Source organism: Oncorhynchus tshawytscha, linkage group LG11 (genome assembly GCF_018296145.1).
Source record: "Oncorhynchus tshawytscha isolate Ot180627B linkage group LG11, Otsh_v2.0, whole genome shotgun sequence".
Classification (NCBI taxonomy): Eukaryota; Metazoa; Chordata; class Actinopteri; order Salmoniformes; family Salmonidae; genus Oncorhynchus; species Oncorhynchus tshawytscha.
In genome coordinates, this window is record NC_056439.1 from 25,634,143 (window position 1) to 25,778,321 (window position 144,179).

The window sequence follows — 144,179 nt, forward strand, 5'->3', positions numbered from 1 at the left end:
ATTTGTTAGTGAAACGCACACTCGGCCCTCTGATTGGACCAGCAAACTGTCAATTAACACAGGTCAGGTCAGCTAGCGCAGCGGTTCTCAAAGTGAGAACGTTTTGGGGGGTTGCGAGTGTGAAACTGAATGTGTAAAATACATATTTTTCATATATTTGTATATGCTACATATAGCCTACCATTTGCATTTTATACTGTGTATATACACTAAGTGTACAAAGCATAAGGAACACCTGCTCTGTCCATGACATAGACAGACCAGGTGAATCCAGGTGAAAGCTATGATCCCTTATTGATGTCACCTGTTAAATCCGCTTAAATCAGTGTAGATGAAGGGGAGGAGACAGGTTAACAAAGGATGTTTAATCCGTGAGACAATTGAGATGTGGATTGTGTATGTGTGCCATTCAGAGGGTGAATGGTCAAGACAAAAGTTTTAAGTGCCTTTGAATGGAGTATCGTAGTAGGTGCCAGGCGCACCGGTTTGCGTGTGTCAAGAACTGCAACGCTGCAGGGTTGTTCACGCGCAAGAAGTTTCCCGTGTGTATCAAGAATGGTCCGTCACCCAAACTACATCCAGCCAACTTGACACAACTGTGGGAAGCATTGGAGTCAACATGGGCCAGCATCAATGTGAAACTCTTTTGATGCCTTATATAATCCATGCCCCAACAAATTGAGTCTGTTCTGAGGGCAAAAGAAGGTGCAACTCAATATTAGGAAGGTATTCTTAATGTTTTGTATACTCAGTGTATACCTTTGCCTATTAAAATTACATTTGGTCTGGTTTCTAACATAGGCCTATGGTATTGCACTAAATTATTGTCTCAAAAACATCTCTGTTTTTCAGAACCAAAGAGTTGCACGTCTTGTTTGTTGACCACTGACCAGTCATCAGCATTGGTGTGCAAAGGGCGAGCGCCCATTCCCAGTGATTAGTGACCAGAAAGCACTTGCTCAATTTTCTACAGTTTTGTCCAACAAAACAGAGTAGTTCTACGTTTATATTAAACATATAAATACAGTTTAGAAATCTACTACAGAGGCATCTGTGCCAGAACAATAATTGGCGACCAGGTGCTTTCATTGATCATTTTCATATTTCAGATAGGCCTAGATAGGCTAGTTTGGGTGGCTATAGGCTACAGGCCACAGGAGGTTGGTGGCACCTTAATTAGGGAGGACGGGCTTGTGGTAATGGCTGGAGCGGAATGGATAGAATGGTATCAAATACATCAAACACTTGGTTTCCCATGCCATTCCATTTGCTCCGTTCCAGCCATTTTTTGAGCCGTCCTCCCCTCAGCAGCCTCCACTACTATAGGCTATATGTCTAAAGATTGCTGTAACTTCGCACTGCCTTCAATATTATAGGATGAAAATGTAACCTATTCTGGCAACAAACAACAACAAAAAATTTAGGAAAAGGGCTACCCAGTTGGCAATGAACATTCTGCGGGGCTCCAAAGTGATAGCGTGCAGTGAACACAGAACATGCTTTCCACCCTATACTGCAACCTCTGCTACAGGTAGGCCATATGAGTCTGCTTGCTCTGGACTCCAGAGAAGCAGTGGCGTGTATTTATGGATGCCAAGAGATGCCAGGCTTCCCCCCCCAAAAAATAATAAAATAATGTATCTTTCGTCTCTCTGTGTTTTCATAAGTTTCCTTCAATTCACAAGAGGCTGAATGTATCTCCCCGGAGAAAGCATCCGAGCGATAGAAACAGCGCCCCTGTAAACCATCTATCAGATGCTGTCTGGTCAAAAAGAGTATGACATTGTAGTCACCCGTGGCATTGAATGCAAGGGAATTCAATGAGCATTTGGCCTCCCTTGATAAAAAAGTATAAAATAATAGCCAATCAGCGTTGAGCTAAACTGAGTGAGATCAATTGTGAATGGTCCTGGTGCATCAAAAAGTGTCAAGGGAACCCAGTTTGGATTTAGCTTCATTCTATTGACAGAAACAACTTGAATTGTTGCATCTCGTTGTGTTGTTGTCCTCTGGTGGCTAGCTAGCTAACTAAAATTGCCCCTTTCCTAATTAGCCATGGATGGAGATAAGGATTTGGACTTGTGGTTTTACTTCATTCTAATGTTAATAATGTTGAACCATTGCTTTTTGGGGGTCACAGGTCAAAAGGTTTGAGAAACACGAAGCTAGCAAACAGATTTTCTGATTTGCTGTACAGTTATAGGATCGTTTGTAGTGCAAATGTCAAATTGTAGGGAGAGATTGCCATAAATAACTATCTAGTAAAAATGTTTTGTGCTAATATTAACTGGTTACTTTGCAAGCTCACCAGCAATGAGGTATCAATAAAAAAATAGTAGCATAGGTCTAGCTACTGTTCATTTGGTATGTAAAAATAGCTTGAAATTGATCATTTACTGATAAACTTGCATTTGCAGGTGTAAAATGCAGTTTATTTCTTTATCTTGCGCTTTGAAAATGGCCTCATGGTGACATCGCTAAGCACTTTCCTTCCTGTCCTGCAGCTCAGTTCAGAAGGACGATTGCATCTTTGATGTGTCTGGGTGGTTTAATATCACAGCAGAATTATTAACATGACCCTTTTTTTTCAATTTTCGCCTAAAATGACATACACAAATCTAAATGCCTGTAGCTCAGGACCTGAAGCAAGGATATGCATATTCTTGATACCATTTGAAAGGAAACACTTTGACGTTTGTGGAAATGTGAAAATAATATAGGAGAATGTGACATATTCCAGCTGGTCAAAGACAATACAAACAAAAAAACAACAAACAAAATAAATTTCATCATCTTGAAATGCAAGAGAAAGGCCATAATATAATAATATAATATCAGTTTAGGCATAATTTAGATGTTGGCCACTAGATGGCAGCAGTGTGTGTGCAAAATTTCAGAGTGATCCAGTGAAGCACTGCAATACGGCACAGTGTTTTGTATCAAGTCTGCCCAAATGTGCCAAATTAGTCAATTGATACATTTTTTAAGTACATAACTATTGAGAACATACAAAAAATGATATGGCAATAAAAAATGTACGTTTACACATTCCCAGGAATGTGATACATGATGGATCATTAGCTTATACACTAACTTTCACACATCTAGATGGCCGGGCGCTGTGGGTGTGGAGGCAGAGACAGCAGGGGTTTAAACTGTGGAACCCAGTTCCCACATTTGAATATAAAAATTGATTTTATCAAACAAAACTATGCTACATTTTATCTCTGGGATCCTCAGGATGACAAATCAGAGCAAGATTACTGAATTTTTAAATTTATTTTTTATTTCACCTTTATTTAACCAGGTAGGCAAGTTGAGAACAAGTTCTCATTTACAATTACGACCTAGCCAAGATAAAGCAAAGCAGTTCGACACATACAACGACACAGAGTTACACATGGAGTAAAACAAACATACAGTCAATAATACAGTATAAACAAGTCTAAATACGATGTGAGCAAATGAGGTGAGATAAGGGAGGTAAAGGCAAAAAAAGGCCATGGTGGCAAAGTAAATACAATATAGCAAGTAAAACACTGGAATGGTAGATTTGCAATGGAAGAATGTGCAAAGTAGAAATAAAAATAATGGGGTGCAAAGGAGCTAAATAAATAAATTAATTAAATACAGTAGGGAAAGGGGTGGTTGTTTGGGCTAAATTATAGGTGGGCTATGTACAGGTGCAGTAATCTGTGAGCTGCTCTGACAGTTGGTGCTTAAAGCTAGTGAGGGAGATAAGTGTTTCCAGTTTCAGAGATTTTTGTAGTTCGTTCCAGTCATTGGCAGCAGAGAACTGGAAGGAGAGGCGGCCAAAGAAAGAATTGGTTTTGGGGGTGACTAGAGAGATATACCTGCTGGAGCGTGTGCTACAGGTGGGAGATGCTATGGTGACCAGCGAGCTGAGATAAGGGGGACTTTACCTAGCAGGGTCTTGTAGATGACATGGAGCCAGTGGGTTTGGCGACGAGTATGAAGCGAGGGCCAGCCAACGAGAGCGTACAGGTCGCAATGGTGGGTAGTATATGGGGCTTTGGTGACAAAACGGATTGCACTGTGATAGACTGCATCCAATTTGTTGAGTAGGGTATTGGAGGCTATTTTGTAAATGACATCGCCAAAGTCGAGGATTGGTAGGATGGTCAGTTTTACAAGGGTATGTTTGGCAGCATGAGTGAAGTGAATGTATCAAACCAGTTGCCATGTTAAAAGTTGTTTGTTGTTGTGCACTCTCCTTAAACAATAGCATGGTATTTTTTCAATGTAATAGCTACTGTAAATTGGACAGTGAATTTAGATTAACAAGAATTTAAGCTTTCTGACAATATATGACATGTCTATATCCTGGAAAGTTTGCTGTTACTTACATGATCATTCTAGTCACATTAGCGCACGTTAGCGAACGCTAGCACAACTGTCCTGGTATAGGGACACCGGTCCCATAGAGGTTCACTACATGCTGTTCATGATGATCCTCTCAGATGCCATACCCTTCTCCTGAGGAAACATTCAGAACTCACAGACACACAGACACAAACACATTAGCACCGACTGTAGCTTGGACAGACGGACGGATGCACAAGCAAGCGCATGTGCTCACATACCTGTTTACCATGATAGCTAGCTAGCTTTAGCCTTTAGCTCAATGCTTGGTGTCTCTTAATATAAGCACCCTGTCTTGTCTGTCAGTAAAGCGACCAACCATTTGTATTTGTATTTATTAAGGATCCCCATTAGCTGCTGCCAAGGCATCAGCTACTCTTCCTGGTGTCCGTCAACATTAAGGATGTTATACAATTTAAAAAACATTCAAATACATTCATAACATATTTCACAACACACTAACTGTGTGCCCTCAGGCCCCTACTCCATTACCACATATATACAACACAAAATACATTTGTACATGTGTGTATGTTATCGTCTGTGTGTATGCATGTGTCTGTGCCTATGTTTGTGTTGCTTCACAGTCCCTACTGTTCCATAAGGTGTATTTTTATCTGTTTTTTAAATCCTTGAAGGAAGGATTCTAGCTAGTTAGCTGACTTACTAACCTTACTTGTTGGTGGCCCTCATTACTAACCTGTCGATGGCTAGCTATCTGGAGTGATGGTCAGGTAAAGTTAGCTAGAGTCACAGCTTTTCATTTGACAACAGCTAGCACACGTATCCTATTGCAGCCCCTCCTATCCATGCCCACACAGTCTCTGTTAGTTATCTGGTGGATGAAATTGGAAAAATTCAATTAAATCAGTGGAAATTCTTCTACTTCTTTGTTGTTTAAGTTTGGATATCAACGAACGATACACGGTTCTGATATGAGTACACCCCTCACATTTTGGTAAATATTTGAGTATATCTTTTCATGTGACAACACTGAAGAAATGACACTTTGTTACAATGTAAAGTAGTGAGTGTACAGCTTGAATAACAGTGTAAATTTGCTGTCCCCTCAAAATAACTCAACACACAGCCATTAATGTCTAAACCAGTGGTAATAAAAGTGAGTACACCCCTAAGTGAAAATGTCCAAATTGGGCCCAATTAGCCATTTTCCCTCCCCGTTGTCATGTGACTCGTTAGTGTTACAAGGTCTCAGGTGTGAATGGGGAACAGGTGTGTTAAATTTGGTGTCATCGCTCTCACACTCGCTCATACTAACTGGTCACTGGAAGTTCAACATGGCACCTCATGGCAAAGAACTCTCTGAGGATCTGAAAAAAATAATTGTTGCTCTACATAAAGATGGCCTGGGCTATAAGAAGATTGCCAAGACCCTGAAACTGAGCTGCAGCACGGTGGCCAAGACCATACAGTGTTTTAACTGGACAGGTTCCACTCAGAACAGGCCTTGCCACAGTCGACCAAAGAAGTTGAGTGCACGTGCTCAGCGTCATATCCAGAGGTTGTCTTTGGGAAATAGGCGTATGAGTGCTGCCAGCATTGCTGCAGAGGTTGAAGGGGTGGGGGGTCAGCCTGTCAGTGCTCAGACCATACGCGGTACACTGCATCAAATTGGCCTGCATGGCTGTCGTCCCAGAAGGAAGCCTCTTCTAAAGATGATGCACAAGAAAGCCCGCAAACAGTTTGCTGAAGACAAGCAGACTAAGGACATGGATTACTGGAACCATGTCCTGTGGTCTTATGAGACCAAGATAAACGTATTTGGTTCAGATGGTGTCAAGCGTGTGTGGCGGCAACCAGGTGAGGAGTACAAAGACAAGTGTATCTTGCCTACAGTCAAGCATGGTGGTGGGAGTGTCATGGTCTGGGGCTGCATGAGTGCTGCCGGCACTGGGGAGCTACAGTTCATTGAGGGAACCATGAATTCCAACATGTACTGTGACATACTGAAGCAGAGCATGATCCCCTCCCTTTGGAGACTGGGCCGCAGGGCAGTATTCCAACATGATAACGACCCCCACACCTCCAAGACGACCACTGCCTTGCTAAAGAAGCTGAGGATAAAGGTGATGGACTGGCCAAGCATGTCTCCAGACCTAAACCCTATTGAGCATCTGTGGGGCATCCTCAAACGGAAGGTGGAGAAGTGCAAGGTCTCTAACATCCACCAGCTCCGTGATGTCATCATGGAGGAGTGGAAGAGGACTCCAGTGGCAACCTGTGAAGATCTGGTGAACTCCATGCCCAAGAGGGTTAAGGCAGTGCTGGAAAATGATGGTGGCCACACACACTATTGACACTTTGGGCCCAATTTGGACATTATCACTTAGGGGTGTACTCACTTTTGTTGCCAGCGGTTTAGACATGAATGGCTGTGTGTTGAGTTATTTTGAGGGGACAGCAAATTTACACTGTTATACAAGCTGTACACTCACTACTTTACATTGTAGCAAAGTGTCATTTCTTCAGTGTTGTCACATGAAAAGATATAGTCAACTATTTCCAAAGATGTGAGGGGTGTACTCACGTTTGTGATATACTGTATGTAGAAGGTCTCAGTGATGGTTGTAACATTTTTTTTTCTATTTGTATAATTGATACATTTTTCTTAAACTTGTGGGCTTGGTTATGTACTTTGCACTTTGAATGTATAATCCAGCTACCGCATATGGATGTACAATTTGAAAAGTGTCATAAAAATAATTTAAAAACATTTCTTTATCCCGCTCAACTTGGATGGTAGATGTAACCCTGAGCTGGATGTAACTCTGAGCTGGATGTAACACTGAGCTGAGCTTGATACTGGATGTAGATCTGAGCTGGATACTGAATGCTCTCTCTCAAGACATCCATGTCACTATGGCGTCCATCCGGCTCAACATCAGGCATCCTGCTCAACATCAGGCATCCTGCTCAACATCAACTCGAGGGATGCTCTGGCGGTGGACGTCCAGGTGCTCTTTAGTGTCAGTCCACATCTTCCTCAGTGTTACAAACCCCTACTGCTTCCGCATCTGTGGTGGAAGGTGTCAGAGCTACAGCAGTGTTTGTCAGACGAGCAGACATCCCAAAAATTGTCCAACTGTCACAGTACTCGTCTGAAGGTAACCCGGTACCTGGCCAAAGTGACAATGGAATTTCCACGTCATTCCACAGTAAAAATAATAATAACACAATTCCTGAGCTTTCTTATATCGCTCAGATTTAGGACAGACACTTCAAAACATACTTCCTTTTGGTTGATTTTTTTGGCTATCTGTTTTTTTCTTGTATGAATCTGTTATTCAAGGCGTTTTTATGGGCTAATAGCAGTAAGGCCAAATTCAATGTTTCATCAAATACATTTAAATCTTTTTTGGGGATACCTACAGGGGTCCTAAAATTCCATATGTTAGCTTAGTCGAAACCTAGCCCCCGGCTATTAGAATAGGGGGTTATTAAACAGTCATTTCGCATGCAGGCTTTTTGTGGTTGGGAAAATAAGACTCGGGCTATAGAGAATTTCTTGCCACACCAATTTCTATCCAGCAGAGTTTTAAAAAAATAAATAAAGAAGGAAAATGGGCTGTCACCTTAGGAGGTCTCAGTCTGCAGAGAGAGTTAGAGAGAGAGAGACCATGTGGCTGTGTTGATAACGACCCTTACTTCACATATCAGGCCAGTGCAGACGTTAATTGTTTTATTGGAGTTAATTAGAAAATAATTACAATACTGACCCTTTGAGATAATGATTTTGCCTTTACAATGCACAAAAAATAATAAAGCATGATTTCTATTGAAGAGTTGAGGCACGATGATGGATGTGTGTGAGGTATGCCTGTGTGTGTGTGTGTGTGTGTGTGTGTGTGTGTGTGTGTGTGTGTGTGTGTGTGTGTGTGTGTGTGTGTGTGTGTGTGTGTGTGAGAGAGAAACTCCAGATAAGTCTGTCACGTCTAAGGGCTCTTTAGCTGGCTAATGAAAGGTACAATTGCTGCACTTGCAGGAGAGTTAACTGCTGGTGAATTGCACTTCTTAGCCACTTGCATAATTTGATTATGTAAAACTTGAACTTTGTAGGTTCAGTGTACACTGTGATTAGCAAGTATTCACACCCCTTTATTCTTTCAAAATGTTGTGTTACAAAGTGGGATTTTTTTTTTTTTTTTCAATTTAAAGTTTTATTAAGTTTTCAATCAACCAACAAAACACATTCCACATTCACAGATGTGACAGGCTTTAAAAAAAGAAAAGGTCAAAAAATAATAATACATTTGAAAAAATAAAAATACAGTTAAAATGAATGATAAAGTCAAATAAAAGCATTTATTTTTCTTAATCTATTTATTTTCCTTGGTGCATATATATATATATATATATATATATATATATATACATACATACATAAGTACATACATACACACATACATACACACGTACTCAAAAGCTAAATTAAAATAAAAACCCACAAAAAAACATAACACTTGCAGCAGCACTATCGAGGTTCTTATCAGCTATTTCAAGCATTCGCTGAGACGACGGGCCAATAATTTGTTTGTAGGTTTTACAGTACCTTACACAACATGTATCTGCGCATTTTCCTAGTCACCCCGTTCACTCTGTCCAGTTTGAAATATAGTTGAATAGTGGAGACCAGAGTCTATCAAACTTGGGCTGTCTCTTGTGGAGGTCATAAGTGAGCTTTTCAAGAGGAAGAAAGTCAACAATCTGGTCAATCCACATTTTAAATGTAGGAGGGGTATTAGAGGCCCACAATAGAAGAATACATTTCTTAGCAAAGTATGTAATAATCATAAGCAAATTTTCTCTGTCAGGATCAAGAACAAAGTCCTGCTGGGCATTAAGAAGATAGATACACGGGGTCATATCAAACTGTACCTCTAGTATTTTCTGTGCAGCAGTATGTACAGATTGCCAGAATCTGGCAATCTCTCTACAGCTCCAAAATACATGCATATAGGTTCCACTTTCAGAGGTACATCTTTTACAGTTAGGAGACATATCTGTTTTCATTCTATGGAGTCTCAAAGGAGTATAATAAAATTTGTACAAACATTTGTAATTAGATTCTTTCATTTTTACACTGGTAGAGGAGCAGTATACCCTGTCGCAAACCTCCGCCCATAACTCATCACTGATAGTCAGACCAAGGTCCTTTTCCCAGATTATTTTCAAAGGAGTAAAGGAGGAGCTTCCTTTCTCAGAAAGGAGTCTATAGATGTAAGATATTTTGCCTTTAATGGATTGTGCTGTGACAAGAAGGGTTTCAACTTCATTCAACTGAGTTCTAAACCTCCTCTTGGAGGTAAATGAGGAAATTACATGTCTAATTTTAAGATATTTAAAAAAAAATGGGATCTTGGCACATCGAATTCACTGCAGAGCTCTTGAAAGGATTTCAGTGTAGTGGTTTTCTGATGAAATAGGTCTGAAAAGGTCCTGGTTCCTAGAGTATGCCAAAGATTAAAGTTGGCATCCCTCAGGGCTTTTGGCAAGTCTGGGTTGCCTACTATAGGTGAGTGAGAACATATTTGAGAGGAAATGCCCAGGTATTTCTTACAGTCCCTCCACGCTAGTAGGGTGCTGTAAATCACAAAGGTTTTGGCTATGTTGCCCACTTCACTAAAGTTATTAATTAATATAATTGAGCTTAAGGGCAATGAACCACAGGATTGGGATTCTATCTGAATCCACGTTGACTCGTCTGTTTGTGATCCATGTTAGCATGTTGCGGATTTGGGCAGACCAGTAGTACAATTGAAGGGAGGGAAGGGCAAGACCACCCTTAGATTCAGGTTTCGATAGAGTGGAAAACTTGATCCTAGGTTTTTTATTGCCCCATATAAATTTGGTGATGCTTTGGTTAGTTGTTTTGAAGAAGGAAACTGGGAGATAGCATGGGAGCATCTGAAATAAGTAGTTCAGTCTAGGGAGGACGTTCATACGGATTACATTAATTCTTCCTACTAAGCTAATTGGGAGGGAGATCCAGGTTTGGAAATCGCTCTTGATTCGATCCAGGAGTGGAAGATCATTTTCCTTAAAAAGGCTATTCAGATCTGGTGTTATGAAGATCCCGAGGTATTGAAACCCCTGTGTTTTCCATTGGAAAGGACAAAGTGTCTTCATAGAGCTGGTGAGTGTAATATTGACAGGGCAGACAGTGGATTTGTTAAAATTTATCTTATAACCTGAAAACTTGCCATACTGAGCAATTGTGTCTAAAATGAGAGGGAGGGATTTCTCAGGGTTGGATATGTAGAGCAAGACATCATCCGCGTAAAGCGAAATCTTGTGCTGCAGGCTGCCTGCAGAAACACCCATAATACTTGGATTGCTCCTTATCAGCTCTGCCAGAGGCTCCGCCCCCAACAAGTAGAGCAGCGGGGACAGCGAGCACCCTTGTCTTGTGCCCCGTTCCAGAGGGAATCTGTCAGAGTTCAGTCCATTAGTAGTCACCATGGCATTTGGATGAGAGTATAGTGATTTGATCCATTTAATAAAATTTGGGCCCATATTGAACTTTTCTAAGACTGAAAACAGAAAGCTCCACTCCATCCTGTCAAATGCCTTCTCAGCATCCAGTGAAGCCAGCAGGACAGGGGTCTTCTGTGCGTTTACTTGATCAATAATATCAAAAAGACGGCGAATGTTATCAGAAGAGTATCTGTCTCTAATAAATCCAGTTTGGTCCGCTTTTATTATTTTGGGAAGAAGAGTGTTTAGTCTTTTGGCGAGCAATTTGGTAATTATTTTATAGTCGAAATCCAACAAGCTTATGGGCCAGAAGGACGAGCAGGATAGGGGGTCCTTGTCCTTTTTTAGCAACACTGTAATGCGAGCTGTGTGCATTGAGTCTGGGAGAACTCAGTTTTTGCAAAAATCCTCCAGCATTGGCATGAAGATAGGGCTGAGCTGGGGCCAAAAAGCTTTGTAGAACTCTCTGGGGAATCCATCTGGGCCTGGGGACTTATTAGGTGGCATGGAGGTAATTGCCTCCAGGATCTCCTCAGGAGTGAAGGGGGAGTTGAGATCTTCTTGGTCGGTCTCTGATAGTTTAGGTAGTGAGATTCCCTCTAGGAAAGAGTGGAGTTCTGCCTCCGTGTGTTTTCTCTCAGAGGTATATAGTTTGCAGTAAAAATCATGAAAAGTTAAATTGATCTTTTTTGGGTCATGTGACCTCGTCCTCTGTGACCTCTGTTCGGATAGCCATGATTGTACGCTCTGACTGCTCCTTTTTTAATTGGTAAGCAAGCAATCTACTGGGCCTATTGCTATACTCATGGTATTTCTGTTTAGTAAAGAAAACTTTTTTTTATCTCCCGAGTGTAGTCCAAATTCAGTTTGGCTTTGGCTGCTTTAAGATGACTCCAGGAGGTGCTGTCTAGAGATTGTTTATGTATTTTTTCATAGCATTCCAGCTCCCTCTCAAGATCTAGCCTGTGTGCTTCCATTGCTTTTTTCTTAGAGGAAGCATATGCAATTAGATGACCTCTTAGTGTGGCTTTAGCAGCGTCCCACATTGTGGCCGGAGAAACAGGATAATCTTTATTGTCTTGTGTGTAGTTGTCTATCCATGTAGTTTCCAATGTATGGAACATGTCATTTGATAGCATGGAGGTGTTGAATTTCCAGCTCTTTGACCTCTGGATATTTTTGCAGAGGTCAAAGCGGAGGTGGACAAAGGCGTGATCTGAAAGTGCTATGGGTCCGATTGTACAAGTGGCTGAATTTATGAAACTCTTTGGGATAAAAATGTAATCTATACGGGAGTAGGTGTTATGGACATTAGAGTAGTATGTATAGTCCATAGATGAGCTATTAGTCTCTCTCCAGATATCTATCAGTCCCATCTCTTTAGTAAGAGAGTTCAACATCTTTGCAGATCTAGGATTTGTGGTGGGGACTTGAGATGATTTGTCTAGGGTTGGGTTAAGGGTACAATTAAAATCTCCGGCCACCACACCAAAGGAGACACAATGCTCATTGAACAGGGTTATAATTTTTGACATGAAGGCAGGAGTATCTGTGTTAGGGGCGTATATGTTTAATATACTAATTGGTTGACCCAGTTATCAAAATAAATCTCCCCTCCGGATCAGATATGTTTTTGTCAATTATGAATGGAACATTTTTATGGATAAGTATGGCTGTGCCTCTACTGTTTGATTTGAAAGATGAGAAATACACCTGTCCCACCCAGGCTCTGCGGGGTTTGGCATGTTCAGCATCACAGAGGTGTGTCTCTTGTAATAGCGCGATGTCTGCTTTTTCCTTCTTTAGAGCACATAGTATCTTTTTTTGTTTTATTGCATGCCCTAGACCATGGCAGTTCCATGTCAATAGATTTAAGGTACTAGTCATCGTCATCGAGCAGTAATCGAACTTTAGTGCAAGTCATCGCTGGGTAAAAGTGGATAGTAATTACAGCTGCGTTCACATAAAAGGAAAATAAATGGTGTACATAAAATAATAATCTCTGAACACCCCAGCCGAGTTCCCAAACAACTCGACACATCCCGTTGGATCTATTACCCCTCTGGATATGGGCTATATGTCGTCTTACCTCCTTTAGTAATGGCATTAATCGCATTTAGTCATTGGTCTGTTTCTCATTGGCCAGGATTGTCTTTCAAAAAACGTTTTGCCTCTTCGGGAGTTTTGAAGTGTCGCAAGGCTCCTTGGTGAAGAATCCTGAGCTCGTTTGGGTGTTTGAATCCCCTGAAGATGCCTCGGTCAATGGAGTATTTCTTGACTTCGTCAAATTCTCGGCGCTTTCGGCGTATTCCAGCTGACAGGTCCTGGTGTAAAGCGAGTTTGGCGTTTCCCACTGTGATGGTGTTGTTTTTCGCCGCCTGTAGGACTCGTTCCTTGTCGGTGAACCTCAGGAAACGTATGGTGATTGGGCGCGGTGGTTGTCTGGCTGCTGGTGCGGGCCTCAGTGCTCGGTGAGCTCTCTCGAGTTCTATGGGCCTGTCGGTGGACATGTGGAGCCACTCGGGAAGTTTGTCTTGCAGGTAGCGGATCAGTGGCATGTTTCCCTCTTCTTTTTCGCCCAGATTGAATAGAACACAATTATTCCTTCGCCCCCTGTTTTCCAGGTCCTCTGTTTTCTCTTCCAGATGCTCGATTTTCTTTTTAGCATATGCTATTGTTTCCATGGCATCTGTCAATAAGTTTTCCATGGATAGGATTCGCCCCTCTGCCTCAACCATAAACGCGGGGCGCCTGGACATCTTGTTGTTGATGTCAGGCAAAGCGTTTTCCAGGATTGTCACCTTGCCCCCTATCGCACTGAGCTGAGAGTTAATGGCATCTCATTTAGTGTTTAGTTCTGTACGTTGGGATCTCAACTCAGAAAGGATGTCTTCGACAGAGTGCGAGGTTGTGCCTCGTGGGGGAGCGGGTTCTCTTGCTCCTGGCTAATTGCGCTAGTTTTTTCTGAAGCTAGCTTGTTCTTGGATGCTTTTCCCGTCGCTAATACTCGAGTCCGGGTAAAAATGTCACCTGTAGTGTCGCCTTTTGTAGCCGCCATGACTTTTTCTTACTAAAGCTAAATGAGTTTAAACTTGAAGTGGAGGTAAGATTAGGAATTGGAAACTACTTGTGCGGAGCTCTTAGTTCATGCGGCCATCTCGTTCAAGGGTCACGTGATCCCCCCCCATTATTCTTTTTAAAAGTTGGCTGTTGATCATTAATAGACAGCCATTTTCATGTCTTGCTATAGATTTTCAAGCCGAATATAGTCAAAACTGTAACTAGGCTACCCAGAAACATTCAATGTCGTCTTGGTAAGCAACTACATTGTATTTTGGCCTTGTGTTTTAAGTCATTGTCCTGCTGAAAGGTTAATTTGTATCCCAGTGTCTGTTGGAAAGCAGACTGAACTAGGTTTTCCTCTAGGATTTTGCCTGTGCTTAGCTCTAGTCCTTTTCTTTTTATCCCCCCAAAATTCCCTAGTCCTTGCAGATGACAAGCATACCCATAACATGATGCAATCTCCACCATGTTTGAACATATGAAGAGTGGTACTCAGTGATGTGTCGTGTTGGATTTGCCGCGAACATAATTATTTGTATTCAGAACAAAAATGTGATTTCTTGACACATTTTTGGCAATTTTACTTTAGTGCCTTATTGCAAATAGGATGCATGTTTGAGATTTTTTTTTATTGTGTACATTGTGTTTTATTCTTTTTACCCTGTCATTTAAGTTGGAGTAACAATGTTGTTGATCCATCCTCAGTTTTCTACTATCACAGCCATTTAAATCACAATTGGCCTCATGGTGAAATCCTGAGCGGTTTCCTTTCTCTCCGTCAACTGAGATAGGAAGGACGCCTTTATCTTTATAGTGACGGGGTGTATTGATGCACCATCCAAAGTGTAATTAATAACTTCCCCATGTTCAAAGGGATATTCAATGTCAGCTTTTTTTTATACCATCTACCAATAGGTGCCCTTCTTTCTGAGGCATTGGAAAATGTCCCTGGTCTTTGTTGTTGAATCTGTGTTGGAAATTCACTGCTCAACTGAGGGACATTACATATAATTGTATGTGTGGGGTACAGAGATGAGGCAGTCATTCAAAAATCATGTTAAACACCATTATTGCACACATAGTAAGTCTATGCAATTCATAATCTGACTTGTTAAGCACATTTTTACTCTGGAAGTTATTTAGGGGTTGAATACGTATTGACTCAAGACATTTCAGCTTTAATTTTTGTATTAATTTGTACAAATTTCTAAAAACATAATTCCACTTTGACATAATGGGGTATTGTACGTAGATAAGTGACACACAATCTAAATGTAATCCATTTTAAAAGCAGGCTGTGATGAGGAAAAGGGATGCGAATAGTTTCTGAAGCCACTGTATAAAAAATCTGTGAATGCTGCTGTTCTTATAAAGGAAAGCGATCTTTCAAATACTTTTTCTGAAAAACTATACCATATTCATCCCCTTTTTAAAGACCCTTTTTTTTTTACCCCTTTTCTCCCCAATTTCGTGGTATCCAATTGTTAGTAATTACTATCTTGTCTCATCGCTACAACTCCCGTACGGGCTCGGGAGAGACGAAGGTCGAAAGTAATGCGTCCTCCGAAACACAACCCAACCAAGCTACACTGCTTCTTAACACAGCGCGCACCAACCCGGAAGCCAGCCACACCAATGTGTCGGAGGAAACACCGTGCACCTGGCAACCTGGCAACCTGGTTAGCGTGCACTGCGCCCGGCCCGCCACAGGAGTCGCTAGTGGGCAATGAGACAAGGCTATCCCTACCGGCCAAACCCTCCCTAACCCGGACGACGCTAGGCCAATTGTGCGTCACCCCACCGACCTCCCGTGGTCACCATTGTTTTTCTAAAAGATGTGAAATAATAAGAGAATGCAGCATTGTTTTGAACTGTCTCAATATAATAATAACGTCTCTCCCACCAGGGGCTCTGTAGCTGAGCTCTGGAGAGGGAGGAGAGCTGAGTCATTCACATAGAAATCTGAACTACTGGCCAGTCACAGCATTGAAATGTAAAACATAAGGGCTATGAATGGACAAGTTACAAGTATCAATTTTCTTTCAATGTTTCCTCTGGAGAGTCCCGCGGTTGCAGGTGCAGTTGCCGTACCAGGTGGTGATACAGCCCAACAAAATGCTCTCAACGTAGAATTTTGTGAGTGTCTTAGGGGCCACGTCAAATTTCTTCAGCTGTTGGGCCTTCGGTGTCGGTTTGGAGGGACTATTTCAGGTCCTCAGTGATGTGCATACTGAGGAACTTGAAGCTTTTGACCCTCTCCACTGTGGCCCCGTCGATGTGGATTGGGGCATGCTTACTCTGCTGCACACCCTCAGCAGTGTAAAAAATATTTTGGAAGAAATAAATTGCATCTATTAATGTCTACATTTGTATTTGCCACATGTATTCTATTACAGACATTATACAGACTTTTAAATGACATTATGTGAGTTAAACATGAAAAAAAACATATAAAAACATTTTCCTTAAACGATCAGTTTTGGAGATTACTAATGTTACTGTTCACACTACAACAACAACATGTAATTTTGTCATTGAAACATTTAATTGAAATACTGTAGAATTGCATTCATTTCTATGGAGAACTGCTTCTTCTGAGGAGTGCCAATATGGCCGACCAGTGGCTTCAAAGCCTCTCAATAGCCAATACATAGCATCAGTAATCCAGGGTTAATATACACCATTTGTTCAGACTCAGGGCCCTGAGCTTAGTGATGAGCTTGGAGGGCACCATGGTGTTGAAGGCTGAGCTGTAGTCGATGAACAGCATTCTCAGATAGGTATTCATCTTGCATATAGGAATAGAGAAAGCTTTTATTCTCATATCCAGCCCTTTATCCCAAAGGGATGACAAGAAGGCTAAGCATGTCTGTGTGACATTTCCTTTCACATACTCTGGCATGTAATTATTAGTTAAATGATGCTGCTGCTGTATGCTTGTCCATGGAGGTTTAATCCCATTAGATGAGAAACAACAGATAAACTGCCAAAACAAGACCGCACGCCTGCCCACACGCATGCACACGCACACACACACACACACACACACACCCTGAAGCGCAATGTGCAGAGATGAAAAATGGCAGCTCTGCAATTGCTGATAAACACCAGTGGGCATGAGTGGGAACATGATTATAGACACTGGTGGGCAAAAACACACACACACACACACACACACACACACACACACACACACACACACACACACACACACACACACACACACACACACACACACACACAAACACATGCACACACAAACAGACATGTTTTTAAACATCAGTGAGCATGGGTGGGTGTGTACATGATTAAGGATATTAGACATGAGACTAAACACCAGTCAGCTTCTGTATGTGAGGAGGATCTGTGTGATGAATACACAGTTTGTTGGTTGATCTCACAGACGCTTGTCTCCCTGAGGAATTTAATTTGTTTATTTTCTTTTCTGTTGAGAGAATGAAGAAGGAAGAAAACAACATAGTTAATGTAACCACTACAGGCTCTAAAATGATGAAAGTACAGTGTGATGCATTGTGTGCCTAACTTCCAAGACAGTTACTTTTGGTTGTTGAGGGAGTGAAATGAGTGCAGTGAAGGCAGAAGTACAGTACTATGACAGAGTGAGTTTACTTTTGAGTTCACCAGCACTGCTTTCCCTACTTCCAAACCAGAAGAAGCTCTGTCTTGGAACGTACATAACTTCAGCTCATTTGGGAGTTTAACTTCTTTTCAGAATGTTTTGTAGTCTGCTGTTACATTTACACATCCGACTGACCGGGATCATTCTGGGATCACCGTGACAGACAGAGGAAGAGACATAATAATGGATGTGACCTTTTCAAAAATAAAGAGCTGAATTGTGTTGGGTGACATTGAGGTTTCTGGGTACTTTGCAGTTGCAAAGTACCCAGAACTGCTTTGCAGTTCACAGTTCTCAATTTTTGTGATGTACAGTGAAGAGATTTGCTTAGTCAGCTGCAGGTGCCACCATGTAATGAGTGCCACCTTAGCATGTTGTTTGATTATACTACTTATACAGTATATCAAACAACATACATCACATATATTATTGGCCTTTGCATCTCTATGCCATGACAAAATATAAAAGGGGAATTTAACCTGTTATGATGTACAGTATTCTTCACAGGTTAGCGTTTTTCGTCATGAATCTTGTTCTGGAGGTAGCTCTGCAGAGCGGTCACTAGCTGGTACAGCCACAAAGTCACAACACCGGATTTGACACCTAACCCTAACCTTAACCACACTGCTAACTCTAATGCCTAACCCTAACCATAAATGAATGAGAAGATTCATGAAAATAAATGTCAACCTGCGTATTCTTCAGAGGGGAAATATCTGAATCCATGAAATCATCCCTGTTTGCCCCCCATCTTTCTTTGTCAAAACAAGCATGCACACACTCACTCACACACACACAGCCCCTCATTTCTCATTCACACACAGTCAACACAGTTGGAGGAGCGTGAGGCAAAATAGATATGGAAGAACATTTTCTAAATATTAAACAGGAAAGGACGGGAAGAGAGCGTGAGCAGTGGAGCTTCAAACCTGAACATGTCGGGGGTAGTAGACCAACACACGTTTAACAATTCAATTCTTTGCCTCCACAGACACACACACAGGCACACAACACACGACAGACACACACAAACACACAAACTTTCCAACTAAAGATTACGTCATCGGGATTGGAACACATAATTGTAACAATGTTGAAAGTCACAGTCAATTAAAGGTCCTCTATGCTGTTTAAGTGCTCTGGAAGACTGGAGTGATGGTGACCGGATACCTATCTCTAAGGAGGGTCTGTAAACCAAACCACCCAACCACAAATCTTCACGCCTCCCTCTCTCTGTGTGTGTGTGTGTATGTGTGTGTGTGCATGTGTGCGTGTGTGCGTGCGTGCATGCATATATGTGTATATGTGTGTTTGTGTGTGAGTGTGTGTGTGTGACCGCAATATCCACCACGACATAACCCTCCTGGGTGTAGCAGGGGAGAGTAATTTATACAAAGGCCTTTATGTCAGCCTAATAAATTAATTAAAGTTTTTACGATAAGCACATTTTAATGAGTCACAAAAATGATAATGGTCGATAGTGGCACACAGTCTCTCACTCTAGTATTTAAATGCCAGTCTTGTTTATGCCTGCTCATCACTGTGACTCACTCATCCACACACACCAAACAATTGCACCGTGTGCCCTTCATGGATAAGGCTACACCTAGCTTCTCTAGTGTCAGCAGGAAGTACCATATGGTTACATCTTTAAAGGCCCATTGCAGTCAATAATTGGATTTTTACTGTGTTTTATATATATACAGTACCAGCATGTGTTATTTCATAGTTTTGATGTCTTCATGATTATTCTACAATGTAGAACATAGTAAAAATAAAGACAAACCCTTGAATGAGTAATTGTGTCCAAACTTTTGACTGGTACTGTATTTATACAGTTGAAGTCGGAAGTCTACAAACACTTAGGTTGGAGTCATTAAAACTCGTTTTTCAACAACTCCACAAATGTCTTGTTTACAAACTATAGTTTTGGCAAGTCAGTTAGGACATCTACTGTGTGCATGACAGAAGTAATTTTTTTCCAACAATTGTTCACAGACAAATTATTTCACTTATTATTCATTGGAATTGAGTCAGAAGTTTAAATACTCTAAGTTGACTGTGCCTTTAAACAGCCTGGAAAATTCCAGAAAATGTCATGGTTTTAGAAGCTTCTGATAGGCTAATTGACATCATTTGAGTCAATTGGAGGTGTACCTGTGGATGTATTTCAAGGCCTACATTCAAACTCAGTGCCTCTTTGCTTGACATCATGGGAAATTCAAAAGAAATCAGCCAAGACCTCCACAAGTTTGGTTCATCCTTGGGAGCAATTTCCAAATGCCTGAAGGTACCACGTTCATCTGTACAAACAATAGTACGCTAGTATAAACACCATGGGACCTCTCAGGAAGGAGAAATGTTCTGTCTCCTAGAGATGAACATACTTTGGTGCGAAAAGTGCAAATCAATCCCAGAACATCAGCAAAGGACCTTGTGAAGATGCTGGAGGAAACATGTACAAAGTATCTATATCCACAGTAAAACGAGTCCGATATCAACATAACCTGAAAGGCCGCTCAGCAAGGAAGAAGCCACTGCTCCAAAACTGCCATAAAAACAGCCAGACTATGGTTTGCAACTGTACATGGGGACAAAGATCATGCTTTTTGGAGAAATGTCCTCTGGTCTGATGAAACAAAAACAAAACTGTTTAGCCATAATGACCATCGTTATGTTTGGAGGAAAAGGGGGAGGCTTGCAAGCCGAAGAACATCATCCCAACCGTGAAGCACGGGGGTGGCAGCATAATGTTGTGAGAGTGCTTTGATGCAGGAGGGACTGGTGCACTTCACAAAATAGTTGGCATCATGAGGATGGAAAATTACGTGGATATATTGAAGCAACATCTAAAGACATCAGTCAGGAATTTAAAGCTTGGTCACAAATGGGTCTTCCAAATGGATAATGACCCCAAGCATACTTCTAAAGTTGTGGCAAAATGGCTTAAGGACAACAAAGTCAAGGTATTGGAGAGTGACCATCACAAAGCAAAGCCCTGATCTCAATCCCATAGACAATTTGTGGGCCGAACTGAAAAAGCATGTGCGAGCAAGGAGGCCTACAAACCTGAGTCTGTTACACCAGCTCTGTCAGGAGGAATGGGCCAAAATTCACCCAACTTATTGTGAGAAGCTTGTGGAAGGCTACCCGAAACATTTGACCCAAGTTCAACAATTTAAAGGCAATGCTACCAAATACTAATTGAGTGTATGTAAACTTCTGACCCGCTGGGAATGTGATCAAATAAATAACATCTGAAATAATTCATTCTCTCTACTATTTCACTTTCTTAAAATAAAGTTGTGATCCTAACTGACCTAAGACAGGGATTTTTTACTCTGATTAAATGTTAGGAATTGTGAAAAACTGAGTTGAAATGTATTTGGCTAAGGTGTATGTAAACTTCTATCTTCAACTGTATACACTGAGTGTACAAACATTATGAACACCTGACTTAGCTTTCACCTGGATTCACCTGGTCAGTCTATCAACCCTTATTGATGCCACTTGTTAAATCCACTTCAAATCAGTGTAGATGAAGGGGAGGAGACAGGCTAAAGAAGGGTTTTTAAGCCTTTAGACAATTGAAACATGGCTGCAACTCAATATTAGGATGCTGTTCTTAATGTTTTGTACCACCAGTGTATATTTCCACACTATCAGGTTGGAATAACACTGTGAAATTGTGATAATGCCTTTTTAGTGTAAGAGCTGTTTGAAAAGACTGTCTGAAACTTCAGCCAGTTTACCCTTACCCACTCAGAACATTCCCAGACAGTCCTATCAAATTTGTTGTTTGCGAAATTGCTCTTTCGCCAAAAAGCTATTTTTGTTTCTTTTTGACTGTTACTCAGACATGATTTGATATTGAGATAAAAACAGCTGCATTGGACCTTTAATAACCTAAGTTTAAGATATACTTTTTTGCATATATATTCAACCCTTAATAAATAAATAGCACATATGGCATAAAACATCAGAGGTGTGTTATAAAATGTTGATTAAAATAAAACATTTGATTACCAACGAATAAGCTCACTCCACAGCTAGCGTTAAATGTTGAAGATGGAGCCATCCAATTGGTACCTTTTGTTTGACTCAACCCGTTAGAATGTTGTCAAGGAGGGCGGTCACGTGTGTTAGCAAAACAAAGGTCCGAGTTCGAGCCAGGTATGAGCCGAATCGTGTGGAAGTGGTACTGGCTAAGAAAGCAACATGACGTCTGTAACACATACAAGGTACTAAATTAAAACGCTCTGTAAAAATAAACATGAGAACAATATTTGCCAAATTGTTCACTTTAAAAATAATAATAATAATAATTCTATGTAAATCTGAATATTCATTATGAAGGAGATATGGTCCACTTCCTGTTGGGGCCATAAAGGACATGTTATGACCAGTAATCAAACTCCATACTACTTTGTCCCACCATGTTGGCTATGGTATGTATGTATGTATGTTGGCTATAGTCTCCCATGCATACACCATGCAATCATCTCAACATTACATTACAGTACGTAAACCCATAGGATGTATTTTGACATATAGCTTAAGGTTCCAAGCATGTGAAATTGAGTCTGAGGTCCTATTAAATATAAACAGTAATGCTTTTAATAGGGCTGGACGGCCGGGATGGCGAGTGGAGTGGCTGCTCCATCCTTCAGATCGCATATGCTTGACTGCATATCAACACTCACCACGTGGACAGTATTTGCAGTCTAATCTCTGCTTTAGGGCCATCACAATCCTCTCTTCTCCTCTGTCAGAGCAGGGGAGATGTTCCTGAGCCTGTGGATTATACAGTATGGGCATGATATAAATGCCCCACTTGTCTGTCGCCTGGATTGGTCAGGAGAATTCTTTGAGAATGCCATATCCCTCTGATGGTATTCAAATCAAATCAAACTTTATTTGTCACACGCGCCGAATACAACAACTGTAGACCTTACCGTGAAATACTTACTTACAAGCCCTTAACCAACAGTGCAGTTCAATATATTTCACACAATAAAATAACAATAAAGAGGATATATACTACTAACATTGTCAGTTTTTTAACAGACATTGTTGTAAAAATGTGTTGCAGCAAGAGTTTTAACTTCCCAGCCTCATCATGGGGCCAAGGGCAGCCATCATTGTGAAAATATTTAACATTCAGACGATCTAGAGCTTGTCCCCCCTGGGATCTATTTCTTGTTACTTAAAGCCTTCATTAAAACTTTCTTTGAGGTTGACTGAACTTGAGTGACTCTGTTTGGTCTCATAAATATTCCTGTGTGTGTGTGTGTGTGTGGGTGTGTGTGTGTGTGTGTGTGTGTGTGTGTGTGCGTGCGCTTGTGTGGTGGCAGGCCAGGCCGGTTGGCCTGTCAGAAGGCAGCTGGCCCAGGAAAATTACACCCCAGCTCTAAGCCTGCATGGAATGGCCAGCAGGAGCCAGGAGGACAGTGTAATGGGGTATGGCAAACACTGCGCTGGGGACTTTGCAGCAGTAGGGGGGGGGGTTGGCCGCTGATCCACTGATCCATGTTTGCTGTGATCTCATAAAAGATGGCTGTATTATTCTCTGCACATCTGTGGGGATGGGTGCTTGGCTTTTAGTTTTTTTCTTTTGGACAGAAGCAAACGCTTCCCACCAGGTAATTCCTCCATCTCCAATCCCACAACCCCCCCCACTCCCTAGAAGCAGAATACATCCACAAAAACAGAACATACACCCTCCCTCCATGTTCAGTTCAGATGTGAACTTCTGAGGGAGGCCTAATTATGTGATTTAACTTTTTGACAAGCTGAGTTCATGCGGAGTGTAGCAGACATTTCCGTGACAGATTAAAGGACACTTACTGAGGAATACAAAGGGTATGGGCATCCAGCACCCAAGGATAGAAAACGTCCAACTCTCTGAACTGACTCTGTGTGTGTGTGTACATGTGCATGTGCGTGTGTGTGTGTGTGTGTGTGTGTGTGTTTGTGTGTGTGTGTGTGTGTGTGTGCATGCATGCATGTGTTCATGCTTGTGATGTTAATCACTTGATTTTACACTTTTAATGTCTGAGCACACAATCACAGCTTTCCATTTATCTATTGTAGATAATACATAGTATTAGGAATTTAGCAACGGCTGCTTCATTCCACAATATTTTTGGAGCATATTTAGGGAAGTCAAACATCTTAGTACTTTGTCAAACTATCTAGTTTTATATAATCTCTATGACATTTAAAGGGGGGAAAAAGTCATATCAACCTCATTTCACCCCATTACTCTACACAGTAGGCCTATGGGATGAGAAAGTAGATCACGTAGTGGCTCAACTCAACTGGGGCTAGTTGTAGGGATGCTACACAATCCTAAATAATTTAGGAACCCTGATCCAACTCTGTAGGATCACACTTAATTTCATTATCATCCGTCTAAACTGGAACAGACTTTAGCAGCAGCAGGGGGATTATTCAGTGACATCATAACCGTGTCACTTTACACCCTCAGAGGCAGCCTCGGTCCTGTTTCATACCGTGACGGTGATGGATGGAGGGAGGGAGGGAGCATGTTCATGTCTACATTACCAAGGATCCTCCTCCCCTCCTCCAACTCCAAAAACAGCAGGGGCTATAACTTTCCTTTATCTATTTTTTAAATTTTTAAAAAAATACATTGGGTCTGAAATACACACATCTATCAGAATGTTATTTATAAATATAAACACTTTTTTTTAAACGGTTACCCAGCTAAAATGTTCATCATCAAATGTATATTTTAGCCATGGCTGGTGGCTCACATTACCAAAATACATCACAAATACACATTACAAAGTTTATATTCTATTTAGAGGGCAAATTAAACCACCATATTCTAATGATCTAGTCCAGTCAAAACCATACATAACAAAGGACAGTTTCTCTAGTATTTTTTAGCACTTATTTCGTTAAAGGCGGTATGTTTAAGGCAGTGTGTTAAATAAGTGAAGTACCTTGCTAACAATGTGCATGAGTGGGGGACTCAGTTAAAGCAGCTAGAGATAGTAAAACTCAAGTGTGGTGGTATATATAGGCTTTAGTCTCTCCTTTGGCGCAGTGCACTGTTCAGAGCAGATTAAAGTCAGGCTGAGGGTTGTAGACAGTAAACTGCTCAGCCTCCACTCCCTGGGCCGATGGAAGGAAAGGAAAGGAGAGACGAAGGAGAGGAGAGCAGAGCAGAGCTCGTTAAAAGAGAAAGACATAATGGGCCTCGCTTGCAGGAAGTTCTGTTTCATGTTCCTTCACAAAGCACAAGTCCCCCAGCACCTTTTGATGTTCATCTACATCACTTGAATACTTCGCTCATCTGAAGATACCACTCATCTCATGTACTAAGGTCTTGCATTAACCTGACCACTCCTCTGAAAATTGGTACAAATCATGCTAACATCTTTCCAAGTCATCAGAATCAATTTAGTTTATTAATACTAACGTTACTCTCAGTTGGTGTGTGAAGTAAATACCTATTATCAGGGATCAAGGTAAGACCCAGATGCAGACTGTCGAAGTAACACTGTTTATGTAGCAACAGGGGCAGGCAAAGACAGGTCAAGGCAGGCAGGGGTCGAAAATCCAGGGTAAGGCAAAGGTACAGGACGGCAGGCGGACTCAGGGTCCGAGACAGTCAGGGTCCAGTAATCCAGAGGTGGAACAAAGGTACAGGACGGCAGGCGGACTCAGGGTCCGAGACAGTCAGGGTTCAGTAATCCAGAGGTGGAACAAAGGTACAGGACGGCAGGCGGACTCAGGGTCCGAGACAGTCAGGGTTCAGTAGTCCAGAGGTGGAACACAAGCTACAGGATGGCAGGCGGACTCAGGGTCAGAGACAGTCAGGGTTCAGTAGTCCAGAGGTGGAACAAAGGTACAGGATGGCAGGCGGACTCAGGGTCAGAGACAGGCAGGGTTCAGTAATCCAGAGGAGGAACAAAGGTACAGGACGGCAGACAGGCTCAGGGTCAGGCAGAGAGGTCAGACAGGCGAGTACAGGGTCAGGAGGGGCAAAGGTCAAACCCGGGAGGACTAGTAAAGAGAGACTGCGAAACAATAGGAGCTGACAAGAAAAATGCTGGTAAGCTTGAACGAACAAGACGAACTGGCAACAAACAGACAGAGAACACAGGTATAAATACACAGGGGATAATTGGGATGATGGGCGACACCTGGAGGGGGGTGGAGACAAGCACAAGGACAGGTGAAACAGATCAGGTCTATGCTATGCCTGTTAAATAGATAATGTTAACTTTTTTCATTTTGATCCAATGCATTATCAGCTTTCATGTAGTTAATCATCAAGTCAAGAGCAAATGCTCTTCAACATGTAAAAGAAAAATATAAAACTTCAAAGCAGAAATTAATCTCGAGAGGTGATCTATTTGAGGAGCCATGGAAAAGGTCCTGCAGGAACAAATTAGAGTTAAAATAATGTAAGGACATAAAGCCACTATGAGACTTCAAAGTAAAAGCTATAAACAGTAATCACTCGTTTTTCAGACAGAGTTTGTGGGAGACACTAGACATGATTACAAACAGGTACAAGAATGGCCTATGCCGGGTGAGTGTTCAAGTCTGTGTGTGTGTTCTAAATGAAAGCCAATAGAAATGAAAATGCCAGTCTATAGCCCAGCTGTTTGGTCTAAAGGATGAGTCTCCAAAGTGTTCCAGTATTCACTAACTGCTTGGTGGTGAACATTTGTTCTCCATTTTGCAGAGATACCAGTTCAATTATTTAGTCATGGGCTCATCATGGTTTTACAAAAGATGATGTGGGTGCACTGAATAGGGTTTGCTCACTGACTCACACATGTTCTTTGAAACCCTGCCCTCCTATCGAAAACTGGGACAAAGATGAAGAGAAAACTATGAATATTATATCTCATTCTCTGCTTGTGAGAGGAAGGATTTGGTATTGGTCATGTAGGTCGGTATATTCGCAGATGGAACTGAGAGGGAGTCGAATGACATATAGTTCTACAAGCTAATTCCCAGCAGGCCAAACTGTTTGAAATTATGTCATTACAACCTGGTTAGAATATAGTTGTAATGATGTCATTTTAACCAACTTTCCCCACTGGGTTATGGGAGAAAGATAATTAAAAATCCTTATCAAAAAGTAACTAATTTGGGGGATCATCCAAAAATTAAACCACCTTGTTATCGAAATAAATAATGAGTAATATTACTATCAACATAGTTAATGGTGGTAGAGTATTACCAACTCCTTCAGAAGATGTATTCCTATTTATACACAATCTCAGCTTTATGTGGATGTGAAATTATCATATCATTTCTTTGGAGATTCTGCATCTCTCCTTGGTCAGCCAGGCGTATTGTTTTTGCAGGAAAACCAAAGGAGATGCAGATGTTGTAGTTAGTTACATTATATAATGACCCTGAAGCACCCTTCTCATTATTCAACCTCTTTCTTTACTCAGATTGGTCTCACCTGTATGCAAGTGAAGAATCTAAATGACTTTCAAGTGTTTTACTTTGAGCTAAACACACCGTAGGCTTATTGAAAACACTTACTCTGTGTTTTCTCTGTACGTATGAAAAAGATATTCCTGGCCACTGCGCCCAAATTCACACAAAGTCATTTATATAACTTAAGAGGTTAGTAAGAGAGCATGTCTCATTGAGCATGTTCTATTAAAAACACACACCATACTTGACTGTGAAGAACAAGTGCACCCAGCTTAAAGAAAGAGCAGGGTGGAAAAGGAGATGAGAATAGAAGAGAAGTGCAGAAGTATAAAACGTAATGGATTAGACGTGATGTCTTGGATGTGTTCACTGATGACCAACATGGAAAGGTCTGCTTTACAGTTAATACAGCACACTTGATGCCACTGGGCCTGAAGTAATGTCCTTGTCACTCCTATTATTTCCCTCTGTGCCACTGACGTATCTTTAATGGTCTCGTCTAACGTTCGTTCGTCACCCTGACCAATATTTTCACAGACTGCACGGCCACGGTGCGATTATGTTTTATTGTTAAAGGAAACACGAGGAAAAAAAAGCAATTTCATGCACCAGAAGACTTGATGTATAAACAAAATGGATCTCGATATCCTCATGAAAGTCATAAAGCCTTCATAAGATGCTCTGCTCAACTTAATTCTTCAGGGGCAATATATAGGAAATGTATAGACGGCTACGGAGCGCTGGCCTTTGTTAAATGCAGGGATTCTGAAAGCCAGCACTTTCAAAACATTAATGGGAAAATACAACTTTCAAATGGCAAGTCACACAAAAAGTGCTCTTGTATCATATTGCAAATGTCATCACCTTGTGTGAGCCTTGATAAGTTTAATTGATATTACATACACTACCCTAGGGAATTAAATTCCTTGCCTCATTTGCACCTGCCCTCATAACCTTCTCTTTTTGGTAAATAATCTACTGAAACTATGTACCAAATTCATTATTACCCTTTTTTGCATATACTTCGCTAAGTATGTGTGGTGCACTTTCTGTGGAGGGAAAATCTCTATTTTTAGTGCTGTTCTGGCCCATTGCTCACATGCAACTATTTACCATTTTCCATTTGATGAACAGAAGATCATGAAAACAGGGCCCAAGGAATTTACATATGGATGGTTACATAGTGCAGTAGCTGTAAATATAGCTGGTCAATGTGATATACTATATATATGCAACACACATGCGTTGCCAAAGGGTTGTGGAGCTGTGGTGTATGAGCTACTTGTATATGATTAATGCCTCGCAGCACAGTCTAACATCCCCTTCAGTTTGAATCAGCCCCATGTGGTTCGACATGTGTCAACTGCAGCAGTGTTGACAGATCAGACTGCTAGGCCTACATTATTGAGCACTCCAAATCTACATAAGATTAATCATTAAGAAAATAGGCATTTTTGGTCAAAATGGCGTGAGTTCTCGTTCAATCAAATACATGAATAACCATGGGAAGATAGAACCCTCCTCGAATGAGAGTTATATTTTACCCACCAACGACACCATAGTCCAATGAATGATCCAATCTGCTTTCTCTGATTGCAGAAGTGACTGCTCCTGAATTAACATGCGACACGAAGGGTTGAGTAAAATGTGGTGGGATTAAAAAATATAAAAAAATAAGTGTTTATAAGGTTCCCCATTAGCTTTTGTGGAAGCAGCAGCTACTCTTCCTTGGGTCCACCCAAAAAACACAACACATGACAAGTAACAAAACACTGATACACTGACAGACAAGGACCATCACACAGATTTGAAGTACAACGGTATACAGAAAAATACAACAACAAAAGAAAACAAACAATACACCACCCAACACATTTCTGTGTTAGAGTGTGCCTGTGTGTGCGTGTGTTTGTGTGTGTCCCCTCACAGTCATCTCTGTTCCGTTTTTTGAAGGTTCCGTGTGATCACGGCTCTGTTTAATACTGTGCTTTGCCGTTTTGGAGTTGAGGACTGTGAAGAGACCCCTGGTGGCATGTCCTGTGGGGTATGGAGTGTATACCCGGTTGCATGGGCACATTGGCGCATTAACAAACCAGATAATTATCATACCGGCAAGGTTGTGCTATTAGAGCCATTTGAACTAGTGCAATAATTAAAGAAGCCTAATTATATAGTAATCACATCACAGTGAATATGTATTGTGCCCACTCACCTCTTCTGACTGTGAGAGCACTCACACACAATGGTGCCCCTTACATGTGACCACTGATTACAGGATGATGTCCACTTTCAGATATGTCCTATGATTAGCATTAGCCCCATACATGAGATAACAAACCAGACCACAGAGCAATGTTTCATTCTCATATCTATAAATGATAATTACATGTTTTGTATTTTATCCATGGTCATTTATCCATTCACAAAGCCCTTTTCTGTGGTTACATTGACATGAATTTGATTTACATAATTCTGAGTGTTCAGTCAAAGGACAATACCAGCTTGATGGTTGCTAGTCTAATGTGTGTTGTCAGGTCAGCTTAATTTTTACATCTATAAATGAGCATTACATGTTTTGTATTTTGTTCATGAACATATTTTTGTCCAGGAATACAATGCCATTTCAATGCCCTTTTCTGTACCTACTTTTACAGCAAAATACTAGCTTAATCAAATAAAAATGTATTTGTCCATGCGCCGAAATGCTGACTTACAAGCCCTTAACCAACAATGAAGTTTTAAGAAAAATACCTAAAAAATTAAGAAATAAAAGTAAGAAATAATTAAAGAGCAGCAGTAAAATAACAACAGTGAGGCTATATACAGGGGGTACCGGTACAGAGTCAATGCAAATAGCCTGTGGTACCCATTTGATTAGATGTTCAGGAGTCTTATGGCTTGGGGGTAGAAGCTGTTTAGAAGCCTATTGGACCTAGACTTGGCGCTCCAGTACCGCTTGCATTGAGGTAGCAGAGAGAACAGTCTTTGACATGGTTGGCTGTAGTCCTAGACAATTTTTAGGGCCTTCCTCTGACACCGCCTGGTATAGAGGTCCTGGATGGAAGGAAGCTTGGCCCCAGTGATGTACTGGGCCGTACGCACTACCCTCTGTAGTGCCTTGCGGTCAGAGGCCGAGCAGTTGCCATACCAGGCAGTGATGCAACCCATCAGGATGCTCTCGATGGTGCAGCTGTAGAACCTTTTGAGGATCTAAGGACCCATTCCAAATCTTTTCAGTCTCCTGAGAGGAATAGGTTTTGTCATACCCTCTTCACGACGGTCTTGGTATGCTTGGACCATGTTAGTTTGTTGGGGATGTGGACGCCAAAGAACTTGAAGATCTCAACCTGCTCCACCACAGCCCCATCGATGAGAATGAGTGCAATCTCGGTCCTCCTTTTCCTGTAGTCCACAATCATCTCCTTTGTCTTGATCACGTTGAGGGATAGGTTAGTGTCCTTGCACCACATGGTCATGTCTCTGAACTCTTCCCTATAGGCTGTCTCGTCGATGTCAATGATCAGGCCTACCACTGTTGTGTCATCAACAAACTTAATGATGGTGTTTGAATTCGTGCCTGGCCGTGCAGTCAGGAGTGAACAGGAAGTACAGGAGGGGACTGAGCACGCACCCCTGAGGAGCAGCGTGGCAAATGTGTTGTTACCTACCCTTACCACCTGGGGGAGACCCGTGAGGAAGTGTGCAACCAGAGTGAAAAAAACAAATTATTCCATTTCTATTCATCACATGAAGTTGTTCAGTTTATGGCTCAGTTGTTGAATCTTGTTATTTTCATCCAAATATTTACAGAAGTTTAAGTTTGCTGAAAATAAACACAGGACGTTTATTTTTTATTTTTTAAATTTGAGCCCCTTTTCTCCCCAATTTTGTGGTATCCAATTGTTAATAGTTACTATCTCGTCTCATCGCTACAACTCCCGTACGGGCTCGGGAGAGACGAAGGTCGAAAGCCATGCGTCCTCCGAAACACAACCCGAAACACAAGAAGCCGCACTGCTTCTTAACACAGCGCGCATCCAACCCGGAAGCCAGCCGCACCAATGTGTCGGAGGAAACACTGTGTACCTGGCGACCTGGTTAGCGTGCACTGCGCCCGGCACAGGAGACACTAGTGCGCAGTGAGACAAGGATATCCCCACCGGCCAAACCCTTTGCCTGGGCGCAAACCCTTTGCCTGGGCGCAAACCCAGCCTGGGCGCGAACCCAGAGTCTCTGGTGGAACAGCTAGCACTGCGATGCAGTGCCCTAAACCACTGCGCCACCCGGGAGCTACAATGTGGGCACAATCAGAATCAGATTCTTCAGTGGTACTGTGAGAACTTGCTGCAGACAAAGGACTTATGTTAGCTCCAGGTTTAAACTTGGCTTCTGTGAGGAGGGAGGCATCAGACTGGGATTTTGAAAGTAGAGAGCAGCCTTTGGGCCCCAGTCTGTTTGAGAACACATGTCAGACTACACGTCAGTAAGAGTTCCACAGGCATGTCTACTCTCATTTAGTCTCTTCCTGACAGACGGCTGAGGAACATCATGCCAAAGAATGATCGCATGTCACATGGGATGGTTGATGTTGAGAGAATCTGTCCATATCCTTCACTCTCACTCTCCCTTTCTCACACATGCATATAACCCCCCCCCCACACACACACACACACACACTCACACACAAACTTAACTAACGTGTTACAGTACAGTGAACAATATCACCTCAATATCATCTGATTATATTTGGGTGAAATAGCACCGTTCATGGACCACACTTTATAGCTTTAGCACTGGAGTGTAAGAATGACAAAGAGGTGAGTGATGGTGCATTTACTCAGACAAACCTGTGCTTTATGATCACTATACACACACTTAACCTGCAACACAACAAACATTTTTAGCCAAGCTAAGAGTAAGTTATTTTCAATTTCCTCAAGACTCTTTCCAACTGCATTGGTCAGCTGCGGCATCAGAGTCATTAATTAACACATTGGATGTGTCCCAAATGACACCCTATTCCATTAATAGAGCACTACTTTTGAACAGAGCCCTGTGGGCACTCTACGGAATAGGGTGTCTTTAGGGCCGGCACCATTGAGTCAGGGAGTAACTGGTGGAGGGAAACTCACTGACCATTCGACCATGCTACTGGACTGGTATGTATTGATCTCAGCAGGTAATAAGAAGAGCCAATTGGAAATAACGATTCCTTCTGTACAGATGAGCAGATATTGCTGGGAGAAATAATCTGTGAGATTGGATTATTTTTTGAAACACAGACTGGAGGATCTATAACGATAGGGCCATTAGTGACATCTTCTATTACTCATTATCTTGGACTATCATCTGTTTATCTGTTCCTCGGGGCTCAAGGGCCAGAAAACATTCTGAAGTCAGTCTTCTAGTCTGCCGAGGTGTAATGAGGTCTCACACACACACACACACACACACACACACACACACACACACACACACACACACACACACACACACACACACACACACACACACACTGTGTTATTATGAGCTCCCTGACGGGCTCTCTCTCCGGCATTACTGTTGAGCCACCGGAGCATCCCTCATAACAGGGCTACTACATGAGAGCTGAGATGAACAAAAATAAATCCCCTTAGTAAACATCCGTTATTAATTGACTTCAAGCTTCCACATGACTGTTGCTGTAGTGTAAGGTCATCTCTTAAAATATTTGAGCATACACATTTCTGTGTGTGCAACAAGTTCTCACAGTACCACTGAAGAATCTGACATTTGTCTATAAATGTCAAATTTCAAAGTTAAATTAAGTTTAGGCTTTTCATTCTGAATTAAGGGTTAATACAAGTCTAAACTGTGAATGGGGTGGGGGTCTCAACACACACACACTCACCCACACACACTGTGGCATTATGATCTCTTTGAGGGGCTCTCTCCTCTGTTACTGTTGATCCACGGGACATCGGCGGATGTGGTGGATCGAGACACATCCAAAGCAAAAAACAGATAGCGTAAACTGATGGATTTGGATGGGGATTCTTTTATGTTACTTAGATTAACGAACTGGTGCATCAGTTGACTCTAGGGGGTTATGGTTTGGGTTAAAACAAAGCAACTGCACTGTTAAGTTTAGGCATTCATTCTAGCACTAGAATTGAACACACAACCCTCGGTGCCAGAGCTCGCTGCTTGATGGTAATAGTGCTCACCGTTGCCCGTAGGGGCCGGTTTTGAAGTAATCTTCCGATGTCCTGCTTACCTGAACAGACGTCAGATTTTGCAGTGGATCTTGAGCGACCTGGCTGGAGTGTCTGTGTTCTGTACGTGGTGTCCATATGCAGCATTCTCACTGTTCTGTATTCACACTGCTTCCAAGTTGTGCGGATTTGGCAAAGCCACAGCTCCCTGTGTGTGGTGTGTGTGTGTGTCTGAGAGTGTGGACCATTAACATTACAGAGTGAGAGGGAGAAAACAACGGGCAAAGACCAAACAAGACCCCTCACTGGTTCAGCAAGGATTGGACAATATCAAGTACCCCTAGGCTCGCTTTTTACTGCATCAAGCACAGTAATGTTGACTGGCTGGCATTGCATCAGGAGATGTCAATTATGACATGTTTTTGTGCTTCCAACAAAAAAAGAATGTGAAGTTCAAATAAAAACCTTGGGGTTGTTCGGTTTCCAAATATCATGGGCCATTGCCTTTACAGGGCTAGCTGAAGATCTTTTGTGTTCAAGTAAGTGATGGGGAAAAAAGCATCTTAGGAAGGAGTTATTCCTTTGTTGACTGCTGTCAAACTCAATTTGACAAAAGAACAGCACTAAGAGAGCATTAAGAGCCTAGCAACTAAATGTACTGGCGCTGACACTCGGCGTTTTCTGTCCTCAAAATACATCCTTGAATTGTTTTCTGGTACCATAACTACCTCCGTGATAAGGTCTGGTTAGACCTAGAACACAATGAATGACAATTAAATGAGGAATGGGCCTGCTGATGTACAGATAAACTACATAATACTCTACTTATCTACTTATATTGTCAATAAAACAAGTGCAGGGATACGGCTGCAAATGTATGTTAAAATGCATAGATCATCTGTAGCGTTAACAACCAAATCCCTTTAGTAATTCAATATGTACTACAATATGATACTGCAGTTGAAATAGTTTTTTGAAATAGTTTCTCAAGAGATGAAAGGGCTCCCTGCTCTAGAAGGCATGCGACAGGAAATTAAAACATTGTCATACCACAGCTATAAAGAGACAACACATCGACGAGGCCGAAGTGGAGCGGGTCGAGAGCTTCAAGTTCCTCGGTGTCCAAATTACTACCCACTGGGCACAAACGTCAATTCAACATCTATTCCACTTTGGTTCAATGTAATTTCAATGATAGGACGTGGAAACACCATTGATTCAACCAGTTTGTGCCCAGTAGGTAAGGACTTAAAATGGTCCACACACACATACAGTTGGGACCCCCTCAGGAGGTTGAAAAGATTTGGCATGGGCCCTCAAATCCTTAAAAAGTTCTATAGCTACACCATTGAGAACATTTTGACTGGCTGCATCAGCACTTGGTATGGTAACTGCACCGCCCTAGATCGCATGGAGCAACAGGGGGTGGTGTGGCCGAGCTCCCTGCCATCCAGGACCTTTATATCAGGCGGTGTGGAAGGAACAGACGGAAAATTGTTAAAGACTCCAGCCACACAAGCCATAGTTTTCTCTGCTTACGCATGGCAAGCGGTACCGGAGCACCAAGTCTGACACCAAAAAGCTCCTGAACAACTTCTATTCCCAAGTCATAAGACTGCTAAATAGCTAACAAAATGGCTACACAAACTATCTGCATTGACCCTTTTATTTTATTTACATTTTTGCACTGACTCTATGCACACTCACAGGACTATACACACTCACTCATACACACTGACACTCCAACACAGACACTCACACACTTATTTTGCTCACACACCCATAACACGCACATACTTTCATACTGACTCTACTCACACACAGTCATCATATACACTGCTGCTACTCTGTTTATCATATGTCCTGATGCCTAGTCAACTTACCCCTACCAATCCAGTATCCCTGCACATCGTAAATGGTACTGGCACTGACCCTGTATACTGTAGCTTACTTACTTTCTTGTGTTCTTCCATCAATTTATAATGTGTTTTTGTTCTACTTAACTTATTTTATATTATAAACTGGGTGGTTTGAGTCCTGAAAGCTGATTGGCTGAAAGCCGTGGTATAGCAAACCACATACCACGTGTATGACCAAAAACATTATTTTACTGTTTTAATTACATTGGTAACCAGTTTATAATAGCGATAAGGCACCTCAGGGTTGTGTGGTATATGGCCATTATACCACAGCTAATGGCTGTATCCAGGCACTGTACATTGCGTAGTGCATAAGAACAGCCCTAAGCCGTGGTATATTGGCCATATACTGTACCACACCCCCTCCTGCCTTGCTTAAGTATAATATTTTTACTACTGATATTGATTACTGCATTGTTGGGAAAGAGCATGCAATAAAGACATTTCACTGTACTTGTGTACTCAACAATAAAACTTGAAACCAACAAAAAGCACTCTGCTCGGTACTGTAGACCATCTAAGGTAAAGGGTGTACTGGAGCTACTGTATGTGCTGTACTGTTACAGCAGTCAGTTGGATAGGAGGAATGTTGTTTTTAAATCGTATCTCCTTAATTGGAGGATGATATTTGGCTCGGTCTCTGTAAAATGTAAAAAAGCTGCAGAATGCTTGCTCTCAGCTCTAATTGTGGTGTGTCGTATGAGAGCCTGTGTGTGTCTGTGTGTGTGTGTGTGTGTGAAGAGCCTCATCAGTGAGAGGTTTAATACAGCTTTTCTCAATGACCTTCTCCAGATATGGAGTCTGACCTTTTACTCTTCTAATTTTATTAAACGGTTATTATTACTTCCTTTATCAGCTCAATCACAACTCTCCATTCTGTAAAACAACTTCAACAATCTCTCATCTTCTCGCTCTCTGCCTTTCTTTGTCTCGCTCTCCCCTCATTTCATCTCACTCATCTCCCAATCTTTCTCCCTCAAATCGGTCTTTCCCTCTCCCCTCATTTCATCTCACTCATCTCCCAATCTTTCCCTCTCCCCTCTCTGCCTTTGGATTTCTCTCTCCATATTTTCCCTTTCCCATGTCAAATTAAAATAATAATGAAATGCATAGTGACACCATGGAGATCTAAGATGTTTGTCTTTCTCTCAAGCGGCATAGGCTTTTATTATGATAATGCAATTTTATTCATAAAAGCAATTCTGCTGCAATCATTTTACAGGTGTGAAGAAACATATGTGTTGATTGAAATAACAGAAATGGGTAGAAGAGGCGATATTATTCATTTACCTTTACCCGTTTCTTGCAGAGCACAGCAGAATCAGAACATGTGTGATGAGAATAACTTAAAAACATGCATTATGGGTTACTCAAATGCAACGGGGTTGTCCCATTTTCACAGTTAATTTATCGGAAAATAAATATATATATATAAAAATAAAAAATCTATATGATTTCCTGTATAATGTACCATCTACTGCCCTCAAACTCAACTCTGGACATCGAAGCCAATTACACTGCATTTTTTCATTGTTCCCATCTAATCAGGGACTGATTTAGACCTGGGACACCAGGTGGGTGCAATTAATTATCAGGTAGAACAGAAAACTCCGTACCTGGTAGGGTAAGAGTTGAATAGCCCTGATCTACCGTATATTATGCACTGTATAGGGAGTAGGATGCCATTTGAGACACATCCTAGGTGTACTATAGGACTGGATTTAGTCCTGTATGACCAGGCGAGGTTGTGTGACTGGCATCTCACTGATCCACCTGTTTGAAGAGACAGTGAGAGAGAGACACAGAGAGAGAAATACATTGTTTACTGGAGAAACTGACCTATTCATCACACCAAATTATCCACCAATGAAACGCTTCAGTTTGTATTTCTCCTGAGGGATCTCCCTATTCTCCCAACCTAGCCCTATGAATCTCATATCCCGTACAGAATTTCATCAAATTGGGGTTTTATGGATATAAAATGCAGGACATAAGATTACTGTGTATGAATTATTAAAGGATATACCAGTAGGGAGAAGTCCACAGATAAACACTTTATAATATGGTAATCTATTATAGATAACATAATCTAAAGACTACGGTCATCAGGTGGGACCCTGTGTTGTATCAACCATAATGCATTGCTAGAGCTGTTCCAAGCCATCATCCTGCTGGAAACAATACAGCAATGTTTGGTCGTCCAAGTGAGTTTGAAATAGAGTCAGGGATAGGGTCGCAAAATTCCAGGAACTTTCAATCAATTCCCTGGTTTTCCAGAAATCCTGGTAGGAGGATTCTGGATTTCCTGCTTATTCCTTCCCAATTCCAGGAATCCTCCAACTGGGATTTTGGGAAAACCATGGAATTTATTGAACGTTCCCGGAATATCATATCAGCAACATGTTATCTATGATGTCCACCATGAACAGAATATAACCCTGTAGCTAGTAGGCTACATCTGAAGGGTTTAAACACAATATATACACACTTTTCACATTTGTGTTTTTTCATCAGAAATGATTGTTATGGGTACCTTCATTTGGGTGTAAAATATGACTATTCTCAGATTTTTCATTCATAGGTTTTTGGTTGAATATCCATTGTTTCGCTGGAATGGATTGTTCGTATCCTGTATATGTGTCTCTGATATGTGGTTGTCTCACCGAGCTATCTTAAGATGAATGCACCAACTGTAAGGCGCTCTGGATAAGAGCATCTGCTACATGACTAAAATGCAAATGTACATGTTTTACATACAGCTCTCATATTACTGTATTGAATTATTAAATATTGATGTCACAAATGTATCATTTGAACAGTTCTTTCTTAAAAACAAAACAAATATGCTTTAAGTGAGAATAGGCATTGGTCTAAAGCCGAAAAAGAAATTCACATGAGCACCACAATGCCAATTCCACCAATACTCTAACAAGGTTTTCCAGCACACAGCTTTGACCTACTACAGTAGCTATGTTGGTATTGTACTGCAAACTATGTGTAGGCAGGTTGCTTAGGGTTCAAACCTTCTCAAATAGACTAATTCATACTCTTAGAAGGTGCTTCCACAATAATGTGATTGGTACCGCATACAAGATAAAGTTTTGGATTCTTCACACACCACAGTAAGACATTACACTATCTTTACATGCTTTTTTTAATTAAATGAAAGCAAGCTTTGATTTTATACTTACAGGACTGTAAGTTGGTGCATGCCTGTATTTCCTTAAACCTTTATTTTAGCAAAACATGTAATTGAAACAAATATATCATAATAAGAAACATTTTTAGTCAGTAGGTGCCAAACATAACAAAACGGTGGTGGTGTGTTGGACACAGTAGATCAGATAGATGCATTCCTGATTTCTGTAATTGTTAGCTCACCTGTGTAATAATGACATAGGCTCAGAACCACTTGCCTTTCAAACATGGCCCTGTTTTATCAATTGCTTTGAGGATCAACGGACAGTTCATTACCTCTGTCAAAAGAATGTGAGGCTTAAAGTTGTTTGTACTTGTATTTATTTTTGCAATAAAGATGGTGATGCAAAAACAATACACATTTACAATAGGCCTATATCTAAAAATACATAAAGCCAAATGATACTGTAGACATACAGTGCACTCGGAGAGTATTCAGACCTCTGGACTTTTTCCACATTTTGTTACGTTACAGCCTTATTCTATAATCGTTAAAAAAAATACAAATTCCAGGCAGAAGCCACTCCTCAGTAAAAGGCACATGACAGCCTGCTTAAAGTTTTCCAAAAGGCACCTAAAGACGATCAGACCATGAGAAACAAGATTCTCTAGTCTGATGAAACCCAGATTGAACTGTTTGGCCTAAATGCCAAGAGTTATGTCTGGAGGAAACCTGGCACCATCCCTACGGTGAAGTTTGGTGGTGGCAACATGCTGTGGGCGTGTTTTTCAGCAGCAGGGACTGGGAGAATAGTTATGATCAAGGGAAAGATGAATGGAGCAAGTAGAGAGATCCTTGATGAAAACATGCTCTAGAGCACTCAGGGCATCAGACTGGGGTGAAGGTTCACCTTCCAACAAGACAATGACCCTAAGCACACAGCCAAGACAACGCAGGAGTGGCTTCGGGCTAAGTCTCTGAATGTCCTTGAGTGGCCCAGCTAGAGCCTGGACTTGAACCCGATCGAACATCTCTGGAGAAAGAAAAAAATAGCTGTGCAGCGATTCTCCCCATCCAATCTGACAGAGCTGGAGAGGATCTGCAGAGAAGAGTGTGGTGTGCCAAGCTGGTAGCGTCATACCCAAGAAGACTTGAGGCTGTAATCACTGCCCAAGGTGCATCTACGAAGTACTGAGTAAAGGGTCTGAATACGTATGTAGATGTCATATTTATTTTTATACATTTGCAAAACATTTGGGGTAAAAAGTTTTTGCTTTGTCATTATGGGGTATTGTGTGTAGATTGATGAGGGGAAAAAACAATTTCATTCAATTTTGTCTAACAACATTTTTAAAAAGTCGAGGTGTCTGAATATTTATAGAATGCACAGAATAGCGTTTTGAAATGACACCATAAAATGATATATTTTAAACAAATACAGCTCTGTCATTGAACAACCCCATGTCATGATTAGATTGTGTTTCTTCACTCTCTTTCATAAGATCTTTAAATTAAACAAAAGCTAATTTACCAACATTTCTGAAAATGCACATTTTTGTTTTGGAAATAAACTAATTTCATAAGGGATGTTTGAGTTGAAAAACAGCATGTAGCATCATTGATGACTTGATAATATAACATACGTATAAGATGAAATGTAACAGTCATATTCTCATTCTAAGCATGTTTATTTTTAGCAAACAATGGGTGTAGTAAAACCACTAGACGGTATCACAGTGTGTATTACACTTGACCATTACACACCTACTCATACAAAAGACAATCACCTGGATGAAATCAAATTTAGAAAAGTGTTGGCTAATAAACTATTTGCTTGTTGTCGGAGCCAAGGTTGGCGAGGGTGACTGAATTGATAACTACTTGCTGCTGTCAGATGTGTATACACCGGTGACTGCTTGCATTCATTCTTTGCTTGCGGGCTCATTTCTGTGACAGGCCCCAACGATGTGCCTTCATTTCAGTCTTAATGAGAGAGTGTACATGCGGAACAGAAAAGCTTTAGGGTGCCGCAGCCACAACTAATCCAAACAGCCTTCTCTCTGTTGGCGTTCCTTCACTGTAATAACACGAGCGCAGCTGAGGCCAAATTAAACCTGTAATTTTGGGAAATAAAAAATATATAATTGTGTCGGATGTGTCGGCACGCTACAATGCTCTCCGAGTCTGATCCCTGCAGAGAGTCTAGTTGGTGCTGATGAAGGAATGTCCAGTGGGATTATGCAATATACCCATCCTTGTCATTGAGAGTGAGACAATTGGAAGTGTCATGTTTATCATCACCGGTCCAATTACCAGCTTGGTTTGGAGTTCTTGGTTATACCTTTGACTTTGAAACATCCTGGATTTTTTTTGCAGGTGCATTACAACACTGTTGTTTTTACAATGTACTGTATCTGGCCTACACACAATACACCATAATGTCAAAGTGGAATGATGTTTTCAGAACATTTTTATGTTTTATTAAAAATGTAAATCTGAAATGTCTTGAAAGTATTCAACCCCTTTGTTATGACAAGCATAAATAAATTCAGGAGTAAACATTTGCTTAACAAGTCACAAAATAAGTTGCATGCAATCACTCCGTGTGCAACAATAGTGTTTAACAGGATTTTTGAATGACTCATCTCTGTACCCCACATAAAAGTATCTGTAAAGGTCCCTCAGTCAAGCAGTGAATTTCAAACACAGATTCAACCAAAGACCAGGGAGGTTTTCCAATGCCTCGCAAAGAATGGCACCTATTGGTAGATGAGTAAAAAAAGCAAACATTGAATATCCCTTTGAGTACTGCATGGTGAAGTTATTAATTACACTTTGGATGGTGTATCAATACACCCAGTCACTATAAAGATGTAGGCATCCTTCCTAACTCAGTTACCAGAGAGGAAGAAAACCGCTCAAGGATTTTCCATGAGGCCAATGCTGACTTTAAAACAGAGTTTAATGGCTGTGATGGGAGAAAAGTGAGGATGGATCAACAACGTTGTAGTTACTCCACAATACTAACCTAAATGGCAGAGTAAAAAGAAGGAAGCCTGTACATAATGCAAATATTCCAAAACATGCATCCTGTTTGCAATAAGGAACTAAAGTAAAATTGCAAAAAAATGTGGCAAAGAAATCAACGTTATGTCCTGAATACAAAGAGTTATGTTTAGGGCAAATCCAACACAACACATCACTGAGTACCACTCTTCATATTTCCAAGCATGGTGGTGGCTACAGCATGTTATGGATATGCTTGTCATGGACAAGGACTAGGAAGTTTTTGGGGGGGATAAAAAGAAACAGAATAGAGCTAAGCACAGGCAAAATCCTAGAGGAAAACCTGGTTCAGTCTGCTTTCCAACAGACACTGGGAGATGAATTCACCTTTCAGCAGGACAAGAACTTAAAACACAAGGCCAAAAATACACTGTAGTTGCTTACCAAGACGACATTGAATGTTTCTGAGTGGCCTAGCTACAGTTTTGACTTAAATTGGCTTGAAGATCTATGGCAAGACTTAAAACTGGCTGTCCAGCAATGATTAACAACCAATTTGACACAGCTTGAATAAGAATTGTTTATGCAATCCATGTTTGCAAAGCTCTTAGAGACTTACCCAGAAAGACTCATAGCTGTAATCGCTGCCAAAAGGTGATTCTAACATGTATTGACTCAGGGGCGGGAATACTTATGTTAATGAAATAAATTTTAAAAGTATCTTTTGAAAAACATTTCAAGTGACTTTTTAGAAAAGGATACAGACAAATATTAACTTGCAAATGTACAAGTCTAAGGGGGACCTTTGCAGAGGTGCACTTACTCTTGTACAGTCCAATCAGCCATAGGGCCATGCCATTAATACTATACTGAATACCAGTGTGACTGTTCATGTGGATATATTCAATTGAAGAATCATTTTGTACACTTTTTCTGCTACAATTTAATGTTCACGAATAAAAATCTAAAGTTCAATGGGTTTCCATCGCATTTGGAACTCTACCGTTTTGTCACAAAAACAGTTGCATTAAATAGAAAATGTGCCTACTCTGGTCTTGGCACGTGTACTCTAGTCAATGGCTTGCAGATACAGTCCGGATCGGCTGTGAGGGTACGCTAGTGTAGTTGAAAACAGAGATAGTGAATAAATATGAACGATGATGAAGGCCAGTGATGAAGATGCATCTAGCGACTTGCTGGGGACCAGCTTGATGACTCAATCACGATTTATGGCATTGTTTGGGTGGCCTGTCATCTGTGTACTACCACAGGGTCAAACACACCTTATCTGTGGTAAGCTCGAGGAAGAGCCATTCCCACAGAAGTCATGGGGTCACTGAAGCCAGGAGAGATGTGAAGAATGATGAAACTTGAATCGACTAAATTAATGTTAGTGAATTAAAATGGTCATGTTTGGATTGTTTCAAGAGTTCATAAAGAGCTAAGAATTTTGATGTTACATTGTACTGTAAGTGGTATGGATTGACCTTTACAGAGGAACTGTTATTCTAATTGTCGGATGGCGGATAGTTCAAAGAGGTGTGACACAGGGGTGCACCCGTATAATTTAGATAAGAGTTGCGATGATTAGATCCAAGAATGTGTGTGTTGTTTTCATGCCTCTGTTTTAATGTTTTGAGTCATGCAAAGTGATGTTAATTAGACGATAGGAGATACTGGGAGTTAGTGATCTTGGAAGAATAAAAGCTGGGCTTAAATTTAGATCAGGGAGTCAATGGTAAACCGATCTCTTGATGTACATTTGTATGTCATAGTGGTGAATTTCTATGCTGTTAAGACTTAGGATATTTTGTATTCTTTATACCGTGAAGACTTCTGGTATGTACCATTTGCTTACTGAATTCTTATTGCGTAACTGCAATAAATATGATTACATTTAAAATGGATACAAACAGTAGTTTTCACATTTCTGAGTAATATTCCTTTAATTATTATTTGGTGAAATGTCTAATGGTAAATGTTATTCACAATACATATAGCATATGTGGTTCGTATTCAGGAAACTAGGCCTATGTCGCATGTCACTACTTCACAGGAACTGCATTTGAACATAAACATTTACTTTTTATCAAAATGAGTTTTTTGGCAGAAAGACCTTCAGGAACATGTGAACGTTCATGTGCCTTAATAACAAACTTGTATTTGATCCATAAATCCAAATAAAATAGTTAAATGAGCCTAGTTGGTTTAGCCACAGAAAAAGTCAGAAGCCTTCCCGCTAGCCATGATTGGCTGAGATAAGATGGGCTGGACATGCCGGGAGATGAGTTTGGATTGGTGTGCATGTAGCATGCTTCTGTCTGTAAAGTGAGTTGTTCAGTATGTGTTGATAATCTTTTCAACAGTGCCATTTTTTAAAGATATAACGTTAGCCATCGAGAACTACAAAGTTTTGCTACTTTTCTCAACAACATTGATACCCTGAATTTACCAGGCGCTATCGACAGATCAGCTGGTAAAAAGTGATGGGCTACTTTCTGCACACGCCACGGTCAGTGTGAACCGGAGTGAACTGACACCACGCTGGCCAAACAAGATGTAACTACAAACAAAACAGAGTTAAATGGTTCCAGTCTGCCGTGAAGTGTTCATCCATGTATGCAAGTCAGAGTCTAACAAAATGTTCTAATATTGTCAGAAAGTTGTTTTTATTGCAAGATAAACTCTACTGTTAGCTAGCAAACGTTAGCTTGCTGGTTTGCTAGCTAACATTACGTGTATGATCTGTGTAGTAATATTATTTAAATCAGAAATCCATTTGCATTGCTAGTTACAGCCTAACGTTAGCTAGCTAACATTGAACCTAGTTTGTTAGCTTCAGCTACCTGCAGATTCATACTACAGCTATGATAATGTTTGTATTGGTAGTAGTACGAGTTGGAATTATCCCGGTTCATAAGTAGCTAGCTACATGTCTAAACAAAAGACTCCACTTTGGCCGCATTATTACATGACCCATCAAATTAGCCAGGTGTGTCTGGGGGTGATTACGGCCATCTATTTGAATTTCATGAACATGTGTACAATGTCTAAACAATAGTGACCCATCCACTTAGCTAGATGTGGCTGGGGGGTGCTTATAGCATTTACTTCACATGACCCATCAATTTAGACAAGTGTTGGGTAAGCGTAGTCTAATAATGAAAAAATATTTATACAATACTTTTTTCTGGACACTTTCTGTTTTTGATATTAATATACAAGTAACCACTTCGCTGTACCGTTTACACCTTCTGTATCCTGTGCATGTCACAAATAAAATGACCTTTCATTTAATATAGCGTGTGTTCACCAAATGGCCTCATGTGAATCCTTAAAGAGATGGATGGGGCTAAGGCTTAAGGTGTGAACGATGCTGAATGGGTGTAGACAAAGAAGAGCTCTCCAGTAGGTGTACCAAAATATTCAAGGGACATTTTCTCTAAAGTGGGGTTACAAGTTGATCAAATTTCAAGGCAGAACTACTTTCCCATTACTTTCTCAATTGCAGTGTATGACCGAATCTAGGCGGTCGGTCACATACATGCTTGGTCTCGAACTATACATCTCTGAGTCAAGGTTAACTCAATCATTTAATGCTAGGACATCTTAAAAATTGCATTGTAAACCTAGACACGTTCATCTTATAGTATTTCGAGCGGTGACATAAGGTTCGCAACCTTGGCTATTCCCACTGTATACGATTATGGGCCTCTAGCATTCATATGATAATGAAGTTAGATGGCATATCATAGTAGGGTCAGAGACCCCTACAAACATTCTCTGTCATCCTCAGACAAACTGAATTTTCACTATCCTACATCAGTGCTCGACTTGGACTGATATAGGTTCCGGTACTCATTTTGGGTGCCGGTAGTATTTATATTAAGGTGCAGGAGCTCCACAATACCTTTGAGCTAATATTCTATAAGAGAAACATGAGCTCAAGCAGTAGAAGATTTGAGGTGCCGGTACTCAAGTTCCAGTGATCTCCTGCCCAAATCAAGCACTGGTCTACATGTTGAGATTATTATGGATAAGAGCAGGAACATTTTTAAAATGTCAGCCTAGAATCAATCATCATGTCACCAGAATAAGACCCTCCATACCCTGGACCCAAACTGTTACAGACATATATCCATCCTGCCCTGCCTATCTAAGGTCTTCGAAAGTCAAGTCAACAAACAGATCACTGACCATCTCGAATCCCACCGTACATTCTCCGCTGTGCAATCTGGTTTCCGAGCCGGTCACGGGTGCACCTCAGCCACGCTCAAGGTACTAAACAATATCATAACCCCCATCGATAAAAGACAGTACTGTGCACCCGTCTTCATCGACCTGGCCAAGGCTTCGACTCAATCACCATATTCTTATCGGCAGACTTAGTAGCCTCGGTTTTTCCTAATGACTGCCTTGCCTGGTTCACCAACTACTTTGCAGACAGAGTTCAGTGTGTCAAATCGGAGGGCATGTTGTCCGGTCCTCTGGCAGTCTCTATGGGGGTGCCACAGGGTTCAATTCTCGGGCAGACTCTTTTCTCTGTATATATCAATGATGTTGCTCTTGCTGCGGGCGATTCCCTGATCCACCTCTACGCAGACAACACCATTCTGTATACTTCTGGCCCTTCCTTGAACACTGTGCTATCTAACCTCCAAACGAGCTTCAATGCCATTACAACACTCCTTCCGTGGCCTCCAACTGCTCTTAAATGCTAGTAAAACCAAATGCATGCTTTTCAACCATTCGCTGCCTGCACCCGCACGTCCGACTAGCATCACCACTCTGGATGGTTCCGACCTAGAATATGTGGACATCTATAAGTACCTAGGTGTCTGGCTAGACTGTAAACTCTCCTTCCATACTCATATCAAACATCTCCAATCTAAAATCAAATCTAGAGTCGGCTTTCTATTCCGCAACAAAGCCTCCTTCACTCACGCCGCCAAACTTACCCTCGTAAAACTGACTATCCTACTGATCCTCGAGTTCGGCGATGTCATCTACAAAATAGCTTCCAATACTCTACTCAGCAAACTGGATGCAGTTTATCACAGTGCTGCCATCCGTTTTGTTACTACAGCACCTTATACCACCCACCACTGCGACCTGTATGCTCTAGTCAGCTGGCCCTCGCTACATATTCGTCGCCAGACCCACTGGCTCCAGGTCATCTACAAGTCCATGCTAGGTAAAGCTCTGCCTTATCTCAGTTCACTGGTCACGATGGCAACACCCACCCGTAGCACGCGCTCCAGCAGGTGTATCTCACTGATCATCCCTAAAGCAAACACCTCATTTGGCCGCCTTTCCTTCCAGTTCTCTGCTGCCTGTGACTGGAACGAATTGCAAAAATTGCTGAAGTTGGAGACTTTTATCTCCCTCACCAACTTTAAAACATCTGCTATCTGAGCAGCTAACCGATTGCTGCAGCTGTACATAGTCCATCGGTAAATAGCCCACCCAATTTACCTACCTCATCCCCATACTGTTTTTATGTATTTACTTTTCTGCTCTTTTGCACACCAGTATCTCTACCTGCACATGATCATCTGATCATTTATCACTCCAGTGTTAATCTGCAAAATTGTAATTATTTGCCTACCTCCTCATGCCTTTTGCACACAATGTATATAGACTATTTTTTTCTACTGTGTTATTGACTTGTTTATTGTTTACTTCACGTGTAACTCTGTGTTGTTGTCTGTTCACACTGCTATGCTTCATCTTGGCCAGGTCGCAGTTGTAAATGAGAACTTGTTCTCAACTAGCCTACCTGGTTAAATAAAGGTGAAATAAAAAATAACATAAAAAAAAATATTTATAGGAAAGGAGCATCAATATCACTTTGCACTTTCACCACCCTGTGAAGTGGCCTAATAAACTACATGGTTTCCCGAGTCGTATCGCGTGACTCCAAGTTTACTTCGAGATGGTTATTATATCAACATTTATGCATAAAGGCATTTCCACCCACATTTATCGCATAATTAATTTTACCGACAAAAAGATCTGACCATGTCGAACGAACAAATTCTGTCAGTATTTATAAAATTGTATCATAGCTGTCGTGATTTATTTTAATTAGATGACTTTACTCGTCTAAAAACTGTGGATGGAAACGTGGTTAAAGTCATTAATAGTATCTTCAGCTCCTGCACAATTTGCCCATTCAGAGTGGACTGTCACTCATCTACCTACAGTAGGGTGTCAGTCTGCCTCTGCTTTGTCCATGTCTAGCACAGAAAAATCCAGGGAATTAATAAATATAGAAAGAGAAAGGGAGGGGAAAAAAGGGAGAGCGAAATAGAGACAGAGAAAGAGAGAGAGACAGCTATGGAAACAACCCTGGTCTTACAGCCACCAGTTATTACCATTGTACCAGTCAGACAGTTTAGCCATTGAGTGGAACATAAGGAAGGTAAATGTATACCTAAATAAATAATTAAATCAACAGACATGCTTACTTTGCCTTGAATCTGAGCAGTAGCAGCATCTTTCTGGCAAGTGTGTTTCTGGTTTGTGTGTCTTTAACAAACTGGATCAATCCACTGTCGTAATCAATGCAGTCGCTTCAACAAATCTCCATTCAGCAACAGTAGGAGTAACAGACTGTTCCCACGCATCAACAGACAGACAGACACCACAAAAAGACAGTAATCTGTTTCATATCTGCCTTCACCAGACGGTACTACGACCATCCTAACAGATGACAAAAAATCCTTCAAATTATCAGTCTTTTGCAAATGTTTTTCATCAGTTTGGACACATTTGGACTTCTGTCTGTCATCACCTCAGTTCCGTTTTCTGCAATTTCCCTTTGATTGTTTGTGAAAAATATCATTGGAATATAATATATTTTGTCATGTATTATACGGCATTCTGTACCATTTCCACAGTCATTAATTATAATCTAAGCTCACTACTTTATGATAAATGTAAATCTCTAGTGGAATATACCACATTTGCATTCAATTTCCCAACCTGCTCAACCAATAAACAGAGTTTGATTTCCAGGCTGTACAACATGGGAGGCTGTCTTAACCTCATCCATTTTGATTTATTGTGGGGAATGTATGTACAGTGCATTCGGGAAGTATCCAGACCCCTTCCCCTTTTTCACATTTTGTTACGTTACAGCCTTATTCTAAAATTGATTAAACATTTTTTCCATCAATCTACACACAATACCCCATAATGACAAAGTGAAAAGAGGTTGTATTAAACATAAATGTATTAAAACATAAAACTTTACATAATTATTCAGACCCTTTGCTATGAGACTCGAAATTGAGCTCAGATGCATCCTGTTTCCATTGATCATCCTTGAGATGTTTCTACAACTAGAGTCCACCTGGGGTAAATTCATTTGATTGGACATGATTTGGAAAGGCGCATACCTATCTACTTAAGGTCCCACAGTTGACAGTGCATGTCAGAGCAAGAACCAAGCCATAAGGTCGAAATAATTGTCCGTAGAGCACTGAAACAGAATTGTGTCGAGGCACAGATCTGGGGAAGGTTACCAAAAAAATGTATGCAGCAATGATGGTCCCTAAGAACACAGTGGCCTCCATCATTCTTAAATGGAAGAAGTTTGGAACCACCAAGACTCTTTCTATAGCTGGCACCTCGATGGTCAATCTGACAGAGCTTCAGAGTTCCTCTGTGGAGATGGGAGAACCTTCCAGAAGCACAACCATCTCTGCAGCACTCCACCAATCAGGCCTTTATGGTAGTGGTCAGACTGAAGCCACTCCTCAGTAAAAAAAAGGTACATGACAGCCCGCTTGGAGTTTTCCAAAAGGCACCTAAAGGACTCTGACCATGAAAAACAAATCCCAAATCATATCTTATTGGTCATATACACATGGTTAGCAGATGTCATTACGAGTGTAGCGAAATGCTTATGCTTCTAGATGCGACTATGCAGCAGTATCTAACAGGTAATATCTAACAATTCCACAACAAAACATAATATCTAACAAATTCCACAACAAAACCCACACAATCCAGTAAAGGAATGGGACAAGAATATAGAAGTATAAAATATATGGATGAGCAGTGACAGAGCGGCTAAGATGCAATAGATAGTAAAGAATAGATAGTGAATGATATTATATACATATGAGATGAGTAATGCGAGATATGTAAACATTCTTAAAGTGGCAATATTAAAGTGACTAATGTTCCATTTATTAAAAAGTGGCCAATGATATCAAGTCTGTAGGTAGGCAGCCGCCTCGCAGTGCTAGTGGTGGCTGTTTAACAATCTCTCTCTCTCTGTCTCAGCTTTGATGCACCTGTACTGACCTCACCTTCTGTATGGAAGCGGGGTGAACAGGCAGTGGTTCGGGTGGTTATTGATATTTTTGCCTTCCTGTGACATTGGGTGTTGTAGGTGTCCTGGAGGGCAGGTAGTTTGCCCCCGGTGATGCGTTGTGCAGACCGCACCACCCTCTGGAGAGCCTTGCGGTTGTGGGCGGTGCAGTTGCCATACCAGGCGGTGAAACATCCCAACAGGATGCTGTTGTTGTTGCGCTGTTGAAGGCACTGTTGTGCCTTCTTCACTACACTGTCTGACCGTGGACGATTTCAGTTTGTCAGTGATATGTACACTGAGGAACTTAAAACTTTCCACTTTCTCCACTGCTGTCCCATCTATGTGGATAGGGGGGTGCTCCCTCTACTGTTTCCTGAAGTCCACAATCATCTCTTTTGGTTTGCTGACATTCAGTGAGAGGTTATTTTCCTGACACCGCACGCCGAGGGCCCTCACCCTGTAACGGTTTTGACTTGAGGTTATTATTTATAGGGGTGCCTGGTAGTTTGTGCCTACCAGAGAAAACATTGGTTTCTCCTTTTGGTTTGGGAGGGAATGAGTCCCATCTGGTCCGTCAAGTCTACACCAATACAAAGGACTCATGTAAAAGTCAGGATGGAAATACACTTTTATAAACCCTTAAAACATTGGAAAAAAATTCAAAAACAACTGTATTCTTTTGCGTGGGTTGTATTACAAACATAAATGAACACATACACATAACAATATAACAAACAATGAGCTCTGGTTCCTCCAGAAATGTCCTGTACCTCAGGCCTAATAAGAGTCCAGCCCGGTAAAGAAGTTCAGGGAACTCAAGTGATCTTAGTCACACAATGTTTGTCCGTTCATACAAGTGTAGCGTAAACCCAGTATCAAATCATACAATCAAATAACAATTATTTTACCACACAACCATCAAGCGTTTCAACTCTTAAGTCCTCAACTACAACTAACTACATAAATCATCATGGTATAATACATCACACCAAAACAAATGAAATACCGTATACAAAAAGGTTGTAGTCAGTCGGTCAGTCAGACAATCCAATCCGCCAACAGATCTCCAGCGGAGAAAGGCCACGAAGAACAACGGAGAGGTGTAGTTCACGGACACAGAGAGTGGAGCCGATCCTGGGTAAACTCTCTTAGGCTACAAAACACACTTTTAAAGGCAACAAAACAAACGGAATAGAGAAGCTTCGGAACTGAGGGTTGAACACATCCTCCTTCACGTCTCCATCACAAGCCCACTTTTGCGCAGCTGATGCTGGCTATTTAATTGGGAATTAAAGGGGAAGCGCCCTATTGGAAGGAGAAGCACAGACGGTTAAGAAAAATTCAGGGCCGTCACAACCTCCTCCCTGTAGGCTGTCTCGTCGTTGTTGGTAATCATGCCTACCACTGTTGTATCGTCTGCGAACTTGATGTTTGAGTTGGAGGCGTGCATGGCCATGGAGTCATGGGTGAACAAGGAGTACAGGAGGGGGCTGAGAACACACCCTTGTGGGGCCCCAGTGTTGAGTATCAGCTCGGTGGAGATGTTGTTTCCTACCTTCACCACCTGGGGCGGCCCATCAGGAAGTCCAGGACCCAGTTGCACAGGGCAGGGTCAAGACCCAGGGTCTCAAGCTTAATGATACATTTGGAGGATACTATGGTGTTGAATGCTGAGCTGTAGTCAATGAACAGCATTCTTACAGAGGTATTCCTCTTGTCCAGATGGGATTTGGCAGTGTGATGGCGATTGCATCGTCTGTGGACCTATTGGGGCGGTAAGCAAATTGAAGTGGGTCTAGTGTGACAGGTAGGGTGGAGGTGATATGATCCTTGACTAGTCTCTCAAAGCACTTCATGATGACAGAAGTGAGTGCTACGGGTAGTCATTTAGTTCTGTTACCTTAGCTTTCTTGGGAACAGGAACAATGGTGGCCATATTGAAGCATGTGGGGACAGCAGATTGGGATTGATTGAATATGTCTGTAAACACACCAGCCAGCTGGTCTGCGCATGCTCTGAGGAAGCGGCTAGGGACGCCGTCCCGGCCGACAGCCTTGTGAGGGTTCAAATGTTTTACTCATGTTGGCCACAGAGAAGGAGAGCCCACAGTGTTCGGTAGCGGGCCGCCTCGGTGGCAGTGTATATTCCTCAAAGCGTTGTTTAATTTGTCTGGAAGCAAGACGTCTATGTACACAACGGGGCTGGTTTTCTTTCTGTAATCCGTGATTGTATGTAGACCCTGCCACAATAGTCTCGTGTTTGAGCCGTTGAATTGCGACTCCACTTTGTCTCTATACTGACACTTTGCTTGTTTGATTGCCTTACGGAGGGAATAACTACACTGTTTGTATTTAGTCATATTTCCAGTCGCCTTGCCATGATTGAATGTGGTGGTACATGCTTTCATCTTTGTGCGAATGCTACCATCAATCCACCGTTTCTAGTTAGGGAAGGTTTTGATAGTCACAGGTATTAAACAGTCCCCAGGGCTAAATTATGAAAGACTGTAGTAACGATAAGCTCCGATGTGATCTGTTCTGCTTTCGCTACTGGAGAAATTAAGAAAATAACTTTCCTATTTATTATTGCTGCATGAACGTTATCTTGCACATTTTATCTCACCAACCGTTTCTAATTTGCAATAAGATGAAGACATTCGTCTATGAAGCATTTTCGCTATTCCCAATCCAGAAGAGAGACTCCTCTCGTGCAGAGCCTGTGTGTGTCTCGCACACATCACACACACACCTTAATTAGCGAAGATGGCGGAGAGAACTAAACGTTCAAAAGGCCACAAGTGCAACAAGATTTTTGCTTGTAAGGGCGGAAACACAATCAATCTGTCCAAACATCTATGGAAAGTGCATCATGTACAGGCAGAGAAATGCAGTTTTCGACTGCCTAGCTCGTAGTTCATCCCTCGTTGCCCGATCTACTTTCGGTATATATGCTAGCAGCCTGGAGCCCACACACGGAGTTAACTCAATTATGAGAAACATGGGGTCATGATCAAAAGTAACCATTAGCCAGCTGATTTAATTTAGGTACGCACCCATAGCTAAATTATCACCCATTTAAAGATTTTGCTACTTTTTTGTTAAAGTTCCAGCTACAATGAACCAACCCACTCCTCCCTCTAATACCGCTGGTCCAAGCCAAAGACAAGCCCAAAGCCCCTTCACGCTGGCAGCTAGTGTGAGGATGACTGAGGAGAGGGTGAATGAGTGCCACCTAACCGTGACCAAGTTCATAGTGAAAGGCCTAGACCCCTTTGACACAGTGGAGTCCAAGGCCTTTAGGTAACAGTCAGTCAGTAATATTGAGTTGTATTCATTTTTAGGTTATAGTAGTATAAAAGGGTTGTATGTTAGTCCCATCACTCCACAACAACACAATAAATCAATAATGATTAAAAAAAAAAAAAAATTAAAAAAAAAAACTTGTTGAATTAACTGTAGAGAGATGACAAGGCACTCAACGCCAAATATACCCCTCCCTCCAGGAGTTACATCAGCGACACATTCATTCCTACCTGGTATGGTGTAGAAAAAGCCAATATGATCACTGAGCTGAAGGACCTGCCAAAGCTGGCCATCACATTCTACACCAGTCTCTGTCAGGACCACTCTCTCACTGTTACAGTGCACTACACAAGCCAGGACAGTTTAAAACAGAAAGTCCTCCACACCAAGGCAGAGTACAAATCGCAAACTGGCGAAGTAGTGGCAGAGGAGATCTCAGACATTCTGGAAGAGTTATAGATAGAGCCGAGCAAGATTGTAGCTGTTACTGTTAATAATGCTGGCAATATAGATGTTGCCATCAAGAGGTTACACATCCTAAAAATAGGATGCTTTGCGCACACATGTAATCTGGCAGAGCAGAAAATCTACAAAATGAATTCCATTGTTAAATCAGAGCAGTGGTCTTGAAGGAAATGCGGCAGCTCCTTGGTAAGAAGCCAGTTCAATCTATTAAATTATTATTCTGAAATTCCCACATTTAACAATTTCATTCAACATTCAAGTGTGTGGTAATTAAATGTACTGTATGTTATTTTTTGTTGTCGTTTCAGGCATTTCGCAACACTCACTCATCCTTGATGTCAAGACCAGATGGAACTCTATCTAATGAGAGAGAGATTCATGGAGCAGTATTCAGCGATCCAACCAGCAGCCTTGAACCCACGACCGTGAAAAGCAATGGCCAAGGACAACCTGGACCGTCTGAAGGACGAGGACTTCCATAAGGCTGAGGAGTTTGTCCAGCTCATGAGAATCCTCTATACATCCACACTGTGTGTGTCATGTGAAAAGAATGCCACCTGTGGTCAGATCATACCCATCCTCCAAAAACTGGAAGAGAACTTCACTGTGAAGCATGAAGATACAGCGTTTGTGGCAACCATCCAAGAGAAGGTGTGGGAGACCTCTCTGGGCACTATCAGGATGAGGACATTCAAGCCTTCCTGCATGAGGCCACAGCAATGGACCCCAGATTTAAAGGGAGGCCGGTGAGTGACACCACCTGGGACAGGCTGAGGAAGGCAACTGTTGAGGCCAATGTGACAGAAGCAACACCAGGGCTGTCAGAGGAGCTGGAACAGACAGACACAGAGCACCAGCAACAGGAGGAAGAGTCTGAAGGAGAAGGGGGTATGGAGGAGACAGTCCCTCCATTGTACAAAACAAGGAGTGCCTTAGAGGAGCTGTTCTCAGAGGAGGACGGAGTTGAGGTTGACGATCCAACAGGACACCTCGTCCCTCACCGAGCGTGTTGACCTAGAGGTTGAGCTCTACAAAGGCCTGCCTCCCATCCCCATGGCTGAAGATCCTGTGATGTGGTGGTGGGAGAAGAGAGCTACTCTGCCCCTCCTGACAAACAGCACAACAAGCTACCTCTGTGCTCAAGCCTCCTCCACGCCTAGCGAGAAGGTATTTTCGATTGCAGGGAACACAATAAGCCAGGAGAGGTCCCGACTTCTGCCAGAGAAGGCAAATATGCTGATCTTTCTCCAGAAGAACTGCTAGTCCTTTTGCAGCCTACCTTCAAACTCCACCCGTGTTGCTCTATACCACTATTTTCTTTCGCAGGAAAATATTGTTCATTTAATTTGTTTTACATTTCCATCATCATGTCACGTTCTGACCTTTCATTTCCTTTGTTTTGTCTTTATTTAGTATAGTCAGGGCATGAGTTGGGGTGGGCAGTCTATGTTTAGGTTTCTGTTTCGGCCTAGTATGGTTCTCAGAGGCAGGTGTCGTTAGTTGTCTCTGATTGAGAATCATACTTAGGTAGCCTAGGTTTCACTATTGGTTTGTGGGTGTTTGTTTCCGTGTCTGTGACCACACGGGACTGTTTCGGTTTGGTTTTCGTTCATGTTCACATTTATTGTTTTGTATTTCTTAGTGTTCAGTTTATGTTTTATAATAAACGATATGGACACTTACCACGCTGCGTTTTGGTCTGATCCCTGCTACACCTCTTCAGATGAAGAGGAGGAAATCTGCCGTTACACATCACAACATTAGAGTCTATAATAGTGATTTATTCAAAACATTCCTGTTTCTTTAGCTGTAAATAATTATTTTACATTTCAGAAAAAAAGCAATGTTAATTCTGTTCTTAATGTTTAGTTTTTTTTGTAAAAAATTACGGAAAACAAACCAATAAGAAAACCGTTAAAGTACCGGATCGATAAGTAGTATTGGTAAGAGTAGTAATAGCGTTAAAATCTTAACGATACCCATCCTTATAGTGGGTACAACATCTCCTATACACTTCCTTATAAACTCGCTCACCGAGTCAGCGTATACGTAATGTTATTATCGGAGGCTACACGGAACATATCCCAGTCCACGTGATCGAAGCAATCTTGAAGTGAGGAATCCGATTGGTCAGACCAGCATTGGATAGACCTAAGTACGGGCGCTTCCTGTTTTAGTTTCTGCCTATAGGAGGGGAGCAACAAGATGGAGTATTTTTCAGATTTGCCAAAAGGAGGGCTGGGAGGGCCTGTATGCATTGCGGAAGTTAGAGTAGCAATAGTCGAGTGTGTTACTTGCTTGTGAACAACAATCGATATGCTGATAGCATTTAGGTAGCCTTGTTCTCAAATTAGCGTTGTTAAAATCCCAAGCTACAATAAATGCAGCCTCAATATATATGGCTTTCAGTTTGCATAAAGTCCAGTGAAGTTCCTTGATGGACATCTTGGTATCCGTTTGCGGGGGGATAAACACGGCCGTGACAATAACCGAGGACAGTTCTCGTTGGAGATAATACAGTTGGCATTTGATTGTGAGAAATTCTAGGTCAGGTGAACAAAAGGACTTGGGTTCCTGTATGTTGTTACAATTACACCATGAGTAGTTAATCATGAAACTTACACTTCCCCCTTACCGGAGAGATGTACATTTCTGTCGGTGCGATGCACTAAAATTACTTGGCTGTATGGACTCCGACAGCATGTATGTTACAATCCCGGAAATCTCTTTGGAAAGCAACTCTTACTCAGATTTTGTCGACTTTGTTAACTAGGGACTGGACATTAGTGAGTAATATACTTGGGAGTGGTAGGTGGTGTGTGCGCATCCCGAAGCCTAAATAGAAGACCGCTCTGGGACAATCTCCTCCGGCGGCGTTGTTTTGGGTCGGCCTCTGGAATCAATTCAAATGCCGTGGAAGATACAGACAAATGATCTGCGCTGGTAAGTTCACGTCTCTCTGATATCCAATAGTTCCTCTCAGTTGTATATAATAACACTTCAAGTTTTCTGGGCTAACAGTGTAATAAATAATACATATCAAATTAAATACTCCACAGTTCCCTAAGGACTTGAAGCGAAGCTGCCATCTCTATCGGCGCCATCTTGCAACAAAGTACTCTGGTATGATGAAACCAAGATTGAACACTTTGGCCTGAATGCCAAGTGTCACGTTTGGAAGAAACCTGGCACCATCCCTACAGAGAAGCATAGTGGTGGCAGCACCATGCTGTAGGGATGTTTTTTAGCGGCAGAGACTGGGAGACTAATCAGGATCGAGGCAAAGATGATCAGAGCAAAGTACAGAGAAATCCTTGATGAAAACCTGCTCCAGAGCGCTAAGGACCTCAGTTAGGGTGAAGATTCACCTTTCAACAGGACAACGACCCTAAGCACACAGCCAAGACAACGCAGGAGAGGCTTCGGGACGAGTCTCGGAATGTCCTTGAGTGGCCCAGCTAGAGCCCGGACTTGAACCCAATCTAATATCTCTGGAGAGACCTGAAAATAGCTGTGCAGCGATGCTCCCCATCTAACCGGAGAGCTTGAGAGGATCTGCAGAGAAGAATGTGAGAAACTCTCCAAATACAGGTGTACCAAGCTTGTAGAGTCATACCCAAGAAGACCTGAGGCTGTAATCATTGCCAAAGGTGCTTCAACAAAGTAATGAGTAAAGGGTCTGAATACTTATGCAAATGTGATTAAACATTTTTATTTTTTAAATACATTTCCAAAAATGTCTTAAAAACCTTATGGGGTATTGTGTATACATTGATGGAGGGGGGGACAATTTCATCCATTTGAGAATAAGGCTGTAACGTAACAAAATGTGGAAAAAGCCAAGGGGTCTGAATACTTTATGAATGCACCGTATACTGCGGGTTGGTTCAGTCTTTTTCTGAGTGGTAAAAACACACATTTCATACCAACTCCATCCCTCCCGTTTATTTTCACAACAATACCAACCTCGTCTGATCACGGTAGACACCAAAACAGGTCTCAAAAAGCTGGTTCAGAATTACAATATCTAATTTGGTTCCATCTGAAATCAAAAATACATTCAGAGTCAATAGAAGACAGTCTTTGATGGTTGGATTAAATCTCTCTCCCCCTCTGTCTGTCTCTCGGTCTGTCTCTCTCTCTCGCTCTCATATCAGTGCATGTTGTTACGTGCACCCAATACCAGACAGACTGTATGGTCTCTCATTCTTCTCCACTGAATTTGTCATCGTCTTCACTGATTCCCTTTCATCGTCCTCCTCTTTCTCATCAGTATTCCAAGGGGTCAAAACTAGGAAGACATGTGCACTCTTTATTTTGCTCCCTCCCTCGCTCACTGTTTCTTTCCCTCTCTCTCACTAACACAAAATCTTGGAAGAATACTACAGTCCAAGCTGCTTCATTGTATCCATTGTCTATAAATGGTGTATTGTGTCTTGTTAGAAATTAACCTCTCTCCATGGGATTCAATATTTTGATTATGAAACACGTTGATTTCAACAAAGAACATTTCTGTATTTGTATTGCAAATCCAAAGGAAATTACAACCTGCTTTTGTCAGCACGTCTCTCAAAATGTGGTCTCCAGCTAGTCACCCACCCATGCATGCACACTGCACAAGGTATACAGCCCCATTTTGGTGGCCTCTGATACATTATAATGCCATGATTCCATCTGAAATACACAGCAAAATTATTTAATACTTGAACAACTTAATCTCCCAGTTTGGTAAAATGAATTGTGGTATTGTGTAGAAAGACAAACATTTAAATGACTGAAAATGCATGAATTCAGTGTGTTGTTAGTTGTTTGGGATATTGCCTACATCTATACTGCATGATCAGGACTATTTTCTAAGTAAGATAACCCTTTTTAACAATAAACCTGTCTTCTATTGATATTCAAGATATTCATATCTACCATTTTATTGCAAGTTATGAATTGCCTCAATGATGTTTGTTTTTCAAATTCTGTATTTTATTGGCTCTGTGGCTGTGGACACTAAGGGTAAGCGAACCAATGTGTCATTTTTTTTTATTTGGGTGAACTCTCTCTTTGACCTGTCAATCAGTTTGACCTGTCAATCAATCACTGTGATTGGGATTGTCAGGGGAGGGGGCAGGATGTTTGTCAGTCACAGAGTTGGTATGGTTGTCAGTTATTGTGGGTGGGAATAGCCCCCCAAAAATCTTCTAATTACATTTATTGAGGCAAAAACCTAAGAAATGAGGCTGTATTCTATCAAGTAAACATACATTCCGTGTTTACAAAGCAATATAGAATTGCAGGAAACTGGTTCAGGGGGTGACCCCCAGACTCCCACCATAGTGTGCACCCACACTTTTATACAAAGTCATGCTTTCATGAATAGACCTACAGGTATGAATGAAGAAAGAAGCAGTTGTTAAACATGGGCTTTGCTACACAGAAAGCAACAGTTGGCAACTCCATAGTCAGCACTTCATTCAAATCAGTAGGCCTATATTAATATCTTTAATAATACCATATAATTATCATTAGCTTTTATAACCGTCAATTTTATATCATATTTTGGTCCAGAATGAGGCTCTCTCCAATACCTACTGTTCCTTCAGTGAGGATTCAACATCTTCCTTGAATGTTTTCATAATTTATCTGCAGATAATCACCGAAAAACAGTAATAGCCTACCATTATGCAAATTAGGGAGCCAAACTAATGGTCCTCACACCTATGCAATTCGGTTCCTGACATTCACCTAAAAGAGACATTCAAAAATAGCTGTTCGTTCACAAACAACCCATCACTAGGCTACACTGACTTCACTTTAGTGGTCACTGGAAAATCTCGACATGAGCTTGAATCCTAAGAAAATACACACAAGATCTTTAGTTTACTTGTCCCAACGCGATACCATGGACTTATAACTACGTTGTTTGATTTATGAATAGCAAAGGGATATAGGAGTTTGACTTTATTCAGTTCGGCACCTTTTATAATCTAGTCAACACAATCAAAGCACAGTAAACACAGTCAATAGCCTATGCGGCCCAACTCCTTGGCTTGCTAAATTAAACACGCAAAATAAATTAATGTGCCACAAAACGAGAATTAAGTGGATTTCAACTCATCGTTACCACTTACATTACAAGGGACGTATAAATTCACTCACAGGAGACAAAGAAGCATCATGCTTTCTCTTCTCTCTGAAAATAAATTTGACTGCAGCCAACCACAGTGCACAAAAATAACACAGGTACCGAGAGGCGGGACAGGCAGCAGATTGACAGACCAGCAGAGTTTCCCTGTCATCGCTCCATTTGTATAAGCCCTGTCAATAGATCACTAGAAGATGCATCATTTCATTCACTCTAGGGGGAGAAGGCTATAAGGACTTTTTTGACTAGAGAATTGAAACTTTTAAATGAAAAGAAGTCAAGTTAATTTATGAAGTGGAAAAAGTATCCGATTGCCAATTGATCTGTTAATGGCCGTTTTGCCGATTACTGTTATTCTTATTGTGTTACTTTTTATTATTACTTTTTATTTTTGTCAACTTGGTAAACATTTTCTTAACTCTTCTTGAACTGCACTGTTGGTTAAGGGCTTGTAAAGTAAGCCTTTCACTGTAAAGTCTACACTTGTATTCTGCGCATGTGACAAATAGTTTGATTCGATTTGGTCGGCGCCTTGGGAAACCGCTGATCATCCATAGCCTGTCATTACTTCTACTTCTAGAATTCCAACAAAGCCAACATCAAATTACAAAAGAAAATTCCACAGCACAGCACCCTACATCTGTGATTTGTTCACTAGTTAGGACATCTACTTTGTGCATGACAAGTGCTTTTTCCAACAATTGTTTACAGACAGATTGTTTCACTTATAATACACTGTATCACAATTCCAGTGGGTCAGAAGTTTACATACACTAAGTTGACTGTGTCTTTAAACAGCTTGGAAAATTCCAGAAAATGATGTCATGGCTTTAGAAGCTTTTGATAGGTTAATTGACATCATTTGAGTCAATTGGAGGTGTACCTGTGGATGTATTTCAAGGCCTACCTTCAAGCTCTGTGCCTCTTTGCTTGACATCATGGGAAAATCAAAAGAATTCAGCCAAGACAGCAGAAAAAAAATTGGAGACCTCCACAAGTATGATTCATCCTTGGGAGCAATTTCCAAATGCCTGAAGGTACCACGTTCATCTGTACAAACAATAATACGCAAGTATAAACACCATGGGACCTGGCAGCCTTAATACCGCTCAAGAAGGAGATGCATTCTGTCTCCTAGTGATAAACGTTCTTTGGTGCAAAAAGTGCAAATCAATCCCAGAACAACAGCAAAGGACCTTGTGAAGATGCTGGAGGAAACAGATACAAAAGTATCTATATCCACAGTAAAAAGAGTCCTAAATCACATAACCTGAAAGGCCGCTCAGCAAGGAAGAAGCCACTGCTCCAAAACTGCCATAAAAAAAGCCAGACTATGATTTCAAACTGCACATGTGGACAAAGATCATACTTTTTAGAGAAAGGTCCTCTGGTCTGATGAAACAAAAATAGAACTGTTTGGCCATAATGTCCATCGTTATGTTTGGGGGAAAAAGTGGGAGGCTTGCAAGCCGAAGAACACCATCCCAACCGTGTAGCATGGGGGTGGCAGCATCATGTTGTGGGGATGCTTTGCTGCAGGAGGGACTGGTGTACTTGACAAAATTGATGGCATCATGAGGTGGAAAATTGTGGATATATTGAAGCAACATCTCAAGACATCAGTCAGGAAGTTAAAACTTGGTCACAAATGGGTCTTCCAAATGGACAATGACCCCAAGCATACTTCCTAAGTTGTGGCAAAATGGCTTAAGGACAACAAAGTCAAGGTATTGGAGTGGCCATCACAAAGCCCTGACCTCAATCCTATAGAAAATTTGTGGTAAGAACTGAAAAAGCGTGTGCAACCAAGGAGGCCAACAAACCTGACTCAGTTACACCAGCTCTGTCAGGAGGAATGGGACAAAATTCACCCAACTTATTGTGGGAAACTTGTGGAAGGCTACCTGAAATGTTTGACCCAAGTTAAACAATTTAAAGGCAATGCTACCAAATACTAATTCAGTGTATGTAAACTTCTGACCCACTGGGAATGTGATGAAATAAATAAAAGCTGAAATAAATCACTCTACTATTATTCTGATATTTCACATTCTTAAAATCAAGTGGTGATCCTAACTGACTTAAGACAGGACATTTTTCTAGGATTAAACATCAGGAATTGTGAAAAACTGAGTTTAAATCTATTTGGCTAAGGTGTATGTAAACTTCTGACTTCAACTTGTATGTATGTATGACTGAATGTGTGTGTGTGTGTTAGTAGCAGCAGCATGGTTGGGAGGGGGCGGCCACCATGGACCCAAGGCAGCAGCCCCAACCCCACAGCTTGGGGACGATAACGTAACCGCTCCCCTCCTCACTACACCATCCACGCATGCGTGCACACACACACAGAATGGGGGGCAGGTACCCTACCGGTTAGAGTGTTAGGCCAGTAACCGAAAGGGTGCTAGTTCGAATCCCTTGAGCAAGGCACTTAACCCTAATTCCTCTAGGGTTGGCGTGGATAATGGCTGACACTGGCCATGACCCCACTCTCTGAGGGTGTCTCTTAGGGGGAGATGGGATATGCAAAAACACATTTCCAAATCACACATGCATATTAATACACACTTTTACATGTGTGAAATAGGACAAATATAAGCACTAACCACCTGACCACATGTTGCTTATATTACAGGGACCACTACATTACTTAATACCTCAATTACCAAAGACAATGGCTTAATTATAGAGTGGCATGAACATCAAACGTGGACCGTTACAATGAATTGAAAGGATGGTAATGGAGATGGTAGTTTCTGTTCAGGGCTCCAGCCAGTCAGTCATAGGACGCATCCCAAATTGCACCCTACTATTCCTATAGTGCACATCTTTTGACCAGAGCTAAAGCGGTTAGTGTTTAATGGTATCCCTGTGCGTCACAGTTGGAATTCACTTATTGTAGCCTACATTATGCGTTGAGGTACAGCTGTTTCAAATCCCCGAGACGACTAGGTGAAACATCTGTTGAGGTGCACTTGAGCAAGGCCATTTCTCCCATAAGTCACTCTGGCTAAGAGAGTCTGCTAAATGACTCAAATGTTAAATGTAATTGGTATACTACTGTATGTTTCATACATTTCCTTACATGAGTTTGACGTTGTGTTGACACCATTAAATTATATTACGTTTCTGTACTGTGTTGCTACACTAAAGCAAAACCTATTGCTGATGTTGAACAACATGGTAGGGCAAAATAGTGATATATGTTGGACCACCCTGATCCCTGGTATTGTGGCAGATAGAAACAGCTAAACAGACTACAGGCTTTCATTTATAGCAATTTACTTCATGTCCATGCATAGAATAGAAAGGTACAGGCATGGAGACCGACGGTCCTGTACTGTATTCAACATTCAAGTGACAGCTCAAAAGTAAGTGAATAGAATTAATCAATTAAATTACAAAATCAATAAAATCTATTTAAAAGTGGATACCCATCTCAGCTTCAGGCTAAATGGTTCACTCCCCATGAATAGAAACCTAATACCTATCAGCAAGCAACCCACACCCAGGAAATTAAATTACATTCATCCAGTAGCGATGATTCCTCCTCACTACAATTATACCATATTGTACTATGATTACATTCTCCATTGTAAATTCAAATCACACACACATTCTAGGAAATGAATTACTGAAGTAATCAAAGTCTATTCAAGTGAAGATTACTTAAGTGTCTGAAAAAAAGTTAGAAGACCAAATTGACCACAAAACTATCGGTTAGCGGCATGTTATGTTAGTAAATGTAATCTTAATTCCTTATTGCCCTTTTGAAAATACTTTCATTTGGAGTAATAATCATACAATTTTGAGAAACCCTTGAACAATTAACCTTTTGAAATGTTAATTGCCTTTATGTCCCCTTCAACCAAAGTGACTGCAGCTAAACCTGCATTTTTTACGACGTACAGTGCATTCAGAAAGTATTCAGACCCCTTGACTTGTTCCACATTTTGTTACTATACAGCCTTATTCTAAAATTGATTAAATATATATGTTTTTCTAAAATATACATACAAACCCTATTAATGACAAAGCGAAAACAGGTTTAGACATTTTTGCAAATGTATATAGAACTTTTTTTTATATATACAAAATACCTTCATTACATAAGTATTCAGACCCTTTGCTATGAGTCTCAAAATTGAGCTCAGGTGCATCCTGTTTCCATTGATCATCCTTGAGATGCTTCTAAAACTTGATTTGAGTTCACCTGTGGTAAATTCAATTTATTAGACATGATTTGGAAGACACACACCTGTCTATATGGTTCCACAGTTGATAGTGCATGTCAGTGCAAAAACCAAGCAATGGGGTTGAAGGAATTGTCCGTAGAGCACCGAGACAGGATTGTGTCAAGGCACAGATCACGGGAAGGATTGAAAGCATTGAAAGTCCCCTAGAAACAGTGGCCTCCAACATTTTTAAATGGAAGAACTTTGGAACTGCAAAGTCTCTTGCTAGAGCTGGCCAAAATGGGAGAACCTTCCAGAAGAACAACCAGCCCGCTAAGAGTTTGCCAAAAGGCACCTAAAGGACTCTGACCATGAGAAATAAGATTCTCTGGTCTGATGAAACCAAGATTGAACTCTTTGGCCTGAATTCCAAGCGTCACGTCTGGAAGAAACCTGGCACCATCCCTACGGTGAAGCATGGTGGTGACAGCATCATGCTGTGGGGATGGTTTTCAATGGCAGGTAATGGGAGACTAGTCAGGTTCGAGGCAAAGATGAATGGAGCAAAGTAGACAGATCCTTGATCAAAACCTGCTCCAGAGGGTCCAGGACCTCAGAGTGGGGTGAAGGTTCGAGGTCCAGCAGGACAACGACTCTAAGCACACAGCAAAGACAACGCAGGAGTGGCTTCAGGACAAGTCTCTGAATGTCCTTGAGTGGTCCAGCCAGAACCCGGACTTGAACATGATCTAACCTCTCTGGAGAGATCTGAAAATAGCTGAGCAGCAATGCTCCCCATCCAACCTGACAGAGCTTGAGAGGATCTGCAAAGAAAAATGGGAGAAACTCCCCAAATACAAGTGTGCCAAACTTTTAGCGTCATACCCAAGAATACTCGAGGCTGTAATCCCTGCCAAAGGTGCTTCAACAAAGTACTGAGTAAAGGGTCTGAATACTTATGTAAAATGTGATTGGTTTTTATTTTTAATAAATTAGCAAAAATTTCTAAACATGTTTTAGATTTTTTTTTAATTATGGGGTATTCTGTTTAGATTGAAAATAAAATAGATTTAATACATTTTAGAATAAGTCTGTAACGTAACAAAATGTGGAGAAGGTCAAGGGGTCTGAAAACTTTCAGTACACATGTAAGATTTTCATTTGAGCCAATTTAAACCCGCAACAATAGGAAATGTGAATTATTACATGGATTATAATTCATGTGCAGTTTTGTATGGGTTGATACATTTTTCATAAGGGAAAGTTAAGTAAAATTTCTGAAGTGGAAATTACAAACTTCTAAAGCCTTTTTAAACCTCAAATGCACTATAAAGCTTTACATTTCCTGCATTGCAGGAAAGTTCTCCTGCAACGGGGTGATTAAATATAGATCCTACATCTATACATATGACTCCTTATCGATCTCTATTCTTCTCATAGACTGCACGTCCATGCCAAGACTTGAATCATTGCGTGTCAAAGACAGACACTTTCTGACAACTGAAGTAGTTTGAAGATTTATGATTGCTAAACCATGGTATTTCATTGTAATATTTTTTTTGTTAAATGGTTATCAATAAGTTATATAAAGACAACAGGCAGGTGACTTACTGCATTAAGATGAAGATGATGAGTGTGAAGCCTGCCATGACGATGAAGGGCATGCCAGGGAAGGTGGGCAGGGTCAGAGGGAACAGGCCATTAAACATCACTGCTGCAAACATAATACATGTGGTCTCCACAGACGCAGAGAAGGAGAACATCGCACCTGCAGGGTCACAAAAGAAACACGGGTTTATGCAGAGCCTTAGGTTGACAGAGTGACATCAACTGAACTCATTCATGAACGTTGCAATAGTTGTTGAAACTCTCCAAATATAAGGCTCTGAGTTTGCAGTTGTTCTAAGTTTGAAGACACAAATTAGTCTAAGCATTGATTTCTGTGTTACAAATTAGTTTTTTTGGTGTGACTGTAAAATAAAATAGTTGACTACCCTAGAAAAGAAGAGTTTAGACTACCAACAGAGGTTTAACTATGTAATGTTTTCAGATGTCTGTACTTTCATTGAAAGCATTGTTTAAGTACACACAGTCCAGGTTGAATAACTTTGAACATGAAGACAAAATTTGATTTGATATCATTGTGTATGTCACATGCACTGAATACAACAGGTGGTAGACCTTCAAGTGAAATGCTTACTTACAAGAGATTAACCAACAACGCAGTTAAGAAAATACCACAAAAAAAGAGAAAACCAAATAATTAAAGAGCAGCAGTAAATAACAATAGCAGGGCTATATACAGGGGGTACCGGTACAGAGTCAATATGCGGGGGCACCGGTGTCGAGGTAATTATGTACATGCATGTAGGGTTATTAAGGTGGCTATACATAGATAATAACAGAGTAGCAGCAGCGTAGAGAGGGGTGCAAATAGTCTGGGTAGCCATTTGATTAGCTGTTCAAGAGTCTTATGGCTTGGGGGAAGAGGCTGTTTAGAAGCCTATTGGACCTAGACTTGGCGCTCCGGTACCGCTTGCCATGCGGTAGCAGAGAGAACAGTCTATGATTAGGGCTACTGGAGTCTTAGACAATTTTAGGGCCTTCCTCTGACACCACCTGGTATAGAGGTCCTGGATGGCAGGAAGTTTGGCCCCGATGTGATATACTGGGCCGTACGCATTACCCTCTGTAGTGCCTTGCGATCGGAGGCCGAGCAGTTGCCATACCAGGCAGGAATGCAACCAGTCAGGATGGTGCAGCTGTAGAACATTTTGAGGATCTGATGACCCATGCCAAATCTTTTCAGTTTCCTGAGGGGGAATAGGTTTTGTTGTGCCTTCTTCATGACTGTCTTGGTGTGTTCGGACCATGTTAGTTTGTTGATGATGTGGATGCCAAGGAACTTGGAAGCTCTCAACCTGCTCCACTACAGCCTCATCGATGATGAGGCAGCTCTACCCTTTAGCTCAGTGCGAATGTTTCCTGTAATCCATGGCCTCTGGTTGAGGTATGTACGTACAGTCACTCTGGGGACGACATTCTCTATGTACTTATTGATAAAGCCAGTGACTGATGTGGTATACCCCTCAATGCTATCGGAAGAATCTCAGAACATATTCCAGTCTATGCTAGCAAAACAGTCCTGTAGTTTAGCATCTGCTCATCTGACCACTTTTTTTATATACCGAGTCACTGGTGCGTCCTGCTTTAATTTGACTTGTAAGCAGGAACCAGGAGGATAGTTATGGTCAGATTTGTCAAATGGAGGGCGAGGGAGAGCTTTGTACACGTCTCTGTGTGTGGAGTAAATGTGGTCTAGAATTTTTTTCCCTCTGGTTGCACATTTAACATGCTGATTGAAATTCGGTAAAATTGATTTAAGTTTCCCTGAATTAAAGTCACCGAACCAATAGGAGAGCCGCCTCTGGATTAGTTTTTTCCTGTTTGCTTATGGCGGAATACAGCTAATTTTGTGCGGTTTTAGTGCCAACCTCGTTCTGTGGTGGTATGTGGACAGCTACAAAAAAATACAGATGAAAACTCTAGGTAGATAGTGTGGTCTACTGCTTATCATGAGATACTCTAACTCAGGCTAGCAAAACCTAGAGACTTCCTTGTACATTGTGCACCAGCTATTGTTTACATAAATGTGTCGGCCCCTCCCCGTGTCTTACCAGAGACTGCTCTTCTGTCTTGCCGATAGAGTGTATAACCAGCCAGCTATATGTTCTTAATGTCATCGTTCAGCCACGACTCAGTGAAACAGAAGATATTACAGTTTTTAATGTCCCGTTGGTAGGATATCCGTTCTTTCAGTCCGTCCCATTTATTTTCCAGCGATTGAACGTTAGCTAGCAGACCGGAAGGCAAGGGCAGATTAGCCACTCATCGCAAGGCACCCCGATCTTTTGCCTCGAAATCTCAGTTACCTTCTGCAGCAAATCACGGGGATCGTGGCCTGGTCGCGTGTCTGCAGTATATCCCTCACGTCCGACTCATTGAAGAACTCCTCGTCCAATTTGAGGTGAATAATCCCGGGTTCTGATGTCCAGAACCTCTTTTCGGTCACAAGAGACGGTAGCAGCAACATTATGTACAAAACAAGTTAAGAACAGAGCGAAAATAAATAAATAGCATGATTGGTTGAGAGTCAAAAAGATGGCAGCCCTATCCGGCGCTATCATGAATGACATAGTATTGCTCTGCGATGTTGTGACTGTGCTTATGTAACAGTATAACTTTAGACCGTCCCCTCGCCCATACCCGGGCGCGAACCAGGGACCTTCTGCACACATCAACAACAGTCACCCACGAAGCATCGTTTCCCATTGCTCCACAAAAGCCGCGGCCCTTGCAGAGCAAGGGGAACCACTACTTCAAGGTCTCAGAGCAAATGATGTCACCGATTGAAACGCTATTTAGCGTGCACCACAGCTAACTAAGCTAACCGTTTCACAACCGTTACACTTACAGTACCAACTAGAGATGCATAAGATGAATATGGAGCAGAGGGAGGGAAAGCTTAAGTGGTTCCAACATGGAATACTTATTGATCTGAGAGAGAGACTGGCTGCTAGCTACGTACTTTTTTATGTCAACTTAAAAGTGGCAGTGCAACATGCCTTTAGAATAAAAACAATGGGAAAACAAAACATTGTTTCTTACAGGGAACAAATGGTACAGGTTGTACATAAATGCAACAGCAGGCTTTGCATTTCACATAATTATACAGGGGCATTTCAGTAGCTAAGTATCGAGACAAGGTAGCTATTTAACTCTTGAAAATCTTGATTGCTATTCAATGTTATTTTGCCTGCAAGAACAGTATCATTACTAGTGGTGCAATGATTTGAGAAATAATACAAATGTTACCAATCTTTCAATGCAGGTATACATTCTACATAGTATTGTTTCAATAAAATGACTGAATAAGAGAAAGGAATAACAAAATGTTACTGTGCATCATTTGTTCACCCAACCATTCTCTGATGTGGCCATGATGGACTTATGGAGAACACGGAATATCCACGAGGCTGCTGGCCCTTTTCTCTATGCTGAGGATGTCAAGGTTCATCAAAATATAATAACATGCATATTTCTCTCAGGAGTTGGACTTGAGGAACAGGGAACATTCTGGGTCAAAAGTCCAATGTTAAACTGTCTCTTCATTTCAGTCACGTTGAAGTGTAATGTAAGGTACGCCTTGCAACTTATTCCGCTTGCTCTTTAGGGGGCTAGGTCAGGTTACTGTGAGGCACTTTGTGAACACTTGATGTAAAAAGGGCTTTATAAGTCAAATGTGATGGAGCAAATGTGGTGGAGCTCAAGACCCACCTTGTTCGTCTGGCTCTACGATGGTGGAGGACAGAGAGCGGATGACAGCCTGAGTGATGCCAGCAGGGGCAGACACCACAGCCACTGGGGGGGGGGGAGAGACAGGAAATGGCAGGGGAGGACAGACAGAACAAAATGAGGACAGACAGGACAGAACAGGAGGACAGGACAAATGGGCAGATGGGACAGGGGACAGACAGGACAGGGCGACAGACAGGTCAAGAGGGCAAACATGACATGAGGGCAGACAGGAAAGGAGGACATTTAACCCAGAAGAGGACAGACGGGACAGAAGGACCGACAGGACCGACAGGACAGAGGACAGACAGGATAGAGCAGAACAAGACAAAAGTTACATTAAAAAACTATGAGACATATTAGCCAATAAACTGCATTATCTATGAGATAAGGTTGATGTTATTAAGCTCAGGCTCATTAAAGGGGAGGTGAGGGTAAGGCATTGCATTCTCCTTTATTAGAATACAGTTTAAAGCCGAATCATCACAAATGAGGATGTGTGTGTGTTCGTGTGTGTGCACGCATGTAGGTGTGCTGTATGTGTACTTATTATGTTTGTTACTTAAAAGGTGCACTACGCAGAAAAGGCTCCGTAATTTCCTGGTGGCTAAAATTCAAATAGTTGGCCTAATTTACCATAACCAAACATTTGTATTTTCAGCTGTTAGAAGCTGGTGTACAAAACCGAAAGTAAAAAGATAAAGACGAAACGTAAGAACGGGAAGCAGAAATAGCACCCCCAAAAAGTGCCATATTGCAGCTTTAAAACATGCAGTCAGACGAACCAACTCCTGCCGGGCTATGGAAATGGGGGTGATGACTCTGAAGCTGTACCAGCGTGCTAACCCTCATTATTCCAGACAAAGGAAGAGAGCGGAATGCAGATATCTGGTGAGGTTGCAGCTAATTATTCACATAATGCTTAAAAGTGTGTGTGTGGTCACGCCACTCATCTCCACTCTAAAATGCTTTAGTCCACCTCCACGTTGATTAGAATAACAATTTCCACAACTATTTATTTAATTAAGGATATCAATACCCATCCTGTACACCTCCCTCGGTCTCAAAAGCCTGTCTGACCACGAGGCTGGCACAATGCACTGTTATCCTAAAAGAGTCCGTGTTTAAGCAGCTCGTCATGAAAATGACAACTTTACATACTCCAAGACAAAAGGATTTGTGTTTCTTTTTAATTAAAGCACAGCAGTGTCGAAGTGTGTCAACATCATCACAACAACTCCTGGCTAAAATCCAATCCAGCCTGTACTGTAAAGTTGCAGTCTTAACCTCATCAGTTACGAAGGTCTCTGCATGAAACCTTTCAAATATTTTTTCTTTTATACCAGGGGTGGCCACCCTCCTCCCAAAGAGGGAGAGGCCCTGCATCTACATGCTTACTCCACCCCTGCTGTAACACACCTGATACAGCCAATCAGGGTCCTGGTGGGTAGCCAATTCCTAGAATCAAGTGTGTTAGATTAGGGTTGGAGCAAAAGCCTGCAGGAGGGTAACTCTACAGGACGGTGGTAACTCTACAGGGGGACGGTAAGGCACCAAAACTTTTATATTTGAGAAAACGTCTGGGATTTTATTCATAGTGTCTCAGAGTAGGAGTGCTGAACTATCCATATTCTTAAAACACTTTGTGAATAGCGGCCCAGAATTTCATATTAGTTCAGTACATCATCAATCCGTGCATAGGTCCCCTCACCTAGAAACACCATCCATGTGTTAGTGGAGAAGGCCATTAGAACTAAGCCTGCTGTCCTGAAGAGAACACTCACTTTGGCCAGAGTCATCTCTCCTACCACTCTCATAAGCAGTGGGAAGATCCCCAGCAGGGTAAACCCCTAGGACAAAACATTACATACCTTTAGACATTCTTTACTTCTTATTGCATATTAATGATTGTTTAATGCTTGATTGGAAGTTGAATGAATTGGATACATTGAGTGATGGGATCATAGAGTCTATTATTCCTAACAATTAACAATCTGCAATTACAGTTGGGCAATCAATTTACTGGTCGCTCCTAAAAACACAATTTTGGGTAATTTGGGAAAGTTTGCTGTTTGGCTTTTGTTCTACGAGTCATTATATGTTGGAACCGCATTCCTTAGTTTGCCAAAACACTGCATCAATTAACCTTTAGAGATTGTGTCAAAACAACAAACATGGATATTTATGTACGTGTGTGTGTAGGCTATATATGTGCGTGCATACACTTCACGCCCGAGTGTGTGTGCGCGCGTGCGTCTGTCTATGCCCATCAGAGTGCCTGTGTAATGTGACTCATTTGCCCTCTTTGTCTAAAAGCTGACAGATTTGATTTAATTATCCCGTCCAGCTCAGGGTGACAAGTTGCCAGTGTCCTCATCCCCCCTCTGCCCCCTTCCCTCACCAGCAGTCTCAAATCTACACTAGGAAACATATTAGGAATGCATAAACGTTTCCCTGAGAAGGTCAGCTCTCTATGTTTTTACTTCAATCAACTCATTAGAGCTTGTGGTGTTTGTGGTGTTTAATCATTCTTAGGGAACTCTGCTCTGCCCTAATTACAAGTCAATCTCATTCTCAACCTTTAAGCCAATTATTAAAAGCTACCTCAAGGAGAGGAGCCGTGAACCCACCCCTGCTGCCCTCCCAGACCTACTACGGAGGAGAAGTAATACATTTAATTGACAATTCCATAACCCTTTGATATTCTATTATGTAACTAACATTAATATTGGGGATGGATTACCTGTGTTAGTTTAGCCGAGGCTACAAGCTGCTCATTTTCTCCTCCTAATTCCCCGAGCTCTCCCTTGTTTTTTCAACTTTCACTGTTTGAATCCCGAGAGCTAAAAACAAACCCTGTAGTTTTCCCCCCTTCTAAAGTCTTTCATCTGTTGGTAATTAAAGTATGTTTGTAGCAGAGGGCAAGAAGCAACACTCAGACATTCCCCATAGACTACGGACATAATACACCTCCTCCTCCAAATCGATTCCGCTGCCTGCCTCAGAGTCAGCCCAACAAAAGGCAGCAGAGCGTTCTGAGAGCCCCTGTGGCACCGTGCGGAGCAGTTGAGCCGACAGACTAAATGGGAAAGCGTCGCCTCTCCGATCTGGATTCTGAGCTCTTTAACAAGCAGTCTTTGTTTAAGTGTCACATCAAGGCAAGACATCGACCCAGACTCATTCATGAGATCACGAAGGACGAAGAGAGACACACTCAAGTACCCGCACCGCACCCTCCCCCCCTCCTCCCACACACACACACACAATCATACACACCCCCAAAGGGTCCCTTGAAATACATACAGCATCTGAGTTGTAACTGCTGTGAACATATTAAAACTATGGTTGCTATTGGTTCAGATCAGTAAAGGTCTTGTGTAAGTACATTGTTTGGATGTTTTTTGTGTGGTTTCAGCTATTTTTATTGAAACTATTTTTGTTTCTGTTTTGCCGTTATGTGGTTTGGGATTTCTAAAACAAGGTGAAACGGTAAGAATGTGTTATTGTAAATGTGTGGGGACCGGATGGTACTATGCACTCTTGCTCCGAGCCATGGGACATAGCTAGTGCATATCATTAACTATCATCCAATCCATGGCCAGTCAAGTGGAGACCTGTGGACCTTGGTTTGGAAAGTCGCACGTGGGTAACTAACCCCAGTACGCAGACAGAGGAACAGTAATCATGTGATCTGAGTCATGTGCAAATGTTTTCACAACATTATGCAATGACCATTGGCAGTACTCTAGGAACATATAAAGCCAACGGCCATGGGATCATCATTTTTTCAGTTAGATTTAGTTTTATGATTGAATCAGCTGAACAAATAAACCCATAGGTGCAAGTGGTAATGCAAACAAATGTAGCTTCCATTTGAAATGTACAGTACAGAGCTGGACCTCTAGTTATGTGGATCAGACTTTGCACCATATCATCCAAATCTTTACATATTACTGTCTTATTACAGTATAATTGTCAATGCATTTCTCAGTGATTTGAGTCTTTAGTTGCTGGGAAAATCAATTGATGTTTGCCTTTTGGTGCATCTAAATCACAATCATGACCTTTCTGATGAAGCAGAGCCACTTACTAACAGCAGCATCTGGGCTGATTTGAACACGCCATACAGTTCAGTTGTGAACTCCCTTGGCTCGTACTTCAAATAGAGCAGGGAGATAGCCTGCTCTCCTGGAGGGAGGAAACACACACACACACACACAGAATTATTGCAAACGTAATAAATGTTTAGAGCGAGTTTAAGATATAGAGGAAAGGTTCATATAGAGTTGTAATGCAGTTATTGTGGTGGAATATTACTTGTCGGTTATATATACAGTACCAGTCAAAAGTTTGGACACCAATTCATTCAGTGTTTTTCTTTCATTTACTATTTTCTGCATTGTAAAATAATAGTGAAGACATCAGAACTATGAACACATATGGAATAATGTAGTAACCAAAAAAAAGTGTTAAATAAAAATATATTTTATATTTAAGATTCTTCAAAGTAGCCACCCTTTGCCTTGATGACAGATTTGCACACTCTTGGCATTTTCACAACCAGCTTCACATGGAATGCTTTTTCAACAGTCTTGAAGAAGTTCCCACAAATGCTGAGCACTTGTTGGCTGCTTTTCCTTCACTCCGCGGTCCTACTAATCCCAAACCATCTCAATTGGGTTGAGGTCGGGTGATTGTGGAGGCCAGGTCATCTGATGCAGCACTCCATCGCTCTCCTTCTTAGTCAAATAGCCCTTACACAGCTTGGAAGTGTGTTGGGTCATTGTCCTGTTGAAAATCAAAATGATAGTGGAACTAAGCGCAAACCAGATGTGATGGCGTATCGCTACAGAATGCTGTGGTAGCCATGCTGGTTAAATGTGCCTTGAATTCTAAATAAATCACAGACAGTGTCACCAGCAAAGCACCCCCACACCATTACACCTCCACCTCCATACTTCACAGTGGGAACCACACATGCAGAGATCATCTGTTCACCTACTCTGCGTCTCACAAAGACACGGTGGTTAGAACCAAAAATCTCAAATTTGGACTCATCAGACCAAAGGACATATTTCCACCGGTCTCATGTCCATTGCTCATATTTCTTGGCACACGCAAGTCTCTTCTTCTTATTGGTGTCATTTAGTGGTTTCTATGCAGCAATTCGACCACGAAGGCCTGATTCACGCAGTCTCCTCTGAACAGTTGATGTTGAGATGTTACTGTTGCTTTTACTCTGAAGCATTTATTTGGGCTGCAATTTCTGAGTCTGGTAACTCTAATGAACTTATCCTCTGCAGCAGAGGTAACTCTGGGTCTTCCTTTCCTGTGGCGGTCCTCTTGAGAGACAGTTTCATCTTAGCGCTTGATGATTTTTGAGACTGCACTTGAAGAAACTTTCAAGTTCTTGAAATGTTCCCAGATTGACTGCCCTTCATGTCTTAAAGTAATCATGGACTGTCATTTCACTTTGCTTATTTGAGCTGTTCTTGCCATAATATGGACTAGGTCTTTTACCAAATAGGGCTATCTTCTGTAGACCACCCCTACCTTAACAACTGATTGGCTCAAACACATTAAGAAAATTCACTTAACAAGGCACACCTGTTAATTGAAATGCATTCCAGGGACTACCTCATGAAGCTGGTTGAAAGAATGCCCAGAGTGTGCAAATCTGTCATCAAGGCAAAGAATGGCAAAATATATTTTGATCTGTTTAACACTTGTTTGGTTACTATATAATTCCATGTGTTATTTCATAGTTTTGATTTCTTCACTATTATCCTACAATGTAGAAAGTAGTAAAAATAAAGAAAAAACCTGGAATGAGTAGGTGTGTCCAAACTTTTGACGGGTACTGTACGTGAACCATAGATTTTCATGACTGTCTTTAAATGGGTAATTTTACATGTAGGTGTACAGGGCAATCACATACTTCTGTAAATACAGACTGTCACTGAAATGGTACATCTCATTTTCCATTTCATAAAATAATTGCTAGGAATGATTCTATAAGACATTTGAGATACTGGCATTTTATTCACTATTTAGGGTTTTAGGACATTTAGGGTGCTTGAACACATGGCCTCTTGCATGTATAGACATGAGCTCTGAAGTACATTTGTAATGTATTCATAACCAAGTATGAATTACTATAATAGTAACTATATAACTGACAGCCTTGGCAATTTCAAAAATGGATTGGGTTTATTATGAAGTGTACCATAACTGTACATGAGTTCAAAAATCATGTGTCAATGTATGGATGACAAACTATACATTGACATTGAGGTACTCAATGGTGTTTAAGAAACATTATCTAACATGCAGGAAGTAGGCTTACATATTCCAGTATTCAAAAGAAAATATTACATGACATGAGACAGGGAATGTAAACACTGAACCACATTCAAAATTGTTTCTTGGTGACAGTGAGTGCACAGATGCGTACTGCTAATACTGTAAGGGCCTACCATAATGTATGTGTCAAATAAGAAAACAATATGACAGCTCGATTGAAAACCCTCAGGGCAAGAAGCAACACTCAGACATCCCCCATAGACTACGGACTTAATACACCTCCTCCTCCAAATCGATTCCGCTGCCTGCCTCAGAGTCAGCCCAACAAAAGGCAGCAGAACGTTCTGAGAGCCCATGTGGCACCGTGCGGAGCAGCGAGCCGACACAGACTAAATGGGAAAGCATCACCTCTTCGATCTGGATTCTGAGCTCTTTAACCACATTCAACATTGTTGAGTGCACAGATGCTGTATTGCTTATACTGTGAAGGTCTATCATACTGTATGTTTCAAATAGGAAAACAATGGCATTAATAGCTCATTTGAAAACCCTCAGTTGAACAGCTGTGTTGAGACAATAATGATCAAACAACAGATGGAGTTTACTCACCTACAGCTACCAGGTTGTTGATGAATGTGCAGACTATAAGAAGGTGGAGTTTCTGCCTCTGCTGTCCTGGCCTCCTCCTGAACATGGCTTTGAAGGACCTCTTGACATCAGACAGGCACAACAGGTTGGATGATGGTTCAGTGTCAGTGTCACCAGCTTCACATGGCAGTCTGTCTCCATCTTCCCCTGAGGGTGGAGGTGGGACTGAGCGTTCAGGATCCCGTAACCAAACCAGAATATAGAGCACTGAGAGAACATGGCAGGAGCAGTATGCCACAAATGCAGACATCAGCCCAAACTCCTGTATCAAGAAACCAACTAACAAGAACCCCACCATCCCTCCTACGTAGATCATCGACTCTGCCGCCGCCATACGCAGAGTACGGTTACTCCCCAACCCGGCTGTGACATCTGCTAAGTAACTAAACGAGCTAAGGAATACTGAGACGTATCCTCCAGAGAGGCCCGTTACCCCTGCAGCGACTAGCGACCAGTACACACTAATGTCCTCCAGTAGAGACATTGCTATGAGCACACCACCACTGACCAGAGACATAAGGCAAGGCAGCAGCATGACAGCCTTGCGGCTGGAGCGGTCAGACCAGGAACCTAGCAGCATGGCTGGAAGGATGGACAGTAGGCTGGTCACACATGTGTAGATTAGGAGGATGTAGGAGGAACGACCCTCAATCAGCTCCTCCTCATCCTTGAGGTGCGCCGGGCTGCTGCAGATGTAAGAGTCTTGAAACAGCTCATAGCAAACCTGGACAGAGGAACAGACACTTTAAGGTTTCCAGATCAAGGTTAAGCCTAGTCCTGGAATAGAAAGCGTGCACAATAGAGAATCTATTTAATACATTTTTTTGTCCAGGAAAAGGCGTAATCTGGACACAGGAATTGTTCCCTAATTTAGTAGGTACTCATGTTAGGGACTATTGCTATTATACACTTTTTTCATAATATCATTTCATAATGACTCCCAGAGCTAATGCCTAGGCTTCAGCTCAAAATACGTATGCAGTGTTGAGGCATGTAAAATGACCTTAGTCAATCCCACAGTTCCCATTGCACAGACTCAAGAACACATTTAATTCAAACCATACTTCTGCTTCCCTGTCTACATTCATCGTTCACATTTTACTGGATAAAATCGAACCTGCAGAGCTGAACTTACTCTTGGGGAACCATTTCATCTGCTATGCATGCTATTGCAACATGGAAAGTGCTACAGCATTAATGAGCCCAAACAGACAGATAAGATGTCAGTCTGAAATTATTAAATAAATCTGGACAATATAAACCATAAAAACAGAGAAAAACGACACAGAGAAATGATGGCCCTCGCTGCAAGAGGCACATTGTCTAGAGAGTTTTATGTACAGTACATACAGACGTTGTTTGACGGTTGAACTTTGTAGTGTATTATATGTATGTGCTGCCTCACCTATACATGGATATTGAATTGAGTTCAGCAGAGGTAGGAGAGAGAGGAGGGAGTAGACTGTATATTAATGAAAAGGCAGGGAGCTGTGAGAATCAGATATTTGCATGTCTATGCTATTTGTAACCCACAAGCATACAGTAGCCTATATCGGTTCAGTCCTATGTCTGAGCTTTACATTTGCTTTGAGTTCCATTGAAAGAAAAAAAAAGTGCCCAAATTGTATACACTCTACTCTAAATTTCGGGATATCATATCTAATGGTAGGCCTACTATTTTAATCTCAATGTCAGGTTGATTGATTTAGACTTTTACTGTTCATATGTCACTGGAACTGACAGGACTGTTTCACCTCATTTTGGTGGAAAAATTGGTCTAGTTGAACATGTAAAAGCAACAAAAATCGAGTATAGCCGATGGTACTGAAAATATCAACCATAGTTCTGATAGTTTAATGAATAGCCTAATACGCGAACATGTGTAAGTAAACAGGTGTGTTTGATAATGCCGCGAGCAGATCGTTGGCCCACTGTACCTTTGCGATGACCAGCTGTTGATACGCAGGCGTCACGATGAACGTGCTGGTCATGTAGAAAAAAATGACCGGCTCCACGGTCACGAATGTTCGGACCCGTTGTCCCCATGTTGACATATCGTTGTTGAGTCGCTCTTGCAATAGCAGACAAGTGCAAACACGACTGGCGTAACAGAAATGCAAAAGACAAGGTAAATCTTGCTACAATTAGCCTATAGGAGGTATAACAAGTTATCGAAGTCTTACAGAGGAGTCACATGTTTGTCAGTATAACGCATCATTACCTCGTCCCTACAGTAAAAATGACAAGTTCCATGTTATAAAAATGAGTCACAGCAGCTCCTCGTTTCGCAATAAAGTAAAAGGTTGCACTCCCAAAAGACACTCAATTCCCAGTATGCACTAGCTAATTTTGTTCATGTTAGGATCAATTCAAAAGTAGTGTACTATGTAGGGACTAGTCTATAGGTTGCCATTTGGGATGAATGAATGTGCAAAAGGTCAAACCTTGGCCACCATGGTTTTGCAGACTAGGCTAAACAATAAGACCATGATACACCTTCCTGTTTTGCTTCAGTGGAGTTGGAAAGAACACTACAGAGAGATGACAACGACCACCTGACATAAAAAAAAATATGTTGCCTTTTTAACCGGTGTGAAATGGCTCACTAGTTAGCGGTGCGCACTAGTAGCGATTCAATTGGTGACGTCACTCCGTCTGAGCCCTTGAAATAATTAAGGTATAACATTTATTGAGGAAAGACAATTGGGTACTTTGGCGACTGACATGCTGACCAGACCGGACACGTCGCGCGCGAGCGTTGCAAAATACATTTTCACATACATGTTATTCAAACATTAAACCCACACTGCTCGCTGGTCTGCGTGGCCAGTGTTGCCAACACATTTTAAGGGGAAGTTGCTAGAGGCAGGTCGATTTGTTGCTAAAAGTTGCTAAAAGTTGCTAAATTATGTTGGGATGTCATTGCGTGATGACGTCATTATGTAATAACGAAAACCGCGTTGTTACGTAAATACACAATGACGTTACTCAAATTGACTGGCCATCTCAGCGAAAAATATGATTTGACATTGGTTAGTTTAGATTTGTTTATTGTCACATATTTTTATTTGTAAAATTTTTACCCAAGATGGCATACGTCCTTTGTCATGTCCCGTGTATATATATATTTACATCTTTTCCTCGCATATATTTTTATATATATTTTTTCTAAAAATCTCAACTTCAAAACACTCTCCTGCAAACCATCTCACCAATTTAAACCAAAAAAAAGTATTATTCACCTCAAATCTGAAATCCACAATAGAAGCTAGCCACGGTTGGTGGTCATCAGCTATCCTTTAGCTCGAAAAGCTATCGACAGTTTTGTACCACGCGACTCAGACCAGAGCATACCGGACCTATTTTCTCTCCATATTCCCGGATTTCACAAGGTGGCTAAAAACAGACCTCCATCCTCTGCCAGGTTGCTACCCATGGCTAGCTGTCTGAATCGCCGTGACCCCAACCAACCTCACTACTCACTGGACCCTTATGATCACTCGGCTAAGCATGCCTCTCCTTAATGGCAATATGCCTTGTTCATTGCTATTCTGGTTAGTATTTATTGGCTTATTTCACTGTAGAGCCTCTAGCCCTGCTCATTATACCTTATCCAACCTTTCAGTTCCACCACCCACACATGCGATGATATCACCTGGTTTCAATGTTTCTAGAGACAATATCTCTCTCATCATCACTCAATGCCTAGGTTTACCTCCACTGTATTCACATCCTACCATACCTTTGTCTGTACATTATACTTTGAATCTATTTTTTCGCCCCCAGAAACCTCCTTTTACTCTCTGTTCCGGACGTCCTAGATGACCAATTCTCATAGCTTCTAGCCGTACCCTTATCCTACTCCTCCTCTATTCTTCTGGTGATGTAGCGGTGCATCCAGGCCCTGCAGTGCTTTGCTCCACTCCTATTCACCAGGCACTCTTTTTTGAGGACTTCACTAGACATAATAGCCTTGGTTTCATGCATGTTAACATTAGAAGCCTCCTCCATAAGTTTGTTTTATTCACTGCTTTAGCACACTCTGCCAACCCGGATGTCCTAGCCGTGTCTGAATCCTGGCTTAGGAAGGCCACCAAAAATCCTGAAATTTCCATCCCTAACAATAACATTTTCCGACAAGATAGAACTGACAAAGGGGGCGGAGTTGCAATCTACTGCAGAGATAGCCTGCAGAGTTCTGTCATGCTATCCAGGTCTGTGCCCAAACAATTCGAGCTTCTACTTTTAAAAATCCACCTTTCCAGAAACAAGTCTCTCACCGTTGCTGCTTGTTATAGACCCCCTTCAGCCCCCAGCTGTGCCCTGGACGCCATAAGTGAATTGATCGCCCCCCCCCCATCTATCTTCAGAGTTCTTACTGTTAGGCGATTTTAACTGGGACATGCTTAAAACCCCGTCCTACAATCTAAGCTAGATGCCCTCAATCTCACACAATTTATCAAGGAACCTACCAGGTACAACCCTAAATCTGTAACCATGAGCACCCTATTAGATACCATCTTGACCAACTTGCCCTCTAAATACACCTCTGCTGTCTTCAACCAGGATCTCGTCACTGTCAAACACTCCCTAAAACACTTCAGCGAGCAGGCCTTTCTAATCTACCTGGCCTGGGTATCCTGGAAGGATATTGACCTCATCCCGTCAGGGGTGCAACAGGGTACAATCCTCAGGCCGACCCTTTTTCTCTGTATATATCAATGATGTTGCTCTTGCTGCTGGTGATTCTCTAATCCACCTCTACTCAGACGACACCATTCTGTATACATCTGGCCCTTCTTTGGACACTTTATTTTAATTTTTTTATTTCACCTTTATTTAACCAGGTAGGCTAGTTGAGAACACGTTCTCATTTGCAACTGCGACCTGGCAACAAACCTCCAGATGAGCTTCAACGCCACACAACACTCCTTCCGTGGCCTCCAACTGCTTTTAAATATGAGTAAATCTAAGTGCATGTTCTTCAACCGATTGCTGCCCGCACCCTCCCGCCCGACTAGCATCACTACTCTGGACGGTTCTGACTTAGAATATGTGGACTACAAATACTTAGGTGTCAGGTTAGACTGTAAACTCTCCTTCCAGACTCACATTAAGCATCTCCAATCCAAAATTAAATCTAGAATTGACTTCCTATTTTGCAACAAAGCCTCCTCATGCTGCCAAACATACCCTCGTAAAACTGACTATCCTACCGATCCTTGACTTCGGCGACGTCATTTACAAAATAGCCTCCAACACTCTACTCAGCAAACTGGATGTAGTCTATCACAGTGCCAACCGTTTTGTCACCAAAGTCCCATATACTACCCACAACTGCGACCTGTATGCTCCCATTGCCTGGCCCTCACTACATATTTGTTGCCAAATCCACTGGCTCCAGGTCATCTATAAGTCTTTGCTTGGTAAAGCCCCGCCTTATCTCAGCTCACTGGTCACCATAGCAACACCCACCCATAACACGTGCTCCAGCAGGTATATTTCACTGGTCATCCCCAAAGCCAACACTTACTTTGGCCGCCTTCCCATCCAGTTCTCTGCTGCCAATGACTGGAACGAGTTGCAAAAATCACTGAGGCTGATTTTTCAGCTGTCAGAGCAGCTTACTGATCACTTTACCTGTACACAGCCAATCTGTAAATAGCACACCCAACCTCATCCCCATATTGTTACTTATCCTCTTGCTCGTTTGCACCCCAGTATCTCTACTTGCACATCATCATCTGCACATATATCACTCCAGTGTTAATGCTAAATTGTAATTATTTTGCCTCTATGGCCTATACATTTGTTTATGTGTAAATCTGTGTTTATTTTGTCGCACTGCTTTGCTTTATCTTGGCCAGGTCGCAGTTGAAAATTAGAACTTGTTCTCAACTGGCCTACCTGGTTAAATAAAAAATAACAAAATGAATGATTCTACTATTATTTCTTAGTTTTTTAAAATGTTATATATTTTAAAAAATATGTATTTGTTTGTAATTTTATTTTTACTTATTTTTTGCAGGATGGCACCGACAGATGGTCGCCTCGCTTCGGGTCCTTCAGAAACTATTGCAGTATTTTTTTTAAATGTATTATCTTTTACATTGTTAGCCCAAAAAATCTTAAGTGTTATTACATACAGCCGGGAATAACTATTTGATATAAGAGCGATGCCAACTTACCAACATTACTACCAGGAATATGATCCTTTGTTCAGACCACCGCCCAGGACGGTGGATCTACAGCAGAGGGAGCACCCCCCTATCCACATTGAAGGGACAGTAGTGGAGAAGGTGGAAAGTTTTAAGTTCCTTGGCATACACATCACAGATAAACTGAAATGATCCACCCACACAGACAGTGTGGTGAAGAAGGCATGCCTCTTCAACCTCAGGAGGCTGAAGAAATTTGTACGGCAACTGCACCACCCTCAACTGTAAGACTCTCCAGAGGGTGGTGTGGTCTGCACAACGCATCACCGGGGGCCAACTACCTGCCCTCCAGGACACCTACAACACCCGATGTCACAGGAAGGCCAAAACCATCATCAAGGACAACAACCACCTGAGCCACTGCCTGTTCACCCCGCTACCATCCAGAAGGCGAGGTCAATACAGGTGCATCAAAGCTGGGACAGAGAGACTGAAAAACAGCTTCTATCTCAAGGCCATCAGACTGCTAAACAGCAATCACGAACTCTGCTGCCTACATAGAGACTCATATCACTGGCAAGGTTAATAAATGGATCACTTGTCACTTTAAACAATGCCACTTGAGTAATGTAAGATATGTTAACAATATTAATCTCATTACTCATTACCATCTATTGCACCTTGCCTATGCCGCTCGGCCACCGCTCATCCATATATTTATATGTACATATTCTTATTCCATCCCTTTAGATTTGTGGGTATTTGGTAGTTGTTGGAGAATTGTTAGATTACTAGATAGATATTACTGCACTGTCGGAACTAGAAGCACAAGCATTTCTCTACACTCGCATTAACATCTGCTAACCATGTGCATGTGACCAATCAAATTTGATTTGATTTAGAAAATAGTAAAAATAAAGAAAAACCCTTGAATGAGTAGGTGAGTCCAAACTTTTGACTGGTACTGTAATTGGACGCAAGTGGCATTTTGACAACTATGAAATACAAACTTAATATCAGAATTATGCCTGTTTTTACTTTGTCATTATGGGGTATTGTGTGTAGATTTCTGAGGATAATGTTTTATTTAATCAATTTTAGAATAAGGCTAAAACAAAAGAAAATGGAAATAGTCAAGTGGTCTGAATACTTTCCGAAGGCACTTGTAACAGAATTCCTCCCCTTCTTCTGAGGAGGAGTAAGGATCGGACCAAGATGCAGCGTGGTAAGTGTCCATATCGTTTATTTTAAAACATAAACTGAACACTGAGAAATACAAAACAATAAATGTGAACATGAACGAAAACCGAAACAGTACCGTGTGGCGACAAACACTGACACGGAAACAAACACCCACAAACCGAAAGTGAAACCCAGGCTACCTAAGTATGATTCTCAATCAGAGACAACTAATGACACCTGCCTCTGATTGAGAACCATACTAGGCCGAAACAGAAACCAAACATAGAAAAACAAACAGACTGCCCACCCCAACTCACTCCCTGACCATTCTAAATAAAGACAAAACAAAGGAAATAAAGGTCAGAATGTGACAGCACTGTACTTGTTAACAGGACAAGTTTAAATAAATGGCACTAACTTTGATTATACTAACACTCGTATTTCATGTCACAACGTTTCGCCGATATGTATGCTATGATACTGGTAAAGTTTTGTCTGGCGCCCGTGTCGCTGTCGCACTAGCCAAGAAACACTTCCCCAAGTTCTGGACAGTGCTGGCCGTAAATAAGCTAGCTAACGTTAGCTGATGGATACAAACAATGTTCTTTCCCAAAAACATACCAAAACTACATAATCTGTTTCTTTAGCTATAGTTAGCTAGCTAACTATCTAGATAAGTGTCATCTTCTAAAATATTCCTAATTTACAAGACAGTTCTTACTTGATTAATGGTGGCCGGACCCACCTATGTGAAGCTAGCCACAATAAGGATTAGCCACAATAGTGGAATTTGCAGGTTGCCTTCAAAATAAAAGTCTCTCAATGAAAGTAATTCAAATAATCCACAAAAAAGTGTAATCATGCCATAAAGGAATAGATCATGCTAAACGAGGTTGGATTGGAATGTTCTTATATAAATTGAACAAAATACAATTGTTAATTTGACAAAAGTCTGTCAATCACACTGGATGTATTAGACTTTAAAATTGCATTGGGGGCATACTTATTTCACTGTATAGTCTTACCTACAGTATGGATTGTGGATCAATCACATGGGGTATCAGTTTACTCAGAGAACATTAGCGTCGTAGTTCTTATTGCGGGACTCTGAAATCACTGTGACTTGAGCCACATGTACAGTGGGGCAAAAAAGTATTTAGTCGGCCACCAATTGTGCAAGTTCTCCCACTTAAAAAGATGAGAGAGGCCTGTAATTTTCATCATAGGTACACTTCAACTATGACAGACAAAATGAGAAAAAAAATCCAGAAAATCACATTGTAGGATTTTTAATGAATTTATTTGCAAATTATGGTGGAAAATAAGTATTTGGTCACCTACAAACAAGCAAGATTTCTGGCTCTCACAGACCTGTAACTTCTTCTTTAAGAGGCTCCTCTGTCCTCCACTCGTTACCTGTATTAATGGCACCTGTTTGAACCTGTTATCAGTATAAAAGACACCTGTCCACAACCTCAAACAGTCACACTCCAAACTCCACTAGGCCAAGACTAAAGAGCTGTCAAAGGACACCAGAAACAAAATTGTAGACCTGGAGGAAATATGAACATTTTATTTGACATTTTCTAGAAAACAAGTGCTAGGGGTGGCCTAAGAATCCTATTGACATTTTTCAGTTTGACTTCAGCAAAGATTCATAATAAACCATTATAATTCAACTGCCCATTTCAGACTCATAGCAATAACTATTTTAGTGGGTAAAACATAATGTTACTACCACAGGGTGATTAAGCAAGCTAGCATTATTCCCTAGCTAACTAGCAGCAAGCTAAGCACAGGACCTCGCACATTGTTGTTAAGACGTTTTCCAACTTGGTCATTAAATCATGAAACAATTGATTAACAATCGTATTTTATTATTCTAAGTCTTACATTGTACTTATTCACATTGCAAACCTTTTAAAACAGGACAAAATGTTACTTTTGTATTTCGTGTTGCTTTCATTTTGGCTGCAGACAGGGAGAGAGGTGAGAGGTCAGTGTGACATCACTTCCTAGTAGTGAGAGCCCAGCATTTTTCATTAAATACTGAACCAAAAAATGTACTTGCTAAATGTTTCATTAGTTGTTTTTTTGTATGACAATTTTATAGAAGCAAGATGTCAATGGGAAATGACATTTCACTGACCTCTTACTTCTCACATTCTTCTGCACAGCCTAAATGGAAACATGATGTTTCTGTCCTGTTTTTATAAGGGTTGTAATATGCAACATTTTATTAAACCACATCAGGGGATGACATTTGAGGTTTGGGAAAAATCTAAGAAATGTAGATTTTTGAGTGTAGTTGCCATTTAATTCAGTGCGCATGCCCTTCGCTGTTGTTTGGTTAGCTGGTTTTCTGTAGTGCAGTAAGTGCACATGTGATGTAATTCGGCTGTCGATGGAATGGGTGGAGTAGAAGGCCAGCAACACTCCGTATTATTTAGAGCCCTTGAAATGACACCATACAGTACATACATTCTACAGACCCTACTGAGTATTCCCTGCTGCTGCACCCAAAATAGTTCTTGCTCTAAGCCAATCTCTATTCCATATACAGGGATTCGCATTGGATTCACATTTATTTGACCTTGGAACATGTTTTAAAACCTACATTTCATGCAAATGTAACTTAAATATAAATCATTGTTCATGTTCAGACAATTATTTTTCATGAATGGTTATTGACGCTTTTCTACTGTTAATGTGGGGGACTTTTATTTAAAACATTTAAAAAAGTTTGTCATCCGTGTCAGGACCCGGGTCTCCGGAGTGAGAAACAGTCCCTTAGCAAACTGAGCCACGAATAGTCGGCAGAACCAAGAAGATGAGGCAGACACAGCAGTACTTGAGCCGGTGATTTAATAAAGTAAAAGGAAAGTTCTTGAGGCAAAAATATAAATCCACAACGTCAAAAGTAATTCCAAGAGAACAAAGGTAATCCTCCAAGACAAAAAGGTAAATCTACAAGGTGGTAGGTACAGCAGAAAAAAGCCTCAAAAGATCATCAAAAATAAATAAACAAGAACAAAAACAGAATACCACAAGAGCGTCCAACCGGCGCAACAAAGGTTCACAGCATCACTGGGGCAGGGTGCCAACATTCAAAAACAGAGCAAAGAACTGAGGAAAACTAAGGGTTTAAATACAATCAAGGGAAACAAGGCACAGGTGCAAATAATAACTGGGAACAAGGGAAAACAAAAGGGTCAAAAAGCACAATGGGGGCATCTAGTGACCAAAACCGGAACAACCCTGGGCAAATCCTGACAACCCGGATGTACTTTTTTTAGTGTTGCTGACGAGATGCTAATCATGTGATGAGGTCGCAAATCAAATGCCACACTTGTGCAGCCACTGGACAGCGAAAAGTTGACATTTGTTTATTGTAATTTAAATTAGTAGGAGTTAAACATTGAGTTAAATTACATACTGTAGCTACCTCAATCATTATTTCAAATAATTTCGGTGACTTCACATCAATTGCTAGCTAGCCGAAATTAAACTAGCTAGCAGGCTCAGCTAAATACAAATCCCCATAGATATAGCCACATCTCATATGTAAATGAAAGAGGAATATAATAATAGGAATTGAATGTAGTTTCACATCTTCCCATTTAGAGTTTCTGGCGCAGCACAGAAATGCCCCTTATCCAGATGGTGTGACAAAGGCATTTCCTAACAGACCTGCAAACTTTGTTACTTTTAAGGTTGGAACCAACATGCAGTACCTCCAGCAGGAAGAGAGACAAGCACCATTCGTCCGCCAGCTCAGGGACAAGCTACACTATTCACTGCCCCGTGTAATGTTCAATGTAATTGCATTGCTCAACTTTTTAAAACATAATGTATTTATATTGTTCAAATTGTGTTACTACATTTGTGTATACATCATTAAGCCTTTATGTATGTGTTATGAATGCCCAAAGGTGTCTGACTTTATAATAAGTACAGCGCCATATGATATCAGGCATTTATGTATGTGTTAGGAATTACCAAAGGTGTCTGACCTTATAGTGAATATACAGCTTCATACGATAGAAGGCATTTATGTATGTGTTATAAATGATCAAAGGGGTTTGACTTTGAGTTAAGTACAGTGTCATGCGATATAGAGTGTTTATGGATGTATTATGAATGACCGAAGGTGTCTCACTTCAAACTAAGTATTACAGGACACAACATAAAGTGTCAATAAATAGGTTATTAACGTTATGCTGATTTATGAAGGTTCCCTCATGATCGACAGGTTACTGTGGGTAAAATGGCGCCGGAGAGGAAGGAAGACGTTTGTTTGTTTTTGACATTTTTTATTTTTAACTTATTTATACTTATTAGACTGGCAGAATCCTTTTTGTCCTTTAACGAGTCTGACGAGCCGGACGCAAACAATATACGGCTTTCTCGGGAACAGGCCCAGATCCCCGGCGTTACTTCCGGCGCCGACAGAGATGGCCGCCTCGCTTCGCGTTCCTAGGAAACTATGCAGTTTTTTGTTTTTTTACGTGTTATTTCTTACATTAGTACCCCAGGTCATCTTAGGTTTCATTACATACAGTCGAGAAGAACTACTGAATATAAGATCAATGTCAACTCACCATCATTACGACCAAGAATATGTTTTTTGCGACGCGGATCCTGTGTTCTGCCTTACAAACAGGACAACGGAGTGGATTCCATGCAGCGACCCAAAAAAACGACTCCGAAAAAGAGGGAAACGAGGCGGTCTTCTGGTCAGACTCCGGAGACGGGCACACTGTGCACCACTCCCTAGCATTCTTCTTGCCAATGTCCAGTCTCTTGACAACAAGGTTGATGAAATCCGAGCAAGGGTAGCATTCCAGAGGGACATCAGAGACTGTAACGTTCTATGCTTCACGGAAACATGGCTCACTGGAGAGACGCTATCCGAGGCGGTGCAGCCAGCGGGTTTCTCCACGCATCGCGCAGACAGAAACAAACATCTTTCTGGTAAGAAGAGGGGCGGGGGCGTATGCCTTATGACTAACGTGACATGGTGTGATGAAAGAAACATACAGGAACTCAAATCCTTCTGTTCACCTGATTTAGAATTCCTCACAATCAAATGTAGGCCGCATTATCAACCAAGAGAATTCTCTTCGATTATAATCACAGCCGTATATATCCCCCCCAAGCAGACACATCGATGGCTCTGAACAAACTTTATTTAACTCTCTGCAAACTGGAAACGATTTATCCGGAGGCTGCATTCATTGTAGCTGGGGATTTTAACAAGGCTAATCTGAAAACAAGACTCCCTAAATTTTATCAGCATATCGATTGCGCAACCAGGGGTGGAAAGACCTTGGATCATTGTTACTCTAACTTCCGCGACGCATATAAGGCCCTGCCCCGCCCCCCTTTCGGAAAAGCTGACCACGACTCCATTTTGTTGATCCCTGCCTACAGACAGAAACTAAAACAAGAGGCTCCCACGCTGAGGTCTGTTCAACGCTGGTCTGACCAAGCTGACTCCACACTCCAAGACTGCTTCCATCACGTGGACTGGGAGATGTTTCGTATTGCGTCAGACAACAACATTGACGAATACGCTGATTCGGTGTGCGAGTTCATTAGAACGTGCGTTGAAGATGTCGTTCCCATAGCAACGACTAAAACATTCCCTAACCAGAAACCGTGGATTGATGGCAGCATTCGTGTGAAACTGAAAGCGCGAACCACTGCTTTTAATCAGGGCAAGGTGTCTGGTGACATGACTGAATACAAACAGTGCAGCTATTCCCTCCGCAAGGCTATTAAACAAGCTAAGCGTCAGTACAGAGACAAAGTAGAATCTCAATTCAACGGCTCAGACTCAAGAGGCATGTGGCAGGGTCTACAGTCAATCACGGACTACAGGAAGAAATCCAGCCCAGTCACGGACCAGGATGTCTTGCTCCCAGGCAGACTAAATAACTTTTTGCCCGCTTTGAGGACAATACAGTGCCACTGACACGGCCTGCAACGAAAACATGCGGTCTCTCCTTCACTGCAGCCGAGGTGAGTAAGACATTTAAACGTGTTAACCCTCGCAAGGCTGCAGGCCCAGACGGCATCCCCAGCCGCGCCCTCAGAGCATGCGCAGACCAGCTGGCCGGTGTGTTTACGGACATATTCAATCAATCCCTATACCAGTCTGCTGTTCCCACATGCTTCAAGAGGGCCATCATTGTTCCTGTTCCCAAGAAAGCTAAGGTAACTGAGCTAAACGACTACCGCCCGTAGCACTCACATCCGTCATCATGAAGTGCTTTGAGAGACTAGTCAAGGACCATATCACCTCCACCCTACCTGACACCCTAGACCCACTCCAATTTGCTTACCGCCCAAATAGGTCCACAGACGATGCAATCTCAACCACACTGCACACTGCCCTAACCCATCTGGACAAGAGGAATACCTATGTGAGAATGCTGTTCATCGACTACAGCTCGGCATTCAACACCATAGTACCCTCCAAGCTCGTCATCAAGCTCGAGACCCTGGGTCTCGACCCCGCCCTGTGCAACTGGGTACTGGACTTCCTGACGGGCCGCCCCCAGGTGGTGAGGGTAGGCAACAACATCTCCTCCCCGCTGATCCTCAACACTGGGGCCCCACAAGGGTGCGTTCTGAGCCCTCTCCTGTACTCCCTGTTCACCCACGACTGCGTGGCCACGCACGCCTCCAACTCAATCATCAAGTTTGCGGACGACACAACAGTGGTAGGCTTGATTACCAACAACGACGAGACGGCCTACAGGGAGGAGGTGAGGGCCCTCGGAGTGTGGTGTCAGGAAAATAACCTCACACTCAACGTCAACAAAACTAAGGAGATGATTGTGGACTTCAGGAAACAGCAGAGGGAACACCCCCTATCCACATCGATGGAACAGTAGTGGAGAGGGTAGCAAGTTTTAAGTTCCTCGGCATACACATCACAGACAAACTGAATTGGTCCACTCACACAGACAGCATCGTGAAGAAGGCGCAGCAGCGCCTCTTCAACCTCAGGAGGCTGAAGAAATTTGGCTTGTCACCAAAAGCACTCACAAACTTCTACAGATGCACAATCGAGAGCATCCTGGCGGGCTGTATCACCGCCTGGTACGGCAACTGCTCCGCCCTCAACCGTAAGGCTCTCCAGAGGGTAGTGAGGTCTGCACAACGCATCACCGGGGGCAAACTACCTGCAGTCCAGGACACCTACACCACCCGATGTTACAGGAAGGCCATAAAGATCATCAAGGACATCAACCACCCGAGCCACTGCCTGTTCACCCCGCTATCATCCAGAAGGCGAGGTCAGTACAGGTGCATCAAAGCTGGGACCGAGAGACTGAAAAACAGCTTCTATCTCAAGGCCATCAGACTGTTAAACAGCCACCACTAACATTGAGTGGCTGCTGCCAACACACTGACACTGACACTGACTCAACTCCAGCCACTTTAATAATGGGAATTGATGGGAAATGATGTAAATATATCACTAGCCATTTTAAACAATGCTACCTTATATAATGTTTACATACCCTACATTATTCATCTCATATGCATACGTATATACTGTACTCTATATCATCGACTGCATCCTTATGTAATACATGTATCACTAGCCACTTTAACTATGCCACTTTGTTTACATACTCATCTCATATGTATATACTGTACTCGATATCAGCTACTGTATCTTGCCTATGCTGCTCTGTACCATCACTCATTCATATATCCTTATGTACATATTCTTTATCCCCTTACACTGTGTATAAGACAGTTTTGGAATTGTTAGTTAGATTACTTGTTGGTTATTACTGCATTGTCGGAACTAGAAGCACAAGCATTTCGCTACACTCGCATTAACATCTGCTAACCATGTGTATGTGACAAATAAAATTTGATTTGATTTGATTTGTTTTGTAATATGCGTGAAGAGGAGGCGGAGAAAAAGAGGCCAGAGTGCGGGCTGCCTTCTGAGAATTTGTAGGCGCTCGAATAAACCCCCACTTCCTTCCATTCTGCTAGCAAACGTGCAACCTTCGGAGAATAAAATCAATGACCTACGTGGAAGATTAAACTACCAACGGGACATTCAAAACTTGAATATCTTATGCTTCATGAAGTTGTGGCTGAACGACGACATTATCAACATACAGCTGGCTGGGTTTACCCTGTACAAGCAGGATAGAACAGTGGCGTCTGGTAAGACAAGGGGCGGACTATGTAATTATTATTTTATTATTTTTTGACCCCTTTTTCTCCCCAATTTTGTGGTATCCAATTGGTAGTTACAGTTTTGTCTCATTGCTTCAACTCCTGTACTTACTCGGGAGAGGCAAAGGTCGAAAGCCGTGCGTCCTCCGAAACACAACCCAACCAAGCAGCACAGCTTCTTGACACAATGCCCACTTAACCCGAAAGCCAGCCGCACCAATGTGTCGGAGGAAACACCGTACACCTGGCGACTGTGTCAGATGCACTGCGCCCAGAGGAGTCGCTAGTGCGTGATGGGACAAGGACATCCCTGCTGGCCAAACCCTCCCCGAACCCGGATGACGCTGGGCCAATTGTTCTCCACCCCATGGTTCTCCCGGTCGCAGCTGGCTGCGACAGAGCCTGGACTCGAACCCAGAATCTCTAGTGACACAGCTAGCACTGTGATGCAGTGCCTTGCGCCACTCAGGAGGCCCAGACTTTGTATTTTTGTAAATAACACTGGTGCACGATGTCTAAGGAAGTCTCGAGCTATTGCTCGCCTGAGGTAGATTATCTCATGATAAGCTGTAGACCACACTATCTACCTAGAGAGTGTTCATCTGTATTTCGCATAGCTGTTTAAATACCACCACAGTCAGAGGCTGGCACTAAGACAGCATTGAATGAGCTGTATTCCGCCATAAGAAAACAAGAAAACCACCTTAACCCACACACACAGAGACGCATACGAAGTTCTCCCTTGCCCTCCATTTGGCAAATCTGACCATAATTCTGTCCTCATGATTCCTGCTTACAAGCAAAAATTAAAGCAGGAAGCACCAGTGACTAGATCAATAAAAAAATGGTCAGATGAAGCAGATGCTAAGCTACAGGACTGTTTTGCTAGCACAGACTGGAATATGTTCCGGGATTCCTCCGATGGCACATCAGTTATTTGCTTCATCAATAAGTGCATCAATGAGGTCGTCCCCACAGTGACTGTACGTACATACCCCAACCAGAAGCCATGGATTACAGGCAACATCCGCACTGAGCTAAAGGCTAGAGCTGCCGATTTCAGGGAGCGGGACTCTAACTCGGAAGCTTATAAGAAATCCACAGGCTCTGACACTCGTCGGGTGTGGCAGGGCTTGCAAACCATTACAGACTACAAAGGGAAGCACAGCCAAGAGCTGCCCAGTGACACGAGCCTACCAGACGAGCTAAAATACTTATATGCTCGCTTCGAGGCAATTAACACAAAAACATGCATGAGAGCACCAGCTGTTCCGGATAACTGTGTGATCACCCTCTCTGCAGCCAATGTGAGTAAGACCTTTAAACAGGTCAACATTCACAGGACCAGACGGATTACCAAGACGTGTACTGCGATCATGCGCTGACCAACTGGTAAGTGTCTTCACTGACATTTTCAACCTCTCCCTGTCCGAATCTGAAATGCCAACATGTTTTAAGCAGACCACCATAATGTCTGTGCCCAAGAACACTAATTTTATTTATTTATTTTACTAGGCAAGTCAGTTAAGAACAAATTCTTATTTTCAATGACAGCCTAGGAACAGTGGGTTAACTGCCTGTTCAGGGGCAGAACGACAGATTTGTACCTTGTCAGCTCGGGGATTCGAACTTGCAACCTTTCGGTTACTAGTCCAACGCTCTAACCACTAGGCTACCCTGCCACCCCAAGGATGTGAGAATTTCATCAATAAGCTAAGGACCCTGGGACTAAACACCTCCCTCTTAAACTGGATCCTGGACTTCCTGACGGGCCACCCCCAGGTGGTAAGGGTAGATAACAACACATCCTCCACACTGATCCTCAACACAGGGTCCCTTTAGGGGTGCATGTTCAGTCCCCTCCTGTACTCCCTGTACACTCATGACTGCACGGCCAGGCACAACTCCAACACCATCATTAAGTTTGCAGATGACACAACAGCGGTAGGCCTGATTACCGACAACGACAAGACATCCTATAGGGAGAAGGTCAGAGACCTGGCCATGTGGTGCCAGGACAACAACCTCTTCCTCAAAATGATCACGACAAAGGAGATGATTGTGGACTACAGGAAAAACAGGACCAAGCACGCCCCCATTCTCATCGACGCGGCTGCAGTGGAGCAGGTTGAGAAGAAGCCAGAAGCTCTGGCGCCTCTGGACTGAGGGGCTCTGGCGCCTCTGGACTGAGTGGCGCTGGCGCCTCTGGCCTGAGGAGCGCTGGTGCCTCTGGACTGAGGGGCTCTGGCGCCTCTGGACTGAGGGGCTCTGGCACCTCTGGACTGAGGGGCGGAAACTCTGGTAGCGCCGGACAGGCAGGAGCACCTGCGTTGATGGGACGGAGAGACAGCCTGGTGCGGGGTGCCGGCACTGGTGGTACCGGGCTGGGGACACGCACCTCAGGGCGAATGCCTTGCATACTACGGCAAATCAACTGCTCTCTTTCTTCACACTCCCCCAATTCTATTAACACCTCCTCGAGTGTCTCCTCATCTCCCATCCGTTCACTCTCCTCCATTCTGTCCAATAACTCCTCGACCCTCTCAGACTCAGCCCTCAGCTTCGCCGATAGCTCCGATAACATCCATGGCTCCTTACGGTAAACAGGTGGAGTTGGCTCCTGACTCTGCCACACTCTCCCTGTGCCACCCCCCAATAAATGTTTGGGGCTGCCTCTTGGGCTTCCAGCCGCTCTGCCGTGCTAGCTCCTCATCATGCCACCTCTCTGCTTTCGCTGCCTCCAGCTCGGCTTTGGGGCGGCAATATTCCCCTGGCTCTGCTCAGGGTCCTTTCCCGTCAAGGATCTCCTCCCAAGTCCATTTCTCCAAATAGTGCAGCCTCTCCCACTGCTGCTGCTGCTGCTGCTGCCTCTGTTGCTTCTCCTGCTGCTGCTTTTGCTGCTGCTGTTGTTGCTCCTGCTGCACCTGTCGCTTCTCCTGCTGCTGCTGTTGCTGCTGCCTCTGTTTACCACGTCGCTTGGTCCTTGGTTGGTGGGTGATTCTGTAACGGTTTTCTTCTGGTGAAAGAGAGGCGGACCAAAATGCAGCGTGGTTATTTTTGTACATCTTTAATAAAGATGAAAATACAACAATCTACAAAACAAGAAACGTGAAAAAAACGAAACAGTCCTATCTGGTGCCACAAACACAAAGACAGGAACAATCACCCACCAAAACCCAACACAAAACAGGCTACCAAAATATGGTTCCCAATCAGAGACAATGACTAACACCTGCCTCTGATTGAGAACCATATCAGGCCAAACATAGAAATAGACAAACCAGACACACAACATAGAATGCCCATCCAGCTCACGTCCTGACCAACACTAAAACAAGGAAAACACACAAGAACGATGGTCAGAACGTGACAATGGCTAGCTTTTATTGTGTTTGTGTACTGAGGAACATGTAACTTGGTTCCAGAAGAAAGACACTTTCAATTTCTTTAGGTTTCATCAAGGTATTTGTTTCTTCGTGTAGCGTCCTCCCCATGCTATTGCACACACAGCACATATAAGCCTGGGACATCAATCAAAGTTTGGGAGTGACCATAGAATTCTATACATTATTGACATTACTGAGTAAACACTTTGTCATCATCAGTACTTAACACAGATAAAAAGTCATAATTATTGCTAAATCCTGCCCATTTCCACAATTTACCTTCTTAAAACTTGAGTTTTAACCTAACCCTAACTAATGAAGGCCAAGTTTGATGCGTTGGTCCACCAGACCTTCTGTAGATTTGTGTATGGGAATGAGATTAGGTGTAATGTGACTAACATGAAGTCACTTCAGAGCGTGCGCCATCCTTTAGCACAACATGTCACCCTTTATAAAGCACATGTTTATATCATATTCGACATAGGGGGTTATGTCACATTTGACATGGGTGATTATGTCACACAGTTATGCCACATTTATGAACCCTTTATAAAGCATGACATACGGTTATAAATGCTTTGTAAACACATTGATGTAGTGCTTATGAAGGCGTTATGAAGACTTTATGAAGCCTTTATATGCTGATGTAATTTAAAGCGGGACCTATAAGGGTAATATTTTCATTATGTGTTGTGTGTGTATTATTTTTACGTGTAACTGACTTCTTTTCATATAAATGCTTTATGAATGGGAAAATAAAAATGACAGTACATTGACTGCATAGAATTCATACATAGACCCTTCATGTGTGTGTTATAGACCAGTTTGACGAATTTTATCGTGATGTGGAGGAGGGCTGTTAATAATTTACGAACGAATGATGATATTTTTAACCTTTATTTAACTAGGCAAGTCAGTTAAGAACAAATTCTTATTTACAATGACTGCCTACCCTGGCAGAACTCGGACAATGCTGGGCCAATTGTGCTCCTCCCTATGGGACTCCCAATCACGGCCGGATGTGATACAGCCTGTATTCATGCCAGGGACTGTAGTGAAGCCTCTTGCACTGAGATGCAGTGCCTTAGACCGCTGCGCCACTCGGGTGCCCTATATGACCCACAACTACATGATTTGATCTGTAAACTTTACCCTGAGGAATCATCCCTGTGGGGATCTTCATACACCATTGACCTCAGTGAGAAGAAGGTAAGTAGTGGGCTATACCTGGGATCGGGAATAAGCTTGGCAGTCGAGAGTACCTGTTTTCTCTGTTCTTTTCCAATTTCTGAAGTGGGCTGTGCCACTGACGAGCTGTCCAATCAGCTCACTGGCCGGTGGGGGGAAATAGGTCTGGATACAGGCTATATATTAGAATACATTTCAAAACGTGGTTTGGCCTGTTAACATATTCACTAAAACTAGTATGGCAGAAGCAAACTTTTGAGAACATGCATAATGATGACACCACGCTGTCATTGTAATGATGCATATGTTAAGATACTTATATGAGCGCTTGCATAGCATGTCATGAATTTTACTTTTTATTTACTAACCTTTAATAATGCGGTTGGACCTGTTATAACACACTAATTAAATGCTTATAGATGTGTAATAAATGCATTATGGCGATGTAGTCAAGGGTCCATTATAAAGCATTTATGAGGCATTTACAAACCATTTGATCACCATTTACTAATCATTACTCCCACATTTGTAAATGTTATAGTGCTGAGCGATTACTGCTTTTTGCGGTTGGTTCAGTTTCCGTTAGATTCTTACAAAATAATCACGTTTTTTTATTTCGGTTTTGATATTATTCTTTTATTTTTTATTTTTTTACATGTAATGCACTGTGTGGGTGGAAAGCTGTAACAACACACAATACAAATTAATACAAGTCCCATGATGGTAGTGACTGCCCATTACTGCTTTATCACTTATTAACCATAATTTATTCTCGTTACTTATTTAAAATATTTCAGTTGTGTATATTACATTTGTTTTATTTGACGACTTTATTATTTCATTCCAAGTCATCATCTCATCGCTATAGAGCTGCTGCCTATGCTGTCTGACAATTTCACTACTTTGTAGTTCTTCAGAGTAAACAAGGCATACGTTTATGGATGCTGAATACAAACTATTGATCACTTAGATCATTTCAGGTAGAGATCCCTCACAAAGCAACAGCTGCCCTCTATATCACTCTAAATCACGACCACGTCTAAATCACAACCACGTAGCAGGCGTAAAGTAACAGACTGGAGATCCGCAATGGATTATGATCATTATGATCATTGTAGTTAATTACCAAGTTGTATACGCTACACTTTGTAGAATATTGGTCTGTTGGAAACTACAACTCACACAGTTCAGGCTGGATCTGATTTATTGAGCTCACAGAAAAAAAATGGAATTCAAATAATTTAACCGAAGTTGGTCAATTAGTTGTATAAAAACCTAAAAATATCTGATATTTTGTTTAATTGCTCAACAGTACAATGTTACTAAGCTAGTTATTCACACATGTATATATTTCCTTAAACCACCTTGTGCTTATTTCTTTTCCAGGTACACCCTGTATATAGCCACATTATTGTTATTTTATTGTGTTGTTTTTTTAACTTTAGATTATTTGGTAAATATTTTCTTAACTCTATTTTCTTAAAACTGCAATGTTGGTTAAGGGCTTGAAAGTAAGCATTTCACGGTAAGGACCTGTTGTATTCGATACATTTGATTGGATTTATAAAGCATTTATAAAGTATAAATAGCACTCACTCTAGATTATGGACTGCAAATATACTTTATTAATGATAAAGTAAATGTTTATTAACGTGGGAGTAATGATTAGTAAATGGTGAACACAATTTATAAATGCCTTATAATTGGTTTACATGAACCCTTAAAATAAACTCTTACCGGTGTGTCTAAAACCCAAAGTTTCACTTGGTGTTACACAATTTAAATGAAGGAAAATAACCTTACGAAAAATGATTAACCATATCACTTTAGTAAATAAATATTTGAAGTAAATGTTTACTTCAAATAGCTTTAAACGACCATAATAAAGTGGCAAGGGTCAAAGAATAAATGCTTTAGGGATGGGTGGGCGTTAATCAGCGACAGTTCAGCATTTCAAAGGTTGTGAGTTTGAGTCGCGTTGGGGACAACTGTTGCATTTTAGCTCACCCTTTCCCTAACCCATTTTCTAAACTTAACCCAATTCACCTAACCTACTATTACCAAGTTCTCCTAACCTTTGTTGTTAGTTCCCCTATCTTAAATTCTCGCATAATTTGTTGTTGTTGTTGTTACAGCGCAACAAGCAACCGGTCTCAGAAAAAGACATACGTACTCGAAGATGTATAATAAGTTACAACATCTAAATAATATGCTATTGTACGACCAGTTGAGACATATGATACTATACGTCCTCAAATTCATATGATATTGGATGGTTGCTATTCCATTCATATTGTATATCATGGTGGAATATGAGCGAAAGGGATAATTATAGAGCAAGCAATGCAATTATCACAACATAGGTTGTAATATGGCTTTTTTCTGTTTTTGCTTCCCCAATGATGTTACCCACACACCGCTACTGACACAAACAAACACTTTGCTACTTGCATAGCCAACATGGGGATGTGATTCTGGAATAAATTAAAAACAGATAAAAAATGGAATCCCCTCAACATTACTACAGAGATCACCTCTTCACACATCAACACTTGCTATTCATGGTTGTATGGTTCGTCTTGAATGTTCTTTTGCAAACTGATGACCGACTTAATGTTCTATTTAATGCAGGCAATTCAAAAGAAGGTAAATAATTAGTGGGAAAACCTTTTTGTCATCACTGTGATGTCGCCAGATTGACTGCAGATGCAGTATAACTTTAGCTAGCTTGCTAAAATTGAGTTGACAGCACATGGTTTTTGCTAGCTAATGCTATTTTTGACTAACTTTGCCATCTCTGAAGATAAGATTTGTAAACATATTTACCACAGACTCTACATAGCAAATTTGCACTTAGCAATGTAGGTTGGCTAGCTAGCTCATTACCTCGGTTAGCTTTCCACTATGAGTCAAAAATATATAGCCTAACGCTTTGCTGGAACATAGTACGATTAACTTTAGCTGACTAGCTAGACAAAAACCTCTGTAGAGTCTGAATGCTTTGAGCCACAAACTATTAAAAGCTAGCTGAGACACTCAAGAACACGTGTAACATGTTTTGCTCAATGATGCTCACGAGCTACACAAGAGTTGTTAGAAGGAAGGTGGTTCTTCTTTATAGAAGATCATAGGAAAACCTGGGACATAGTGTCTATAATGCAATAATAAGCTCACATAGTTTCTGTCACAAACTCCAAACTCCACACAGTTGTCACTAACTAGTTGGATATTAATTTCCCACTTCTGTATTTACAACATTCATATAAATTCATTTTTGTCAGGTTTTTGCTTTGGCAGACCTTATTTTTTAAATAATTGTTTTTGTCAATAAAACTCATGAATGCAACTGTTTATGTCAAATTGTTTTGCATTCTACTTGTAGCCCTGGTTATCCTGAAAAGTTAAACACTTACAGTAATTGTGATTTTGCTGGGGTCTCAGGACTAACAGGATTTTAAACATCAAATACACTACAAGTAAAAAATGTTTGGCATTGCAGGAAAGTTCTCCTGTAGATGCTCGTCCTGCTGGTCTGTTGCAGACAGTCATTTGTGAAATATACAAGATCAGAGAAGAGAAAGCAGACTGCATGCGAGATGGCTGCTTGGGGGTGATAGTCTTGTGTTGATGACCGTCCTCCCTCTGGTGTGGTAGATTTGGCAAAAGATTGGCAAAAGATATCCAGGTCCAAGTGGCTTCTTCAGATGGTGTTGATAAACTAGTGGCAGGGCGTCTTTAGACGGTGTTGATGAACTAGTGGCAGGGCGTCTTTAGACGGTGTTGACAAACTAGTGGCAGGGCGTCTTTAGACGGTGTTGACGAACTAGTGGCAGGGCGTCTTTAGATGGTGTTTTGGCGAACTATTGGCAGGGGACCTGCCTCCTCCCCATTCCCCATGGTACAAATGTGGAAAGCCTAGATGTGTGCTCATACAGTTGGTGGTAATGTGTTATGTGCGGCTTATTAATATTAAGTCCTTATTTTGGCCTAGATGCCCTTCAAATAAAGTGTTCCTATGTGGAAACGATAGCAGAGTAGCCTAGCGGTTAAGAGTGTTGGGCCAGTAACCAAAATGTTGCTGGTTCAAATCCATGTGCCAACTAGGTGAAAGATCTGCCAATGTGCCCTTGAGCAAGGCACTTAACCATAATTGTTCCTGTAAGTTGCTACATTGTTATAGTATATCTCAATATATTAGATTATATACAGAGGTCCTGACTTCCTGTTATCATGACTACTCAGTAACACAAAGGAGGTTAAGGGATTAACCTGATACGACAGGGCCAAATCCCCATACAACACAGCAATCTCCTCACTACACTAGCTAATGTGGGGTGTTTAAGTGTCAAATGGCCACTCAATGTCAGCTACATGAGTTCTATATGGTATATGTGCTGGAGGAGAGGACAGCTATTCATACACTTTATGTAAAGCTCTTTCAGATCAGTGCAGGATATAGGCCTACTGTAAAAGCTTGAGTGCAACTACATCCATTTCGAGGGAAAGTTGAGGCATCATTTAATGGAATTGTCGTGACAGCATAAATTGCTATTTAATTTATGTGAATGGAAATCCGCTAAAATATCACGAGAGTCTGAGATTCAAAATAACAGAGTAATGTGATTTAGTTTAAACGTTAGAGAGAGCGAGACTTGTATTTGGGTACTTACTTGCTAATAACACACCAGAGAGTATCATTCCCAACGAGAATACAGTGTTACACATCTACCATGACTGGAACTTTTTCCCTCTTCAGCATCGTCAATAATCTCCCTTAACGTTACTGACGATGAGCACTTCTGAAATGAATGTAATTTCCTCTCAGGTTTCAGCAGAATAATATGCATAACCTTAACTTTTGATGTTGACAGAGAAAAGACAAGGGAGCAGAGCGGGGGGGGATGGATGCGGCTGGCTGCTGCATCTTTGAATACATTCACCTCACTGACAAGGCTATATCAAGAGGTTCCCATGGGGGCCTTACCTGCTGTTTGTTTTTTCAATATTTACACAGCAGGGCTTCAAGCTGAGAATCAGGAGTGTGTCTGCGTTTATTGCATTGGACTGTCTTTTCATATTAATAGTGAGTTGACAGCACTCTGATAGAAAGCCTACACATCAGACAACTCTATGCAGAGTGTAGTGCATGGGGGGAAAAGGAACTACTATAGCTTAGGGATGAGAGTCTAACTAATGAATCTGACCTTCAGTGAAACGCTGTTTGTATTTAGTAATTTTTACGGGGGTTGATGGTGGTAGAGGTCTACAGATCTTATAATGAGAATGTGACCAGTAGGCCAGCCGCTATTGTTAGTCTACTGCTCCTTTTCTTGGTGGTAGTGACTCATACATCGCTTCAGCCTTCAAGTGGCTCGGGGTAAACAACAAGACAACAAGATACAATAATAAGAAAGGAGGAAGGAGGCTCTTAGTTGTGTCGTATGAGGAAACTAGTTTTTCATTAGACAAGGCCTTAGCCTTCTCACGACACATGTTCTAATGTGGCCGTTTCTTCTACAGACCATTGGGTCTCATCATCATTATTTGCACATAAATGCATTCTCATTATAAAGTATTTGATACTTTGCATCCCTCATTTTTACTGTGCCAGCAAACAGTATCATTAAGTAATGTGCATGTGTTTACATGAAACTCTCCTCAAGCTGTCGCGTAAAGAAAGTAGCTTACTGTTGGAGATCACAAGATACAATTATGATTTGCTTTTACATCTGACTCATGGGTATGACCCAACAACAGTTTTTATTTGATTTGTTGATTTTTACCCCTGGTAATGTCTGATGTTGAATAAATAAAGAAAGTGGAGCAACTCGAGAGCAAACCCAAAACAGTCATTATCAAGGAGAATTGTATTCTATTTAGCAGATAACAGTATCAAGGCCTATAGACTCCTATAGACCTACTGTATGCAATGTATGCTCTTCTACATTTCCAAGCATTGAACTTTGTATGGTTACATTTTGCTCTGTAAGTGTTTTTCCCCTTTCCATCATGGGTGGATGAAGAGATGGAGAAGAAAAGAGAGAGATGTCTTTTGATGTCTGTGGAAAGTGATTACCTGGTGTGTGTGTGTCTCTAGTGTACCCCTTCTTTTTTCGTTATCTTATCACAATTCCCTGTGATCTTTCCCAGGGGATCAGAGTTAATCCTGTCTGCATAAGGCCCTCTCAATAGTCTTCACTCAGCTCTCTCCCATGGAGAACTGGGGCAGTGTGTGTGTGCGTGCGTGCACATGTGGGCTGTGTGTGTTTCCGTGCGTGTGTGCATGCGTAGGTGCACATGTGGGCTGTGTATGTTTCCGTGCGTGTGTGCATGCGTGGGTGCACGTGTTGGTGGGTGTGTACACTGAGTGTACAAAACATTAAAAACACCTGCTCTTTCCATGATATAGACTCTTCAGGGGAATACAGGTGAATGAGCGTACAAAAACATTAAGAACACCTGCTCTTTCCATCATATATAGACTGACCAGGGGAATCAAGGTGAAAGCTAAGATCCCTTATTTATGTCACTTGTTAAATCCAATTCAATCAGTGTAGATGAAGGGGAGGACACAGGTTAAAGAAGGATTTTTAAGACTTGAGACAATTGAGACATGGATTGTGTATGTGTGCCATTCAGTGGGTGAATGGGCAAGACAAAAGATTGAAGTGCCTTTAAACAGGGTATGGTAGTAGGTGCCAGGCGCAGCGGTTTGTGTCAAGAACTGCAGCACTGCTGGGTTTTACATGCTCAACAGTTTCTTGTGTGTATCAAGAATGGTCCACCACCCAAATGACATCCAGCCAACTTGATACAACTCAATATTTGGAAGGTATTCTTAATGTTTTGTACATTCAGTGTATATATGCTTGAAATTACACTGTGACAAGTACTGTAGGTCTAGTGATTTTTGGTTTACAGTAGGCTATCCTCTAGCAAATGATGTTAACAACTGCCCACACTCAGTATGTGTGATTGCATTACTTCTAACAATTAGCATATTTGAGAACCCCCTCTGAGCTACACTTTGGCAGTGTCTTACAAGTACTTCTGAGATATAGCTAGCTAGATCACATTTCTCAACGCCTCTTCTTTTTCAGCAATTGACTTTCATAGTACTAGTGTTATAGGTTAACAGCATACCACAACCTTTTCTCTGGCTCACCCTAGAAAATACATGATGTGGAGACAGAGAGAGCGAGTGGGGGAGGGGGGTAGAGTGAGAGACTTAACAGAGAGAAGAGTGAGAGACTAAACAAAATGCAATAGCTCTGTCTCTGCTGAAGTGCCCTAACTTGCAGAAGGAGCAGTAGGCTTACAGGCTGCAGGCTACGAGAGAGAGATGGAGGAAACTCACACAGGTTTATCATTTTTCTGACACTTAATGAACAATGGCACCGAAGTACAAAGCCATAATCTGGTAATGTGTTTGGTTTCTCATACCAAGCTCCAGTAGGCAGGCTTTGTCATCTCAATAAAAAGTATTTTTCTAGGGGGGGGGGGGGCTTAAATGGGCAATCTGCTGTTGCTACATCCATTCATATTAATGAATGGTATGTACTCATTAATACTTGAAGAATATAACGTATATATGCTTTATGAACTTAGTTAAACTGTCATAAACCATCAGATCCCAAAATATAAGCTTGTTTTACTCCAATGTTTGTAAACGAAGTAAACAAACACTATATAGCCTCAAAACATGGTTAAAACTTGCATCCTTCAGCCTTTTACCGAAACTGCGGATTGCCCCTTTAAGTGGTAGAACAAAGTAAAACAAAAAGTTATATGGGATATCAGAAAGGCTGTACAGTGGCAGTGCACATATACTGTTTTGCTGTTTGATGTTTCAATAGGATTAATATCATGGTCAATTATGCATTATGTTATTCAGGGGCCATACAATGGACAGTCAGTAAAGCCGGAAATGGAAACATGAAGTAGTGCACTGAACAATATCATGCTATTGTGTTAATAGTCAACAGAATTTATTGTTGTAACATGTTCAATCTAATTTCAACATCCCATAATTGTGACAGGTAATCTATCATTATGGTTGCTCTGGCAACCACTTTGTTTCTTTCAGATTATAGCCTTTGATTTGTTCATTGTTTGTTCTCTACAAAAACATGTGATTTCAGTTTCCCTGGTGATAGCAGAAAAGAGGGAATCGTTTTGAGCATCAGTTTTACAAATGTTTGGCAAATAATCGTTAGGGAGAAAGCAAATTAAACACATCTGTTATTTTCAATAATTCATTCACTAGGTTGTACTTACCCTATACGTTTCTCCATTCCTCCAGGCCCTTTTAACTTTTCCCTTGTTCCATTATTCTTATCATGTACTTTCAGACAATTAAACACATACAGTATGTGTAAAGGGGAGAATTACGTTTTACAAATGCCACCTCACTTATTGAATTTGGCACAAAAAAATGTATAGGAACCAGACATACTGTATTTGTTGGTAAACAAGAGTCTTGGCCATAAGAGGTTTCACCTCATGATTATGGTGGTAATGAAGGTCTGAATGGATTGGAGTCATGATGGAGGGCTCCATCAGGCTGGGTGAATCCAGGGCTGTGTCCCAAATGACACCCTATTCCCTATATAGTTCACTACTTTAGACCAAAGCCCTATGGAGCCCTGGTCAAAGGTAATGTACTATTAAGGGAATAGGGTGCCATTCGGGGGACAACCCATGGTCTGGATGACGTCCTCTTTGACAGAGCCACCATGACATGAAAGGAAGAAGTTAAGCAGGAGACTATTTTTCTTTCAATAGTAATGATATTATGCTAGATTCAAATTTTTTGGGTTGTTGTTATTTTTCACTCCTTTAAAGATGCACTGCGGGATCTTAAGCAAAACAATGTATAACATATAGCAATAATTGGATTCGTAACATATCACAAGAATTTCAAATTTGGCATGATATCATATAAATTGCAAACAATGACGTAGCACAAAAAACCTGTGACCACTTCGGTTCGTGAGCAACACTTTCAAAACTACAGGCTGAAATTATCCGAACATTTGAGACTGCATCGTTAAGTGTACTTTTGCCATTGTCTTCCAATCTGTTCAATTTAATTGATGATGTGCCTTGATAGGAGGATGTATTGTAACTTCATGTGAGGACTAGGGCTATACTTAATTAAATGTTTCCATTGACATGCAAGAACTAGTATGATATGTTGCGTTTAGTATGGTTACATAAAACAGAAGGTTACTTAAAAATTAAAAGAGGGTTAATGGTCAGGGTGGATGGGTAAGCATATAACATGACTGTTTAGCAACCCAAAGGTTGCGTGTTTGAATTTCATCATGGACAACTTTAGCATTTTAGCTAATTAGCTACTATGCATCTACTTTTTAGCTACTTTGTACTATTTAGCATGTTAGATAACCTTAACCCTTTAACCTAACTCCTAACCCTAACCCTCAACCTAACCGTAACCCTAACGTTAACCCCTAACCCCTAGCCTAACTAACATTAGCCACCTAGCTAACGTTAGCATTAGCCACCTAGCCCAGGTTGAATTGTGCTACAATCTACTGTGACCTTTTGATCCAGAGTAAGCAAGCACACGCTCCCCTCAAACAGTCACCTCCTCCGGTGCAGGTTGAATCACCAGCAGGACTTTTCCTGGCTGTTTGCTGCACTGCTGGGGCTGAGTGTGTTGATGCAGAGGGCCCAGGCAGAGAGGAGAGCCGTATCTAGCCTACCGAGCCGTCAATGGCCCCTGGGCGTCAGCTGACAGCTACTCCCTTAGGATGCTGGTGGAACCAGTGACCCCAACTCCACTTCCGTCCATTTCATCATCCACTACACTACACCATAGGATTCCTGATCAATCAAGTGAGTACAGTATAGCGCTGCAACCTTTTCCCTTGGTCATGGCCACTGTCACGCACACATTTTGACATCAAAGGCACAATAATAACACAGCATTGTCTGCTCTTCATGGTAGGATGAAAAAAATTCGAACTATATTTTGCTAGAAAAAATACCTTGTGAAATTAAAGTCTCTATTCTCTTCTTTCTCTTGCAGGCACAAGTAGGCACCCACACAGACCAGGAAACAAGGAGGCCATGTACAAATATAGGATCTTAATTTGATCACCCGGTTGCTAGAGAACCTTTGTGCAATACAGGACATTTTTATCTTGTAGTGTATTTGAGGTTTAAAAAGGCTTCTGAAGTTTGGAATTTACACTGAAATTTCATTCTTGATTTTTTTATATAAAAATTCACATTTGCTACTGCTGTTATTTTCCAGCTGTAGCAAACTGGCTCAAATTAAGATCCTACATCTGTATGTGAATCTGTGTGTATGATCTAGAGTGACAGGATCCACATGCACAACGTTGAGCAAACTGTGTTCATTTTCCTTGGTCATCAGTATTATTATTAAGGAACGCCCTTTCTCCTAGTTACAAAAGGGTACTTGTCAATCACATACTTGTACCCTAAAGGGTGATGATGAGCGGGGTTGTTGGATGGATAATTAGTTTTGGTGATAAGCTAGATTTATGTAATGAGAATCTGGGATGCGCCACTGGGTCTCCGAACCTTGACAGTATGCAGTAGAGCTGGGACGATAAACCTACAATGATCCACACCGATCATGCCGATCACTTATCGCAGGCATTTTGCTGATGTCATTCATTAGATAAGTAGCCTATAGGGGAGATCAGGGTTAGTTTTCTCATGGGTTGGTTGTCACAGTGCTTATTACTCAAAATCCAAGGGGGGCTGTGTAATAATCTCCAAATGAAAATGTGTGTCTATATTAGAGGTCATCCACGTGATCAATTCAGGTCAGGATCACAAAAAATTGAGGTGAGAGGAGTATTAGATTTTATCATGGGTGAAAATAAATGTTCGTATGCTTGTTATTTATTTAATAAATAGTTACAGTGCCTTGCGAAAGTATTCGGCCCCCTTGAACTTTGCGACCTTTTGCCACATTTCAGGCTTCAAACAGATATAAAACTGTATTTTTTTGTGAAGAATCAACAACAAGTGGGACACAATCATGAAGTGGAACGACATTTATTGGATATTTCAAACTTTTTTAACAAATCAAAAACTGAAAAATTGGGCGTGCAAAATTATTCAGCACCCTTAAGTTAATACTTTGTAGCGCCACCTTTTGCTGCGATTACAGCTGTAAGTCACTTGGGGTATGTCTCTATCAGTTTTGCACATCGAGAGACTGAAATTTTTTCCCATTCCTCCTTGCAAAACAGCTCGAGCTCAGTGAGGTTGGATGGAGAGCATTTGTGAACAGCAGTTTTCAGTTCTTTCCACAGATTCTCGATTGGATTCAGGTCTGGACTTTGACTTGGCCATTCTAACACCTGGATATGTTTATTTTTGAACCATTCCATTGTAGATTTTGCTTTATGTTTTGGATCATTGTCTTGTTGGAAGACAAATCTCCGTCCCAGTCTCAGGTCTTTTGCAGACTCCATCAGGTTTTCTTCCAGAAGGGTCCTGTATTTGGCTCCATCCATCTTCCCATCAATTTTAACCATCTTCCCTGTCCCTGCTGAAGAAAAGCAGGCCCAAACCATGATGCTGCCACCACCATGTTTGACAGTGGGGATGGTGTGTTCAGGGTGATGAGCTGTGTTGCTTTTACGCCAAACATAACGTTTTGCATTGTTGACAAAAAGTTCAATTTTGGTTTCATCTGACCAGAGCACCTTCTTCCACATGTTTGGTGTGTCTCCCAGGTGGCTTGTGGCAAACTTTAAACGACACTTTTTATGGATATCTTTAAGAAATGGCTTTCCTCTTGCCACTCTTCCATAAAGGCCAGATTTGTGCAATATACGACTGATTGTTGTCCTATGGACAGAGTCTCCCACCTCAGCTGTAGATCTCTGCAGTTCATCCAGAGTGATAATGGGCCTCTTGGCTGCATCTCTGATCAGTCTTCTCCTTGTATGAGCTGAAAGTTTAGAGGGACGGCCAGGTCTTGGTAGATTTGCAGTGGTCTGATACTCCTTCCATTTCAATATTATCGCTTGCACAGTGCTCCTTGGGATGTTTAAAGCTTGGGAAATATTTTTGTATCCAAATCCGTCTTTAAACTTCTTCACAACAGTATCTCGGACCTGCCTGGTGTGTTCCTTGTTCTTCATGATGCTCTCTGCGCTTTTAACGGACCTCTGAGACTATCACAGTGCAGGTGCATTTATACGGAGACTTGATTACACACAGGTGGATTGTATTTATCATTATTAGTCATTTAGGTCAACATTGGATCATTCAGAGATCCTCACTGAACTTCTGGAGAGAGTTTGCTGCACTGAAAGTAAAGGGGCTGAATAATTTTGCACGCCCAGTTTTTCAGTTTTTGATTTGTTAAAAAAGTTTGAAATATCCAATAAATGTCATTCCACTTCATGATTGTGTCCCACTTGTTGTTGATTCTTCACAAAAAATACAGTTTTATATCTTTATGTTTGAAGCCTGAAATGTGGCAAAAGGTCGCAAAGTTCAAGGGGGCCGAATACTTTCGCAAGGCACTGTATATGATGGGAGTATCCATACACAATTACTTTTATTGAAATGAGGAAATAGATTTATTTCAACCCTATTTGTGAGTTCCTAGGTCAAGCCATGTGGTAACTACAGTACAGTACTAGCATCTTTATTAGCATTGGGGGGGGGGGCTGAATGGTTGTCACATTGATGTTGGGGATGCTTGTCACAATCTGACAACCATACCCATTGTAACAATGTCCCCAGTAAGCTAAATGACATTGAAAGACACTTAGAATACTTATTTTCTAGAAAATAAGTATTTTAGGTGTCTGTTCAACGTCATTTAGCTTCCTGGTATCAGGAATCAAGGTAAGACCCAGATGAAGACACGTCAAATTGACAATGGTTTAATATTCCAACAGGGGCAGGAAATAGACAGGTCAAGGCAGGCAGGGGTTAGTAAATCAGAGGTGGAGCAACAGTACCGGATGGCAGGCAGACTCAGGGTCAGGGTAGGCAGAGGTCAACAATTCAGAGGTAGGGCAACGGTACCGGTCGGCAGGCAGGCTCAGGGTCAGAGGCAGGCAGGCAGGCAGGCGGGCTCAGAGTCAGGACAGACAAGGGTCAAAACCAGGAGGGCTAGAAAAAGAGAGACTGAGAAAAGCAGGCGCTGATAACAAAAATGCTGGTTGACTTGACAAACAAGACGAACTGGCAACGGACAAACAGGGAACACAGGTATAAATACACAGAGGATAATGGGGAAGATGGGCAACACCTGGAGGGGGGTGGAGACAATCCCAAGGACAGGTAAAACAGATTAGGGTGTGACACCTGGGTATGTTTCACAAGTTTGGACAACACAGTAAAGCACAACACAGTCCAGTAAAGTTTAATTCAGCAGAGTACAGTATAGTGTACTTCCGCCGGAAGTGATTGCCGCCTCGCTTCGCGTTCCTAGGAAACTATGCAGTATCTTGTTTTTTTAGGTGTTATTTCTTACATTGAACTATTGGATATAAGAGCAACGTCAACTCACCAACATTACGACCAGGTATACGACTTTCCCAAAGCGGATCCTCCGTTTTGCCCACCACCCAGGACAATGGATCGGATCCCAGCCGGCGACCCAAAACAACGATGCTGTAGAAGGGGCAGACGGAGCGGTCTTCTGGTCAGGCTCCGTAGATGGGCACATCGCGCACCGCTCCCGAGCATATTACTCGCCAATGTCCAGTCTCTTGACAACAAGGTAGACGAAATCCGTGCAAGGGTAGCCTTCCAGAGAGACATCAGAGACTGTAACGTTATTTGTTTCATGGAAACACGGCACACTCGAGACACGCTATCGGAGTCGGTACAGCCAGCTGGTTTCTTCCCGCATCACGCCGACTGAAACAAGCATCTTTCTGGTAAGAAGAATGCCTTATGATTAACGAGATGTGGTGTGATCATAACAACATACAGGAGCTCAAGTCCTTCTGTTCACCTGACTTAGAATTCCTCACAATCAAATGCCGACCACATTATCTACCTAGAGAATTCTCTTCAATTATAATGACAGCAGCATATATCCATCCCAAGCAGACACATCGATGGCCCTGAACAAACTTCATTTGACTCTATGTAAACTGGAAACCACATATCCTGAAGCTGCATTTATTGTAGCTAGGGATTTTAATCTATCAGCATATCGATTGCGTTACCAGGGCTGGCAAAACCCTAGATCATTGCAATTCTAACGTCCGCAAACCATATAAGGCCCTCCCCCGCCCTCCTTTCGGAAAAGCTGACCACAACATCCATTTTGTTGCTTCAAGCCTATAGACAGAAACTAAAACAGGAAGCTCCCGGACTCCCGCGCTCAGGTCTGTTCAACGCTAGTCCGACCAATCGGATTCCACGCTTAAAGATTGCTTCGATCACGTGGGCTGGGATATGTTCCACATTGCGGCGAACAACAACATTGACGAATACGCTGAGTCGGTGAGCGGGTTTGTTAGCAAGTGCATCAGTGATGTTTTACCCACAGCGTCTATTAAAACATTCCCAAACCAGAAACTGTGGATTGAAAGCACGAACCACTGCTTTTAATCAGTGCAAGGTGACCGGAAATATGCCCGAATACAAACAGTGTAGCTATTCCCTCTGCAAGGCAATCAAACAAGCTAAGCGTCAGTATAGAGACAAAGTAGAGTAGCAATTCAACGGCTCAGACACGAGAGGTATGTTGCAGGGTCTATAGTCAATCAGGGACTATAAAAGGAAAACCAGCCCCGTCGCGGACCAGGATGTCTTGCTCCCAGACAGACTAAACAACTTCTTTGCTTGCTTTGAGGACAATACAGTGCCACTGACACGGCCCGCTACCAAAACCTGTGGGCTCACCTTCACTGCAGCCTACGTGAGCAAAACATTTAACCCCATGACCCCTCGCAAGACTGCAGACCCAGACGGCATCCCCAGCCACGTCCTCAGAGCATGCGCAGACCACTGGCTGGTGTGATATTCAATCAATACTTATCCCAGTCTGCTGTCCCCACATGCTTCAAGAGGGTAACCATTGTTCCTGTTCCCAAGAAAGCTACGGTAACTGAGCTAAATGACTATCGCCCAGTAGCACTCACTTCCGTCATCATGAGGTGCTTTGAGAGACTAGTCAAGGACCATATCACCTCCACCCTACCTGACACCCTAGACCCACTTCAATTTGCTTACCGCCCCAACAGGTCCACTGACAACGCAATCGCAATCACACTGCACACTGCCCTAACCCATCTGGACAAGAGGAATACCTATGTAAGAATGCTGTCCATTGACTACAGCTCAGCATTTAACACCATAGTACCCTCCAAACTTGTCATCAAGCTCGAGAGCATGGGTCTTGACCCCGCCCTGTGTAACTGGGTCCTGGACTTCCTGACGGGCCGCCCCCAGGTGGTGAGGGTAAGTAACAACATCTCCACCCCGCTGATCCTCAACACTCTCAGCCCTCTCCTGTACTCCCTGTTCACCCACGACTGCGTGGCCATGCACGTCTCCAACTCATTCATCAAGTTTGCAGACGACACTACAGTGGTAGGCTTGATTACCAGCAATGACAAGACGGCCTACAGGGAGGAGGTGAGGGTAACCTCACACTCAATGGGTAACCTCACACTCAACGTCAACAAAACAAAGGAGATGATTGTGGACTTCAGCAGAGGGAGCACGCCCCTATCCACATCGATGGGACAGTAGTGGAGAGGGTAGAAAGTTTTGCGTTCCTCGGCGTACACGACACGGACAAACTGAAATGGTCCAACCACACAGACAGCGTGGTGAAGAAGGCGAAGCAGCACCTCTTCAACCTCAGGAGGCTGAAGAAATTAATCTTGTCACAAAAAACACTCTTTTACAGATGCCCAATCGAGAGCATCCTGTCGGGCTGTATCACCGCCTGGTACAGCAACTGCTCATAACCGTAAGGCTCTCCAGAGGGTAGTGAGGTCTGCACAACGCATCACCGGGGGCAAACTACCTGCCCTCCAGGACACCTACACCACCCGATGTCACAGGAAGGCAAAAAAGATCATCAAGGACAACAACCACCTGAGCCACTGCCTGTTCACCCAGTTATCATCCAGAAGGCGAGGTCAGTACAGGTGCATCAAAGCAGGGCCCGAGAGACTGAAAAACAGCTTCTATCTCAAGGCCATCAGACTGTTAAACAGCCATCACTAACATTGAGTGGCTGCTGCCAACATACTGAAATGGATCACTAGCCACTTTAAACAATGCCACTTAATATAATGTTTACATACCCTACATTACTCATCTCATATGTATATACTGTACTCTATACCATCTACTGCATCTTGCCTATGCCGTTCTATACCATCACTCATTTATATATTTTTTTTATGTACATATTCTTATTCATTCCTTTACACTTGTGTGTATAAGGTCATTGTTGTGAGGTTAATTGTTAGGTTAGATTACTCGATGGATATTACTGCATTGTCGGAACTGGAAGCACAAAAATTCCGCTACACTCGCATTAACATCTGCTAACCATGTGTATGTGACAAATAACATTTGATTTGATTTGATTTAGTGCAATGCAGTACAGTTTAATTCAGTACAGCACAGTTGAGTTTAAATCAGTAGAGTACAGTACATTAGAGTACAGTACAGTTGAGTGCGACAACCAACCCTGGTCGCCCCTACTATAGAATTAAATATGTTTGCTAATGTGGCTGATTGGTAATGGGACAATTGATGGCTACAACCATCAAACTAGTTGTAGTAGTTTAAAGGATAATATACATTTTTAAAAACTGTGGTGCACATTAATGTTTTAAACGTATTGCTCTATTTATTGTTAACAAATCAATTCAGGCAATTTATCACAACATGGATTTATGTCCATATTGCCCAGCTCTAGCATGCAGTGTACCTGTGTAATGAATCCTGGCTAAGGCTATCCTATGGCTATGCTACAGGGTTATACTATGGCTATGCTATGGCTATGCTATAGGGTTATACTATGGCTATGCTATGGCTATGCTATAGGGTTATACTATGGCTATGCTATGGCTATGCTATAGGGTTATACTATGGCTATGCTATGGCTATGCTATAGGGTTATACTATGGCTATGCTATGCAGGGCTGCTGCTAGGCCCGGGAACAACATGTTTGACCTTGCAGCACATTAGGCTGCTGTGCTGATCTAATGAATGCATGCAAGTTACGACATTATCATCCACCTTACAATGTCTTTATATCATTATAGTGGGCATATTAAGATGGATTTCACCTCTGCATGTTAAATAAGTATTATAATACGTCTTAGTAATATTCACTTAGCAAAGGTTAATATACTGGAGCTCTAAAGGGTGGATGCGCCACACTGAACTCCAAGGCCCTGTCATAACATAGCCATTGATAATCATTATCAAACTCCATTGTTATTAAGTTCATCTTGATAAAACTTCCATCTGGTTCCCTTGAGCCTAGGGGTGACTGTATACCTTCCACTCCATGACACGACAGAGATTCTTTGTTAGCCCCTGTGTTTTATGACCTACTCCACGAAATGCTCATCTATGGCTGCATCCCAAATGGCACCCTATTCCCTATATAAGTGCATTACATTTGGACAAAAGTAGAGCACTAAATAGGGAATAGGATGCCACAATGGTACGCAGACCAAATAAAAACAATCTCTCCCTGGGTGTTTCTTTGTTAATCCCTTCATCACATTGTGCTTCCAGCCAGACCAGTGATAATGTCTCCATCTCTGTGGTTCATAATTAATGAAAACCATGGTAATGAATTAATGAAATCTCTATGGCTGCTCATCTGGTGAGCCAAGACCAATATAATACTATGAGTGGGCATTAAGGTCTGAGAAATACAATGACTGCAGTGGGCTCAACAGCAGTGGCTGGCTAATTGATATGTGAGGACAATCATTTGACGAGAGTTAGCTTTCTAATGGTAGCAATAAAAGTGTTAAAAGCTTCTGCAATCTAAAAGGCTCACTTTGTGGAGCTGATGCTGATTTTATTTTATACTGCAACTCAGCAGGGTTCAGCGTAAATTGTAAAGAAATTAAATGTATAAAATTTTGCGGATTACCAACTCCATTCAAATGACATTAAATACCACAACAAACTGTCATTAGCTAATAAGGAAAAACGTAAGGGCGGATATTTCAGGCATCTTCTCATACTCTTTTGTTAGATCAGCAGACTCACAGTGATTATGCTAAATAAAATCAAAGTGACAGGAAACAAACAGTACATTACCTCTTTCTCTCCTGCTGGTTCACATGCACACACACACACACACCCACACACACACCACACACACACACACACACACACCACACCACACTCACACACACACACTCACACACACACACTCACACACACACACACACACACACACACACACACACACACACACACACACACACACACACACACACACACACACACACACACACACACACACCATATGTATGTACACACAACAGCTCAAAGTACTGTACATGTAAGTCGGCCTACAGAACTGTAGTATGTGAGAGCTGTGATAAGTTCCTATATAACGGCATACCAGGTCATCTGATTAGATAAATCTCACCCTTTTACATTCTTAGAGCTGAAGCAGGTAGAGACATCTACAAGCTTTAAAACATTTGTGCTTTAAAGGCTAGACAGTGCGATCGCCCAGGCGAAGGTAGCAAATTACCCCCTTTCAAGGAAACACATTTCCAACACAACATGTTAAAAAAAAGCTGGGATAATGACGAGAAATTGAGATCTGAATCATAGTTTTGTAGGGAGAAGGCTTGAATTTAATTTCCTTATAAAGGGTTTGAGTTTTTAAAAGAAGCCCATGTCTGTGTCTATAATGGAGCAGCAGACTGCACCAGAGGTTTCATTGGGGTGTATATCCTAAATGAATTACACAATGGCTGCCTTTGCTCTTGCTTTTATGAAATGGTCTCTTGTGTGTGTGTCCCTCTATTCTGTGTCAGGTTCATCACAAACTGTGCCACAACCTGCCCAGGGCTCAGAAACCAGCTATTACCATATATTTCAACAAATGACTTTGGCTGGGTTTGTGTGTGTCTGTATATGTGTGCTGGAGTGCGTGCATGTGTTTTTGTGCCAGACCTGTCTCAAACCAGGGGTGTGCATAACTGATACTAATTATATGGTTCATTCACCACTATCCATATTTACAATCAAGGTATGAATAGCTGCATAAATGACCGCATAGTGTTCTGTGTATGATTAATAAGCTGGCATTTGGAGAAAGAAAACCTCAATGAAGTCCATTAGTAGAACATATCAACATTTCAAAACTTCAGACGCTGGCATTGGACCAACTGTACAATTCTTGATCATAGTGTTCGAAAGTTATGTCCCTGAGGTTTTCTTTCCTGGGTGGAACTGTATGAGGGCCCCAGACAACACCTCACATTCAGGCTATCACACTGAGCAAGAGGAGCTGAAAGAGACACTGAAACACCCTCCTCCAGTGCACAACGGGTTGTGGCAAATTTCTCTCTCGCTCTCTCTCTCTCTCTCTTACTACTGCGAGTAGGGGGATTAGTGTACTGGCTGGGGCGGTGGTGCCTTATGTGCACTTCTTAATATGGAAAAAAAGCTATAATTTCCCTAAACACAGTAAAGAGCCCAGACTTCCAGGACTCTCCCCTCCCCTTCCTCCCCCCTCCTGCCTCTCAGTTCTCACAGGCGGGTGCTACTGCAAAGGCTGCTGGCGCCGTGCTCACTGGCATTCCCAGCATTCTTTCGTCATGTGCTCATGAAAAAGAGAGAAAAGGGGAGACAGAGAATAGACAGAGAAAAAATGCAACGAGTTAACCCTTGCATACTTATAGTGCTTAGTGAATAGTGGATAGTGGATTTGGTTCATGTTTAGTGTACATTATCTACCCGTGAGGCTGTGTTGTAACCAGGTGACCATGTGGAACGAGTGACCTGCTTGAAAGAATAAAAACTACAGTTCATGGTAATAAATTACTGTTCGGGAAAGAGAGGGGAGGTATAGAGGGAATGAGACAGAGAGAAAGAGACGGAGAGAGCGGTGGGGAGGGGGGGGGGATAGAGGAAACGAGACAGAGAGAGATAGAGGGCTCCGTTGCCTGCAAATATGCTTTGTGTTTGTGCACATCATCAGATACAGTTATCCTTCAGTTATTTCATCAATCAATACCAGTTATTAAACTATTTTTTGTGAACATTCTAACAATTAAAGCCCATACAATTGAAGATATTTGTCATACTTGGAATGTTTGGATGATTACTTGGAATGTCTGGTAAATAAAACAATATGTTACTATGCATGCTTCATGGTTGGACAATGCTTTTCAAACTCTTGTTCTCTCTCTGCTCTTTCAAGACGAAACCATTTGTTCATAGCTGAAGTTTAATGGAGGAATTCTTTCCAACACAGTTTGGGTAACTTCATGCAATGAGTCCTCGTGGCTTTGCCTCATGATCCATGTGCTTGTTCTTCACCCTTGCAAAGGCGAAACCTCAGGAATGGACGTTTTGACGTCAGTCAGGCATCTCTGCATCAGCCACAGGATGGCGTTCATAACCATTAACGCTTGTCTGTCTATTGCAAGGGGTATGTCCCAAATAGCACCCTATTACCATTAGTGCACTACTTTTGACCACTATAGGGGATAGGTAGGGTGCTATTTCAGACCCAGACAAGGACGCAGACAAGGATGAATAAAACAAGTGACAAAAAACATAATTTATGATAATGGCTGCCTTTTTTATAGTCGGAATAATATGATGTAATACCACAGGATTAGGCCGCTAGTGAAAGGGGTTTGACGTTGCATTTAATGTGAAAATGCTAATGATTCTGACAAGTCTATTTGTTGCTTTTAGACAACAAAAGAAGTGCTGTTTTAGTTTGTTTTAATGTTAATGTTTCAATGTTTTATTTATGAGAATGCATTTGTAAAACACATTACTAGAATAACAATGTGCCACCAAGGATGGCGTTTGAATTTCCACAAACCCCAAAATATTGCAATTTTAATAGAATTAGTCACACAAAGTGTTCAAGCATCCAGCTGTGACATGTTTGAATGTGGCCCCTTCAGTAGCTAGAGCTCTCAAATAAATACATGGTGCTATAGTGGTGGAGGTGTGCTCAGTGGTGCTTGTCTCTCTCTCTCTCTCTCTCTCTCTCTCTCTCTCTCTCCCTCTCCATCTCTCTCTTTTTCTTGTTCACCCTCTCACTACTCCCCTCTCTCTCTCTCTCTCTCCTCTCCTCTCCCCTCTCTCTCTCCTCTCCTCTCCCTCTCTCTCTATCCTCTCCATCCCTCCCCCTTTCTCTCTATCCTCTCCATCCCTCCCCCTTTCTCTCTCTCTCCCCCTTTCCTTCTGTTTCCATCTCTCTGCCTCTCCCCCATCTCCCGCTCTCTCTTCCCTGTCCTTCCCTGTCTCGTCTCTGCCCCTCTCTCCCCCTTTCTCTTGTTCCCCCTCTATCTCTCCCTCTCTCTCTCTCTCTCTCTCTCTCTCTCTCTCTCTCTCTCTCTCTCTCCCCCCACTCGCTCTCTCCACCTCTCTCTCTCTCTGTGGATGATTAATGGGGCAGCTAGCCCGGTCGGTGCCTGCAGAGGTGCTCCACTCCCCATGACTCTATGGCCCCCGTCATCACAGCTCTAGCGTGCCCAACACCAGCCAACGCCAAGCTGACATTTTACAGCTTATGTGTATCAGGAATCAAATTTCCTCATGAATCTTAACCCGCCACATCTTATTGTGAGGACATGAATTATTCATTTTTTGTTGTTGTCGGGGGGGAAGGGGGGGGGGGGTCTATTTTGTCTATCCCCTTTGTTGGAAATAAAATGTATATTCTGAGGCGTTTTGTTATTTAATTTAATATGCACCATTAATCTAGAGATTATTGTTTTGGGTGTAACTGGAGAACGAGCAACAGGCAAATAGTGCAGCGAGTGCCAAGGTAAACAGCATAATGTATCATACACACGTAATGTAAGTCTTATCAGAGCTTATTTGAATGTCTCTGGGATTGGAGTGCTAACTGAGCAAACAGTTCCTGGCTCAGTCCCCACAGTATACATTTTATATTGAACAATAGTCAACTACATCCTCCCATAATATATTCTGTATCACAGCTGTATCCCCATGATATTATCTCTACCCTCTCTATGGTAAGCCATCATGTACAAATGACACAGTGGAAAACAGCTTTTTCCACCATTAAAAATGATTTAATCTGATTACTTTTGCTGTCACATAATAACATGACCTCATAATCCAATCAAATATACTGTATGACTGTACAGTGTGTATATACTTTTTTCGTTCCATTTTGGATATGGGTAAATTATTTGGTGTGCAAGTGCACCCAGTGACATCTCTAATTTCTCTCCATTTTTCTGACGTTCTCCGAATATTAACAAATATTATGTTATAGAAAAGTCAATGTTTTGTTAAATGTTCATTTATTTGGGCTGCAATTTCTGAGGCTGGTAACTCTAAGGAACTTATTCTCTGTAGCAGAGGTAACTCTGGGTCTTCCTTTCCTGTCGCGGTCCTCATGAGAGCCAGTTTCATCACAGCGCTTGATGGTTTTTGCGACTGCACTTGAAGAAACTTTCAAAGTTCTTGAAATTACCTTCATGTCTTAAAGTAATGATGGACTGTCGTTTCTCTTTGCTTATTTGAGCTGTTCTTGCCATAATATGGACCTGGTCTTTTACCAAATAGGGGTATCTTCTGTATACCACCCATACAGTACCTTGTCACAACACAACTGACAGGGTCAAACGCATTAAGAAGAAAAGAAATTACACAATTGAACTTTTAACAAGACACACATTTTAATTGAAATGCATTCCAGGTGACTACCTCAGGGTGGCTACTTTGAAGAATCTCAAATACAAAATATATTTTGATTTGTTTAACACTTTTATGTTACTACATGATTCCATATGTGTTATTTCATAGTTTTGATGTCTTCACTATTATTCTACAATGTACAAAATAGTAAAAATAAAGAAAAACCCTTGAATGAGTAGGTGTGTCCAAACTTTTGACTGGTACTGCATGTAATAAAATAACCCCATTTCAGTAAAAATGACAATTTTGAAATCCTTGAGTGGACCAAACTATTAGAGGATCCAGGGTGTCATGCACCCCAACAATCTCAGGAGGAGGGGGGGGGAAATTATGTGAGGATGGCTGGGGGTGGTCTGTCAACACCTGTCTTTGTGTTGTTTCCACCCCCCTCCAGGTGTCACCCGTCTTCCCCAGTGTATTCATACCTGTGTTCTCTGTTTGTCTGTTGCCAGTTATTTTTGTCCGTCAAGCCTACCATCATTTTTCCCCTTGCACCTGTCTTTTTCCATAGTTCCCGTTTTCTAGTTTTCCCATTTTTACCATTTTTCCTGGCCTGACACTGAGCCTGCCTGCTGTTCTGCAACTTGTCATGCCGCCATGAATTATTGACCTCTGCCTGCCCTGACCTAGAGACTGCCTGCCGTTCTGTACCTTTTGACTCTGATCTGGATTACTGACCTCTGCCTGCCCTTGACCTGTCAGTTTGCCCTGTTCTAGTAATACACTTTGTTACTTTGACACTGACTGCACCTGGGTCTTCCCTAAAATGTAATAATGTGAGTCTTTATCAGTACATTTAGTTAACCTTGCCAGCAGGAACACCAGTTAGACAATCTACTTACTTGATTGAAGCCTGAAATGGCTTCTTGGTAGCTAGTTACAGTGACTTCAGAAAGTATTCACACCCCTTGACTTTTTCCACATTTTAATGTGTTACAAAGTGGGATTAAAATGGATTTAAATGTAATTTTTGTGTCAACGATCTTCACAAAATACTCTGCACTGTAAAAATGGAAGAACAATTCTAACATTTGTAAAACACTTGTGAAAAATGCATTCGGAAGTATTTGGAAAGTATTCAGACCCCTTTGACTTGAAGCACCTTTGGCAGCAATTACAGCCGCGAGTCTTCTTGGGTATGACGCTACAAGCTATTTTCAGGTCTCTCCAGAGTTGTTCGATCGGCTTCAAGTCTGGGCTCTGGCTGGGCCACTCAAGGACATTCAGAGACTTGTCCCAAAGCCACTCCTGCGTTGTCTTGTCTGTGTGCTTAGGGTCGTTGTCCTGCTGGAAGGTGAACCTTCGCCCCAGTCTGAGGTCCTGAGTGCTCTGGAGCATGTTTTCATCAAGGATCTCTCTGTACTTTGCTCCATTCATCTTTCCCTCGATCCTGACTAGTCTCCCATTCGCTGCCACTGAAAAACATCCCCACAGCATGATGCTGCCACCACCATGCTTCACCGTAGGGATGATGCCAGGTTTTCTCCAGACATGACGCTTGGCATTCAGGCCAAAGAGTTCAATCTTGGTTTCATCAGACCAGAGAATCTTATTTCTCATAGTCTGAGAGTCATTTAGGTGCATTTTGGCAAACTCCAAGTGGGCTGTCATGTGCCTTTTACCGAGGAGTGGCTTCCGTCTGGCCACTCTACCATAAAGGCCAGATTGGTGGAGTGCTGCAGAGATGGTTGTCCTTCTGGAAGGTTCATCGCCACAGAGGGACCATTGGGTTCTTGGTCACCTCCCTGACCAATGCCCTTCTCCCCGATTGCTCAGTTTGGCCGGGCGGCCAGCTCTAGGAAGAGTATTGGTGGGCCCAAACTTCTTCCTTTTAAGAATGATGGAGGCCATTGTGTTCTTGGGGACCTTCAATGCTGCAGAAATGTTTTGGTACTCTTTCCCAGATCTGTACCTCGACACAATCCTGTCTCGGAGCTCTACGGACAATTCCTTTGAATTCATGGCTTGGTTTTTGCTCTGACACACTGTCAACTGTGGGACCTTATATAGACAGGTGTGTGTACTCTACCTACAGTACATGTACATATTACATCAATTACCTCGACTAGCCGGTGCCCCCGCACATTGACTATGTACCGGTGCACCCTGTATATAGCCTCACAATTGTTATTTTACTGCTACTGTTGAATTATTTGTTACTTTTTATTTTTTTTAAAAATACTTTTCTATTTTTTTTTACTTAACTCTTATTTTTCTTAAAACTGCATTGTTGGTTAAGGGCTTGTAAGTAAGCATTTCACTGTAAGGTCGACACGTGTTGTATTCGGTGCATGTGACAAATACAATTTGATTTGATTTGATTTGTGTGTCTTTCCAAATCATGTCCAATCAATTGAATTTACCACAGGTGGACTCCAATCAAGTTGTAGAAACATCTCAAGGATTATCAATGGAAACAGGATGCACCTGAGCTCAATTACAAGTCACATAGCAAATGGTCTGAATACTTATGTAAATGACATATTTCTGTTTAATTTTTAATACATTTGCAAAAAATGTTGAAAAACCTGTTTTCGCTTTATCATTATGGGGTATTGTGTGTAGATATATGAGGAAAAAACTTTATGTAAAACCATTTGAAAAAGGGAAGGGGTCTGAATACCTTCCGAATGCCCTGTCTTAATTATATAAGTATTCAACCTCCTGAGTCAATACATTAGAATCACCTTTGAAAGCTAATACAGCTGTGAGTTTTTTCAGGTAAGCTTTGCACACCTGGATTGTACAATATTTTCACGTAATTAGTTTAATTCTTCAAGCTCTGTCAAGTTGGTTGTTGATCATTGCTAGACAGCCATTTCCATGTCTTGCCAAATATTTTCAAGCTGATGTGAGTCAAAACAGTAACTAGGCCACTCAGTAACATCCAATGGCATCTTGGTAAGCAACTCCAGTGTATATTTGGCCATTTTTTATTTTAGGTTATTGTCCTTCTGAAAGGGGAATTTCTCTCCCCGTGTCTGTTGAAAAGCAGACTGAACCAGGTTTTCCTATAGGATTTGGCCTGTGCTTAACTCTATCCCGTTTCTTTTTATCATAACAAAAATTCCCTAGTCCTTGCCAATGACAAGCATACCCATAACATGATGCAGCCACCACTGTGCTTGAAAATATGAAGAGTGGTACTCAGTGATGTGTGGAGTTGGTTTTGCCCCAAACATAACTCTTTGTATTCAGGATATAAAGTTAATTTATTTGCCACATTTTTTGCAGTTTTACTTCAGTGCGTTATTTCGAACAGGATGCATGTATTGGAATATTTTAATTCTGTACAGGTTTCCTTCTTTTCACTCTGTCAATTAGGTTAGTATTTTGGAGTAACTACGATGTTGTTGATTCATCCTCAGTTTTCTCCTATCACAGCCATAGAGCTTGCCATATTTTAGTCCTCAAACCCGGAAATGAGTTACCTCTGGTTCGTTGAGCCATCCCTATGTGGAAAGTTAATGGGGAAAGAATAGGGTTTTGGGATAAACTCAAAAAATAAGGTCTGAGGTTACAGGCTTAGGAGATCTTATACGTTTTGTTCTATGAGATAATATCAGTCAGTTAAACTAATGATGCACTGTCATTTCTCTTCACTTATTTGAGATTTATCTTACCATAATATGGACTTGGTCTTTTACCAAATAGGGCTATCTTTTGTATACCACCCCTACCTTGTCACAACACAACTGATTGGCTGAAACGCATTAAGGAAAGAAATTCCACAAATTAACTTTTAACAAGGCACACCTGTTAATACTTTTTTGTGATTTCATGATTCCATATGTGTTATTTCATAGTTTAGATGTCTTTATTATTATTCGACAATGTAGAAAATAGTAGAAATAAATAGTAGAAATGAAGAAAACCCTTAAATGAGTAGGTGTGTCCACATTTTTGACTGGTACTGTATGTATTTTAAAAAGGCACAAAAAGTACATAAAGGCTCCATAATTCATAAAGGTCTGTTAAGACATGAAGGTCAGTCAATGTGGAAAATTTCAAGAACTTTGAAAGTTTCTTCAAGTGGAGTCGCAAAAAACATCAAGCGCTATGATGAAACGGGCTCTCATGACCGCCACAGGAAAGGAAGACCCAGAGTTACCTCTGCTGCAGAGGATAAGTTCATTAGAGTTACCAGCCTCAGAAATTGCAGCCCAAATAAATGCTTCACAGAATTCAAGTAACAGACACATCTCAACATCAACTGTTCAGAGGAGACTGCAAAGAAACCACTACTAAATGACACCAATAAGAAGAAGAGACTTGCTTGGGCAAAAAAACACAAGTTGAACAGTTGAAAAAACAGTAAGTATAGAGTCAAATAAGCTATCCGCTTCCAAAGTCATATATTTTATATTTTCATACTATATCAATACAATGTAAGTGCAACAAATTATACTTTTAAATGACAGACCATTCTTGATTCTGAGGACACTTCCTTTATAGTACTCTAAATCATAAATGACAGAGCACGGCTTGAAGGTAATTCAATAGGGACTGGTGCATTGGCACCTGTGGTAGGCCTACTCTCCCTGGTTACAACCACAACAAACAATATGGTCATAACTGTTTGTTCTCAGCTTAAAGCTGGAATCCTTAATGCCGAAACAGCCACATCTATTTGTGATATTACAACAACAAATAAGTTACTGCAAACAACAAACACTGTTTTCCCCTCTGACATAATTGGACTAAAATTAGAAGAGCACAATCTATACTGCAATTTCTTTTACCATGCTGCGCAATGCTCCTCAGCTTGGCAACAAAAACAATAACAGTGGAGGTGGGGCGGCCAGTGGCGCTGTTTCCCCCTACTGCGGATTTAGTTTTTAACAATACATAACCTGATTACAAAAGAACACGGAAACAATAAAACTTCCTTGTTGGGGAGAGCTAAGTGGACTGTCATTTCATATGTGGTTTAAAGATGTGTTCGCTCCCAGGTTTCGGCACCAAATAACTAAATATGAATTTGCTTTCTCCACAGCCTTTTGGACGCCTCTTCTCCCAATTATACACAATACCTTCAACAATTAAGCTTACATTTCACATGTTCTCTATATTAAAGATGTTGAATGTGTTGAATTTCTGTTACATGGTCTTTGGTTTTTGTTAAATTTCTCAAACCAATACAGAATAATACTTTCATCAAACAAATGACCCCAAATACCTTGCCCTCAGCTGTGGCGATTGATGACCATGCTATTATTGGTCCACAATAATTGCTAGGCTATTATTGGCCAGCTCTGCTCGCAGCCAGGCTCAACAGTTCTTTTGTCTCTTTTCTACAGAGCAGGATTTTGTGCGGTCCCAAAGCAGGGTAGACTGATCCTCGTTGGCAGACTTAAATGTTAGGTGTCCTCTGTCTTTCCAAAAATGCCGACTGGTGAAGGAAGACCAAGTAGCAGCTAGCTAGGGATGAAATACAACATCTCTTCAAACTATAGAAAGAGAATCAGACACATACAGTCCTCTTGATCAGAACCATAAAAAAAATCCCTGAGAGCGATATGCAGACCAGTAAAAGGAAGGAGAGCGTATAAAGCTGGATTACATTGGTCTTAGAAATGTCTCCTGAAATGAAAGCCTGTCATCTCTTGATTTGGTTTCAGCCCAACCATCCACAGAACCATTGACATCTGAGAGTTTTTGGAGGGTAGGAAAGAAAGAAATAGGATTGAAAATGAGCAAAAAAAATTGTGGTTTATTGATCCATAAAAAAAGGTCCTTCACTCCATCAATGCTGAGGTCCACTCTGACTGCCCTCCAGGGATATAGATGTCCAGCTCATACATGGTCAAATACAATTGAATCCCCAAGGCTCCATAATGACTCCATTCTACCACTTTTTCCCTCAAGTCACAGGTAACAGATCAAGACAAGATCAGTAGATAAGTAGTCTGGGAATGTATGACCTCAAAAGGCCTTGGGGCTGGGATAGACATTTTTAAACTACAAGCATTGATGGTGCAGGCTTTAAAAGTTGGGTTCTTCTGGCTTTGTTGGTTGTGAATTCAAAGATGCTTTTTTAACACAAAGCAATCTCCCCAAAATGACGTTGAACCAACATGGAATAGATGTTGAATTGACGTCTGTGCCCAGTGGCATAGTTCAGCTAAAAACACCTCAGCTTGACTGCACACTAAATCATTGTGTTAGACAAAGCAACTAAAGGACAATAATGCTGACAAAAGAGGTTTAGGGGCCTAGTATTGACTCCATGCACAGCACAATTTGGATCCTATACAACACAATGCAGATAGATTTCAGCTCAAATGACGATTCAGTCAGTGGTAGCAGACTGGCATTTATTAGGATGACTCGTGTACTGGAGGCATCTCTGCAGGGTAGTCACTTGCTGGCACAGCCACAAAGGCATAAAATCATATTTTTAAAACTAACCTTAACACTAACCTTAACCCCACTGCTAATGTTATGCCTAACCCTACTCTAACATTTAGACTTAAAAGCTCACTTTTTACGAGACATAGCTAATTTTGACTTTGCAGCTGGCCCATTAAGTGTAAATCGCTTAGTGATGCCTCCAGTACAAGATTCATACTAATACACGTCAACGTGCACAGTGGCTGGCTAACACAAAATGCTTTCTTCTTTACCACACAATGACCAAAGTGAATCTGACGATTTTGTCTTCCAACAAATCATGTTCTAATTACTTAATTTTGTATATAATGATAATTAGAGAAGACATTCATCATTCCATCATTATCCTAAGCCTAATGGTTAAACAATAAACGACCGCATGCACGTGACCTTGCCATGTCAAGTGCGGGGGAATCAACCCAACTCATCCCTAGACCTTAACAGAATAATGACTTTGAGCCTTTATAATGTGAATTGTGCCTATCAACCATGTTATTAATAAAAATGACATTGCTATACACTGATCTGGCTCCATAGCTAATTAGTCTTTACTTTTTAATTTTCCACATCCCCTAAAGTTTATTACAATTACCCTATCAATTCATCTCAATAGGCATTTATAATAGAATCTAACACACCTGTGCCTTTTCATTGATTGATAGAAAAACTATTGGATAGCCTATATTTGGATAAATATGCAAGCAAGATTTAGTTCTGTATTTCAAGATGAATATTTGCGTTTGGCACATCAGTTATAATTGACATTGTGTTCTAAACGTATTACTAACCTTTTATAATGTCTTATAACCTAGTTAAGTTACACATTTAGTTATTATAAATAGCTTACATTATGAATAGAGCCTACATATGAAATGACTAGGCACAGCTATTATTACATTGTTGTAATAAGCATGTCATTGCCTTGCCAAAACGGACTATAGTTGATAGGCTAGTCCACTACTTAGACTAGATGTCAGTGCCGACTTGTTATGTATAGTTACAGTGCCCTAATACGCAGATATATATTCACCATCTAGTCTCTCCTGGTCCAACATCTTCTCTTCCATGCAGTCTTTCTTGGTCCAACATCTTCTCTTCCCATGCGAAGCAAGACTGATTTACAGTGTAAACTGCAGTGTTTCCGAGGCCATACATTCTACACCTGCCCTGCATCTAAACTACATTCCCAGCCCGCGTATCACTGACTCTCTCTGTGCGGGTTGTCACTAGTTACCAAAGCCACAAAGTCTAAATGTACTAGACTATATCGTAGTAATTCATGAAAACAAAAATGTGCGTTTTGGTATTGATTTATGGTTATGGTTAGGCATACAGTTAGCAGTGTGTTTTAGATCAGTGTATAAGGTTAGTGTTAGGTTTGAAGACAGATTTTAAGAATATCAATTGTAAAAAAAAAACATATATATATATATATATATATATAAAATAGGCGTGGTTTGTGGCTGTGGTAACTAGTGACGACCCTCTGCGCGCTTTGTGTGCCAACATTTGCTCTGCGTTCCATATCTGGAATGAACGATCCAATGGAGCAAAGTAATGCACGATGGGAGTGGTTCCGTTATGAGGTCACCGTGAGGGTCTGATTGAACAGGGGGCGCAGCAGCAGGCGGAGAGTTGCACTGGATGATGATAAACATGAGAGAGAGAGAGAGAGAGAGAGAGAGAGAGAGAGAGAGAGAGACACACACACACTGAATATGCGATAGCAAGAAACAGTTTATTTCAATTAGGCTAGTAAAGCGAATCTCGGATAGGAAGGTGACCAGAGGATTGCGCTTCTACGCGAGGGAACATATATTATAGAGCCGTTCTGTTGCAGTTGCAGACGAGCTGAACAGGAAGAATTCCCTTGCTTTCTGAGAGCGAGAAGGAGTGACTCTGAGGCAATGAGACATAAGAACAGTGAAGAAAGTTTCAATTTCTAAAACAAACTGAAACTCACGACTACAGCGCGGAACACAGAAACCATGCACTCTATATACAGTGTGGGGTAATTGCCGTTTCATGCGCATTTTAACGGATCGTTTTCTTTGCTATTTTACAAGAACCAGGACAAAAGTTTATCTAACGGAACGTATAACAACATACAGCACAAATCTAGACTGTTTACCGGAACGTTGAGCCTTTTAGAAGAACTGTGGTGTTCTTCGCATTGCATAGCTTAGCTGGTATTTTCTACCTCGCTGGACTGGTGATTTGTGGGTCCGCGGGCGGGTTGTGGATATATATATATATTTTTTCTCCCATGGCCTCTGCCAGGATGTACTTTATAACGAGATGCATTTTAATATCCATGATTTGGAAGAGCAACCGGGCTCTTTTATGTCTGCCGTGTGATGAATCTAAATGCGAGGAGCCAAAGCATTGCTCTGGCGCCGTGGTGCTCGGTATCTGCGGCTGCTGCTCCGTCTGCGCCAAACAGAAAAACGAGAGCTGCGGTGGTGTCTACGGTCTGTACGGGACTTGTGACCGGGGGCTCCGGTGCGTGATCAGACCACCGCTGAACGGTGGATCCATCACGCAGTATGAAGTCGGAGTCTGTGAAGGTTTGTATTCTATTTACACTGTTTCACCATAACGAATACGGCTTATGCTCTGCATAAAAGTTCAAACAAAACACATACACAAAATCACATGTATAGTCTAGTCTAAAATGCATCATATAGAAGTCTTTAAAATGAGTTGAAAATAATAGCAATGGGCAATGTTTTCTCTATTAGGCTGCTAGTTAACCTATTATACAATATGCCTAATAATGTTAGACTGGCTAATAATAATGATGAATAGATTATTATTGTGTAGCTTTAGCCTACATACTATGAAGTTATTCCTATTTCAAAAGTGAATGATGTGGCTTTCACGCTGTTTTCATTTCTACAGTCAAAGTAGAGCTACATAACTTGTAGCTGCATAAACATGTCTGTCCATGCTGCTGGTCTGGCGGTGTGGTGGGGGTTTGGAATAAGAGCCTGATTGAGCAAGCGAGCTGGTTAATGTGTTTGCAGGATGTCGGTTTTCCATTTCTTTAGGGTAATGCTAACGGGTTTCGTGCTGTTTTTGGACGCGGTGCCAGCCCCTCTTTCCGCTGAGGCTGGTTGGTTTTTCAATGGAATGTCTGCTATGCAACTCAATTTACGCGTCAGCGCCGTTTATTTTACATCGCCCCGAACGAATAGGACATTAACTGTCTGCTAATACCTGGAATCACAGGTGTCGCCTATTATCAAAGACAGTACAGTATGAAGATAGGAATAAACTGATTATCCAATAGAAATCCCCGATCACACTTGTAGGCAATGCCATGGCGACGTTGGCAAGCTAAACTCAAGCGCAGAAAAACGTCATCGCTTATAACGTTTGTCTCGCGCCTGACTGCGCGTGTGCAGGCCGTCAAATCAAAGTCATTCCTTCGATATAAAGTAGTTTTAGACGAAAATTAAAACCTAACAGTTTGTCACTTTTACGAGATTGGAGTAATAAAATGTTCAGCTACTTAAGACATTGACTCGAATGTAGGCTGTTCTTTAGATTTCGTGAAAATGTACAACTAAGGAATAACTTTTCACTTCTCTTATTGACATCTCAAACCCCAATCCCCGGCCTGGTCTGTTTGGTCTGTTTCACAAGCTTTCCCGGAAGTCTTGCGATGTTGCGCCTCGGTTTAGAAACTCTGCTATTATCCTTTGTGGCCATGTCGGAATTCGTGGTAAAATGCCAACATCAGGGTTTCCCAACTGACGTCACGCGGGCCGAATTTGGCCTGTTGGTGGTTTTATTTAGACCCCAAGTTTTAAATAAAATACATTTTTTGTTTCATTGTTGGACATAAAAGACTGTAAAAACAGCAGGTGGTGAGAGACTGGTGGTGGTGGTAAAGTGGGAGATTTGTACAGGGTAAAAGGGATCTTGAAGATCTGTAAAAACAGCTCCAAGTGATTTTTATTTAAGAAATCTGTGTACATATGTAAGCAAGGTTTGAAATCATTATGTTTTATGCTAACATTATACTGTATCTGTTTAGGCTTCTTGCGGTCAATTTGCAGTCTACAAATTATTTCAAATTGTGTTCCGGCCCACGGACCAACCGCTCAAGAACGAATTGGCCTGCGGCTGAATCTAATTGATGATCCCTGGCCTACATTTACCTTCTTAGTAATTTCACTAGTCGAATGTTGATGAAGGGGCTGGAGTCCTTGAACATTGCAGAAATAAACAATCTGACAGCTTTTGATTTAATATTAAATTCCTTTGACATGGGAGAATAGTTCAATAATTGTTTTGTATTTTCTTCAAGCTACAATCCCCAGTCCAAACAATTAAAAGACACACATCAAATTAAGTGGCCACTTCTGATGATGTATCCTGATGTCTGACAAGTATACACTTGCAGGGCAAGGGGCGAGGAAGGAAATAATGATTTTTAAATGGACCGCCCATGCCCGGAAATTTGTCACTCGTTCATCCTGCGATGATTGTGTTTTCAGCCAGCGGTAGCATGTGGGTGCTTTATATGCACTACAGTCAATTATGATTGCATGTCTACTTATATTAACTATATCATTATTAATATACGCCTACTGTATGATAGCTGGCAAATTAATTAGCTAACTAACGTTAGCCTGCCTAGCTGGAACTTCTGAAGAAGAAAAATGTTTTATTTCTACAATTTCCAAAAGATAACCAAACAAAAACATATTTACTTTTTACGAGACGTGTTTGTGCCGTCATGTGCATTAGTAGCACAATTTCGAACTTATTTGCATTCATTTTTACTTACACTTGTATGTTGACTTCTCCATTGATGTTGTTTTTAAGTTTTGGCTGACTTTTCTTAGCGGATGAACAATCATCGCGAATTGAATTCTGTGGAGTTTCAGGCCCGGAGTGAACATAAATGTACACTCGCAAATTCGACTGAAAACGAGGGCTGAGGGGCTTACCTTGCAAACTTCCCTTGCTTGTCTAATCATTTGAACCGCCCTCCAAGATGGTGATTGGGATTCCCCCAAGGGCATAAGGAGGGTAAGTGGACGAGGGTGTCTTTATTGAGTTTGAACTGAAGTTTGAACCGAAGCCATTGAATCCAGTGGAGGCTGCTGAGAGAAGGAGGGCTCAAAATAATGTCTGGAATGGAGTCAATGGAGTGGTATCAACCACATCAAAGACGTGGTTTACATGTGTTTAATACCATTCCATTGACTCAATTCCAGCCATTATTATGGGCCGTTCTCCCCTCAGCAGTCTCCACTGATAGAATCCCAGTGGAGAGGAAAACGGATTAATATAATGAATGCTTTTAAAGCCAATGTGATATCTGTTACAGTATGTCTCATTCTAAAGGCGCTGACAGACTGTGCCGTGGACGGGGTTACCCATTCATTTTCAGTGAAGCCTAGGCGGGGGGCGAAATTCTATCTAGGCGGACAGCCCGAGCGGTCAGTTGTGCTCCTGCTTGTGGAAGCCACTCAGCTGAGGAAGAGAAAATAGAATTCTGCAATGCGAAAGGGATAACTGCCCAAAATTAGTCTTTTCCAGCAGGTGGCATTTTTTTGGCAAGGAGGTTTTGTGTGGAGGTCAATGAGAGAGTGTCAAATTTGGTAAAAAAGAAATTGAATGGATAATTTGTTATGTGTGACTTATTTGACCGAATAGAAGTTTCGCAATGATTAGGTTTTTATGAGTGTACTGATATAAGTAAGACACAAAACATCCCGGCAACTTTGAGAAAAAAACACTTTATATTGAAGTTGTACCTTGTCGTCACTTGTTACCATAGCCACAAAGTAATAACCCCCTCTTATTTCTACAATTTATCTCCTTAAAATATGATTCTAAAGCTAACCTTAACCTCACTACTGACATTATGCCTAACCTTTAATGAAGAACAAAAAGGTCATTTTAGTTTTCAGGAATTATTACGTTGTGCCTGTTGTTCAAATGCGTATTTGCCCTCTCATTGGCTAGAATGGTCCCACCTGATCTTGCCTCCTCCCGACTGGCCTCTATTTTCGAAGACATTTCTTTTCATTGTTTTCAAAGATGGCGCCAACAGACTTCGTAGCTCTGCTCTTAGCTCCTAAGTACAAGCATTTTGCTACACCCGCAATAAACATCTGATAAGTATGTGTATGTGACCAATAAAATTGGATTTGATTTGATTTAGAGTATCTGGTCAATATAACAGATTATCTGTGATTCTGCTCTATTATTTGTTGTTGACCAATCACTGTCAAAAAACACAAAAAAACGGAGCCCGTGAGTGGTGATACAGAAGGACCAGCTAACTTGTCCACTAGCTAGCTGGCTAACACCAGTCACATTTAACAATTAGAATCGTAGTTTTCTAACCCATTTTTGGATTAATAATTTCTGTTGCATGTAAGTATGTTTTTATGCATGCTTATGTTGTTATAGCGTTAATTTATTTGCAATTTGATCAAGTTTGTTTATTTCGTTGCAATGTTCACCGAAGGCTGTCGCATAGACTGTGGGCTGTCGTCCTCGTATGTGAAGGCACTAGCCGCTTTTACTAGAGAGACAAATTGTGTACTCGGCCGGGTACTTTACGATATTCTGCTGGATGTCTGAAAAGCGCTTAAATACTTAAATGAAATGAACCCTTTACACTCGTGGGAAGTGGCCTATATGGATAGGGCCAAAATGAAATGTTTATAACAGAAGAAATATGAGAAGCATATGCATAACCATGGTAGCAATTTAAAGGGAACAATTTGGAGATTATGGGGAAATTATCCGACCAAAACTGAGGACACAACAGTTCACCTGACACAAGACTGAATCCAAACATTACACTGTGGATTTTATGTGCATTTTACATTTACTGTACTTTTGGCAGCATTTGTCGATAACGAAATCTGAAAATAATCTGTATACATTCAGTAACATAATAATATTCATGGGAAATGTGGGGTAGGTGCAACATAAGACAAAAAAATGACAAGGGTTTGAGTAAGCAGTCTAACTGGAGTCTCCAAGTGGCCACACACCTCTCCAAAGTGCACAAAGTTAGTAAATAATTTCAGTCCATTTTTTTTGACTCAAGGTCCTTTTTTGAGGTCTCCTAGCTGTGCCATTAATAAATATTCTTTGGGATCGGTGTCCCTTCCACAGGACGGTTGAGCTAACATAGGCTTATGCGATTAGCATGAGGTTTTAAGTAACAAGAACATTTCCCAGGACTTAGACATATCAGATACTGGCAGAAAGCTTAAATGATTGTTAATCTAACTGCACTGTCCAATTTACAGTCACTATTACAGTGAAAGAATACCATAATATTGTTTGAGGAGAGTGTACAAATTTTAACATGAAAAGTCTAGATACAAGATTTTGAACAGAAACGCAATGGTTCATTGGATCAGTCTTAAACGTTTCACACACACTGATGCCATCTAGTGGCCAAAATCTAAATTCCATCTGGGATGGAATAATACATTATGGCTTTTCTCTTGCATTTCAAAGATGATGGTACAAAAAAATACAAAATAATGTTTTTCTTTTCCTTTGTATTATCTTCTACCAGATATATTATGTTATATTCTACTACATTCCTTTTACATTTCCATAAATGTCAAAGTGTTTCCTTTCAAATGGTACAAATAATATGCATATCCTTTCTTCAGGGCCTGAGCTACAGGCAGTTAGATTTGGGAATGTCACTTTAGGCGAAAATTGAAAAAAAGGGGCGAATCCTTAAGAGGTTTTTAAGGAACTGAAGCAATCACACTTGTATTTGTTCGTTTGGAACACAGCCCTACATCCCAACCATCACACAAGTACTGTTTTTGTTTTGTCACAGCTGTCGTTGAAGGAAGACCAAAGCTCAGTGTGGTGAGCGTACATGATCCTTTATTTTGGAATGATGCCAACAATACAAAAATGAACGTGACGCTTACGAGGGCTAAGTGCCACAAACACAAGTCAGCTACCCACACCGAAAGAAGGAAAAAGGGCTACCTAAGTATGATTCCCAATCAGAGACAACGATAGACAGCTGTCCCTGATTGAGAACCATACCTGGCCAAAACAGAAATAAAGAAACATAGATAACAAAACATAGAATGCCCACCTCACATCACACCCTGACCTAACCAAATAGAGAAATAAAACGGCTCTCAAAGGTCAGGGCGTGACATGTTTACTCAATCTAAAAACTGTCCATTATTAAAGACATCCTCTGAAACTTTGTCGACTAGTAAGTATTTTCTAAACCTCCCGCTTTGGGCTGGATGTATCATTTTGTAGTTCATACATGCGTATTCTTTAGGCAGAATTACTATCTTACCTCAACTAACCACTAAATCCCTAGTTTGAAAGCGACTGTTTTCTGGAACCTGTGCGGCGCCATTTTCCCCGAAATTTTCCCCATGTGGGCCAGCCCCCTAGCAATTCGAGTTTCAGCCCCTTGTCATTTGAGTGACAGCTAGCAAACACGCAGCAGAAATAAAGAGAGCAATGACGTGGTGCACATATCTGTACATATTTGACCTAGTACGCAATTTTCGAGGACCACTTTTGGCTCGTGAGCACTACTTTCAGATCTACTGGCTAAAAAGTATGCAATAGTACCGGAGAACCCTCTTTAATCGCAATCTGGGTCAGGTGGGCATAATTTTAAAGCTTTTACTGCCAACATGACTAGCTAAGTTTTAAAATATGATCTTGCGGTAAGTCACTTCAGAGAAACAGATAGTCATTTTGGTAGGCAAAGTATGGATTCATGAGGGCATTGAGGTGCGTGTTCCGCTGCAAATTTTCTTCACAATACGACAAACAGGATATTTTTGTTCAGAACAACCCAGGGTAGGAAGTTATGTAATTCTTGTAACTGTACATCAAACATAGTGATCATAAACGTTGACACTATAAATTACATGAGTTTTATAATATGGAAATGTGAGGTGCACATACAAATCCCATACAAAGCTGTAAAGCGGAAACCATGAGGTCTAACGTCACGTATAGCATGTAACTGTACAGCCACTACATTCCAATTTAGGTGCTTATCAGTCACCAAATCTGCCATTTTCAACTCGTATACAGGTTGTTAGTGTAAAGGGCTACTCAGGCTGAATTTAACCAAATGAATCAAATGAGATTCATAGCCTACTGCTCAAAGATATGAAAGCTTTTCCAATATATGACAATATCTGTGTGGAGAAAGACAACCCCTGACATTATTTACCCTATATGCAGCCTTACTGTAGACACAAACAGAGCCTTAGAGGACGCCACAGAGAGAGACACAAGGAGTCGGGTTTCAACAGGGGTGGCCATTAATGGAAACATGTTGATGAGAGTCTGATATGTTTGGCCAGTAAGTAGTCTCTCAGGTGGGTAATGTCTAATGCAAGGCCTGTGGAACAAAAAACAGCAAAGGTCTCCTGGAGGGTTGAACCAGATCAAAGCATGGAACGCCAGTTACACCACCACTACAGAGCATGACCTTCGCCCCACCCGCACACTCCCCACATCCAACCTTCGATGTTCCCCGTTCCCCACAGGGCCTTTCCCCAACATATTAGAGCTGTAGTCACCCCCACCTCCAAACCCTAATGTTCCCTTAGCTGTCCCCAGAGACCTTATATTCACCTGGCTCATCAGAGCCCTAGTAGTCGCCATGCGCTGACATGCCTGCTGCTGTTCATAGTGTCACAGAGGCAGAGCACACAATGGGTCATGCCTCATGACAGCTAATGTCGGCTGTAATGACTCATGATGAATGATGATGAGTGTCACAACGACACAGGCAGAGTGCGGGCCTTCGTTGGTGTAGCAAAAGGGCCTCTGCTCCGCCATACCTCAGAGGCACTTCAGTCAGATACTGTTACTGTCGGAGAGCTTCTCCCTTTACACAAAGGGTCAGATGAAATGAATGCCTTTTAGCCCCTAAACTTATATCCAGGCAGTCCTGGGCAGGTGTTCAAACAAATCCGATCACATTTCAAAACCAACAGGTCATATCAGCCAGAGCCAGGAATTCTCACTGATCACTCTCACTTCGGACAATCACACTGGGTATAAGTGGCTTACCCCAAGCTCACCTCCATCAGATCCTCAGAACGGTGCCTGGCTAATGGGATAACGTGGAACAAAGAGCACCAGAAGACTGAAGGCTCTGGGGCTTCAGGGTCGTCCTAGTGGGGATGATGGCCCTGCTGTGGATGCTATGTATTTTTCTGTTCCAGTTCCTCAGTTAGTACTGTTGGATGGTCTGGGTTTCAGGGGACATTAGCTGCACTCAGGAGCTCTCTGACACAGAAGTTACATTACCGCTCAGGCAGGCAGGCAGCTCCAAGTTTCAGGCCAAATACCGCCTCAAGGCTCTCATCCTTTACAACACACTGACTGTCTTACATCCAATCTGTCATTTCTATTTCTACATCATTTTGCTGTTGTATAGTTTGACAGCCATGTGAGAGATAAACAACTGCAGTGATAATTATTATCTGATTTTGAACAGTATCACACTACCAGACACAAGTGTTTGTAGTCAGTAGTTTACAAGGTTTTTGAAGTATGTAGATGGAATAATAATCGCTCATGCATATGTATGTATGTATGTATGTCTCAATGAATTACTTTATACATCATTCACAGAATGATTAGAGGAAGGAAGGAGAGCTTCCTATTCACTTGGGCCGATTAAAGAGGAAATTGAGGTAAACAATAGGTTCTACCTTATCCTTGATGTTAACCATATTGGACGTAATTGATTACGTGCACTAGTTGTTTAGAGTCTGAATGGTCTGTCTCATAGGAATAGCTCCCAGGTCTACCAGGGGGCATTATGCAAATATAAGTCTACAAATTGTGTAATGCTAACATAATATACTATTTAGAAAACACTTTTATACAAAGAAATATAATGAGTGCATAACATTTTAGTGTATGTGTCCCCATTGGGAATCGAACCCACGACCCTGGCGTTGCTAGCACCACCTACCCCTACTCTCAGTGGGCTTACACAATAGGGTCTTCTTGGGGTGTCTGTCACTGAACACGAAGCCATCATCTGGCCCCAAATGGCAAAGCTATAGCTGCAAATGACTTTGAAGTGACACTGTTCTTAAAAAGTACGCCATGAATTCCAAGCATGGAGTTCCTCGCACACCATGGTGTCACAGTACACCATTGTCACATTGTTTGAGTGGCTCTCAAGGAGTAATAGTCAAAATTAACCAGAAGACAATGAGTGCAATTATAGGAATGGTTAAGTAATGATCATAACCGAATGAGGCTGTATGGCAAAATTACTAGTTGATCTTGGTTATGAACTCATCTAAAGATTATTAATCAAAATTGGACTGCGGTCAACACAAGATTCATTGCATCAGTGCTTTTCAAATCTAAATTAAAGTCCCTCCATTGATGCCCAACAGCGGTGTTGATCAAATGTTGATGTGAAATTAAATGTCACTGAGATAAGACCAGAGCCGTGTTACAATGCTAGAAAAACAAATCTCAATGTGTGCCGTGCAATATGGCTGGCTCTGGCTGGCTCCCTTGTTTTTCAAATGGTAATGTGGCCAAATGAAATTGGTTTCTTTCGACATAGAAATGTCTTCTGTCTTCTGTCAAGAAGAAGGTTAAAAACTTGAGAGGAACTAGGACACATCCTCTTCCTCTTTTCACTTGGCTCACAGAAGCAGATCTGAATGTTAGTGAAGCTGCCTGCTTGTCAGACTTATGCCAAATAATTTAGTGCGTTAAAAACAACATTACATAATTCTGAGTGACAAAAAAAACAGGAAGTCCATACAACAGAGATTCTAACAAGAGGATAGAATGTTCTATATTTTTGGTGTGTTCTGTTGCTGTTCAGCATTGCCCTCTAGCCTATCTACACAAGCTACATGCATGCTATACAGGAGCATGATGGCTGGGGAGGAATAATAAAAAATAATATATTTCCTTAGCTCACACCCTCGTCTAAGGCAATGTGCATAGTTTACATTTTTACTTAGTGATGTTAGCCATTTCTGCAGCTGGATATTTACAGAATGAGATGAGCTGCAGTTCCACGGAGGTCCATTCTCAAGGGCTTCCTGTTGGACAGGCATCCACTTGGGACTTCCTGACAGTGTTTAAAGGTGCACTTCACATAAATGGTACACCATAGTGCTACCAATGCCTATTAAAAAAGGGAAGACAATAACCACCATTACTGAAACTGACATTTCAGTATTTTCAGTGATAAAGATTTCCATCAGGCTTATTTGTCAAACATTATTAGCACATGATAAACACTACCGTACCCAGAGTGCACCTGGAGCATGTACTGTAACAATGACTCTCCTCATTACTGTTGTGCTCGGAACATAGGTGTCACTTCACATTTGCAGGCATCTATTGATAGTGGAACTAAACTACTTTTCTCTGTTCTATATGTCTCAAATGTTCTCTCTTTCAACCACTGGCAATGACATCCATCCATCTAAAAATCCATCTAAAACTCAAAGACACAATCTGTCATTTTAATAGCCTGACCCTGCTACTTTGTTTGGTAAGATGAGGGATGGGGCTGTGGAAATTAAACCACTCTCAAATTCTCCACCATCTCAGATTGATAATCCTGCAGCAACAGGAAATGTGAATTATTATGTGGATTATAATTAATGGACATTTTTGTAAGGGAACATTAAGTCTAACATTTCAAAGTGGAAATTACAAACTTCAGAAGCCTTTTTAAACCTCAAATACACTACAAGCGTTTAATTTCTTGCATTGCAGAAAAGTTCTCCTGCAACATGGTGATCAAATTAAGATCCTACATCTGTAGGCACAGAGGGGACGTGAACCACCCAACCTAAATCAATCCCAGATGCCTCATTTTCTCTTACACCCTCCAGTCATTCACTTGACTGATTTATGAGTAGATTTCAATGCAATAAAATATTGTTTCCACTTTCCAATCACTATAATGTGATTTTGGGAATAACACTGTGCGATAACACTTAGAGAGAAATGAAGACACTTAATTGAGTGACGCCACAGGCCATGACATGCTCACCAGCTCAAATAAGATCCCGACACTCAATGGTGAGACAACACTTTAACACCTTTGCCAAAAGATGGATGTGACTGCCGCCAAGGCGGATTTTGTGCCCCAGTGTCTTTCTGATGCTCCCACAAATAGGGCCAGTGAAGGCTGGATTCAATTTGTTGAGAACACAGATTATTGTCTGTAGTGAGTGAAGACAAGTGGAAATTTGTACCTTTTCCACCACTGCCTCCTCCTTATCATGTTCCTCCTCTTTGTCCCTGAAGTCCCTCGAACAGACGTGGGTTCAAATACTATTAAAAACTATTCAAATACTTTATCTGGGCTTTATTGAGATTGCCTGGCATAAATGGAACCAATAGAATAGTCACAAAATGGCAACCACCTGGCACTCCAGGCAGACTAGAGCAAATGCTAAAAGTATTGGAACAATTTCAAATAGTATTTGAACCCAGGTCTGCCATCAACTGGCAGTCTGTCCTCAAGGGACAGACTGCCATATAACTTCCAAGCCTGGATAGTGGATATCGTTTAGGGCCAGAAGTAGAGATGAAAGGGTTAGGGTTGTCTGGCAGGACTAAAGAAGATATAAAAGTTAGGTTAGAAACCTAAGCGAGCGAATCACACACAAAGCCTCAGGACAGGAAGAGCACAGCAGCTTCTGTAGCTAAATCCATGAAAATTACATATTTTCCTAAAGGCAAAAAAAACATTTTTATTTTTGCTTTAATGTTGCATCATTTTGTCTCACAAAGACAGTTATTTAATTCCCCTCTCCTACTCAACATAGTGTACATTTAAAAGTGTTGCCCAGTGTAGTCAAAAATGTGATTTTCCTATTTTTTATATATATTTCCACACAATGAGGTTGGAATAATACTGGGAAATTGTAAAAATGATGGTAATGCCCTTTTAGTGGACGAGCTGTTTGAAAAGACCGCCTGCAATTTTAGCCTGTTAAGGTGGGATGGAGTTTTGGCCTACCTGGAGAAATCACCAGGTGGTCATTTAGTTGATAGACCAAGAAGAAAGAGAGTTCTTAACCTCTTTGCCAATAAGAGCTAGTTTTCCCCTCAGACCAGTCTCAGACAGTCCTAACAAAACTTTTGCTTGAGAAATTGCTCATTGCTAAGAAGCTATTTTTGTTTCTTTTTTCCAATTTTAATTGAAAACAATTACATTAAGGTACTTACTTTTTACCCAGAAATGATTTGAAATTGAGATAAAAATGGCTGCATTGGGCCTTTAAGCGTTTGAATTATCTTTCCTCTTGAGTAATTAAAACACTGAACCAAAAGATAAACGCAACATGTAGTGTTGTTTCATGAGCTGAAATAAAACATCCCAGAAATTGGCCATATGCACAACAAGCTTATTTCTATAAAAACGTTTTGAGCAAATTTGTTTACATCCCTGTTAGTGAGCATTTCTCAATTGCCAAAATAATCTATCCACCTGACAGGTGTGGCATATCAAGAAGCTGATTAATGTGGCAATATGTAACTTTTTGGGCGACCCGACCAAATTCACCTAGAAATGTGAGTTATAGACCTATCATTCTACTTGAAAGCAAGTCTAGGAAGTGTGTTTCCCGTTCTTCAGTTTTGTTTCTACATGTTTTACTTTCGGTTTTGTACACCAGCTTCAAGCAGCCGAAACAACAATATTTTTGGTTATGGAAAATATATTTCACAGTGGTTTAGATAGTACAATGATTCTCTACATTATACTCGCTTATTTTGTCACATAATCTAAAATTAGGCGAACTATTTGAGTTTTAGCAACCAGAATATGACAGAGGGATTTCTGCATAGTGCATCTTTAAACAGCATGATCATTTCACATGTGCACGTTGTGCTGGGGACAATTAAATGTGCAGTTTTGTCACACAACACAATGCAACAGTTTTGAAGGAGCATGGATTTGGCATGTTGACTGCAGGAATGTCCACCAGAGCTGTTACATAAGCAGCCATAAGCTGCCTCTCTACCATAATCCACTTCCAACATCCGGCTTCTTCACCTGTCGGGATCGTCTGAGACCAGCCACCCGGACAGCTGTGGGTTTGCACAACAGATGAAACCGTCTCAGGGAAGCTCATCTGCGTGCTCGTCGTCCTCACCAGAGTCTTGACCTGACTGCAGTTTGGCGTCGTAATCGACTTCAGTGGGCAAATGCTCAGCTTTGATGGCCACTGGCTCGCTGGAGAAGTGTATTCTTCACGGATGAATCCCGGTTTCAACTGTAGTGGGCCTTTGGCAGACAGCGTGAATGGTGTCCTGTTGGCAAGCGGTTTGCTGATGTCAATGTTGTGCACAGAGTGCCCAATTGGTGACGGTGGGGTTATGGTATGGGCAAGCATAACCTACGGACAACAAACACAATTGCATTTTATCGATGGCAATTTTAATGCACAGAGATACTGTGACGAGATCCCGAGGCCCCTTGTCATGCCATTCAACCGTCGCCGTTTCAGCATGATAATGCACGGCCCTAAAAATGTCCCAGTTCTTACATGGCCTATATACTTACCAGACATGTCACCCATTGAGCATGTTTGGGATGCACTGGATCGACGTGTCGACAGTGTGTTCCAGTTCCCGCCAATATCCAGCAACTTCACAAAGCCATTGAAGAGGAGTGGGACAACATTCCACAGTCCACAATCAACATCATTATTAACTCTACGCGAAGGAAATGTGTTGTGCTGCATGAGGCAAGTGGTAGTCACACCAGATACTGACTGGTTTTCAGATTATTTTTTTAAGGTATCTGTGACCAACATCTGTATTCCCAGTCATGTGAAATCCATAGATTAGGGCCTAATGAATGTATTTCAATTGACTGACTTCCTTATGTGAACTGTAACTCAGTACAATCTTTGAAATTGTTGCATGTTGAGTTTATATTTTTGTAGGTACCTTGTAGGTACCTTCAGTGCCAGCTAATGCTGCCTCCTTCTATATGCAGGCAGGGCCCCCTGCTAAAATAACTATCAGGTGCCACCACAGGGAACCAGAGCTATCCTTATACAAAATCACAGGGACTTCAGATGCAATGGGGCTGTAACTTCAACAGGTTCCTTTTAGCATTGCTTTGGTGTTGGGTTTGGTGTTTCAGCCAACTTTTACAACTCTCATGAGGCCAAATTCAAATTTGAGATACAGAATGTGTGCAATGCTTCATAACTCAAATTTCCACATAAATCATGCACGGATGTCAATAGGTTTCCAAGAACGTTTGAGCTAGGCAATGCCCCTTATGAATTATTACAGCATTTTTGGAAGAGAAGTTATGATTCTACATCTTCCATTTAAAAAGGAATACAGTAGTGTATATCACGATAACAGACATATGGCAAAATCACCAAATCTTTTCTTTGATTCTCGCCTGTGCATTCAAGGCCAAACCTTTTATGTACACATGCAGTGTTGTGTAGTGCTAGATATTTAGATAGTGATGAGTCACATGTACATTGTGTTCTCGGACCTCAAACCATATGCATTTCACAGACAACACAGAGCTCTTTTCAATAACTATAGTCAGTGACCTTGAAGTTCTCATGCTGTACAAGCACTTGATAAGTGGGCATCCTACACATCACATTGTCAAGCAAGGCACAGCAAAGCCGACACATATTTTTTGACAATAATATACACATACTTTACTGTATCTGTCTGTCTACAGTCGTGGCCAAAAGTTTTGAGAATGACAAATATTAATTTCGAAAAAGTTTGCTGCTTCAGTGTCTTTAGATATTTTTGTCAGATGTTACTATGGAATACTGAAGTATAATTACAAGCATTACATTAGTGTTTTATTGACAATTACATGATGTTGATGCAAAGAGTCAATATTTGCAGTGTTGACCCTTCTTATTCAAGATCTCTGCAATCCACCCTGGCATGCTGTCAATTAACTTCTGGAACACATCCTGATTGATGGCAGCCCATTCTTGCATAATCAATGTTTGGAGTTTGTCAGAATTTGTGGGTTTTTGTTTGTCCACCCGCCTCTTGAGGATTGACCACAAGTTCTCAATGGGATTAAGGTCTGGGGAGTTTTCTGGCCATGGACCCAAAATATCGATGTTTTGTTCCCCGAGCCACTTAGTTATCACTTTTGCCTTATGGCAAGGTGCTCCATCATGCTGGAAAAGGCATTGTTCATCACAAAACTGTTCCTGGATGGTTGGGAGAAGTTGCTCTCGGGGGTTGTAATGGTACCATTCTTTATTCATGGCTGTGTTCTTAGGCAAAATTGTGAGTGAGCCCACTCCCTTGGCTGAGAAGCAACCCCACACATGAATGGTGTCAGGATGCTTTACTGTTGGCATGACACAGGACTGATGGTAGTGCTCAAATTGTCTTCTCCGGACAAGTTTTTTTCCGGATGCCCCAAACAATCGGAAAGGGGATTCATCAGAGAAAATGACTTTACCACAGTCCTCAGCAGTCCAAACCCTGTACCTTTTACAGAATATCAGTCTGTCCTTGATGTTTTTCCTGTAGTGAAGTGGCTTATTTGCTGCCCTTCTTGACACCAGGCCATCCTCCAAAAGTGTTTGCCTCACAGTGTGTGTAGATGCACTCACACCTGCCTGCTGTCATTCCTGAGCAAGCTCTGTACGGGTGGTGCCACGATCCCGCAGCTGAATCAACTTTAGGAGACGGTCCCAGCTCTTGCTGGACTTTCTTGGGCGCCCTGAAGCCTTCTTCACAACAATTGAACCGCTCTCCTTGAAGTTCTTGATGATCCGATAAATGGTTGATTTAGGTGCAATCTTACTGGCAGCAATATCCTTGCCTGTGAAGCCCTTTTTGTGCAAAGCAATGATGATGGCACGTGTTTCCTTGCAGGTAACCATGTTTGACAGAGGAAGAACAATGATTCCAACAACCACCCTCCTTTTGAAGCTTCCAGTTTGTTATTCGAACTCAATCAGCATGACAGAGTGATCTCTAGCCTTGTCCTCATCACCTCTCACACCTGTGTTAACGAGAGAATCACTGACATGATGTCAGCTGGTCCTTTTGTCGCAGGGCTGGAATGCAGTGGAAATGTTTTTTTGGCGATTCAGTTCATTTGCATGGCAAAGAGGGACTTGCAAATGATTGCAATTCATATGATCACTCTTCATAACATTCTGGACTATACGCAAATTGCCATCATACAAACTGAGGCAGCAGACTTTGTGAAAATTAATATTTGTGTCACTCTCAAAAACTTTGGCCACGACTGTATACACACACACACAAACATTTCCACACACACTCTCAATGTCACTTTTATGCCCAAAGATGGAAGTGCAAAACATACTGTATGCCAACACATGCTCGAGTGTGCGAGCAAACACACACACACACACACACACACTAATAAGAAGGGAGCTGGAGAAAAAGCACTGCCCTATCTCAAATGTACTGCATGTTTGCACTGCAAATATAACTTCATAATGTGGTGAGCTAGCTAGCCTCAAACAGTACACCTGAATGGCACCCTATTACCTGCAGTACTAGCTAGTCAAGAGGTTGGACACACCTACTGTACTCATTCAAGGGTTTTTATTTATTTTTACTATTTTTTACATGTAGAATAATAGTGAAGATGTCAAACTATGAAATACCACATCATGTTATAACCAAAAAAGTGTTAAACAAATCTAAATATATTTTAGATTTGAGATTCTTCAAAGTAGCCACCTGTAACGG

At 41.6% G+C, this 144,179-nt stretch overlaps 2 protein-coding genes across 3 annotated transcripts in view; one reads left to right on the top strand and one right to left on the bottom strand.

Moving 5' to 3' along the window:
- Positions 1-36,266: 36,266 nt before the first annotated feature.
- Positions 36,267-78,571, bottom strand: zgc:174356 (uncharacterized protein LOC100137120 homolog). 2 transcript variants are annotated; one of them, XM_042329964.1, is made up of 8 exons: positions 78,212-78,571; positions 77,928-78,090; positions 75,952-76,714; positions 73,130-73,227; positions 70,751-70,889; positions 69,022-69,105; positions 65,296-65,452; positions 36,267-36,905 (listed from the first exon to the last, which is right to left on the bottom strand). In XM_042329964.1, the coding sequence occupies exons 1-8, from the start codon at positions 78,241-78,243 to the stop codon at positions 36,854-36,856; spliced, it is 1,488 nt and encodes a 495-aa protein (XP_042185898.1). In that variant the 5' UTR covers positions 78,244-78,571; the 3' UTR covers positions 36,267-36,853. The 2 variants fall into 2 exon arrangements, with proteins under 2 accessions (XP_042185898.1, XP_024275730.1); XM_024419962.2 differs by lacking the exon at positions 36,267-36,905 and adding an exon at positions 57,172-57,412.
- A 48,476-nt stretch (positions 78,572-127,047) lies between these two features.
- Positions 127,048-144,179, top strand: part of crim1 (cysteine rich transmembrane BMP regulator 1 (chordin-like)) — a 124,779-nt gene continuing 107,647 nt past the window's right edge. Inside the window, exon 1 of the mRNA XM_024419964.2 lies at positions 127,048-127,990. Coding sequence (XP_024275732.2) covers positions 127,690-127,990 — 301 coding nt within the window. The 5' untranslated portion in view covers positions 127,048-127,689. The remainder of the gene's footprint in view (positions 127,991-144,179) is intronic.

Excerpts from the sequence above, each read along its gene's own strand:
- zgc:174356 (XM_042329964.1), bottom strand. The coding sequence starts at position 78,243 with ATGGAACTTGTCATTTTTACTGTAGGGACGAG. Across the intron at positions 70,890-73,129 it reads CAGCCCAGATGCTGCTGTTA|GGGTTTACCCTGCTGGGGAT; the intron begins GTAAGTGGCTCT and ends GTTTTGTCCTAG. Across the intron at positions 36,906-65,295 it reads ATCATCTTCATCTTAATGCA|GTGGATCAGTGAGATGCCAG; the intron begins GTAAGTCACCTG and ends CTCTTCAAACAG.